General features: G+C 38.7%; 2 protein-coding genes across 4 annotated transcripts; one reads left to right on the top strand and one right to left on the bottom strand.

Moving 5' to 3' along the window:
- The first annotated feature begins 25,195 nt into the window (after positions 1–25,195).
- On the top strand, positions 25,196–135,529 carry LOC108383271 (ST18 C2H2C-type zinc finger transcription factor). 3 transcript variants are annotated; one of them, XM_017639675.3, is made up of 21 exons: positions 25,196–25,297; positions 31,340–31,394; positions 34,923–34,953; positions 72,036–72,235; positions 77,489–78,274; positions 82,574–82,708; positions 84,210–84,300; positions 88,721–88,825; positions 90,665–90,858; positions 93,091–93,302; positions 101,208–101,453; positions 107,673–107,788; positions 113,262–113,324; positions 114,087–114,155; positions 116,562–116,624; positions 116,728–116,808; positions 117,754–117,975; positions 122,455–122,543; positions 128,815–128,918; positions 130,804–130,947; positions 133,042–135,529. In XM_017639675.3, exons 2-21 carry the CDS (start codon positions 31,340–31,342, stop codon positions 133,180–133,182), a joined length of 3,147 nt encoding a protein of 1,048 aa, XP_017495164.3. In that variant the 5' UTR covers positions 25,196–25,297; the 3' UTR covers positions 133,183–135,529. The 3 variants fall into 3 exon arrangements, with proteins under 3 accessions (XP_017495164.3, XP_036846688.2, XP_036846689.2); XM_036990793.2 differs by having other exon boundaries at positions 77,486–78,274; positions 133,042–135,528; XM_036990794.2 differs by lacking the exon at positions 101,208–101,453 and having other exon boundaries at positions 77,486–78,274.
- LOC108383272 (ATP synthase subunit ATP5MPL, mitochondrial-like) lies at positions 46,316–46,524 on the bottom strand. Its single transcript, XM_017639677.2, has one exon. The coding sequence runs from the start codon at positions 46,496–46,498 to the stop codon at positions 46,316–46,318; it is 183 nt and encodes a 60-aa protein (XP_017495166.1). The 5' UTR covers positions 46,499–46,524.
- Positions 135,530–144,179: the final 8,650 nt, after the last annotated feature.

Below are 144,179 nucleotides of genomic sequence, written 5' to 3'. Positions count from 1 at the left end.
TTCTCCCCATACTCTTTAGCCAAGCTGAACAGCCTCTGCTGTAAAGTATTCATTTTATCCAGGGACAAGCTGGACAATAGAACTCTGCCTGATACTTATGGACAGCTGTCGTCATTCATAGTGCTCTCAGCATTTCATTTTTCATAGGAGTTAGAAGGGTTTTTACCTTGTAACTGAAAGGGGGCATAAATGCAACTTTGCCAGTTCCGAGGCTGCTTGGGCAGGGGCTAGAACTGGGGTAGGGTGACTTCAAAGTGAGGGAAAACTGCTAAAGAAAGCAATTCTTCTTTATTTTGTTAACATGATTAAACTAAGAGAAATTAAATTTCAAATCTGGGTTTCTTGAGAAGAGAAGGTACCTTTGATTCTGAAAGTTTCCTCAAATTAAGGTCACCAGTGCAAACTACATAATTCATCTCCGCCTGCTCTACCCTTGTTTTGGCTAAATATGCATGCATTTTATTACCTGCAAATAACCACCCGTAAATAGTGAGCCTGTAAGATACCTCGGTAGTCCCATATTTTTTTTCTTTTTTTAGTGATTTACTGCAAATATATTCAGCATTTGACTGATTAAATAGACCTTCGGCAACCTTGAGGGTCACTGTGTAGAGTATGTACATAGAAAATGCATCAGCCCATTGTACCCTGGCAGCTAATGAGATTGGTCGTTAAGTAAATGACACAAAGCCTACAAAAAAAGCTTAGCAGCTCACTAGAGTATCACAGAGTGTCCCTGCACACCACACAACGACACAAACACTGGACTAACCTAGCCCACCCCTGCTTTATTCTACATCACTGCTTCCCTGATGTCAGCGTGAGAGGCAGAACAAAGGCTAGGAGGCACCGGTAAGTCAGGCTGGCAATTAAGCCCTGGGGAGAAAGTAGAACAAATCTTAGCCTACCGTGGGGCTGAAAGTCCGTTTCTCGACAAGTAGGTCAGAATGAAGGGATTTTGCTATCACTTCTGGAAATACTGCCTCACTGATCAATGCTCTTATGTTGTTGTCATTGTTTTGTTTTGCTGTTGTATAAAAGTTTTTTACATTCAAAAGTAAAGCGTGCCCCAAAATGCAAGTGAACTTGAATTTGAGAGGTAGGCTGTTTGTTGGAGAAACGGTGCTTTCACAAAGATTACCCTTCAGGTGTGTGTTCAGGTTTACAAAACTTTCAAATGCATGGGGCAACTTTGATTTTAGTTTGGTCCTACTGCTTTTAAAAGAAAATGGAAATCAGGGGCATGAATGTGCACAGTGAGATTCATTCTTGTCAATATGAAATGTCCCATTCGTTAATATATATTTAATATCACATGTGGGATAATCTTTTCCTTGATTGGTGTCTTAAAAAATAAAATCAATCAATCAAACACAAAACAAAATAAAACCTCCTCTTCTCTTTATGAATTCCATTTCTTTTGAATCTGCAAATAAAATCATTGCTGCAAATCTGTAATATTGAGTAGGATTAGTGGTTATTTGCTTGCTGTACTTGGAAAAAATTAAAGCTATCTGACACAGCAGCATTAGCTTACTGTGTCCCTTGGAAAAATGCATTTGCAGTATTGAAGTATAACATTGCAGGATCCTTTCAGAGAAATATGGCAACAGGAAGTTGCCAGAAAGTCTTATTTGTCTTGCTGAAATGTCTATCTGACTTAGACTTGTGTACTCAGAGGATGTTTAGTTCAAGAGAAGATGATATTTTTACAAGACATTCAGGTAAATTAAACATTTTATTCTAAGAACTGTCAGCTTATTGGATTGTCAACAATGTAGCAAGCTCTGACAATCTCATTGAAAACATTTTAAAAAGTATGGTTAAAATAAGCATGGTGTTTTAAAATAGATGGATTCAGAATATCAGTGTTAGGATTCAATTTTTAAAGACACTGTCATTTAATATTAGAATGGCATATCATAATCATTTGTTCATAATTAAACTCTCCTTAATATGTAGAAATCAGTTTGCTAACTTGTGTTACTTGCACTGAAACATTTTTATTTATGCATGAATATAGAAATATTATGATACAGAATAAATCACTTATTATTAGTGTTCATGAGAAATTCATAATAGAGGCTCATAATATGGTCTGGGTGATCAGAGGCCACATCCTGATTTTCGTCTTGTACTTTTCTTCTTCCAACTGTGTTCCCCCAACATTCATTTTATTTATGATTCTTATAAGACTATATGTGTATAGTGTATAACATATATTATGTATTACAAACTGTATTATTTTTATAGTAACCAGAATTTTAGAAGGAAGTAGATTTTGTGAAGAAAGTGGTACAATATTGTTTCAGTAATTTCAAGTGAAATATATGTAAGGAAGAGATACTTTGATTTCATTAAATTTAGACCTTTCTAATATGTAATCTCAGCAGTAGAGTAGAAATCATGAAAAAAGCAAGCTATCTGAAAATGGCTACAATTGTTAGCTAACAATTTTAGTTTAAGGCAGAGTTATGCAACTAGTTCACTCTTTAGGCATTATAGACACACCAGGTTGGTTCTTTCTACACTGAACATTTTAAACTTGAATGTCAGGCATCATAATTTATTTTTATGTAGTTGTTAATGTTGCTCATGTTACAGTTCACAGGAGTGAGTTGTTCGGAAAACACCCAATCTTCTTGAATGGCTACAAATATTTTACCCCCGTCCTCACCACACAAACAAAGCATGAGCAAACTTGACTGAAGTCTGTTAGTACCACTGCCGGGTAAAACTGAGAGCTCTTACTTCAGGAAAGTGTGATTGTCAGCCCTCACAACAAACCAGGGCTGTATTGTATTTAAGATAAAGCACAAATCGTTACTTTAGGTTTATGTGAACTGTTTTCCACCAATATTGGTCTTGAATTTGTGATTTTAAAAAATTTAACTATGAAAATACATGAAAATGGTTTATCTGCCATGTAACTTTCTTCTTTAAAGACATTGAAGAACTTAATTTCTGTTGACAGGAAGAAGCTTTGTATTTCTGAACTTTTTCTCAGATCACTCATTTGACAAATGAGTATTATTAAAACTGTAGGTTGAAAGGACTGTACTTGGTGCTCAGAGTTACAGGGACCTTGTTCCCACCCCTAGGGATTCACAGTCTAAGAACTATGAAGCACTTCCTAGAGAATAAGGCAGTCATTACAAGTATCATGTGAATGACACAAAGTGACAAGAGAATCCAACACTTCCTTCCCAAGTTCATATTTGAAACTTGGTTCCTCCATTTACTAAATCTGTGTTCCTGGATAAGTTATTTAACTTTTAGGGGCCTCTGTTTCCTGCTCTGTTAGATGGGGGCCTGAGTAAAGAAGTCTTTCCTTATGACTTAAGTGAAAATTAAATAAGTGAAATTTATATTGTAGGTGTTTAAAAAGTGTTTTTTTTTTTTTTTTAATTTTCACTTGGAATTTGAGGCAGTAGGTGGGCATGCAATCTCCTACTTCTCTACTCCCTACAAATCGGCTTCCACCTGCACAGAACTCTTTCTTGTTTTCACTTTCAGAGATCTAAGTTTTGTCAGATTCCTTGAAGGATTGTGGAAATTCCATTTTACGTGGCTGAGTGGGCATTCAAGTCTAAGGTAACAAGTTAAATATACTACATATAAGTTAAGTATATATGATTAAATTGGCTTATTATGCATAGTTTAATAGCAAAAGTGTACATTAGAATTTCATTACATTTCAACTTCAACTTTCTCTAAGCAGAAATAATTTCATCTGTCAAAATGGAAAATTTGTAATTGAACTATTTAATTATTGCAGAAGTCTTTATCTACTAAGATTATTTGGTTTACTCCTCATTTCTTTTTTTAAGTTGATGTCTTTATTTTTTACCCCTTTGGGATTCATTTCATCAGGTTTTGGCTTTGATTACTTCTTTTAGTTGATACTTTGGATTTGGTAAAAAAGAAAAAACTTTCCCTTTTCAAGTACATTATGATTGGAAAATATTTTATTTCTTATATAAAGAAATTGGACCTAGGTTATTGACAAATATTTTAAAATTTCATTTCAATGAACTCTAAGAGATACTTGAAATTCTTTACAAGTATTTGAATATTGCTTTGTCAAGCGCTGCATCACATTTATAAGCTTTCAGGTAAGAATTTTATTACTTTTTTGGTTTAACTATTCAGATTTTGAATTTATGGGTATTTGTTCTCATAGGGTTTGACCTGTACATTTAAGATGCAACTTTATGAGAATTTTGTTGCTAAGAATTTTGTTGCTAATTTCTGATCTCATAAATCTTGTATCCACAAGTTAATTGCGTTTGACACACAAAAAGTATCAATGCCTTCCAAGTCTTATTAGCAACTTATTTATACTATCAAACAGTATTAACTACAACAGAAAACAGCTTTTTAGTTCAGAACACTTTATTTGATTTATATAGTGTAAATATGAAGGTGCTAGAGGTACATGCACAAAATACATGTTCTCTAAATATTCATAAATACTGTATTTGTTGGCTTCTCAGAGTAAAATATATATTCATTGATAAACTATTGTAATGAAGGGTTACACTTGGTAATTTTGTGAAAAACCTTTACAATTTCATTTTTAGAAAGTATGCAATTTTTTGTGGTACACTTTCTCTACGTTTTACCCTATTTAAAAGTAGCATACCTAGTTTAATTTAATTTCCTAACTTATAAGTTTTCCTCATAAAGGAACCATGGCTAAACGGTAGTGTGTAGACTTTGCCTCATCCTTCTTTTCAGATGTATCGTAGACATATCCAATTTCTATGTGAGTGAATTCATGCTTGGCATGAGACAAAACTTAGTTATCTCTACTTCTAATATTATGCAGAACCAGACTGAAATGAAATTGTTGGTTATTTAAATAGAATAAACAATATTTTCATTGCTATCATGTAGATTAAAAATAAGAAAACAAAAATCAAAAAATTTTGTAATTAAAAACCTCATTTGTAAAAGAACACCATCAGCTAGGAAGAAGCATCTTTTGTTTCTAGAGCATATTTGGTATGAATGAGAATGAATGTATTTACCTCTTTTAAATTTCCTTCTTTCAAATATCAAACAATGATAGGGAATTAGTCTTAACATTTCCGTTCTGCAGGGTGAAAATGGGGTGAGGATGAAATATGCTCGTGAAGAAAATGAAATCAAGAAAAACATTGGGGCTGACAATGTGACTGCTCTGGAAAGGGGGCAGAAATTGGGATATACGACCTATTATGTGTAGAGAGCCCTGGATCTTTTTTGTGTGTGAAAGATACCAATGTCTACCAAAAGGGTTAAAGAAAATGCATTCTGTTGCATCTGCTTACTAAATCCCTTACTTTAGTAGAAATTCAAATTTTGTAAAGATTATTCGTTTTATTGATGCATATAATTATAATCACAAGCCATCTGCTGATTTGGCAGGCATGGTTAAAATTCTCTAACTCTCATAACCTTTCAAGTACAGTGCCCTTGGGACTCTATTTCACTTTTATATTTTGGAAAACATGTAGGGACAAATAAGGGCGGTCATCTGCAGAATGTCAGACCTGAGGAAATGAAAGAATGGAGATCGGAGTGGCTGTGGGGGTTATTTTTAATGGTGAAGGAAGTTATTTTCCCCTTTTTTCTTTTTTTTGCTTCTGACTTCATGAAGGATTATCCTAGTTTCTATGATGTATTTGGGATTTTTTTTTTCCTAGGGATTAAAGCTCTCTCATTTTTCTCCTGAAGGGCAGGTTCTAAGACTAAATAAAACAAACAAATAAAAAGCCCTTCCAAATATTGTTTACACTGGTCTCCACAGGTAAATTAAATGTATTTCATTTAGGCTTTTTGAACTAATAGAATATTCCACTGGTTTTGTTTTTCTGAAAGGCTCGCATTCAGTTGAATGACCTTCCAGGCATAGATTTCAGATTATAGAACAGTTTGTACATTTTGATACAGACTTTTGGTTAACAGGTCAAATTTCCAAGCATGTTTTGTATGAAATCATGTACCCACCCGATTTCCTGTGGCAGGTATCCTCTCAGGCCCCTGTTTGCTACCATAAACATTTGAAATTTGGTGAAATTTCCTTAATTAGGTTCTGCATAGTTGACTCAGAAATATTTGTGTGCCTTAGAAGGTACCAGAAGTTTAGAGAATGAATGTAAGATAGAAATCATCTATCACATACATGATTCATTTATTTCCTTGGGAATGTTTTTCTGTAATCAAACCTTACCAACTAGGGGATTCCAAGGGTCAGGTTTTGCAGATTAGAGTTGGTGGCTGGGCTAAAATCACATGGACTGCAAGTACACCTGGGGCAATTTGAAGAAGCCGTAGGATCCAGTACTGGGCTTCGCTGAGTCATAGGAACAAGCATGTACACCTCCCACAAAGACACCTGTTAAATCCTCAACCCAATAACTTTCTCAGAGTTTGGCAAATAAGAAAAAAGAATACAAACATGGTGCATATGAATTATTTTTTTCTAATGATGACAATACATATGACAATAATAAAATACTAACCCTTCACATTTACCCAGTGCTCACATTGTGCCAGGCCCTGTGTTAAATCTTTCCAGGGGTAGCTTAGTACTCATAGCATTTCCATTCTCATGTTCTTTCTTCTGGTGAAGCAGCTGAAACTGAGACCTTAAGATCTTTTTCCTTAGGTCACAGCACATTCAAGGCTTGAACCTAATCAAATTTCTCCTAATCCATGGTCTCAATCTCTCCCTTTGCTACATGGTGTCTGGGCACAGAGCACAGAGAAAGAAAACACTGCCAGCAACGTGCTGTCAAAGAACACTGGGTCCCAGCACATCTGTACTAATTCCTAGTTAAATATTAGAAAGTAGTTGAATGATCCTGACTTGACAACTTGCTTTATGTTCCTTGCCTATCACGTCAGTCACATAATGTCTATGATAGGAGACCCTGGGTTCCTTTTCCTTCATCGAATTCTGTAACTCTGTGAACATTTTATAATTAAAACATCCCATGAATTTGAAAAATAATGCAGAGACAACATAAGCCTTTAACACACCTAGGATGCACATATTTAGCAAGTTCATTCATCTTGATATCAGAAGTACCTATTCTAAGAACCATATGAGCTCTGACTCTGATGCTAAACATCTATCACAAGTTAAACGTTTAACCAATCCCAGAAATCTAAGCTCTCTGAATATAATCATAGATACTTAGAAACATCTGAGAATTGACTTTTTCCTCTAAGGATTTTGGTGTCAAGCAGAAAACATCTTTTTTCTATTATAATAAAAATATAGCTGTGACACAGTGCCAAGCACTCTTCTCAGTACTTTACATCTATGAATTCTTTAAATTCTCACAACAACCACAGGGTAAAGTCTGCTCATCCTCTTCCGATAGAATGTTGTCCTGGAGAGGTGCAGAAACCCTCCGGGCTCTCCAAGGCTGTGAACTCAGAGCTGGACTGACCACCACCCATGGCGTAGCTGCTACACATCTGACCTCTGTGGGCTTGTTAAGACTTCACTTTGCTTTAAAAAAATGTTTGAAAACATAGATTACAATTTACAAATATATTTAGATACATTGTAGTATTTAATTTTGTATTATATACCTTAATTAGGCAGTTACTACCATAATACTTCTAACATTTCCTTAAATTATTATATAGAGGATTAACTTGAAAGCATTTTTTCATCTTTTGCAAATACCATGTTGAAAATGCACTGAGTTGAAAGAGTTAACGAGATTGACAAAAATCCTTTAGAAAAGAAACTATTTAAAATCATTTTATTCTCAGTATCGAGTGGAGAAATTTTGAACATTGTGAGAAATGCATGAGTGATTATTAAAAGAAAGAAAGAATATAAGAATAAAGTTTCAATCATAAGAGAAGTCTTCCTAGGTGGATACCACACCAAGTTCATAAGAGACTAAAACATTTTTTTCCAGCTGGGTATGATTTAAGATATTGTTTGTATTTTATAGCCAGTAAAGTTTCCAAGAGAGTGAAGTAAAAACATGTAAATATCATCACTGGAAAATTGTGAATGGTCAGTTGTTTAATTAGGTTCTGCATAGTTGACTCAGAAATATTTGTGTGCCTTAGAAGGTACCAGAAGTTTAGAGAATGAATGTAAGATGTAGTACCTGCCCCGAAAGATTTTATGTGCCAGGGTAGAGGACATAGTGTCAGCTAAGCTCCCAATCTTGTTTGGGTCCTCATTCATGTGACAGGGGAAGCTGTACCACCATGGCCTGTACAAAGTGAAAATAGGCTGTGATCACTGCAGTTCCACTCTACACTTGCTTCTTGTGTGACCAGAGCATCTCACCAGGCAAAGTCAAATTTTTTCTTTCTCTGAAAGATGAAATACAGTCTGAAGAATAGAATGACCTCCTTTGCTTGGAGGTAACATCAGGGAAGATGTTACAGAACAGACATTTAAAGTGTCTTGAATCCATCCATCCAAAAAATTAAGAACCAACTATGTTCCAGCAACTGTGTCAAGCAGTGTGAATAAGAGATTCAGAAGGAAGAAGTTATTTAGAGGGAAAAAATGATGCATGTATTGAATGCAAAACAACCAGGTGGTGAGGTTGACTATACAGTTGATTGATGGATCTGAAGTTCAAGAGAGAAATCTGAGCAAGGGAGGTGGGCATTTGGATGTGGTTTCCAAGGAGAATATATAGAGTAGGTAAAGGACCAACATTAGGAATATCAATATTTAGTGGGAAGGTAGAAAAAGTGGAATCAACAAAGAAGGAATGTAGAGAAGTCTGAAGAAAGCAAGGAGTGACAGACATAGTTTTCAAGAAAAGACTGAGTGGAGAGTAGACTGGAAATGCACCGTTAGAAATACCAAATAGGAGGTCACATCTCTTCCAGAGATACTTCATTGGAATCAGGGGCTGGAAGCCAGATGGCCATGATTTTGTAGGGAAGCTAAGGTGAGAACAAAAGTCTCAGAATTTTAAGAGGTTTGACCCCAGAGAATAGAGAAAGCAATAGAGAAAGGAGAAATATGTTTACGTACTGAAGACAAGGAGCCAGAAGAGATAAGAAGACTGAAAAGTGAAGATATGGAAGAAAAACAAGCTAGATGAAGTAGAAAGCAAATGTAACAGAACCTACCCTTGGAAGGAAGGAGGGAACTTCTGCTAAAAACTAGAGCAAAGGATATAGGCCTGTATGCACATGGAGATGTATTTGTAAGTGTAATTGTGGGAGGTGCTGGCCTCAACACTTTCTGTAAAACTAGGAAGCAAAATTCTACATCAGCTCTGTGTAAAATGGTTTTAAACTGCAAGTGCTTTGAACATGATAGTTTTTATTACATTTACATGCTGTCATTAAAAAGAAAAGGTTTTACCTGATTTCTAAATGCTCTTTGTAATTGATATTGGCATAGCAACTCAGAGGACTAATGAGAACTTGAAGAGCTAGGGGTTTTCCTCTTGGATTTGAGCTGTCTTAAAAGATGCACACAGGAAGGGTAAGGAGGGGGAGGGTGCCCTTCCATCTGGAGCCCTATGGAGGGAGGGGTAGGAAGAGTGGGTGAGGGAAAACGGGCTTCTCTCTAGAGAGGACACGTGTTGGAGAGTTGGAGTCATGGGCTGTATCATAGCAGGCAGCAGATACAGTTCTTCTCTTAATAACTAGTTTTCATATTTTTCCTGTTTTACACTAGAGAGAATGTCAAATTATTAGCCTTCTCTTTACCTTTGCCATCTCCACCCCTAGACAAGGTCCACCTTCTCATACTCAGATGACCGCCATGGCCTAAAAGCTGATTTCCTTGCCTTCACCTCTTTGCTCAAAGCTGTCCAAGAGCATTTTATCACACTTAAAATAAAATGCAGTCTCTTTATGATGGTCTGTATGGCTCCACCTGTTTTCAAAAACAGCTTTATTGAGATACAAGTCACATGCCATACAATACACCCGTTTAAAGTTTACAGTTCAATAGTTTTTAGTATATTCAGTTATGTATTCTAGCACCACAATCAGTTTTAGAACATTTTCCTTCCCAACACTGTGCCCCTTCATCATTACCCTCCAAGCCTCCCTCTGCCCCAAGCTCAAGGCAACCACCAGTCTATGCTTCTGATATTATGCCTATTCTGGAAATTTCATATAAATAGAATCATACAATATATGGTCTTTGTCATTGTCTTCTTTCACTTAGCATAGTACTTTCAAAGCTCATGCATGTTTTGGCATGTGTTATTACTTCATTTTTTTAAATCATTGAATAATATTCCATTGATTGGATATACCACATTTTATTTATCCATTCATTAGTTTATGGACATTTGGGTTGTTTCCAATTTTCTACTATTACTATGAATAATGCTGCTCTAAACATTCTTGTGCAACTTTTTGTGTGGACATATGTTTTCATTTCTCTTGGGTAAGCTCCAGGAGTGGAATTTCTGGATTACACAGTAACCATTTGAGGAACTACTGGACTGTTTTCAAAAGCAGTTGCACCATTTTACATTCCTACCAGCAGTGTATGAAGGTCCAATTTCTTAACATCCTTACCAATGTTTGTTCTTTTCTATCCTTTTTATTATAGCCATTCCAGTGGGTGTAAAGTGGGATCTCATTGTGGTTTTGATTCACATTTCCCTTGTGACTAATGATGAGCTTCTTTTCATGTGTTTATTGGCCGTTTGTATGTCTTCTTTGGAGAAATGTCTATTCAAGTCCTTTGCCCTTTTTTAGTTGGGTAATTTATCTTACTTTTAATAAATTGCAATTGCTTTTTATATTTTCTAGATACAAGGGTTCTGTTTTTACCCTAACACATGGTTCTTGTACTCTTTCTCAAATGAACAAAGATTATTCCTACCTCTATCTAAAATACTCTCCCACATCTTTTAGCCTAGATTATTTTTCTGTAGCATTTATCACTGCTTTAAATTGCATTGTATATTAATTGTCTCCACACTGGAATAAATTTCTGCATTGTCTATCCTTGCTTCTCCATGGCTTTTCTCATGATGCTGAGAAACTGTTGTGACTAAATATAGAGCTTGGAGCTACAGTTCAATCCCCAGAGCTGATTCTCACTAGCTGTGTGACTCTGGGCAAGTGTTTAACTTCTCTGTATCCTATCTCCTCATTAATAATCCTTATTCATGTACTTGTTTGGTAGATTGAGTTAACATATAATACATATAAAGTATTTATAATGTATCTAACCCAAAGAAATAATAGAGTAAGAAGTCAACAATGAATGAATGCTCAATGAATTTTCCTACTCTGTGTTCTCTTGAAGAAAATGAACTGTTTAATCTCCAAAGATTTAATGAATCTCATCAACACATGTCCTCATCATGACCACATGACCCATTGTTAATTGGGAATGATCTACCTGTGGGCTTTGCATAAGGACAAATTTCTTTTTGGATCATGGAATTTTACAGAATTTCTATAGTGTGCCATGCCTTTTATTTGTGACATCTAATGTAATCCTCATAGTTCTAGAGGGAGGCTCTGAGATTGTACCTTTTTAAGAGAGGAGGGACCTGAAGATTAGGGAGGTCAAATACATTCTGAGATCACAGAACTGGCAAATGTCAGAGTTAGGACTAAACAACAAACGTTGTTGGTGTTAGTTTAGCAGCAAAATGTGTCACCACTCTAAATCTCCTGCCTTGGGTCAGTGCTTAGGGTCTTAAGAAGGCATTTCCCAGGTCATTTAGCAAGGTCTTCTCTCACATACCAGTTTAAGGATTTGTAACCATATTTCAGTGTCTTCATTATTGTAGCACTTCCTACTGATTTTCTAAACATTCTATCCAGTCTATATCCAATCTAAATGCAGCACAAAATTTCATATTCCTTCAGCTCCCACTCTATCACTGTGGGTCTTTCTATGGTTTGCTCAAAGACAGCTGTTGAGTTTCATACTGCCATCTTGGCCAATTCTATGTAGTAGGAACAGCATCAGCATGACAAGATTTTGAACACTAGATCTTACAGTGTGACCTAAATTTGCTCAACTTAGAATGGGAATGACAATGTCAGCCTCCTTAGGTAGTTGTGAGAATTAAATGATATAATATAACCACAAATGCCTAGTCCAATGCCTGAGTCAGCATCGATGTAAAATTGATGGCAGCGAGAGCTGAAAGTCTCATCTGTTATTTTTATCTTATGTTTTCTTTAGATCATTTAAAGCATCACCTACTACTTTCTATTCCCCACTACCAGTATCTGAGATCAGTATGTCTCTTAGCACACTTATGTTTTATGATAAATAATATTACGTTTCTTCTATGATCTTTTAAAATTTCATGGTATTTAAGGAACTGCATAATTGAGTTTCTTTAGGCATTTGTAACATGCCAGTCAGTCTTCTAATTTTAACATGTGATTGAACAGGTAGTATTGACTTAAAATTCCCTCCCCTGTTCATTAAAGTTGATAGTTATATGTGTTAAGGACAGAGTATTTCATGTGCTTTTGGTCCATTTTTTTATTTATAAAATTATTCTTATTTTACAAGTAAACTGTTCATAAGATAGTTTTCAGATATATCAATAATACAATAATCTTCTTTAAGCATTACATTTATTAGTCTCATAAACTAAACTGTATGTTTTCAGCAGCGTTACTTTTGCTACACCCTGTGGATATTTCCATATTTTATCTCTGAATATTTCATCTGTTGTTTCCCAAAATTCATAAGAAGCAGTGACCCTATTTTCTTAGTAATTAGTCAACTGTTTCTCAAAAGTCAACATTCTCGCTAAGTAACATGTCTATGGAAGGGAAGCAAAGAGGAGACTGTCATTGCCCTACAGGAGCTTCCGGTCCTGAGCAGATGATGGACATGTCATCAATGCTTCATTACGCTCAGCCAGACACTATGACAGGAGTAGGCAAAGCTCCTGTGGGAACATGGAACCCAGACTTGGGGCTGAGAAGTTAACAAGATAAAGGAAATTCATCCAGATTACAGTCAGCAAACTCTTCATTTCATTTATTAAGTCTGATTCATTGGAACTCTTAAAAACTGTCCAAGGAGAAAGATTAGATCTTAACCAAGAAAGGTTAGGGTCTTGACATTCACATGCAGGCTCAGCCTGTGACAACAATGTGCATTTCATTCTAAATTTGTGTGATGGTGAGTTGTTTTTTATTCAGACTATGTACCCTGATGTGTAAGTTATTTTTTCATTCAGACTATGTACCCTGATGTTTGTACTTCTGGAGAAGAGTTCTTATCAAATGCATCAGATTGTTTGCCTACATTACCAATAAATTCAGCACTCACATCTCCTCAAAGATGTTCATTTTATTGCCTCTTTGATTTGTACAACAACAGTATCTGTTCTATTAAGGTGGCATATCCATGCACCCTCTCCATTCACTAGAACTCCACCTGTTTACGTAAATGGTTTCCACTCTTTCCTAAACTGATGCTTAATAAAGATCTGAGTCAATAAGTTAATGAACTCATTAAAGAATACTGTTTATACCAAGCAGTTTGGTTATACTGGTATTAATCAAATCCTTATTTGTGACATTATCATTGTCTTGTATTTAGATAAGATAGGCACTTTTAAAATAGCTTTATTAATAAATACCAGTGGGATAACTAAACAAAATGAGTGGTGGCAAGGATTAAGAAAAGGCAGATTCTCTTAAAAACTTTTTCGTGTGTTTACTGATAGGTCTCACTTTGAGCCATATTCCTCCAGCTTCACTGGAGTATGATTTTAATAAGTTCATGTTTCAAGACACTAAGCTTTTCTTGGCCTAAACAAAGCAACGGCAAATCACCTACCTTCTGTTTGGTGAGCAACTTGCTTTTTGGAGAATCAACCTCCATCTCTTTCCTAAGTCACTCTCAGGAGTGTTCCATTCTATAATTTATCTAATTGTTACCAACCAGTTGCACTCTCCTTTCTAAAACAGATATTCCTATGAATGATATTGCAAAATCCCACTGTAAGAGCTTTATCACTGAGGTAGTCACAAGTCCAGCAATGCAAATATATTTTTAGTATTAGACTAAAAGGTTTTTTCATATTTTGAGAAATTTTCAAGATAATGTATCCTTCAAAATAGCAATAATTGAGAAAGAAAGCTTAGTATATATGAGAAACTTGTACTATTTAGAAAATAAGTCAGAATTTACTAGGGCTGGTGAAACACCGAACGTCTCAAGGAAATTTGCATCATTGCCTGACACTGAAATTTGTTTTTATAATATAATTTTTAATTAATTCATTCCCATATTTTGATTTTGGCATGTTTAAATATTGTGCAGTCTTAGGTTTGTAATTTGTGAGCTTACATTTGATAATGACACCTGTAATGAAAAAGTACATAATTGCTCTTTCTTTCTTGACATGAATGATTTCATCTGAAGAGAAGATCAAGTTCAATAAGCTATAAAGTGGTTCTCAGAATGTACTTCAATGATGGACCAGAACATTCACTTTTTATCTGTTTCTTTCTATCATAAAATATTTAAAACAGAACAAAAAATAGCTCTAGAATAAAGTGGAAATGCTTTTGTTCCATGTGGATGTAGAGTATTTAGCTTTGGGGGGACTGGGATTCTTCAGTGCATTTAACAGTGAATATCTAAGGCAACTGTTCTCAAGGTGTCCCCAAACCATTGGCACCTTTATCATCTGGGAACTTGTTAGAAATGTGTATTCTCAGGCGCCACTCCAGACCACCGAATCTTTAACCTGTGCTTTAACAAGCCCTCCAGGCAGTTGTGATTCATGCTTAAGTTTAGTAACTGCTGCTCTGACACTTTGCTATTCAAAGTGTGGTCCGTTATGGATCAGCAGAGGCACCTGGACCTCTGCTGGAAATACAGGAGCTCAGGGTGCTAGCATCAGGACCTGCATTTTAACAAGGTACCCAGGTGATCCTGATACTAAAATCTGAGAACCACTGAACTAGGGTTTAGAGCAGGAAGCTTACCAGGGGGATAGTATCCTGTATTCAGAAGCATTTTGGAGGTTATCAAAATGGAGCTCAATGGATCCTTTACTGTTTGTATACCCCCTCTCTTTTCCCTCTGGAATAAAAAAAAAAAAAGGAAGAGATGCATAAACCTCTCAGCTATAATGTTAAAAAATACATCAAGGCACACTGTGTCTACATTATGAAATGGAGGGCAGAACCATTATCTGGATAGCAGAGCTATTATCTGGGTAATAAATCATATATGTGTAGACAGACAAACACACCCTTACATATCCTACAAGGAGCGACACATAGGCCTAAATTTTTTTGAAAACCCAATTCTAATTCACTATTTATGCACAAATAAATCTAAGATACGTTTTGTGGCTTTTTGTTTGTCTTGTGTCTTTTTATCTTAGTTTACTTTCTACCTTCAAAGTAAATTCCCTGTCATGAATATTTTTAGAAAGTCTTCTTACCAGTGCAGGAAGCTGCAGACTTTCAAGGCTCTGTCTCATCTAACAGGGTAATCACTATGATGCTAAGGAATCAGAAAGACAAAGCTTTCTGTGGAGCAGATGAAGTTTGCCTCTTTCCAAGGATTTGGCATTTTAGACCTACTGGTGGTGAATCCTGTGGCCTGGGAGTAAAAGAATAGTTGATCAAGTAAAATCTTACTTGCAAAAATATTCTTAACATGAAAATACATGAAAATCAAAGGGTTTTTAAAGAAATCCTTTGGAAATCTTTGCACAACCCCCCCCCCATATGTAAATAGGACTGTCACCCGGTGTCTGTCCACAACTAGAGCTCCAGATGAACCAGGGTAGTGCGCGCTGACAGGGACAGCTGACTCATTAGCAGAGAGCAGTGAAAGGTAATTAACCCTGGGAAAAGTACAGCTGCCGTGCGGGCTGTTCCTTTCTGTAGGATCTGATTAGAAATTAGTGTTAAACCACTGATTCTTTTTTTTTTTTTAAAGACTGTCATTGATAATTCACTTTCACTCTCAGGTGTGTCCCTAGAAAAGGTTCTCAAATGTACTTATACACAAAAGGGCTCAAATCTAAAAAGCATTTTCAGATAACAGTAGACACCTGTTTTTCTTGTGGAGGGGGAGTTCTTTCAAATGAATTTTTTGCTTGACTATTGAACATTGTCAGTACTCAGCCCACACTGAAATAGTCCGTATGTAAATTACTTGAAAGGATTATTTTATATAGTTCATACACTGTAGATGATTACCATTTAATTAAGTTTTCTCTTTTTATCTTCTTATTTTTCCTCTGACAATGATCCTCATCAGTAGCAATGGAGACTCTCCAGCTCAAATCCAGTGGATATTAGGGAAGGTAAGTGAAAACTATTTAAAAATAAACTTTCCGCTTGAAGAGAAGTGATCTGTAACCTTTCAGTGGCCTTCAAAAACTTGAGAAGTTAAGGAATTTGGTTTTAGGAGACAACCCAAGATATTGGCTTTTGTTAATCTTGGTATCATCATGGTAATTTGGGTTATATTCATTTTTTTTGAGGCATACTATACCTGTTCATCTTGATGGTGACTCACATGTCTCAAATGAGGACCATTAATACTTGAACACTGTCTGAATCCACATATGTAGCTAAAGAATGTGGTAGTGTAACGGCCCCCTAAGATGTCTGTATTGTAATTCCTGAAACCTGTGAATATGTTACCATACATGGCAAATGCAGTGTGGTTCATTAGGACTCTCCAGATTGTCCTGGATTATTCAGGGAGTCCCGATTCATCACATGGCCCACAAGAGAAAGGCAGGAGAATGAGCCAGGAAACTGCCGCACGGCGGGAAGGACTCAGCTCAACCCGCCACTGAGGACGGAGGAAGGAGCTGTGAGCCAAGGCATATTGTGGCTCCTGGAAGCTGAGAACAGCCCTCAGTTTACAGCCAGCAAGAAAACAGAGACTTCAATCCTCAAATAGTTAGGATGTGGAGACTTCCAATGGCCCACAGGAGCAAGGAAATGAAATCTGCCCTGTAGTCTCCAGAAAGGAATGCAAACTGACTTGGTTTTAGCCTGAGGAGACTGTACCAGATTTTGGGCCTCCAGAACTGTAAGATAACAAATTTGTGTTGTTTGAAGCCATGAAGTTTGTGGAAATCTGTTATAGCAGCAATAGAAAACTAACACAAAACATAAGCCCACCAATAGAGGGGATATATTTTAGAGTTGGCAATTTAAATCTTAGGAAGGTTTTCCTATGTTTGAATGAAGAGGAGAAAAATTTCTTGAGAGTGATAAATAGTATTTAGGAACTGAATATTCATTTTGTAGATCCTAATGATGGCTATCATCTACTCTGAGATTTCTATTTTCTGCTTCACAGCAACCTTCTCCATACCAAAAAAGTTCTCCACATATTTTTGTAAACACAGGGTCTGTTACCATCCAAGGTGCAAATGAGTATATTCATTATTGGAACAGTTAATAAGTCTATGTTTAATTGAGCATGGGTGGGAGGAGTGGAATATCAGTGGATGGAGGCAAGGTCCCTGACACAGAGAAAAGGTGGATCTGACCATTCTAGGGCATGCTGACCTAGTTCTTAAAAGCAGATGGTCATCATAAGCAACTTGGCTCTACCTCTTGATACTTGTGTGAACTCTGGGTAGAGTAGTGAGCTTGCTTTGTTCTCTGTCTTCATGTGCAAAATTGGTAATACCTCCCCATAATGATTGAGGAAGAGAGTGCATGTAAGTTCTTGCAAGAGTGCCTAGTCTTTGATAAGAATTAAGTAAGGGTGAGCTCTATTTATTTAGAAAACACTGTGTCACTTTACTGTTGTTATAAAAATAATAGATCACTTTTGTTTTTCCTCATGGCTAGTGTCATTTTATTGCCAATACAAAAAAATCACTGCTTGGAGTATATGGAAGTTTCAAATAAAATGTTTAAGTGCATAATAGTCAGGGCATTCTGACACATTATGAGTAAGAACAGTGAGACATAAAAACTGGGAATTAGATATAGTATCAATGAGTTGGAGATCTTCCTACATTGTTTTCTTGCCAAATTTGGGGAAAAAAAGACTATGTATATTTTTATTTTACTTTATTTGGCTATTATTCCCATAATAGGACTGATTTAATCATAAATTGTAAATTTTAAAATAAATTAGCAAAAGTAGACACTGGGGAAAGTCTGACCAGATAATCTGTTACATTTCATGTTTGCTTTTCTTTGCATCTTGGAGGCTGATATTTTCAACATGAGGGTAGACAAAATTATAAATTTTCCTTAGCTGGCATAGCAATCAAACAGACAAAATCTAGAGAGTCCTGGTTGCCGTGTATCTGGGATGTTTTGTATTAAAATACAGTTAATAATAACTAAAGAATATTAATTTTTGCCTACCTCAACTCACTTCAGTATTAATGTATCAATCACTGACTCTGGCCACACATTATATTGCAGTAAAAGGTCAATAAGACAAACCCTTCAATTCCAAGAATTTAAACTTGATAAAATGGACATGAGTGAGTATAATATCAGGCAGAACATGGTAATCAAGATGAAAATGCCATCAAAGCACCATTGGGCTACAGGATGCTGTGAGATGCTGTCACTTGAATCGTAACATGGATGACAAATCACATTTCAGCAGACAGATATGGCAGCTCTGACACCAAAGGGAAAAACTCCTTTGAAAGTTACAAATGAAACAACAGATTCTATACACTGAATCTTAGTTACTTAATTTTGACCATCTAGTCTCCTTTGACCCCTGTGTAACTACATAATTGCATGGTTTAATGCATTGTGTAACCAAGCCAAGTACAATTTAAACTATTTGTGTCTTTTCAATTGGTCTTTGGGGACATTTATTTATTTTACTCAAAGTCCTCTGAATCTCTCTGGGGATGAATTCTACAGGAACCATCGTCTTCTGGAAGCGTCTCCAGTCTGGTCTAAGCTTGCACACCCCCATTGCTCCTTCGGCCTCCTTCTGTGACCATAGTTTCCACATCTTGGAATCCTCAATTTGCTGGTTTCTACTTTTTAGGATAAGAATCATACTTTATGCATCTTTTTATGCCCACTGTCTAGCATGGAGCAATACACTGATTAGTGCCTACCAAATGTATATTAAACCAATAATAAGCAATTTTTTGAGGAGAAAGATACTTATATTATAAGAATCTATATTAAATTGACATTGTAGTGAGAAAAAAATCCAAGGATCATTCTGCAAAATTCCAGTGCCCTATTGGCCTCAGCAATTGAAAATCATGTCATCTTTGTAATTGCAGTAGATTCTCCCCATTCCATATTTCATAGTGAGATAATGAAGATAAATGACTTTTTTTTAAGCTTGATTCAAATTTACAGAATATGGTGAAGATTTTCATGAAAAAACAGCTCCTGTTGGGAAGAACAGCAGACTTGTTGAAAAAAATTCTAGAAACATTCTTAAAAAGGGATAAGGAAAAGAGGTGTCTCTGGATATCAAGCATATTGTGTAACTATATAATAAAATAGCTTAAATAAAGAAAATTCTCTGTATATAATAAAAAGCCTCATTTTTGAATCAACAAGTGCTCTTTGAACTTTATTAAAAGGGTTTTGACATTATAAGATTGTTCAGCAAAGGTTTACTCAAAATAGCACAGTTAGTTACAACACAAACCTTGAAGTTAAGTGGTTAGTTTAATAAACCAGAGTTTCCATAGTTACCACAGGAGAACAGAGGTAACTTTTCTTTGGCTTTCCAGAAAGGGGCTTTCCAGAAAAGATTAAGCAAAGAGACCCAAGCAGGTTCATTATGCAGAGCTACACACCTGACTGACTTTTTAAAGAGGAAACTCTTGGTATTACAGGAAATTAACATTTTTTTCCTCTAAAATGTATAGTGGCACTTTAAGAAATCTGAACATTCCCTTTATCTGGGCATTTCAAATCAGATTTTTAAGTCAGAGGGAAAGCTAGTTCAATAAGGTATCTCTATGAGATCATTTTTGCTCCTAGTGTTTTGTTAATAAACGATGTGATGAACAAATGGTTAAAATGCCACTCGAAAGACAGCACTGCCTTGCTCCATGTGCTATATCATGCAGTCTTAGGTCTAACTTTATTATTCCTGATCAACATTTTGTTCAAGGCCTGATGGAAGGGAAATGGAAATCTATGCTGGCAAAGATGTCTCCTGTGCCAGCGTCATTGTTTTCTCAGTTTAGCGTTGGGATGTCCTCTCTCTGAGTGTTAATGGAGGTCATTTTTGGTGTTATCCTCTGCTGTGTCTAATCCAGGGAGTTCTTCACAGATGACTGTTGAAAAACAAAATGATGTGGTTTCTAGTATCTCACCTTCAGTTCCTGAGCCTTTAAAGCAGCAGTGATTAACAGGACTTTTACAAAGTTTCTATGTAGTTACAAGGACAGTTTCAATCTTCTGTCATTTTTTTGCATTAGCTATGATTATGCTTTTACCACAAAAATGCATTTGTTTTAAAGGTAACAATACAGACTAGGAGAATAGCTTATGTTTCATCTATATTTATCAGCACTCACTGTACATTTGTGTCTTCATTACCAGGAAATATTAAGGGACATTGTGCCATCTATTCCTGTTTACAGTTTATTATGCAGAGATAGGAAACACTTAGCATGTAAAATGAATGTAGAAATTATTCCTGGATAGAAACACGGACATTTCCCACTCGTTGGCTCTTTCTCCTCCATCACCGGATCAGAGTGTAATTGTCAGTAATCAGGCCTGCTTGCTGCTGATAAAACCACTCTGAATGCTAGCAGCCTTCTTTGTGTGATGACTCAATTATTCCAGAAGTGCCTCATCAAATCTGCCCCATCAGCTGGGCTAATAAATAAGGAGAAGAAACTGGCCCCCCAAAGCAAATTATAAATCCATTTGCATTAACCATTTCGCTGGTCCATGATCTAGGCAGAAATAAGCATGGCAGATTGTGTTAAGCTTATTTGAATATGTTTATAATGTTTACGGCATGCAACTTTTTTTTTTCCCACAAGGTGTTGGAATTACCAGTCATGAATGGCATCTTAAATGCAGTTATGTTAATTGCAGGGAGGACTTGAGTATCTTTGAGGGCTATTTTGTTACTTAAATCAGGTGAAAGTTAAATCCTCTTGCAGAGAGACATAAAGGTCTTGAGCAAGTTATTGACACTGCTTCAGAGCATAAGGAGGAGAGGCCTGTGTTTTATTTCTACAGGTACGGGAAGGACAAATACAATTATTAAATATCTATCACAGTGGAAAGCAGAAGTTATTTTGATGCTCTGTATGACTTCAGCAATTTGCAGAGCAAACATTGCATTTTCTGGGAGGAGGTCAGAGTTGCCATAGAACACCTTGTACTTAAATTTCCTTGAAAGATTCTATAGGACACAGATTTCAAAAAGCTAAGAAAACCAGTAAAAATCAATTAAGTCCATCAATGGAAATTTTGTACATTGAAAAATCTTATTTTTATTCTTCTTTTAAAATGACAAACTATTGAATAATAATTTTTTATAATATTTGAACTTCAGTGATCACTCAGGGAAGGAAAAAAGGTTCAAAATGGAACATGAAAATCAATTTGGTTGCTAATATCAAAGAAATCGTATTGTTGAATATGCAATGATTTAAAACCCAAAGCAATGCTCCTAAAAGTAAGTGATAACACTGACTTCCTGTGCAATGGGGCTGTCTTTCCTGCAGAGTAGTTTCAGTTTTGATGAAGCTCTTTTTTCTACTACAGTTGTAATCAGGTGCCTAATTATGGGCTGATGGTAAATGTAGAAGCTTGTGGTCATAAGCAATGTTTTCCTTTGCCTCAAACAACTTAAATGAAACTCACTACTCCTCATTTCCTATAGCCAATGAAGCCTATTCCCTAATATCAACCTGGAAAACTAAGCAAAAGAAAGTCATCTTTTTTATTTTTCAATAAACAATTTTAGCTATATTATGTTTACAAAAGACACACATAAAACCTGAGAATACAGAAAGGTTGAAAGTAAAAAATTGTAAAATATACACCAAACTCTTATTAAAGAAAACCAATGTGCAAATTAATATCAGACACAATGATCTTGAAGGCAAATAATTAATTGGATATACCAAATTTAAAAGAAAGTCACCTTTGATGGACCTAAATATCAAGTGGCAGTTGCTAACATAATTTTTGTGCATCAATTTCTAAATATAAAATCTCTTGTTATGATGAAAAAAAAAACAATTCTATAGCTCATCGATTAGAAAGTCCAAAATAGGGACTTAAGTTTTCATTAGAAATTTAATGGAGCAACATGGCAAATGGAAAAATGAAGAATTCAATTACCTATCTAGGTAAAGGTATTATTAAAGTTTGTACAAAATTTTACTCTAACTTAAGTGATGGTGCTGATTAATATAAAAAGAAACCTGGAAACTTAGAACTGTAAAGAACTTGGCTTTACCATTTATAGAAATAAGTCCAGTGAGGATAAACCCCCTTTTTCATCATGCCAACTAATTAACAATTGGTGACAATATTCAAGTTAGAGGACAGTTTAGAGATGTATGTTCTTAGAAATTATGGAGACAGGACCTCAAAAGATAGCAATGTTAAGGTAAATATGCTGGCACTCTTTTATTTTTATTTTACTCATTAAGAAACTAAATCTGAGAGTGGTCTTTGGATCTTGCATTTAACATTACAAACTTCTGAGAGGACCTGCAGTGTACTTCCATCCTGACTGAAATACAGCATCTGGTAAGCAAACTCCAAAAAGAAACTGGTGGTTGTGGTGAGCTCTTGTTAGTTATCACAGGGCTACAGGGCTACCACATTTCATATTCAATTTATTTGAGTTCATCAAATTTTTCACTTTTAGTTTGAAGTTTAGCATAGTTTTAATGTTGTGGGTTTTTGAGGCATAAGAGACCATTGACATACACATCGTGTCACTCCAGGTCATTCCCCTCCCCCAATAAAATAGAACTTCATAAGAGCAGATTTGTTACACTGTATCGCAAGGTTAAAGGCCTTTCTCCCGAACAGGTTCTTACCCATGAAGCCGCTGTGAAGGCAGAGTCCCTAGTTATTGGCATCTAGTAAAGTAGACGAATGGAGTATTGTGTGATGATTTCATTTAACAAGTAAAGCCATGTCTTAATTAGACAGCACACTTAAGGATGGTGTAGCCCATTAGGGGACTAACACCTTGGATGTCATAGACTTTCATCTTCTAAGACTGTGGTTTCATAAACATATGAGCTTCAGTGAAAAAGTGTTCATCCTGGTGGGTGCATTATAGAACTAACAGTTGCAAGTGGTGGGAATGTGGTCAAGATTCCAAGTCTTAGGTTAACTGTCTTCTACAACGTGTTATTTTCTGTATTTTAGTATGTCCGTAAGTTCTATAAAATGGTTTAAGATCAGTAAAAGAGATTAAAGTATGGCAGTGAATGAAATGGGGTTTTAAAGGTCTATCCCTGATACAATAACAGGGCACAGGCAGGCGGCGGAAGGAACTGATTTCGGTACAAGATTCCTTTGGGGATCAGTCCAGAGTGTTTCCCAAAAACGGTGGGTGGAGTTAACTAATGATAAACGCGTGCCATGGGGGCGCCTTCCGCGGGCCACCATTCCCATTTGTGTTTTGGTGTACCTGGACTTACCGAGCATTTTGTGTCAAATCCTGTTTCTGAACCTATATTCTGTGGGCGCCCTCCGTGCTCGCCTCCAAGTCGACCTCAGCTGTGCTTCCTTAACTCTGCTCCCCAGGGAGGGGAGGGCCAGCAGATGGGGCCGGGGCGGAGGGCTGATGCATCTGACAGCAAACGGCCGGGTTGTTGAGTGGAAGCTGCCAGCGTCAGGAAGCGCCTTTTCCCTTGAGAACCAACTAACCACTGAAGAAAGTTGAAAATGAGCCCTTGGAGAAACGCTATTAAAAGTAGTAAAAAATGGCAATTGTGCAGACGATGCTCTGCTGTGTGCTTATTCGGATGCTAATGAGTTTGACATTAGGGAACTCAGAGGGTTTACAGCTACTCCCTTATGTGATTCAGTTCTTTATTGGCAATCTTTGAGAAAATAAATGGAAAATGTATTGCTAATAAATACATAACACGATAGGGTATTAGACAGAAAGCCATTACTTTCAGGATTTAGAAAGAGCTTTGCTCACCAGTGTGACTGCGTTCTGGGATCTTTTGTTTTAGGTTAGAGTAGGGCAAACAAAAGGGAATAGGCAGGTGGGAAGCTTCAGAACTCTTTCTGAACTGAAGGCGAAGTAGAATAAGCCAAACATGTTTGTAGAGAAAGCCTTTCTTTTCCTTTTTCTTTTTTAAAGTTGCAATCAAACACACACTAAGAATTCCCAAACTCCTGCAACTGCTTTCCATTCTTCCATCATGTGCGGTGATCTGCTCTATCACTTGAGAGAGTTTTTTTTATCCCTGTTTTCCCCAGGAACCACAGTGGCTGACTTGAGTTGAAGAAGCATCTGCTTAATGTCTCGTCAAAGCTTACAAGCAAAGCGATACAGGAATCTATGGTTAAAAAACCGGGCACTTAATCTACTGCAAAGGGTAAAATACAGGACGATAGAAATCTTCTGCAAGGAAGGTTGGTGCGGCGGGTGTGTTAAAATACCAACATTTTAAATGTGTGTTGTTACATGTGATTTCTGTACAAATAGCCCCTTCTAGCCTGCTGAGTTAGTACCCTGAGTTTCAAAGTTTTCTCTCAAGGGCCAAATGGCCTGAAGATAGATTCTCTTCCCATCCCTGGGACCAAACAGAGGTGAAGCAGCCAAGGGCAAATTGTTTCCATGGAAAACAGGTTAAAATATTGGCAAACAGCATTAGCAGCATTTTATGACAGCCTCATTAAGGGAGCCCTCAGTGAGAAAAGGATGAGCTTTGAATCTGTCTTTCATTACTTCTTGAGAGTAGCACATCCTAAATCTCATCCGAACTTTTTCTTTTGATGGCTAAAAGTAAAAGTAACAGTAATAAGTGTGAGCCCCTCTTATCCAATTTCTCTGTTAAATTGAAGACATAATATATATAGTTTGGTATTGATGACAAAAATGAACTTGAGTAACCTTTAAACATCTTGTTCCCACTGATATGTAGTATACAGCTTTTCATTCTGTTTATAGACCAATCAAATTACAGCTAAAAGTGCTCATGCATCATTTATTGGTCACTTCAGTGTTTATTATTAATCTTCTATTTAATTTGTTCTACCTGATATGTGCTCCTTCTATTTTTTATTTTAACAGAATGAATTTCAGGATTTCTCACTGAAGTGGACAAAGACATTTAGTCACTTGGGCGGAGCAGGGAAAACCGAGTTGGAATAAAAGTTACTTGGAGAAAAAGAGGTAAGACAGTATTGTTTATTAAAAAGCAGAATACATTGAAATAAACTGGATCCAATCAAAGCATTCATATAAAGAATCCCTTCTATAGCAGTGCTTCATCTGTGTGGATTTGCTTTGAAAGAAGTTGATTGTTAGTGCCAAATTTAGAATTTTTTTTTTTGTCAGAGGCATGGTCGCTTTAATAATTGAAAATATTAAGCAGGTGATGTCCTCTGAGCTTACAAATCATTTTGCATATTGATTAGTATGTGTGTTATGTGTTCACACACATTTTCCCTATAAGAAAGATTCAGTATTAAAAGTTTTTAAAATCTAATATGAATGCATTTGCATTAGAAATTAGTTTACTTAAGGATTAAGAGTAAATAAGTGAGATATTATAAAAGAATGTTTTTAAAAGCAGATTAGATGACATCTAGAGTTAATTTCTACCAACACTGAAAAGTAAGGAATTGCATTGTCCTTCATAAAATCTATTTATAATAAATTATCCCTATATGAAAGAGCTTGTTTTCTGACAACTACTTATTTTGCAACAAATGCATCTCAAAATATCAGCAAGAAAAAAATTTTAAGGCCCTTTTAGGGTGTTACTTACTCTGAGTTATCTTTCAGCATTGCATATTTAAAAAACACAAAAATGTCTCTTCAAACATAAAGCTGGCTATTGCCCCCCTATGTCACAAAGCTGTGACTCAGAGGCCATGGCACGGCATCTAATAGAAATCCTTGGCACACATAGGCTACCTAAGGGAATAATAGAACTATTTGCTGGAGTTGTTTGGCAAAAAGACACAAACATATGGCTTTGGTTTATATTCAGCATTGCCAGTTGTACAAAGTTACAGGACTAAGTATACAATGGCTGTGACAACTCAGAAAGGAGAGATAAGAATCAAAATAGGTCAGTCTCCTCATAAAGCTACCCAAGGTTGTCTCAAATGAGGCTTTTTCTATTGCGGTGCATTTATGAATGACTCTAGAATTCCCCTTGGAAATTGCCTCATCTGTGGGGACTGTGTGTGCAGAAAAGCAATTTCCCAGAGATGTACTTCATCTGATGGTGGACTGAACCTGCTTCTTCCTTTAGGTGTGGTGTCTGTTGGGGTGGATGGGGAGAAGGGGGCAGTGGGATGCCATAAATTTAAAGAGTACACGTCATTCAATTCTCCAGCTTTCCCTACAGACTCAAACACAGTATGATTAGGGACATACAAGAAAAGAGGGGTGAAATCAGGGATTGGGTGTCCTAAATAAAGGGTTCAGAAAAATTTTCATGTTAAAATAAAGGATTCAGAAAAGGTTCAGGAATTATTAATATGACATCACAGATGATGTAAAAAGCCTTGTTTCTATTAGTTTACATTTTTAAAAAGTTTATTCTCTAAACTACTTTTTCTGAGCAATTGATAAATGTATGAAATGAAAACCAGAAAATTACAGAAAGGGCAAGAACAGGGAGGACACATACATGGCCTTCTACTTCAGTATGCCTCAGTGAGTATCACAACACGGTTATCTATCCCTTCCTGTGTAACGGGGAAGGATCCTTTGCTGCAGTTTAGGCTGATCCAAGGCTGTGTTTAAGTTAAAATGATGCCAGAGTCACAAAAGAAGGGGCTCTCATTGTAGGTTCTTTGTCCTTCAATCTGGGCAAATTTCATCCCAAGTACTTTCATCATCCAGTTGTTTCATTTTCTGGGTTAGCCTTTCCAACTTCCTGAGTTTCTCGTCATTTTTTTTTAAACTGATTTTTTTTTTTTTTGTAAAGGAAGACTCCACTCAGAATAAAGGGCTCCTTGTGGAGAGGATGTAGCCAAGGAACTTCCTCTCACCATATCATGAGGTCCCCAGGGTTACATGAACACAAGTAATGTGTCACAACATTTAAAACTGCATTGCCAGCTCTAAACCATCAGGAGAGGAGCACAGTGAAATCTTGTTAAAAGTGGAAATTATTGCAAATTGTGTGTGAGAGACTTCTCAAAAGTAGCTACTCGTGTGAGATTATGTATAAGTAGACAGTATTAATTGTACAAGCTTTCTGAGAAAGTATCCTCAGAACGTTGTCATCATGGCTTTTTCTACTGATGTTAAGAAACTCAAGATTACTTATCAATTTATGCTGAGGAATCAGTGTCTAGGGTTCTGTTGAATGGAAAATAAAACTTCAACATCATCAAGAGATTGTTTTTTTACCCAGTTTTTAAGAAGCAAATATTTGCTTGGATAAATTTTCCTTTTGAATTTGGTTAAAATAGGGTGTTGAGTGAAAAAAACAAAGAAAACTAAGTTTCCTCCTGTAACAGCAATTTATGTGTGTGAATGAAAGCAAAATTGAGTCCTTGAGTTCTGTGTCCTACTCCTTGAAGCTCCTCCTCCCACCACAGCACAATCCCTGAGTTTCTTCCTGGGCCCAAGGCCAGTCCAGATCTATGCACTGGGTGGGACAGAAATGCCAAATGCTCCAATGTGAGTGCCAGTGAGAAAAGTATAGTCACTAGGAAATTACTTTGTACACCTGTATTCAGGTATGTAAGTATATAAAGGTATGAAATTAGAGCTTTCCAAATTCTGCTAAGTAGTTAAATTTTATTTTATGATCATTTTTCTTCTTCATTGTCTATCTGCTTATTTCACTGTTGATTCTGGCATGTCTGTCCTCCAAGTTTTCCTTCTTTGAAAGGAATTAAACATTAAAGATATTTTAGAGAAATTTTAAACATTTCTTTCCCTCCTGTTGTTTCTCCTTGTATTAATGCCTCTCACCAGAAAACTGGGGAGTGAAGTCTTTTAAAATTTTTCTTCATGGCTTTATTATGAATTAGATGCTAAGCAGGAGCCACTTTTCTTCTCTCTATATAACTATTAAACATAGCATACCTATACTTATAGGTTAAATGAAATTTTCTTAATGTAGTTTCAGATCAGGAAAAATAAAAGTGGCAAAGCCTACCTTTAATATTTTATCACTATTGAGAAGTAGATTGTCAAAGCCAGAAGAACCCATTATAGGAATCTCAGAAAATACCTTGTTCCCATCCATAAGCAATGGAATGGTGCAGATAAAAGCCCTAAGAAACCTGGAGAAGTGCAGCTTGTTAGGAAATCAAGTCTCTGTTTCAAGAAAAGAAATTATTCATTAAGTTTTACATATTTAATTGTAGGATTGTTAATAGCCTTTAGAACCTAAACAGTAAAGATGATCAAGTCTCCTTTTCCAAAAGAAAAAACAAACAAACAATGTTCCCAATGAGAAGTGCAGTTTTTAAGATTACACCTCATGCTAGTTAGGTCAGCATCCTGACTCATACTATAATCATGTGCTTCTGCTGTAACTGGGAGAATTTGAAAGGATGGTAACCATCACCCTCTCTGCCATCCCTCTTTACCTTCCCCCAGGTCTCAACATATGCTTTGAGGTAGAAATTTATTTTCACCTTTCATGAACCATTACCAGAACATGGTATCCACTGAATATGAGGTTTGATGTTACAAAAATTAACTCTACCCATTGGCAATTTATTAAAGTCCATTGGAATAATCCATATGAAGAATACTGAGAAATTTCTAATTCCACATAAAAGACCTTAGAGAACAAAGACTATTTTCAAGTTGACACCTATCAGGAGAGGGAGCCACCTCATAATGTTAAAACCTTCCACCACAAGAAGAAAAGCACATGTGCTTTAGGTCTCTGATGTTCTTTATTTCCCAAGAGGCATAATACATGACTAGACACTGAACTTAGTAACTTATATTGTTCTTCAGGTGTGAAGGAGAGATAGTGAAATAGATGGGTTGTATTTATGGTCTTGATCCATTTTGCTCCCGCAACTTGGCCCAAGTTAAATTTGGAAACTTAGCTTTTTGAGTGAGTTGGCAGTTCTTAAAATGTTTATATAGGCTATATATGCTACACTAACAAGAGAACAATAGCTCCACAAGATATATTTATTAGGCTAGCATTCCAAACACAATCAAGCAGAAGTCCATGAATATTTACACATTCCTTCCAATGACTTTAATGGGGAGGCGACTGCAGGGAGTAGTGACAGACTGGTCAGGTCCAACGGGATAGCTGAATTGCAAAATATAATTAGACTTAAAGCTGTTGTAAAGAAGGTTATGTTTAAGTAGGTTTCTAAAACCTTTATATATGCCTGCTGGCACTCCTGGCAACCTGTGTTTCAGTTTTGGTAAAGAAACTCCTGGAGTTTGACCTTCACTTCCCTTTTGGGGGAATTGTTCCGTGTAGGTGGGTAGAGCTAACAGCACCTGTGGACAGGATAACATTACACTCGTCCTGAGTTGATGCTCACTCATGGGAGTAGCTCCCTCAGAAATGGGTAATCATAATTTTAACCCTCATGATACTGATCTCTCTTAACCAAGTTATTCATTTAGTGTGTGGAGGGGAGTTTGCAGGACTTGAGCCACTTAATATGCAACAGAGATGCTCAGGAAGGAGGAGGATTTCACAACACAGTGCTCACCACCCTAAGTAAACCAAGCCGCTTTAATCCTAGGCAGCATCACATCTGTCATAAAAACATGATTTTAAAAGAAGGAAAAGCTAGAGGAAAAAATATCACCTCGGTTTTATTGTTGTTTCCCCTTATTATGTAATTCTAAAATATTCATGACAATGAACCATTTTATTTATACTAAAGCAACTGCTGCTCAGCAAAAGCAGTGAACACTTTTTGTTTGCTAATTTTAAAAACAGTTCAGTGATTGGTGTGTTTATTATGAAATGATGACAAAAGACTACTGGTGGTTTTAATAGTTTTAGCTTACGAGAGCCGTTGTTAATTTTGTCTGTAGTGTTGCAGGTGAAAAAATGCACAATGGATAAATAGTCTATATTGGTTTAACTGAACATAATATATAGTGTGTTCTGGAGTTGTTTGTCTCAATAGACTATAGTAATCAAAAGTAATGAACCTATTATGTGCAGGACCTTGGAGAGTGTCGAATGGCAGTAAAAGTGTGGCACATAAAAGGTTTATTAAAGGAAATTAAAGTCCATCATTGCCACACCTGCTCCCCTATTATAAGTCTATGGCAGGTCAGTGCCTTCAATCACAACTCAGCCTCGGAGAGCAGAGATGCGTCTCCTATTACCATAGCAGTCACACGGCATCCACGTCTGTGTCAGGATTTAAGGATGGGAGCCACAGAGAGCACCTTCTGCCTGCCTCAGATTTTCAGCAAGCAAAATAACTTCTTTAGATTCACAAATTCCTTCTGATAATGTGTAAAAGTGAATTAAACTAAGAGGTGATCAGAGGGTACTAGTGAAATGCATGAGTGTAGTCAGGTCAGCATCTATCCCATGTGACAAAAACCACAGGCTTTTAAGTCTTTGCATCCATCAGTACTTCATTTGATTACATTTAAAATATTTAGTAATGATGTTTTAGGGAATTTGACATTGGCACATAACACTCAAAGTTCATTTTCCTTGTATATTTCGATGACTATGACCAACATTTATTCTGGAATTCTGAGAGTAAATGTATGTCACTGTTGATGATCAAAGTTTCCAGTGATATTTTGAAATGAAACCATTTCAGGGGTTTGTCTTCATGTTGTTTTTTAACACAGGGAGTTATTTTTTCCTAACTTAGGAAGAGATATATCTCAGAAAGGCTATAGACCTGCAAAAGAGTCCAGGTTCAGAAAATTAGTCTGAAAACTTTAGTTTGGCATTTGAGGTTTTGCCTCTTTCACAACCACTGTGAATCAGACAATCCTCGTTTTCTGTAATGCCAGACGAGTTTGAATCGAACACTTAGGTACAAGGACACCTGCCCTGCTGTCACTGTTTGCTCTGGTTCCAGCATCTGTCCACATATTTGCCAAACTTCTAGGGTAGGAGGGCAGTTTTGGCTCTGTCCCTGCAGAGTCAGAATGCTCTTTAAGGGCTTGGAAGACTACTCTGGTTTTCAGCATGACCTTCAGAACTTCTAATGACATGCGTTCATATTTTGGCCAATGTCAAAGGAATAACCTCAGGACTTTGTGTTCATGTTACAGATGGATGCAGAGGCTGAAGATAAAACGCTGCGTACTCGCTCTAAAGGAACCAAGGGTGAGTTAGCAAGCAGGTTACATGACACCGTGCCCACCACACCATGAAATATGGGAATTCCAAGGCTCGGTCCCTAATGTGTAGTCTGAATGATTACAACTTGCTCAGCCTTCTTTTTTTCAATCAAGCTAGGACACTGGATCATGGCATTGAGAGGCAAAATATCATGAACCAGTAGTTAAAAGACTCAGGAAAGTCCAAATGATGGATGATGCCAATTTTTACAAAATGCAGTCATGAGTGGGTTTAAACATCATGCTAAACAACATAAGGGTCAGCAAGGGAAGAATGCTTCATGGAGACCTTCAGATTATTGAAGTGACCTTTAAAGGCCAAGGGAAAAGACCAAATTGGTAGTTTACTGCCAAAGCAGGTTTTCATTTTTATGTTACCTGGTTTAGTGGCTCCCAATCTAAACTGAGTTCAAGTAAAACGATGATGTTTGTTTTTTGACTGTCCCTGCCGGGAATTTACAGCAGCTCTGCAAAGTAATGTTTGAAAGGTTTGACTTGCTGGTTATCCTTCTCTTTTTGTAACCAACAGATGGTAATGTAATATTGAAATATAAACAGGCCCTTGATGATCTAAACATCTGGAAAACAGAATTGACTGGCAATAATACCCCTTAAGGAAAATAACTTTTATTATAATTAGCTATATTTTTGTGACCCTTAATTCTAAATGGAAAACTGTAGGTTCACCATGGCCTCTGAAAACACTCCAGATAGCTGTTCCCCACCCCTCTCGTCTCATGTCAGCCCTGCTGAGGAAGAGCTGAGTCAGAAAGCATTCGTGCAACTGTTTGGATTTACAGTCAGTTGAAGGTAGCTGATCAAGGGCAAGGTTTTCCTTAGCTATATTTATATATGTAGTCAAGGTAAATAATTCCTCTTTGAGTAAAGTCCAGGAGCCCAAAATTGTTAATAAATCCCAGGTTGATTTTTTTTTCCAGTTAAAATGTAACCATGGTTATTGTGAGCTGTGATACCCACAGTGCAGAATAACACTGTACAAGGCATGGAACTTTACCCAAACAGAAGTTTTACACCTTATTATTTTTCAGTTTTAGTTTATTTTCAAAGCAGTCACATTATATAACCTCATATTTGGAATGCACTATTTCCAAACATTAAACTTTTGTGCAACAAAATTCTCAGTGGAACACGAGTTTAAGAAACATAGTTTGTATTGTTACTTAGGATAAGCTCACCTCTGCCATAAATATCAGCCCACTCGGAACTGTATTTGGATTACATGAATCTCTTGTTTTGGCTTCTGAAAGCACATTCTGCCATCATACTTTTAAAACATGGGTCTTTTAATTTGCAATTCTTCCTGGACTCCAATTTCTTTTGGCACATGCACATACACCCTAAATAGAGCCAAAATGTTCTAGAAATGTAACAACTGTTTCTCACAGAGCATGAGTAATCTTTAAAACCACCTGTTGTCATTCTCAATATGCTGCTTTCCTTGTGTAGGCAGGTATTTATAAACATGGAATTTTTTAGTTCCCATCATTTCAGTCTGAAAATCAAAGCTATTTTTTCTATAAGTTTCTTATTGTTAAACGGATGGAGATATTGATAGGGCTGAAGCTTATCCTCCTCTGCCTATACATATGATATTTATGGATCAAAACCTTGGGACATACTCATTTGGTAAGACTTCGCCAGTTTTGTTTGTGTCAATGAAAATGTAAACTTAGGACTTGGGTTCTTTTGAAAAATTTCCTAGAAATAGTAAAAGTGATATAAAAAGTAATTCAATGGTCTTTGAGAAGCCAGCCTAAATATCAGTGAATATTTAGGCTTGGGCAATGGTTATTAGAATGGTTTCTTTGCTACCAGCAGAGGAGAGCCTTTTGATTTAAGCATTCTGCCTTTGGAGTAACCCAAATATATTCATCCCAGATTTTGAAAAAACTTTCGTATCTGTGATTATTTGCATGGAGAATTGGTACATTGGAGGTATTTTGCAGTTGAGGTAGAGCTATAATGGTAGTTAAATTCTTTGTAGTGTCATAGGAGAAGGGGAATTTGTGCCCTTTAACTTATTGAGATTTTAGGCATGAGAAACTGCTTTGATATAATTATTAGAAAACCCTTTGCAATCTTTCAACATTAAGAGCAGACTAATAGTTTAAGAAAACTTTGTCCTTTTAACAAAGAGAAAATAAAATTCTAATTTTGCTGTGAACTGGATATCAAGACTCATTTGCTTTAATTTTACATAACATGACCATATCAATTCTTCCACAAACTTTCTACAACTTTCTTTTTTTACATTCACAGTTCTCCCTCTTTAAATAACCAGGTGTACTTTAGAACAAAGTTACCTTCTTTTACCCTTAATAAAATTCATTTCCATTCCTTATACTTTCTCTTATCAAAACACACATCTTTTCAACATGCAGAGATGTTTTCCTTATTATTTTAAGTAGTTTTAATTAGAACCTAAAACCATAAGAAACTTGTGTTCACTCTTCTGACCAGTGATGAAGACCTAACTGCACCCTTTACTGCATCACCTCTCAGCATGAAGCAGCCAGAGCAGTCGTCACCCCCTTTCCGCTAGCAGCAGCTAGGGTTCCCATCTGTAGAGGGGGGAATGAGACAGGGACCATGGGCTTAGACAGAGTAGGTGAGGGCCTCAGGAAAACACAAAGCAAGATAACCCATTGTGAGATTTGCTTTGACCTGCTGGGGGGCCCAGTTTAGTTTTCTGACTTTACCCAGGTGCTGCTTTTCTTCCTCCAGCCCTAAACAAGGGATTTGCAACCTGGGCAATTTAATAAGCAAGCCCAAAACAACAGAAAATAGGAAGGACTCCATCTTGAAAATAAGATTGCATTTTAAAGCCCAATTAGTTAAAAAGTAAGTTTCTTAACATACTCTTTAACAGACAATAACTCAGCCCATCTTGGGAGCAAAGCAGGCAGTCTTGAGTGATATGCCCCCAGACCAGGAAGCTGCTATCCTGAGAGGAAATCAGAGCAGTCACTTTCTTGTAAATAACCAGGACGTCTAATAAGAAACTTAATGTCTCTTCAAGGATAAACATTTTGGGACCATGTAGCAGGTGTGCATCCCTAGCCTTTTGTCTCTCAACCACCTATAAAACCCCCAGACAACACACCTCCCCGGGACTCTCTTGTCCCTTCCTGGCATGAGCCAGGAGCTCTGTTCTCTCACTTTATCTCTAAATAAAAGCTTCTCACTTGCTCTCCTAAAAAAAAAAAAAAAAAAAAGTGATTCAGGTCCTTCATGTTCCTGTAATTTTTCAGTGACTCTCTAAAGAAAGGTATTTAGAACGTCCAACCCATGACCTTAGGGTCAATCATAGTCTTCTATAACTCATCTCCAAAGTACCAGAACCAGAGAAGATTGATCTGCCCCTTGGGGAATTCAGTGGGGTCTGTACTAATCAATTACTGGCCTTTATCTCCAGGATTGTGAAAAGTTTCAGTCACACAGTTTTCAAAATTATGAACTGATTTTCTTTTCTCTTTCCTCCTTTTGTCACCAGTGCCAATGGATTCTCTACTCCAGGAGCTCAAGTAAGATTTGCCCCACATTACTTTTTCTAATATGGATTGAATTGTCTTTGACTATTAGAATGTTTTATATTTTTCAATCCTCAGAATCCCTGTTTTAGTGTGAAGAATATGCCAGTGGGCTTATTTCACACACTGCCTATACACCAAAAAAGCAGAGAAAGGGAAAAATGACTGATAATTGATTCAAAACAATTAAAGCTAATACTTTGATAACAGAACACAACAGCATTTTGCTGCAATGTAATTCCTCACTTTTCTCTGTGTGCTGCCTGTGTGTACCCTTTGCGTGCAGTTTGTTTTTGCACTGATGGTAAGTAAAGAACTGAGCTGTCACCCATGAGCCCAATTAACTGATAACCCAAGTCTTAAGTTCCCACTTTTTGTTTTAAATAATTAGATAATTGTATCAGGAAACCACATAATTATTTCTTTTTAACAGAGACATTTGAAGATAATGTGACTGATAAGTTTTGGGTGTGTCTATGCATTTCCACTGTAGCTACTGTGAATGCACCTCAGGCAATATTATGACAATTCCACTATAGTAGGTTTTGCAGAAGAAATTCCAGTTAGATGTTCTTTCAGTGTCTTTGTCAAGGTATAGTATTTTTTAAGTACATTTTTAAGAAGAAACACATGCCAACGACACATTTTCTGCACTGGTGATATTGTTGAAAGAAATTGTTTCAGGAACAAGATGAGTCCCTGTCTCTTCTTTAGGTTTGCTATTGCCAACTCAGGAATTTCCAAACCCACTATCTCATTCACCTTTCTGAAAATAATGGTCTACACATGTTCTCTCATCAGGGAAATGTTTAAAAATTGGAGTACGTGTAAGAACATCTGAAACACTTGAAATTTATAATGTAGGAATTAACAATTTACAGGGTTAATTTTTCAAGGCAACTGTGTTCTGTGGTTTCCTGAAGTAAGGGCTATCTTAGTTATTTCCATGTGTCATGATTCATTTTGTCACCATTTTGGTTCACCTGTTAGTGGAACATTCATCTATCAAAACTGAGGATAAGCTTTCAAGCTGATGCTGTTTGTGGAAATTTGTTAGTAGGGAATCTGTTGTCCTGCCTACATTGTCAGTTTCATCATTGAGCAGTTTAACTACTTTGATATAGAGCAGAACCTGTAGTACATCTACACATTAGGACAGGATTAAATGACCAAATTTTCTGGCTCATTTAAATTCTTGCTTTTTACATCTGCCTTCATTTAACATTCCTATCCTGTTTGGAGACGTTATGTCCCCTGTAGAATGATCAAAAGTTTAAAATGATAAAGGGCTCAAAGTGCATGGGAGGTTTGCCATACCAGGCAAGGGTTTCCTAGTGGTCTGCTGCAGAGACAGGAGGCCCAGGAACTCATGGTGGTCTCACCTGATGGGACACCTGTTCAGCTGGAGTCTTGTTAGGGAAGCAAAAACATTCAGAGGTGGGTAAAGGGCCTTAAAGGTATGTGTCCTGCAAAATAACTTGAAAAAGAAAAGAATTTTGAATAAGTGTGTGCTTCAACCAAACGAGAAATGCATAATTCATAGAGAAAAGGAAGGAATTAGCAAGGAGAAGCAATTCTGTGGGTGGAAAAAAAGTTTAATGTAACCTTTCTGAGAAATAGAAATTACTATTTAAGAACCTTATTAGCATTAATCATTCTAATAAAACTAATACTTATTGAGGTCTTATTGTGTACCACACACTCTTGACCATTCTTTATCACTTTATTGTCTCTAATCCTCACAATAACCTTTTAAGTTAGAAATCATGATATTTCCAATTTTCAGGTGAAGAAAGTGAAAATAATTTATATAAATAGCTCAGGACTATACAACTAGTAAACAATCCAGACTTCTGACTCAGAGGTCAGCTTCTCAGCTACCAATCTATGTTTTCTCTCATATATAATCAATAGTGTCTAGAACATAAATATTTTTTTAAGAAGTTCATTGTTCATGTCCTTAGCAGCTGGATTTTTAAAATTCTACACTTTAACTTTTATAGTTTATTTTTTAACAGCCTAGTTTTCTGTCAAACAAGGAATATATTTTAATTAAAAATAATATTTCCTATTCTCCTAATTCTCTAAAAATTACTTTTTATGAGATATTCAATTTTACCTAATTTGCCATTAGACCAACTCAGAAAGCCAGGGATAATTGCTGGGAAAATTCATATACAAAACTAATTCACCTGTTTTTCTATAATAAGAACCAGTTTATAAAAATTACCATATGATTATTGTTAATTTTGTAATTACTTATTTTCAACAGAACCATTATGCTTGGGCTAAACAGATCCCAAGTTGTTTCTTAAATGGTTTAAGTTATCCCAGATATAGACCCTAATTATCATTTTATATAAATCTTGAAAAAAAGTTCTGCATTATATGGAAGGTTATATTTTTGGTGTCTTTTAATTTTGTACACCTTTATCCATTTGCTACAATTGCTTCTCCACTTTATTCCTCAGATTGTTGTGCTCTGAAATTCTGAGTCTCTTAGGAAATATAGCATATTTTCCACAGTGCAGAAGTTATGGCTATTTTGTAGAAAGCATTGGCAACTTTATTTAGTTCTTCTTTTTAGAATGCATTGGACATGTTATTGCTTCAAGAGCTATTACAAAAATACTAATACAAATGAAGCTAATTTAAATATACTGTATATTGTTCATGACACTAATAAAAATTGATACTGACATTCTCATCTTCTTATTATACTCTATGTCAGCTACTATCATCACCATTAAAAAAGCAATTTATAACCACAGGCCCACCTTTAATCATATTCCTTATTAGCATTTCCAGTCTTTCCTCCAATACAATCCAGGTTACAGGTGGTGTCGAGAAGGCTTTCCTGTGTCTTTCTAAATCATGACTATTGTATTATCTCTGCTCTTTTTTTTATTTCTATTATCCTTAATCTGATCCTCATGCTATTGCTCCTACTAATACTGGTAATTGTCTCATGCATTGGCAAAGTGTTTTACACCAATGCAGCCCCTTCCCTCTAATTACGAAGATATATTCTAGCCTCTGAAATGGCTTTTCTATGTGAATACTTAGAGACATAAATGAATTCAAGATTCTTAAATATATTAGAGTCAAATCCCACTGTCCTTTCATGGTCTTATTGCTGCTTACCAATTTGTTAGCTTAAGTTTGTAATGAAAATTTTTATTTAGTTGTCTCTTTTTACTTTATTTTCTATAATTTATTCCTCCACTTAAAACCTTATTTAAAATTGTCTTTTAAGTTTTGAAATGTTAAATTTTTTTGAGCTCAGTAATCAACAAGCTATAATTTAATAATAACATATAATTGACATGTGAAAATATTTTTTGACTTACAGATTTAAATGGCATTTTCTTTTTTCTTGTACCTAATTTCCTTTTCTACAGTCTTTATATCAGTTAAACATTTTACTTAATAGTTTTCTTTCCAGGTTCTTTTTTTTTTTTATAAGTAAAGTTTCCTTTAATAGTCATGATTTTATTGCACCTCTGTTGCAGAGAGATTTCTGGAGGTGACAACTAAAAGAAATATAATGAACAGAAACTCTTTTCTAAATTAAGTGTTTCATAAATCTATCATCCAGGTTAAAGGAAATAATAGTGCCAATCATAAGGTTGGATAAAAGAAAAGAGAAATCCTCTTCTTCCTTTTCACTGCTATGATTTCCACATGCAGGGCTCAGTTCAGGTTTTGGATATTTAATAACATACTATATTCATGTCAGCAATGTGTCTTTCTGAATATTATGGCCAAAGCTATAAATCGGAATCTAAGATGCCTAACACCTTATAGGAAACTCATCTTCCTCTAAGCCGTTTGCTGGGGGAAGTGAGACACATAACTGAAGAAGGTGATAACCAGGATTTAAAGAATTTAGAAGCAGAGAAGCACCCACCTGGGGGTATCCGAGGGGTCACTGTGCACCCCTCCGCTCCATCCTCCTCCTCCACATCTCGTGTTGAACATGCAACTTTGAGGCATGAGATGATTTAATCATCCCAGAGTGATTATTTTGTTTACTGTTCTTTTCTTACTAGGGTAGGTGTTTAACAAGAAAAAGCCATTGTCTGTGTCCTTATCACACATTCACACATGTGCATAGCCTGTCACAGCATGTAACTTTGAGTGGCCTCCAACAGGTGTCTTGCAAGTAGGTTGCAGTGTCTAATTGGAGCCATACAACAATGCCTCAGGGTAGTCAGGACATGCAGCTTTATCCACAGTCACCCCATGAACCAAGTTCTAGGGAGTTAAGTGCTTTATACCTGGTCTTTGACTAAAAAGTGACTGTTCCAGAGGAGAACTGAGGTCTGCGTGTAATCCAAGTCTTGTGGGCCACCGCAGCCCCTGGGCTGTCCTCCATTACCGCAGACCCTTGCATTCCTATTTTAAAAAAACAGACTTGACTTTTTAGAGCATTTTTTGGTTCACAGAAGAGACTTTGTATAGGCCCCGGGCCATGCACGCCCAGTGCCTGGCTGTCCACACCCACCACAGGCACACGTTCCATCTGATTGGCCTGCTGAAGCATCAGCATCCATTTTGCTGTGTTTTGGGGAATTGTTAATCTAAACTTTATCAGGGAATTAATAAATCATGTTGACATATATCAGACCTATAAATTAATCCTAGCACATCTTTGTTCACTGTCACTTATAAAGGGGTCACTGTCCTTTCCTTTTATATTTTCTCCCCTGGATTGGTTATGTGATTTTAAGTCCATGTTAAGGTATCTGGAGATATTACAAATATGTCCCTTCTGTTTGTCTTTCCCTCTCTCGAGTGCCTTTTACTTCATGAGGACTGATTTTGCCATGTGGGAGGTATGTGTCACTTACTGTCCACCTGAGGCCAGTGACAGGCATTTATAAACAGGCCACCTCTGGGGTTCTGCCCCTTCATAGTATGTTGACTTGGAGACTAAATGGCTATGTGTTTTCCAATGTGCACACACTATGTATGCATAATGATTACATGGAATGGGCCACTCCCCAACTTGACTGTGTATGTTCTATTATAAATTATTTTGTCTGCGTTTTAGAAAAATACTATTGGGCTTATAAATAAATAAATATCTGGTGCAGTTTCTCAGAAAAAATAACAAAAAACTGTGCTTTATTTTCTTTACCTTTTTTTTCTATGTTCAAATATTATCACAAAGATAGTGGCCTATGTCAACAAACGGGTTATAGAAATCTAAGGCATTAACATCTCCAGAAATCAGACATTTTCTAAAACTGTCACAAAATGTCAACCACTGCAGGCTACATGCAAAGGTTTACTTTGCTGTGGATTTTCAATTTGCAGAGCTCACCCACAGAGATAATTTTTCCATCCATTTAGCTTTTCTTTCTTGTAACATAAATCTTTTTACACAGCAAAATTTGCCACTCTTGATTAGGAATGAATGTTTCCTTTGATATGGGTTCATTCAATGCTTCTTCTGTATCTGTGTATACTAGGTATTGCGGTGGAGGCAGATTTAATGGCATCGATGTAACAAACCCAGGGAATTATGTAATAACGTCACTGTGGGTGTTATGAGCAAAGTGCTAGCAGCATTCAGAGGGAGAGATCACTTCCAGCTGGTATAAAGCGTCACCCTGGAGCCTGGCTACTCAGAGTGTCAGCACAGTCTGTGCCCTCTAGTGCTTACTAGAAATGCATACTCTCAGGCCCACCCAGACCACGGATCCTGCTCCATAACAAGATCTTTAAGCATGCATATTAAAGGTTGAGAAGCAATGGCTTACACTTCAGTACTTACTTGGAAAATTTCTCTCTCCATTGCTAATTTTCAGTCATGTGGGTTAGCAGATAAGTCAAGTGTCTGGATTCTTCAGAATTTTCTTGGTCTATGAGTCCATGAGTTAATGTTAATGACTTTTTTGCATTTCCCTTTGATGAAGAATAGCAAATTACTGAACAAACAATTGTAATGGTAGTGCAGCCCAAAGCACAAACTTTGGTCATTTTTGAGTCTTTGTTTTGACCTTTTGGGAGTATTTGAAATCAGCTAAATCTTCCTTAAATATTTTTCACATATCATCAGGAAGGGAAGAGAATTTATGTAAGGGAGCTTTTTAAACACAATTTTACATGCTTCCATAGAAGACTCTGTAGTCATCTAGAGTGTGTTCTCAGAGTATTAAATTATTCAAACAAATAATTACATCAAACAAAATCCAAAATCTCTTTCAATTTCCTTATGTCACATGACAGTGGTACCACTCTGACACATTGGTAACCAGTATGCTGAGGTTCCTCCCCATTTGCCCGGACACTTCCCAGTGTATTTGTTCCTTTGGGCAGTATCTTGTCACCATAATGTGCCCTTGAGCATTACAAAGTTATTTAATACTATTTTGCGTTTCTCCTCAATCCTCCTTAAAGGAATGTAGTAACTTTAATCATCAGGCAGAGCTCTTCATTTCTTGCTGTTATCTTTGAAGTAAACTATAACCACATGAAGTCACATTTCAATTACCTTGTATGTTTGCAAACAATGTTTCTCACATCTTGCAATATTTTTCCTGCTTAAAGTGCAAACCGAAATGAATGAAACTGTGTATACTAGGTATTGTGGTGAGTTGAAAAATCAACTCCCTACAACCAAACATGGTATGCTTTAGTTTTCACTCTTTCCTCATAATGCAAATTTTCACTTCGAATTTGACTGGTCCACCTAAAGAACAATGGGGCAATAGCAGCTGTGTGTTTTGGACATTCCATCAGAAGAGCTGTGTGATCTTGAAGTGCTAAAATGTCAAGTCTTGCTGCCTCCTTAACTAATGAAGCATTTTGCTGTGTAGCGCTTTTAGTGCTGGCCTCTGCATCCACAACTGCTCCCCCATCTCAAAACACAGCTAAATTTAACCTCTTGCTATATTCAGACATACCTTCTGGGTTCATCTTTGCCTGTGAACCTCTCCTTAACTGCCTTTCCTCTTGGGGTTTTTTCCTTATGTAATCTCTCATTGCTCATTTTCTTCTTCAAGGGGAAAGCACTTTTTTCTGATCCCCCACCTCTGCACTTTGCTCTTCCAGTGTTACCATCATTGCGTTCTCTATAGGGAATCCAATGCCCAACACTACTTCTTATTTTTCTTTTTATATAATTCTCCTTCAACCTCAACTCTGGTGCAGTCTATCCCTGCAAAATGCTTTCATTTTTCTCATATAGGATTTGTACTCATCCTCTAAGGCTGATGACTAATGTTCTCTCTCCTGTGAATGGTCCCCATGAACTCCCAGACTGACTAATACTTTTTTCCACTGTGTACCAAAGAACTTCTTTTCTTGTCTGTTTTAAATCACTTGTTACTTTGAATCATAGCTATTTTATTATTCATTCATTTATCTGTCCACCCATTCAAAAGAAAGCAGATTCCCTGATATCAACTTCGCAGTTTGGTTGGAGAGACCTTAAAAAAAGAAACAACTGTTAAAAACAAAAACAAAAACACTTCAGTTAGCCATATATAATTTTGCCTTTTTGATACACTGTCAATTTTTTAAGAACAAGAAATCTATCTTATTCACCACTGTTGTATCCCTGGTACATGATGTTAGTTGAGAAATATTTTCTATTACATTGTCTACCAATGTTTTGAGAAAAAATAATGTAGATAGTAACTTATTGTAAATGAATTTCTATTTAATATGTTGATTTTCTTTAACTAGCTTTATATAGTGACTGCAATTTCCTTGTTTCCAAATTCTTAGGTTCTTTCCTAGTTCTGTCCCTTTAAAATCAAGACTGTTTAGCGTGCACCTGGACTACAAAACAGCCTGTTCTAGCCATAGTCATTTGTGATTCATTTTTCTTCTGTCAATAGAGTCTTCCTCTATAAGTATATTTTATCATGGTATCAAACATAAAAGTAAGATGCTTTTAATTCTGTTAATTCTCCCTTGGTCTCATTTGGTCATTTTCAGTCAGAAAGAAAACAAAACAGGAATATAAATACATATGTTTATCAGAAATAACCCATTTCTGAGTTGCCTGTACCAATCGATCAGCCAAATGAGTCCGTGGACAGGAGTGGCCTGATGCCACAAGGCTGTAAAGTAGAGCCACTGCCAGACATGAGAGAACACTTAGAAGAAAGCCAAGGCTGGGTCAACCAGGTGCCAGACAGTAGATAAGGGAGAATAGCCTTAGAACAGGGATTGTCTCACAGTGCTTCTCAGCCCAAGGCATGGGAACACAGTCCCATCTGTGGGCGAGGCTTTCCAAGGTGCGGTGGGGAATGGTCTCTAGGATTTGTTTCAAATCAGGGTAGGGGTGAAACTAGTGGGGGGAAATGATTGCACTGCCCCTGGGGACATGCTTTCCACCTTTCCCTCATGTGGAATTTACAGAGTAGACTCTGTTCTTCCAGGTTGCCTCTGTGAGAATAGAGAGAATTTAGACTCCTGGACTCCTCAAAGTGCTGATAATTGCTCCAGAGCCTCTAAAGACCCTTTTCAGTAGGTGGAAGCTGACAGTTCTGCCCTGTAGCAGAAAAGCTTGCAGTCTGTCCTGTAGGTCACTAAGCTCTGGGTCCCTTGGAGGAAGGACCAGCAGTTTATTCTCCCATGGTTATTTTTAAAGAAAGTTGGCTTTCTGACCCCACACACTCGCTGCTTTTCTCCTACCTCTCTGTATCTTCTTAGTTCTTATTGCTAGTTCACCATCAACACCGCAATCTCTAAACATTGGACATTGCTCTTCCCAAGGTGCCACCTCAGTCCTTTATGCTGGTGATACCTTGGTGATCTCACTCAGACTTTCATGACATTTACATCTAAATAAATCCTCTCTTCCCTAAACATCAAACTCATACCTCCAACTGTGTGGTCAACATTTCCAAATAGATCCCTAGTGGGTAGCTCACACTTAATATAGCCAAAATTGAGACCATAGTCTTCTGTACGTTGGACATACCCACAGCCTCCCCACATTAGTCTATAGCAAGGTACAAAAGCTTAGCAGTCATCCTTCGCTCCTCTCTTCATCCCTATATGCAATTTCTTTGAATATTCTTATGGCTCAAATTTCAGGATAAATCCACAATCTGACCATTTCTCACCACCTCCATGCTACCCTGAGGCTCCCAAACCATCATTGCTTTCCTGAATTATTGCAGGCACCCCCTCACGGCTCCCCTGCCACTGTCCTTCACCACTTAGGATTCACTCCACAAGGCAGACAGAATGATCTTGTTAAAATGAGTACGAAAATGGTCAGACAACCCAATCTCCCTGTGCTTTTGGTGAGACCTCAGCCTGGGAGAGGGTTCTTGACTCTGAAGAGAAAGAATTCTCAAACAGGTAGGACAAGTGTAGGTAAGGAAGGAATTCATCAAAGTGAGAGTAGTAGCACATGTCAGCAGCTGTGCAGGCACCCGAGAGCAAGAGCAGAGGGGGGAGAGGGAAGCTCACCGAACTCCCGCTCGGCATAGGGCAGATCCCTTGCCAGCTCCAAAGCCAGGGCCACCTGATGTCCAGTGTCCTTGTGAATCTGCACAGCATGGGAGCTAAGCCCCTACCACCCCAGGATTTGGGGGAGGCACAGAGCACTGAATGGGGTGAGATTATGTTTTGAGAACTTCCTAAAGACAAAGGCAGGTTACTAAAGAACATGATCGTACAGCTGCAGTCCTGTCCAGGTCACCAGGTGAAAGGAACTTGCAAGCCCAAATCAGAGATCTCAGTTGCTCTTCCCTACTTGCCTGAAGTAGGACAGAGAGAGTGAAGACTTGTGCTTAAGTCTAGAAAATTGAATGAAATAGTGAAGTAACAAAGATGCTTCCCACTAGAGGGGGGCAGAGACAAAACACAGGAAGTTAAGCAGTGAGGCTTTACTAAAGGCCGAGTACACACTTGAAGAAAGGGGAGTGCAGGCAACCTCAGAGAGGAGATGTGCTTAGAGGGGTAGCATTTTGTCTTTTAAGGATGTCAAGGATTAGGGCAAAAGGTGGGGTGGGGGGGTGCAGGTTTGACTTGTGGTCTCATGATGTCTATTTCCATTGAGAGAGACATTATGTCACCATCCATAGTCTGTCCTCTAGATAATCTGTAAGATAAACTTAACACAAGGAATTTCTTGACCCTGCTCTTCTCCCACATAGTGGTGACCCTCAAGCAGTGGGGACATGTCATTTAGGACTGCTTACCTTCTAACTCTTACCTTCTAACTCGTTGGATTTTAAAATGAAATCTTAACCTTAAGATGAAGTCCCTCCTGCTCTTACTATACTATTCATATCTTGGCATTTTCATCATAGGCAGGAAGAATAAATCATGATGCTTGTCCCGTGTTCCTGCCCTCCCTCAGGAGCACGTCACACCTCTTCTCCATTGGGTTTGTCTTTTTTCAAAGAAAAAGGCAAAATCCTTACTCTGGCCTAGTCTCTCCAACCTCTCTGTAGTCCCCTGAGTACCTGGGGTTCCTTCCTCGGTCAGACCTGCCATTGCCTCAGGCCTTTTCATGTTCTTCCCTTTGCCTGGAATGCTGTTCCCTGTGAGGCTGTATGTATCCTCACTTGCTTCAGGTCTTTACTCAAAGGCCTTCTTGTCAGCAAGGTGTTCCCTGACCTGGGCCTTAAAATTGCCAAGCCCCCACCCCTTAGCTTTCTCTATTCCTCTTCCCTGTCTCATGACAATGTGAGTGTTCTTAAAGCAGGAATTATCCTTATTTCATTGATAATACCCCCAACATTTCAAATAGGGCCTGATGTTGGAAGGATGAGGGTGTATCCCCCAGGAAACTCCTAAGGCAGAAAGCAGGCACTCCTTAAGAGTGAGTTAAATTGGATTGAATGGAAGACTCTTCCTGTGGTCTGATTCTCAGATTGAATGGAAAACTTGATTCTTGGTCTACTGTGGGTTTGGGTAACTGGGGGATCACAGACGAATGGGAGATAGGAACAGAGATTGTCCCTGAGAGTGTGTGAAGGCCCACCCCCTCCATTACTTCAAACCCCCTTGCACTTGCGCATTCATCACGGGATAGCCCCATACCTTCAAAAGCAATACAAATTCATGTATCAAAAGAAAGCTTATACTGTAGGATCCAAATGTCTTTGATTTTTATGATTTTGTGCTTTAATGTTATGCTTTGATGTTGAGTTTATTTCCATATCTAAAACTGATGCAGGACCATTTTAGACAACACCATGGACCAAGCCTGCAGGCAGGTTTTTTTTTGAGTGTCTCACAGGCGTGTTTATTCATGCCACAAAGGGAGCAGCACTTCTGCCCATGCATGGCAGCCTCCTGTGCCCCCATCTAGCAGCCTGCTGAGATTTTTGGCCAGAATGACGTCCCATCTGATGCATTCTCCAAGTAGGTCTGGTTAATGATGACCATGAGCAAGCACAGGACTCAAAGCTTTCAAAGCTTTGCTTCTTTTATCAGCACTCCTGATTTTATAGATGATGAAGCTTATCAAACCCATTCCTACCCAAATCTCCTGGTAAACCTGGGTATAGTAGGGCTTCATGGGGATCCAAACATTTTTAATAAGGCTTTGAAGCATCACAGTGACTGACCAACAGCTCAAGACGCCCCAACCCACATGGCCAATGACTCTGCAGGCAGGTTTTTAACCTCGTCATCCCTGTTACCCATGGAAACATCCTTATAAACAGTGATTTACAGGATAGCTCCCAGAAGTGCATCCAGAAAGTGTAGATAGGATGGCAGAATGAGAATCCAGAGTCCCTTCACGGTGTGACACTGCCTGTGTGTCAGGAGCTGTGCATACACCACCCAGTTTTATAGGATATGGGCAGGCGCAGCTCTCATATTGTCTACACGAGTGAACTCTGGCTCAAAACTGGGTTCCCAGTTGCTTTGGAGTTGTCTGGGAAGCACGTTTGTGTAATATTCTGAGCAAGAATGTGAATTTTTAAAAAGGGTTACATGATGGAATATTAAATTAGGATGCAGTCACTGGCAAAATATTCACTCACTCCCACCCCCACTGGTGAATGGAAATATAGGGGATCATTTGAATGGCCCACAGAGGTGGCCAGCCTGCCGGGCTGGAAGATGGCAGAACCACAAAAGGAGCAAACCTGTCTGACATAGCAGGGTCTGCGGACAGAGGTGGGCCAGGAGGGTGGTTCCTCAGAGGCTGTTGGAGGTGGATGCGCAGGAAGGCATGGATATGCAGATATGCAGAGAAGGGGTTGAGTTGCAGGAAGTGACAGGTGGAGCTTGTGGGCTTCATGTTTGGTCAAGTCTTTCTAAATGAGGGGCAGCCTTTAAAGCAAGTAATTTCTGGTTCAGTAGGATACTTAGCTGCTAAAGCATTTCACAGATTTTTGTGTGTGCACAAAATAGATTTGTTTTCTTCTTATGGCTAAATAATATTCCATACTTATGCATACTCATATAGAGATTGCACATACATTTATATGCACATGGTTGAAATAATATATGGAAGTAGGTGATTCCTACTAATTCAGTACTTAGTTCACTATTTTAATTCTTGATCCTCCTTTCAAATATTATTCCAGCATGGCAGCAAGTCTGTGAAATGACTCATAATGTGATATGGTGAGGTTGAGAAGGATAAATGGAATTATTCCAAATATCAGACAATTCTTTTGGGTATATCTGTAGATGTCTAGTATTTTAATTCAGAGAACTAAGAAAGGAACCTAGTTTTATGGAACAAATATCTGCACTTAGGTAAATGTCTAGAAATAAAATAGGCATTTATGGTAGTAGCCATAAAACAGCCACATGCTCTTAAAAAGTCTTTTGGCATAGCAATTTTAAATGCCAAAACAATTCCCATGGTACTCATGTTACTTGATCAAGTTCTGAGTTAGTGTTTGTATCTGTGCCTGTTTAGCTTTGCTCCCCTCAGTGGGGGTGGTGTTACCTCCTATCAGCGGTCTGTGTCTCCTAGTCCTTCCCTCTTTGGGTTGCTCTCACCATCTTTATTCTCTTTGACTCTCTGATCCTGACCCCTCTCAGCTTCCATCCCTCTCTCCAGATGCCTTCCTTCCTCCTGCCCCTTCCATCCCATATGCTCTCTCCCTCTCTCTCCCACCTTCCTTATTATCACATTATCTTTTCTGCAAATTTCTACTCCAGATGATCATACCAGGCCTACCCTTCTTGAAACTGAGAAAAATATTATTTTGAACATTGAGATGTATCTTTAACAGAAACCACAGCAGGATTTGCTGGAAAAAGAAGTCAGTGAATAATGAAAAGGTCAACATTGATAAACTCTGTTCTAGATAACAAAAATAATGGGACTTGCCTTACAAAATAATACAAATATAAATAATATCTGATGACACTATTCACACATAAATTTCATCAAGAAGCAGTGAATTAACTATGTTCCAAACAGAAAGAAGCCACTGTATGTGTTTCTAATATGTAAGATATGGTTATAATTCTCTACTGAGTGTAAAAACATTTAATTCTTACATCACATTCTTAAACATATATTGAGCTTCATTCTCTGATATCTCAATAACCCTTGAGGGCCTGCTCCTTAGAAAGAGCTCATGTATGCACATCTTGAGAAAAAGAAAAAAAATGTTCATACTAGAGAACAGAAGACCTGCACTTTGTTTGTTACAGTAGTGACTAGTACTTTGTGTCCTGTTTTCATTTAAAGATCTAGTAGATTAACTAGATTTTACTTACATGGCCCTGGTTTGAGGATTTCTGGTAGTGACTGATCCACAGTAACAAAGAAGCTCCAAACCCTATCAATAGTTAGTGATTTTTACTTTGTCAATAAAAGAGATCATTTCATTAATAAAGAATGTGTCTGCGTGACAAACATAAATAGGAACTTGGTATTTGATAGGTGCAGACATGGTACACAATAGGGATAATTTCTTTATAAGATTGTCTACAATAAACCTTTTTTCCCTCTACGTTGTCTAGTTAATTTTCATGATCTTGAGTTTATTGACATGATTGTGAATCAAATATTAATTACCTGCATTATTTTTGTTCAAAGGTAATTTCAGAACAGACATTTTGCTATATGTGTATTATTCACTGTTACTCTATTCTAAAGTTCCCGTTAAAGAATGAGACCTGAACGGGAATTTTGCCAGTGCCTGGATAAGGTTCTGCACTCTAGTCAACAACCTCCACTAACACTTAAAGTTCTTATTCTGATTACTAAATGACTACAGTTTACTTTGAATTCCAAGTTTTATGACGAAGTTAACTGTATCTTCTGGCTTAGAAGTGTGTGTGTGGAAGGGCTTTGTTTCTCCCCATCAGCAGGAAGTGCCTGAGCCCTGCCTCAGGGACCGTAAATTCTATGACCTCTAGGAAAGACTCAGGCTCTGTGCTACACTTGCAGATATAAAGTACAAATAAGGCATAAGTCAGGAAGAAGACATGCAGGATGTCAGTCCTCATAAGACTAACACAAATATTCACCAAACAACATAAAACATGATGTTGATTAAGTGGTAGGATGAATGAAGCCTTTCTCCATCATTCATGGGGGTGATTTGAAAATATGAAGATGCTTTTCATGGAAAAGCTGAACTGGCATGGCAGCCATGCAGTGTTTTAGACCCCGTCTAAGGAGTGGGAGGAAGGGGTGGTGGGGCAGGGACACCTCCCAACCCCTGCTTCAGCAGCAACTATGTCTTAGATTTTTTTCAGGTTCTCTTCTTTTATTCAAGTATAGTTAAAATACAGTATTATATGAGTTTCACATGTATAGCATAGTGATTTGACAATTATATACATTACTGAAGGTTCGCAATGATAATAGTTAGTACCTATCAACATACAAAGTTACTACAATATTATTGACTATATTCCCTATTCTGTACTTTCATCCCTGTGACTTACTTGTTTATTTTTTATTAATGTATCATTGATATACAATCTTATGAAGGTTTCACATGAGCAACATTGTGGCTACTACTTTCACCCATATTATCAAGTCCCCCACAAACACCACTGCAGTCGCTGTCCATCAGCTTAGTAAGATGCTAGAGTCACGATTTGTCTTCTCTGTGCTATACTGCCTTCCCTGTGATCCCCCACATTATGTGTGCTAATCATCATGCCCTTTAATCCCCTTCTCCCTCCCTCCTCACCCTTGCTCCTCACACTCTTTGCTTTAATAACCACTAGTCTCTTCTTGGAGTCTGTGAGTCTGCTGCTGTTTTGTTCCTTCAATTTTGCTTCATTTACTCCACAAATGAGTGAAATCACTTGGTACTTGTCTTTTACTGCCTGGCCTATTTCATTGAGCATAATACCCTTCAGCTTCATCCATGTTGTTGTGAATGGTAAGATTTGTTTTCTTCTTATGGCTAAATAATATTCCATTATATATATGTACCACCTCTTCTTTATCCATTTGTCTACTGATGGACATTTAAGTTGCTTCCATATCTTGGCTATTGTAAATAGTGCAGTGATAAACATAGGGGTGCAGATGTCTTTTTGAATCTGGGATCTTGTTTCCTTTGGTTAAATTCCTAGAAGTGGAGTTCCTGGGCCAAATGGTATTTCTATTTTGAGTTTTTTGAGGAACCTCCATATTGCTTTCCATAATGGTTGAACTAATTTACATTCCCATCAGCAGTGTAGGAGGGTTCCCCTTTCTCTGCATCCTTGCCAGCATTTGTTGTTTCTTGTTTGTTGGATACTGGCTTTCCTAACTGGTGTGAGGTGATATCTCATTGTGCTTTTAATTTGCATTTCCCTGGAGATTAGCAATGTGGAGCATCTTTTCATGTGCCTGTTGGCCATCTGAATTTCTTCTTTGGAGAAGTGTCTGTTCCAGGCCCTCTGCCCATTTTTAATTAGGTTATTTGCTTTTTGGGTGTTGAGGTGTGTGAATTCTTTATATATTTTGGATGTTAACCCCTTATCAAATATGTCATTCATGAATATATTCTCCCATACTGTAGGATGCCTTCTTATTCTACTGATGGTGTCCTTTGCTCTACAGAAGTTTTTCAGCTTGATGTAGTCCCACTTTTTCATTTTTGCTTTTGTTTCCCTTGCCCGGGGAGATATGTTCATGAAGAAGTCGCTCATGTTTATGTCCAAGAGATTTTTGCCTATGTTTTCTTCTAAGAGTTTTATGGTTTCATGACTTATATTCAGGTCTTTAATCCATTTCGAGTTTACTTTTGTGTATGGGGTTAGACAGTAATCCAGTTTCATTCTCTTACATGTTGCTATCCAGTTTTGCCAACACCAGTTGCTGAAGAGGCAGTCATTTCCCCATTGTATATCCATGGCTCCTTTATTGTATATTAATTGATCATCTATGGTTGAGTTTATATCTGGGCTCTCTATTCTGTTCCATTGATCTATGGGTCTGTTCTTATGCCAGTACCAAATTGTTTTGATTACTGTGGCTTTGTAGTAGTAGAGCTTGAAGTTGGGGAGCAAAACATCCCTGCTTTATTCTTCCTTCTCAGGATTGCTTTGGCTATTCGGCGTCTTTTGTGGTTCCATATGAATTTTAGAACAATTAGTTTGTTAAAGAATGCTGTTGGTATTTTGACAGTGATTGCATTGAATCTGTAGATAGCTTAGGCAGGATGGCCATTTTGACAATATTAATTCTTCCTATCCATGAGCACTGGATGTGTTTCCATTTATTGGTGTCTTCTTAAATTTTTCTCATTAGTGTCTTGTAGTTTTCAGAGTATAGGTCTTTCACCTCCTTGGTTAGGTTTATTCCTAGGTATTTTATTCTTTTTGAGCAATTGTGAATGAAATTGTTTTCCTGATTTCTCTTTCTGCTAGTTCATAGTGTATAGAAATGCAACATATTTCTGTGTATTAATTTTGTATCCTGCAATTTTGCTGAATTCAGCTATTAGTTTTAGTAGTTTTGGGGTGGATTCTTTAGGGTTTTTAATGTCATCTGCAAACAGTGAGTTTAACTTTTTCCTTACCAATCTGGATGCCTTTTATTTCTTTGTGTTGTCTGATTGCTGTGGCTAGGACCTCCAGTACTATGTTGAATGAAAATGGGGAGAGTGGGTATCCTTGTTTTGTTCCCAATCTTAGAGGAAAAGCTGAAATTTTTTCACTGTTAAGTATGATGTTGGCTGTGGTTTGTCATATATGGCCTTTATTATGTTGTGGGACTTGCCGTCTATACACATTTCATTGAGAGTTTTTATCATGAATGGATGTTGAATTTTGTCTAATGCTTTTAGAGCATCTGTGGAGATTATAATGTGATTTTGATCCTTCTTTTTGTTGAGGTGGTGGACGGTGTTGATGGATTTTCGAATGTTGTACCATTCTTGCATCCCTGTATTTTTGAATTCAGTTTGTCAATATTCTGTTGACTATTTTTGTATCTATGTTCATCAGGGATGTTGGTCTGTAATTTTTTCTTTTTTGTGGTGTCTTTTCCTGATTTTGGTATTAAAGTGATGCTGGCCTCATAGGATAAGTTGGGAAATACTCCCTCCTCTTCTACTTTTTGGAGAACTTTAAGGAGGATGGGTATTATGACTTCTCTAAATGTTTGATAAAATTCAGCTGTGAAGCCCTCTGGTCCAGGGAATTTGTTCTTAGATTTTGATTACAAATTCAATTTCATTGCTGGTAATTGGTTTGATCAGATTTTCTTTTTCTCCCAGCGTCAGCCTTAGAAGGTTGTATTTTTCTAGAAAGTTGTCCATTTCTTCTAGGATATCCAATTTGTTAGTAAATAATTTTTCATAGTATTCTTTAATAATTCTTTGTATTTCTGTGGTATCCACAGTGATTTTTCCTTTCTCATTTCTGATTCTATTTATGTGTGTAGACTCTTTTTTTCTTGATAAGTCTAGCTAGGGGTTTATCTATTTTGTTTATTTTCTCAAAGAACCAGCTCCTGCTTTCATTGATTCTTTCTATTGTTTTATTATTCTCAATTTTATTTCTACTCTGATTTTTATTATGTTCCTCATTGTACCAATTGTGGGCCTTATTTGTTCTTTTCTAGTTTCATTAATTATGAGTTTAGATTATTCATTTGGTATTGTTCTTTCTTGAGGTAGGCCTGTATTACAACATATTTCCCTCTTAGAACCACCTTTGCTGCATCCCACACATTTTGGGGTGTTGTGCTGCTATTTTCATTTGTCTCCATATATTGCTTGATTTCTGCTTTTATTTGGTCTTTGATCCATTGATTATTTAGGAGCATGTTGTTAAGCCTCCATGTGTTTGGTGGCTTTTTTGTTATCTTTGCATAATTTATTTCTAGTCTCATACCTTTGTGGTCTGAGAAGCTGGTTGGTAGAATTTCAATCCTTCTGAATTTACTGAAACTCTTTTTGTTTCCTAGTATGTGATCTATTCTGGAAAATGTTCCATGTGCACTTGAGAAGAATGTATATCCTGCTGCTTGTGGGTGGAGTGTTCTGTAGATGTCTGTTAGGTCCATCTCTTCCAGTGTGTTGTTCAGTGCCTCTCTCTCCATACTTATTTTCTGTCTGATTGATCTATTCTTTGTTTTGAGTGGTGTGTCAAAATCTCCAAAAATGAATGCACTGCATTCTCTTTCCACCTTTGATTCTGTTAGTGTTTGTTTCACATATGTAGGTGCTTCTGTCTTGGGTGCATAGTTATTTATAATGATTATATCCTCTTTTTGGACTGACACCTTTATAATTATGTAATATCCTTCTTTGTCTCTAGTTACTTTCTTTGTTTTGAAGTCTATTTTGTCTGATAGAAGTACTGCAACTCCCGCTTTTTTTCTCCCTATTATTTACATGAAATATCTTTTTCCATCCCTTCACTTTTAGTCTGTGTATGTCTTTGGGTTTGAAGTGAGTCTCTTGTAGGCAGCATATAGATGGGTCTTGTTTTTTTATCCATTCTCTAACTCTGTGTTTTGATTGGTGCATTCAGTCCATTTACATTTAGGGTGATTATCAATAGGTATGTACTTATTACTGTTGCAGGATTTAGATTCATGGTTACCAAAAACTCAAGGGAAATTTCTTTACTATCTAACAGTCTAACTTAACTCACTTTTATGCTATTTCAAACACAATCTAAAGGTTTATTTTTTTCTCCCTTCTTTTTCTTCCTCCTCCACTCTTTATATATATGTTAGGTGTCATATTCTGTACTCTTTGTGTATCCCTTGACTGACTTTGTGTGTAATTGATTTAATTTTGCATTTGCTTACCAATTAATTGGTCTACTTCCTTTACTGTGGTTTTATTTTCTCTGGAGATAGCTATTTAGCCTTAGGACCACTTTCATCAATAGCAGTCCCTCCAAAATACACTATAGAGATGGTTTTTCAGAGTTAAATTCCCTCACCTTTTGCTTATGTGGAAATTGTTTAATCCTTGTTTCAAATTTAAATGATAATCTTGCCAGGTAGAATATTCTTAGTTTGAGGTACTTCTCTTTCATTAAATATATCATGCCACTCCCTTCTGGCTTGTAAAGTTTCTGTTGGGAATTCTGATGATAGTCTTATGAGTTTTCCTTTGTAGGTGATCTTTTTTCTCTCTATGGATGCCTTTAATACTCTATCCTGGTCCTTGATCTTTGCCATTTTAAAATTATTATATATCTTGCTGCTGTCCTCCTTGGGTCCCTTTTGTTGGGAGATCTGTGCACCTCCATGGCCTGAGAGACTATTTCCTTCCTGAGGTTGGGGAATTTTTCAGCAATTATTTCTTCAAAGATAAGTTCTATCCCTTTTTCTCTCTCTTCTTTTTCTGGTACCCCTATAATGCAAATATTGTTATGTTTGGATTGGTCACACAGTTCTCTTAATATTCTTTCATTCCTAAAGGTCCTTTTTTCTCTCTGTGCCACAGCTTCTTTGTATTCCTGTTCTCTAATTTCTATTTCATTTACTCTCTCCTTTACCTCATCTAATCTGCTTTTAAATTGCTCCATTGTATATTTCATTTCAGGTACTGTAGTTTTCAAAGTTTCTTTCTCTTTCTTGAAGTTCTCCCTTAGATCTTGAATATTTTTCTGTAGCTCTGTGAGCATGTTTATGATTTAACCCTCTTTCTGGTGTTTCAAGGATTGTGGTTTGTACAAGATTATTTTGCCATTTCATATTTCTAATGATTACTATGGAAAAATAGCTTTGTGTTGGCAACATCCTCTAGTGCCCAGAAGCTCTACTCTCTGGAGCTGCCCAGCACCTGGAGCAACTGCAGGGGTTGCAGGTGAGTGGCACCAGTACCTGCTGGGTGGAAAGTGCTCTGGCCCTGGACTGAGCATGCAGGGAGTAGCTATGCCCCTGTAGCTGCCATAGGTGGGGCTGCCCTCCAGCTAGCCTGGCACAATGGCTCCATCAGGTAGGGAGAAGTGGCAGGCTGCATATCACAGTAGGGGCCTTGGTGCTGCATTGCCAGCCAGGGGGATGGAGCACCTAAAGCTCCTGAAAGTTCTCAAGCTGCTCGGCTGAGTGTTCAGGATGATTTCATCCAACTGTCCTTTCTCCTGAGCAGCAAGCTCTGTGCAATCCTTCCCCTTTTAGTAGCCCTTTCACTGTTAAGAGGTCTTTCAGAGTGCCCACCTTTCTTTTGTCCCAGAGTGGCTGGTTGTAGGTACCTGGTCTCCACAAGCTGCTAGAATCTCAGTCTCCAACTATTCTGCCTGTCTTTGCTTTTCAACCCTACTAATCTCCAGAGCACCATGTAATGTTTGTTCTGTGCTCCCAGAGCATATCTCCAGGGGTGGGTATTTAGCAGTCTTGGGCTTCTACTCCCTTCTTTTCTACTTTACCCTTTTCTATGAATTCTTCTCTTTTCCCCAGATGTCCATCTGTTGCAGTCTTCTTTCCAGTTGCTCTTTCAGGATTAGTTGTATTTGCTGCATTTTTGTGTTATGTGATTTTGGGAGAAGGTTTTTGCCTCACTTCATGCCACCATCTTTTTTCCCTTTCCCTCCAACTTTAGTTTTATTTGAAGTTTGTACATCTTTATACCCTTTACCTATTTCACTCATGCCCTGCACCCTTCCTCTATGTGTGTCTCTCCCCAGCAGTCTGTTCTCTGTGTCTATGAGCCTTTTTTTGTTTTGTTTTGTTTGTATGTTCATTTCTTTTGCTTCTTAGATTCCACATATAAATGAAATCATGTGGTGTCTGTCTTTTTCTGATTTATTTCATGTAGTATAATGCCTCTAAGCCCATCCATGCTGTCATCAACTTCAAGATTTCATTCTTTCATATGGCTGAGTAATATTCCATTGTGTATATGTTTGTGTGTGTGTGTGTGTGTGTGCTACATCTTTATCCATTCATCTAGTGATGGACATTTAGGTGCATCCATACTTTGGCTACTATAAATAATGCTACAAAAAACATAAGGGTATATATAACTTTTTGAATTAGTGATTTATTTTGTTTGGGTAAATACTCAGATGTGGAATTATGGGTCATATACTATTTCTATTTTTAGGTTTTTGAGGAACCTCTACTGTTTTGCATAGTGGCTGCACTCATTTACATTACCACCAACAGTGCAGAAGGGTTCCCTTTTCTCTACATCCTCACCAGCCCTTGTTATTTCCTGCCCTTTTCATGCTAACTATTCTAACAGGTATGAGGTGATGTCTAACTCTGGTTTTGATTTGCACTTCCCTGATGATCAGTGATTCTGAGCATCTTTTTGTTGGCCTATTGGCCATCTATATGTCTTCTTTGGAAAAATGTCTATTCAGGTCATCTGTTCATTTTTTAATTGGATTATTTCTGGGTTTTTTGGTGTTGAGTTGTATGAGTTCTTCATATATTTTGGATATTACTTCTTTATCAGATATGTCATTTGCAAATATCTTCTCTCACTTAACAGATTGCCTTTTTGTTTTGTTGATGTTTTCCCTCACTGTGCAGAAGTTTACTTTTAGTTTTATAGTATTATTTGACAAAAGTAATGTAAAACTACATACATTTTATTTCACATACTTAAGAAAAAGTATTTGAAGTATTATTCCATAAATTAAAATAATAAACAATCTGACTCTAATAAGGCAAAATTACCAGCAAACAACAAATCTCCCTTTGCTTTTAAATTCTTACTGAATTCTATAAGGGTCCTGATTCTAAAATCCACATGATGACCAACTCTTGCTATCTTTAATTTTCCAATTTTATCTTAATGTCTCCAACTTCTATTCTTTTTGGGAAATCCCTCTGATCCACCATATTCTGTTTCTGAAGAGGCCAGTGAGCTATTAATATACTTCATGGCTAAGCTGGCTATACATTAACTGACTTGTTCAGTCAATCGACAGGCAATTAAAAGGAGTTTGGTGGTACCCACATTATTTAACAGAGATATGTTATTTTTTGTTTTAATTAATGATCAAATACTTTTTTCTTTAAAAATTTTGGTTTATGGGAGGATTGAATTGTCTTTAAAACTATATGGTTGTTCTGCATTCTTGGATAGCAGAGTTTAGGAACTGATAGGTTCATAATATTGTGATCATTTGGTTAATCATCCTGTGAATTAATGAGGATTTCTTGATTTACCTGCTACTGTTAACTTACTTCTTGTGTCTTTTTTGGCTGTATTGCAAAAGTAGTAAGGGGAACTGGGAACAGAAGCTCACATGAAATTATGTTCCCAGGAGTGTGGGTGAGCCACCCATCTGTACATTGAATGGTTAGTTTTCTGATGCATCTCCTGGAGAAAGGCAATTCCCTCGTATGTATTTGCACCAAAATCATTTTTGTATGCTTACATCTGGGTGGAGTTCAACCTCAATGAACATTTACAGAGCATGTTACTAAGGCACAGGCCTTATTATGCACAGGAAATATAAAAACAAACAAGATACAGTCTCTGTTCTCCTCTAAATGTTTCCAGGTTACTGGGAGAGACAGTTACAGTTCCAAAGGTTGAGTTGTTTTTCTACCATTGCTCTTTTAAGTGAAAACATCAATATCTCTTGGTTTTCTAAATGAATGATAATGAATTCTGTCTTCTCCTTCTTGCTTCATATGGAGTCAAGAGCAAACCCATATGCTGCAGCTGAGACTATGTATCCTCTAAGTTCTCAGAACAAAGACTAGAAGAGGGACTGTACCCAAGTTCCATAGGTCAAGAGTGAGCTCCACCTACCAGCACTTCCACTTAGCCACCAGTACCTGCCTTCTGCCCCCAGAGCTAGTTTGTTATGCTCTTTCCCTAGGTTAGGTTCCCTGAGAAGCAGACTGAGACAGGAGTTTGTAATGCAGTGTTTTGGCAGAGCGTGCTCATGGGAACAACGCCAGTTAGAAGAGAGGGATGTAGGACTAGGCAGAGGGAGAATATATTGCAGTGCAGGGGTGACAGGTGACTCAGCCATTCCTACAGAGAGCTCTCGTGCTGGGATTGCTCTTCAGAGTTTGTCCTGTCTTAATACAAGTGTGACTACGGGCTGCCTCCAGGGCCATGTGATTTGGGGATAGATGATTCTCTGACTGAGTGCAGTTCCCACAGATGGATTTAATTAAGATCCATTAGCTTTTAGGACTCTCAGTAGGTAGGGGAAATGAGTACCTCAGTCCTGAGATGGGGAGAGGGTAGTAGCATACCACAGTGTCCACAACAGTATGTACCTCCATCCTTAAATCCACTTGCTTTGCATATTAAGTTCATTGTCTATTCTTCTCTCCATTTCTTTCATCTTTGTCAGTGCCTCTTTGATCTAGATGGCTTGCTTGGGGTGGCATGCCTCAGACCTTCATTCCTAAGGATTCTGAGCCCCTGGTCACCATGACTTTCAGATTCTATAGCTCCACATGTGTTTATTTACTGATCAGTTTGGGCCAGGAAGAACCAGGAGACATCTCAGTGGATACTTGGGTACCAAATATATTCTCTGTCCCCAAAATGTAATAGCAGCATTACTACTCATTGACCCATGATCAGGGCCCATGACTCCTGCCTAGTGGAAACTTTTTTCCTTGCCTGCTGCTCTCTCAGCACAAGAAGCCCAAGGGACTAAGAGTCAATAGAGCTTAAAGTTCAGCAGAACTCTTACTGTGTCCTCTTGTAGAAATATTCTCCCTTTGGGGACCAAGATCTTTAGACTCACAGAGCTAGCTTTGGGGTAAGAGATATACAAATCCTTCAAGTTGGTCACTGGAAGTCATGGTAAAGCATGCAATTCCTAGTTCCACCCCTTAGTTCTTGGGTCCATATATTTAAACTATGAGAACATAGCATTATACAGTGATCATTAAGAGTTTATATTATAGGCAGGTGGACTTGCCCAAGCCTTGGTGCTTTCTTGTGGCCCCATCAAAGCCAGTGGATGCATGCAGTCCACACAGGGGACACTTCTTGTATGCCCGGCTCTGGTGGCCAGGGGGGTTTGCATTTCTGGACCCACAGAACTGAAACAATTGGAGAGACAGTTCTTGGCCACCACCACCTCAGGACACTGCACACAGCAGACTGAAACATATCCCACCTTCCTGTGACCACACCTTCAAGACTGGGAGAGATAGATGTTTCACCTAATACAGAGAAATAAACAGAATATCAAGAAAAATGAGAAAACAGAGGAAAATGTTCAAAATGAAAGTATAAGATAAAGCCTCAGAAAGAAACCTTAATGAAATAGAGTAATTTATCTGAAAAAGAATTTGAAGTAATGGTCATAAAGAATGCTCACTGATCTCAGAAGAAGAATGGATGAACAAAGAGAAAGCTTCAACAAAGAGACAGAAAATATAGGAAAGTACCAAACAAAACCCATAGAAATGAAGAAATACACTAGAAAAATACAATAGAGGGTGAGTTCAACAGCAGACTAGATTAGGCAAAAGAACAGATCAGTGAGCTGGAAGACAAAGTAGTGGAACTCACCCAAACAATGCAGCAAAAAAAAAAAAAAAAAAGAACTGTAAAAAGTAAAGATAGCTTAAGGGACTTACAGACAACATAAACAAAACAGCATTCACATTATAGGAGTCCTTGAAGGTGAAGAGATAGAGAAAGGGACAGAAAACTTACTTGAATAAATAATGGCTGAAATCTCCCCTAACCTTGGAAATGAAACACACATGCAGATCCAGGAAGTACGGAAAGTTCCAAGTAAGACAAACCCAAAGAGATCCACACCAAGATATATTATAATTAAAAGGTCAAAAGTTAAAGAAAATGAATATTAAAAACAGCAAAATAAAAATAATTTGTTACATGCCAGGGAATCTCATAAGATTCTCAGCAGACTTTTCAGCAGAAATTTTGTACATCAGGTGGGAAGAGCATAATATATTCAAAGTGATGAAAGCAAAAATCGTCCAACTAAGAATACTTTACCTGGCAAAGTTATTCAGAATTGAAGGAGAGTTAACTAGTTTTCCAGACAAACAAAAACGGAAGTCTTTCTCTATCACTAAATTGGCCTTTTAAGAAATGTTAAAGAGACTTCCTTAAGCTGAAAAGAAAGGGCACTAAATAGTAACAAGAAAACATATAAAAGTAAAAATTCACTAGTAAATATAGATATATAGTTAAGGTAGTGGACTATTCACTCATAAAGCTACCATGAAGGTTAAAAGACAAAAGTAGCAAAAATATCTATACAACAATTAGTTAAGGATACACAAAATAATAATATATACAATATTACATCAAAACCAAAAGGTGTAAGAGGGAAGTAAAAATGTAAAGATTTTAGAATGAGCTCAAATTTAAGTTGCTATTAACTTAAAATAGACATATATATATATATATATATATATATATAAAATAGATATGGGCTGATATATGTAAGCCTCCTGGTAACTACAGAGCAAAAGCCTATAGTAGACACACAAAGGATAATGAAAATAGAATCTAAACACAATTCTAAAGAAAGGCATCAAACCATAAGGGCAGAGAGAAAAAGGAGAAAGGAACAGAGAGGCACTGCAAAACAGCTAGAAAACAGTTAACAAAAGGATGCCAACTACATATGCATCTATAATTACTTTAAACCTGAATGGACTAACCTCTCCAATCAAAAGACATGAAGTGGCTGAATGGACAATAAAACAAGACACATCTAATATGCTGTCTACAGAAGACTCACCTCAGATGTACATACACACTGAAAGTAAAGGAATAGAAAAAAATGTTTCATGTATTATCAAGAAATAAGAAGCAACAAAAGTCTCAAATAAATAATATTGCTCTACACCTGAATGAACTATAAAGAGAAGAACAGATGAAGCCCAAAGTTAGTAGAAAAAAGGAAATAATAAAAATTGGAGTGAAAATAAATGAAATAGAGATTAAATTGACAATAGAAAAGATTGATGAAACTAAGAGCTTGCTCTTTGAAAGACAAACCTTAGTTAGACTCACTAAAAAGGAAATGAGGGGCTCAAATAAAATCACAAATGAAAAAGAGCAAGTTACAACTGATACCAAAGAAATTTTAAGGTTCATAAGAGACTACTATGAACAATTATACACACTGAAGTTGGGCAACCTAGAAAAACTGGATAAATTCCTTCTGAGACTGAATCTGTAGAAATAGAGTGTTTGAATCAATGATTACCAGCAAGGAGACTGAATCAGCAATCAAAAACCTCCCAACCAACAAAAGTCCAGGACCAGACAGCTTTACGAGTGAAAACATTCAAAGATTTAATACCTATCCTTCTCAAACTTTCAAAAATTTGAAGAGGAAAGAATGCTTTCAAACTCATTTTACAAAGCCAGAATTAGACTGATACCAAAGCCAGACAAGGACACCACAAAAAAAGAAAGCTGCAGGTCAAGATCCCCAATGAACGTACATGCAAAACCTCTTCAACTAAATATTAGCAAACCAAATTCAACAATATATTAAAAAGATCATATACCATGATCAAATGGGATTTATTCCAGGGATGCAAGGATAGCTCAATATCTGCAAATCAATCAACAGGATACATCACATTAACATAATAACGGTTAAAATCATATGGTCATCTCAATAGATGCAGAAAAGGCAATTTATAAAATTTACATTTATGATAAAATCTCTCAACAAAGGAGGTATAGAGGGATGTACCTTAATATAATGAAGCCCCTATGCAATAAACCCATAGTTAACATCATACTCAATGGTGAAAAGCTCAAACTTTTCCTTTAAGATGAGGAAATAAAGCTCACAATGATATAAATGAAATAGAGACTAAAAAGAGAATAAAACAGCAGGGCAAACATGCCCACTCTCATCACTTTCATTCATTAAGTATAGGAAGTCTTAGCCAGTGCTAGTACACAAGGAAAATAAATAAAAGGCGTTCATGTTGTAAAAGAAGAAGTAATACTGTCACTATTTGTGGAGGACATGATTCTATGAAAACCCTACCAATACCACCAAAAACTGTGAGAACTAACAAATGAAGTCAGTGAAGCTGCAGGATACAAAATCAATATACAAAAATCTGTTATGTTTTCATATACTAACAATGAAGTATCAGAAAGAGAAATTAAGCCCATTTACAACTGCATACAAAATAATAAAATACCTAGGAATAAATTTAACCAAGGAGGTGAGAGGCTTGTATGTTGAAAACTACAAAACACTGATGAAGGAGATTGAAGAAGACAGAAATAAGTGGAAAGATAATCTGTACTTATTGATTGGGAGAATTAATATTGTTAAGATGCCCATATCACAAAATGCAATTCATAAATTCAATGCAATCCCTATCAAAATTTCAATGGAATTTTCACAGAAATAGAACAAATAATCCTAAAATTTGTATAGAACCACAAGAGATCCCAAACAGCCAAAGCAATCCTGAGAAAGAACAAAGCTGGAGGCATCACACTTCCTGATTTCAAACTATATTACAATGCTGTAGTATTCAAAACAATGTGATATTGGCATAAAACAGATACATTAATCAATGGAACAGTATAGAGAGCCAGAAATAAACCCATGCATATAGAGTCAATTTACTTATGACAAAAGAGGCAAGAATAAACAATGCGGAAAGGAAAGTCACTCCAATAAATGGTCTTAGGAAAACTGGACAGCCACATGCACAAGAAGAAAGCAAGACCACTATCTTACACCATACACAAAAATTAACTCAAGATGGATTAAAGACTTGACTATAAGACCAGGAACATAAAATTCCTAGGAGAAAACAATAGATGATAAGTTCCTTGATATCACTCTTGGCAATATTTTTTTTGGATCTGACTCCAAAGGCAATGGCAACAAAAGCAAAAATAAACAAGTGAGACCATATCAAATTAAAAAGGCAACTTACTGAATGATAAAAGACATTTACAAATTGTATGTCTGATAAGGGCTTAATATCCTAAATATATAAGGAATTCACACAACTCAATAACAACAACAACAACAAAAACAATCTGATTTAAAAATGGGCAGAGGATCTGAAAAGACATTTTCAGACGTATAGATGATCAACAGGCACATGAAACAGCATTAATCATCAGGGAAATACAAATCAACACCACAATGAGATATCAGCTCACACCAGTCAGAATGGCCAGCATCCGAAAGACAAGAAATATTAAGTATTGGTGTGGATGTGAAGAAAAGGGAACCCTCATGTACTATTTATTGGTAGGAATGTAAATTGCTGCAGCCAGTATGGAAAAAGTATGGAGGCTCCTCATAAAACTAAAAATACAACTACCAATGATCCAACAATTCCACTTCTTGGTATTTATCAAGAGAAACAAAAAAACCCACTAGTTTGAAAACTTATAAGCACCCCTATGTTTATTGCAGCATTATTTACAATAGCCAACTTATGGAAACAACCAAAGCATCCATCAATTCATGAATGGATAAAGATGTGGTGTATATATACAATGGAATGCTATTTAGCCATGAAAAATGAAATCTTGCCCCTTGTGACAACATGGATGGATCTAGAGGGTATTTTGCTAAGTGAAATAAGTCAGACAGAGAAAAATAAATACCATATTATTTAACTTACATGTGGGATCTAAAAAAAAAATGAACAAACAAAATAATACAAAACAAAGCTCACAGTACAGAGAACAGATTGTTAGTTACCATAGGGAAGGAGGTTAGGGAAGTGGGTTTAATCGGAGAAGCATATCAAGAGGTACAAACTTCTAGTCACAAAATAATTAAGTCATGGGGATGTAAAAAAATGCATATTCCTCCCCAGGAAGGTGCCCATCATGGCAGGTATCACTGCCTAGCTAACACCTCAGCTATGCTTCAAGAGGTAAGTTTATCACTCCATCAGGCCAGCAATTTATGGGATATGTGATAAATAATAATAACAGTGTATCCAGTTATTTTTTTCTCATGGTCATCCTTCTGAGTTCCTTGGTCTAATGAGATGTATGGGAATATCTTGTTGGTACATCAAACATTCTGTATGCCCTCAGGTAGGTGGTCCTGTCTGAGGCTCTGAAGGCACAGAGGTCAAGTCTACACGCAGAAAAGGGTCAAGTGGCTGGCTGGTCTTGTCAAGGGATGGTGTCATATTGGGAACTTTGTATTTATCCCTTTGTTGGCAAATAGGACATTGGGCTGTGAAATATCCTTAGTGAACCTGCTCAGTGCCTCAATCCCTGCCACTAAGACTACCCCCTTAATGTACCCCTGTATGAAAGCCAAAGCAAGGCTAGTTGACTTCTCCTGACTAGGTATTCTGTCTGGATGGTGGTTGGATGCTTGTTCCTTGGTGTATGCTCTCTGGTGGGTGTCATCATGCAAGACAATGACCTTTACATTTCATCCTAACTCTCCTAAGTCCACCCATATGCCTCTTCCTCTGACCTCCTTGTCCCTGATCTTCCAGCTAAACCATTCATCTTACCCCTGCCTAACTAGCTAAGCCATTCACTTTGCCTATTGGGCCCATGTATTTTCTTACCTTGGCAACTTTTCTCCCCATGAAAAGTGGAGGACCAGCTGCACCCCTGCCCTGCCCTACAGCTCTGCCCATTAGGAAGATTTCTTCTCATTGTTCCTTTCAGAACCACTTTTAAGGGGTGACCTGTAATCTATTTTCAGATTACACTCAGAAGCCAAGCCAACCCACTTATAAACCAAGCTCATCCTTTTTCTCTCTTTCTATCTGATATTTAGGAGCCCTACATATGTCCCATCCGTGGTGGTTGAGAGTGAAGCACTGCCACCATAATGGTGGATGTCAGCTTTCTTGCTCCCTCCAGACTTGCTTTATTTTAGCCTAATACTGGACCTTTGATCTTCTGATGGATCACTTCTAGGCTGGCATGACGTTAAGGCTTGGTGGAGCCAACAGAAGTCAGTTCATGATGGCCAGCTCTGGTCCTACAGTTAGGGATTCTAACCTCTACTAGGGCTGTTTTTCAAGTAGTGTATAATTATATTTTGCCAATGATATGGCTTTGTTCCAGAAACCTGGGGCTCTGTGTTGTGATTCTTCTGATAGATCTTGCTATAAACTCTATTTGCATCTTTTCCTTTTACCACAGATACCTCCAAACATACCATAGGCTCTACCAGGTTTTATGACCAACCTACAAGGCAGCCTGGTCCTGCTCTGTGGACTCCCTTGTCACTCAATGCATGGGTCAGAGCAGTATTCCCAAGTGTGGAGTATGCTGTTCCCAGATCCTAAAGAGGCCAGTCTAGCATTGTGCTTTCTTCTCAGCTGTGGAAAGTGTGAGATGCAATAATTTGTCCTTTGTTATTATAAAAGGGGACATCCAGGATGCCCCAAGCCACTAAGAACTTCAGTGATATGGTGTATCCCTGAATCTTTATTGGTTTATCTTCTAGCTTTAGGAACACAGATGTCTTGCCAAAGCTTCTAAAATACTTGCCACCCTTTGCTTATCTGTTCTCTTTGACATAATTTACCAGTGTGAAGTTTTGTGGGATGTCTGGAGTATCCAAGTCCCTTCAGACTGTACTATGACCAAGGGCAGCACAGTTTGCCCAGTTCAAAGCAAGAATACAGATCTACACCCTTCCTTATCATTGGAATGCTAACTGCTTCTGGCTCTGCTCTCTGATAGAGGGGGGGAAAGAACATATTTACTATGTCGGTAAATGCAAAACATGTATTTGAGTCTATGTTAATCTGCTACAGCAAATATTCTGTATTTTAGTCAGGCAGCTGTAGTTTCAACTGTTATTTCTCCAGTGACAGTCACAAGTATCAGTCTTCTTAGGGTGCATGTTGATGAATTTAGCAAAAAAATTTGTAGGGACCACCAACCTCAACATTTTAAGGGTGACACTGATCTTTGCCATTCCTTCTAGAATACAGTGTTTTGAATTTACTTTTTGGCGATGGGAAAGAATTTTTAGAGGATTCCAATTACAGGTCCCATTTTACTAGCCTAGAAGCCTATATATGTTTTTGCATTTCTCTGGAGATGAAGGAGCCTGAGCAATGATGTGCCTGCTCACATCTTTTGGCCTCATTTTTAATTGATTACTTTTTTATTCTTCTTTATTTAGAAGAATTCTTCATATATTCTACAGAATTTTTAAATATATAGATATGAATTGCAAGTGTCTTTTCCCACTCTGTGGGAACCTTTGTTTTTTCTGCTGGTTTTCTTAATTCAAATTCATACTTCTTTTTCCCCTCTCTTATCTTTTTTAAAGAGTATAATATACATGTAGAAGTGTGTACATGTCATAAGAGTAGGGTTCAATGAAATGTCACAACCTGAAATGATTGTGTAAACAGACCAAGAAATGGAATATTGATAGGAAGATCCTCTTTCCAGCTGGTATTTTTTTGATGAATACAAGTCTTCAATTTTAGTGTTTTCCAATTTATCAGTCTTTTCCTTTAAGGTAGTGCCCTTTGTAAATTGCTTAAGAAATTTTTACCAAGGTCACAAAGATACTGTCTCATATTTTTTTTCTAGGATCTTTATTGTGTTACAGTGCATGCTCTAAGTCATTAATCCTTCTGGGATTGCTTACTGTATATACATAAGGCAGAGGTCAAGAATTTTTTTGAGATAGATATCCAGGTGACTCAGTGCCATGCACTGAAGAAACAACTTCTTCTCCGATGATACTTGTGTTATAAATTGACTATATATGCATGAGTGTATTTCTGGACCCAGCAGATGGAACATCTATTCTGTTCCATTGCTGTTTGTTTATGATTGCCCCAGTGACACCCTACCTCAAGTACCAGAGACTTATGACAACCCTTGACATCCAAGACTGCAAGTCTACCCACACTGTTGTTCTTTTCTCAAGATGGTCTTTGCTGTTCTTGGTTCTTTTCATTTGTTCTTGGCTCATTCCATACAAATTTTGGAATTAATTTGCTTATTTCTAAAAAAAATGTTCTTGGGATTTTGTTTGGACTTGTATTGAATCTAATGGATAAAATTGGGGGAATTGAAAATTGTAATACTAAGTCTTTTATGCATGAACATTTTATATTTCTCCATTTATTTTGGTCTTTTAAATTTTTCTCAAAATGTTATTTGTTTTGTGCAAGTTTTACACTTTTTGTTACATTTATTCCTAAATATTTCCTATTTCTATGCATTATAAAGGGTTTTACTTAAATACTTTTCTAATTTTTTATTGCTGGTTTATAGAAGTTCAAATAACTTTTTAATAGTGACCTCACTAAATTTACTTCCTTATTTCAACATTTTATCTGTAGCTTCTTTTGGGTTTTCCTCAGACATAATTATGTCTCTGAAAATAATAATAATTTAGTTTTTTCTTTTTCAATCATCTTACCTTTGTTTTTTTCTGCTAGTCTTCTTAATTCAAATTCATACTTCTTGGTCCCTTTCCATGTGTCTGTGGTATTCTGTGTAATTAGAAGAAATCAGTAGGAATATCCACTATGAATTTTCCATGGAAGTGTTGGAGCATATAAACAGTTTCCATGGACTCAGAGGTTTATAACTGCCACTTATTATTCTCTTTTATTCTTTTTAGTGGGGAGGGGGCAGATATGCTCAGAATTTATCTATTGCTGGACCTACTTTTTTAAATTTGTTATGTATCTTTTGATAAATTGCATTGAGACTTTACCACTGTGGAAAGTCAGCTGAGAAACTGTTCCAAGGCCCAGTGCTGTTGGGGAGATTTGGGGAGTTTACAGTTTCCTAATTTGCTATACTCTTTCTGAAACCTGAAAGGTCAGTGAATTTGACTTCTGAACATACTTCCAGCACTAATTCTATCATTAGTGTTATCTAATTGTTGTTCTCCTCAATGATTTTAAAATAAAATTTCAGCCTTATGTTGTCATCAAAGGGAATACCATTTAAAATTAGAAGTCATGTTTGTAAATAGAAGCATTTCTCAAATATGTAACCAAAAACTAAATACAGATCTTAAAAGATACTTTAATAAAATCAAAACCACAGATATGAAATATGGTGTTGAAAGGTATTTGGTGCATTGATTAAGTTCCCTGGAGGACTCTGGATGCTTAAAACAACAGTTTGATTGAATAGAACAATAAATGCAGGGCTGAGTGTATTTTTTCTCTTTCTTTCTCATCTACTAGAAAAATATAGATAATAGAGCTCATTTATTTCCTTAACATTTCAGAGCTCCACAGATGGGAAAACACAACCCAGTGGAAATTATTTCTGGCAACCTTGAGAAGATATGTTAGCATTTTGTGGCATTTCTTTCAGTGACATGTAAAGCATGGCTTTTCCTCATTGCAGTGTCACAGTGAAGTGTCACAATAAAGCCAAAATAGTGTGCCCTCAGGGAAAACTAGGGAAAGGGACCATTTTCCATGCACACACAAAGGGTAATATTTATTATAAAGCTTTTTATTTCAGCTCCAAATGCTACCTGGGCCATGGCTACTTTGCAATGGAGAAATGCACAGAAAGTGAGATTTATAGCAAATGTTTTATATAAATCTAACATAATTGATGTAAATACAAATAATATGTGAAAAAAGTAGAATGCACTTATTGACATATGGGCATGCATAAATCTGCACAGAGTGCCAGGGAGAGAGTTTGTGATGTTGCATAGTGTAGCATCAGCCTGATGTTGATGGAGTCCAGAGAGCACTGAGCTGAGAGTCTGAACCTTTATCTTGGCCTATTTTTGTCACTACCAGCATATATGTTATCTTCTTTATCCACAACATATGATACAGAAATTATTCTCCCTGTTTCAGGGATAGGGAATTTGGTATGATATTTCAAAGATTTGATTATCTGTTGCAGATTACACAGCTAATATTACTTAAGGAAGTTCATACGCAGTATCAAATTTGATGATTTATTTTAAGCTAAATTTATACTTCAGACAAAATCTTACATATCTGCTTCATCCTTGCAGTTATTATTTGATTTTTATTACCATTGAGTGTCATCTCATTACATTTATTCGGCAGCTCCAGACTGCAGACATTTTGCAGTTCTTAATTACATTTTGCAACATGTTTTTCATTGCCGCAACTCAGTATCATCTCCAGATCTAATCCGGGCCCTATATAACTGACCTGAACCACTGGGCAAAGCCCTGTGACAGACAGCTGCCTTCCAGCTAGAGAGGTGGCCGATTTATGCAGGTGCTACTTCAACCAGTTGTCAGATGCGTATGGAAATTACCGCAATTAATTGTTCTGATTTGGCAACATGTAGGGGAGAGCGCGAACGCTGAGGCCTAGCAGATTGGGATTCAAGTATCAGCCCCGCTGGTGACCAGACATACGGTTTGGGGAATGTTACTTGTCTTTGTAAGTAATTTTGGATAAGAATATTAACAAGACAAAGTTTGTAAGGATCTGCTGGGTGGTAGGTGTTCAGCCTCAATCATGATCTAACTGCCAAAGACAGAAATGACATTTTCTGACTGACCACCTCTACATTGACACCTCCACCACTCCATGTCACATTGAACCATGTTTCCTGGCAAATATTCATTACACACATTTTCTTAGCCTCTTTCCCAATACAAATACTATGCTTAAATTGTTTTTTAGAATCCACTTTTTTTTCTTGCTTTGATATCTGAATAAAACTTGTCAGGAGCTTCTCCTATTTGCCATAAACATTCTTGGCTTGAGATAATGTTTTAGTGGCCTTACCTTTATATTTTTCTGAGCATCTTTGATAGAAATTCACTTGAACTAGGAGGCTTTAACTAATTTAGGGAACTTCTTAAGCTCTCTTCATAATTACTAGGAAATGTATCCCCCTTGGATGTGTTTCTTCTGTCCCTCTTCCTTCAAAGCTCAGTCTCCATGACAAAGAAGGCCAGCGTAAGGGTGGTTCTGCTGTGCTCACTCCCTTTACATCGTAACTGCTGTTGTAGTGGTTTCATTAACAAACCAGCAGGTTCAGGCTATGTAGGTCTTCACCGAAGGCCTTTTTATAATCTTCTTGCTCTCATAGCCATCAGGTGATAATTCTCTTTTGCTCCATCTTCTGCACATGGTCACTTTAAATTTGGGCATATTAGATAAATTTTGCAAAAGTACATTAGTTTATTTAGGAACTTCACTGGTCTCTTCCCCAGGATTTTCAATTCTCCAATTTTTAATCTCTTTTGAGAGATTTTTAACAATCTTAGATGATTTCTCCTTCCAGAATCTTCTTTTCTAGAAGGAAGAGCACTTTCATGTCCTCTGAAGTTTTTAAATCTGATCTTCTAAATTCCAAAGAATTCTTGTATGACTATAATCAGATAATTTTCATGAATGATCCACCATCTTTGCACTGATGATTCTAAGAGAAAAATATGAGGCCTTTGTGGGTTTGAAATATATTTTAATTCTCTATGAATCAAATGCCTTTTTTTGTTACCTCTGATGCATGCTTAGGAATGCTATATCTTAACTAAGATCTGTTTCCATGACATGGCTGTTCCTACATTGTTCTTATGTTTTAGAGAATGTTGTGTCCAGCAAACTGGAGGCAGCTAAACACTAGGTGTGGAATTAGTTAATAATTATGTATGTATGAAATCACTAACTTAGAATACTATCGTTATTAAGCAACTATGTGATCAATAAATATGAGAGGTGCCCTCTCAGCACCACTCTTGCACAGTTAAGCCTCGAGTCCCCTGGCTGGTCCTTTCAGATCTTCAATATCTCATCATGTCTCCTCCCTTATCTGCGGGTCAGAGACAGGGAGGGACCGACAGGCCTTTGTCTGTTTAGTAATATAGCTGAATACTGAATAATTTTTTAGTGGTGGGGTAGGTAGTATCTTATTACTCTAAGTCTATGATTCTCTCATCTGGATCTTTTCATCTGAAACTCTTTCAAAGAGCATTTAATAAATATCTCTCATAGACTCACTGTTGGCTAAACCCTCCAGTCTTCCTGCATCTTGCCAAGAGAATGTTTGTCTTAACTTCAACACATAGAGTGATCTGCGTTAACTGTGACTGAGCTATGTGGTAGGTAAGTTTTGAAAGGGCCATCCTCAGGAGCACTTCCAAATAAAACCATAGAAGAGAGATAGGAATAAACTGTTGTCCATTTTTGTGAAATCCAATCTAACTTCCCCTCCTTTTATGTGTTTGTTCTGTGTGCCAATGGGTGAGAACCAAAAGGCAGAATGCCATGGAGCATCTTTATACTGTTTTGTTTTTTAGAGGTTTTGGTGACTGGAGATGGAGTTGGTTGAATCTTCATACGTTGTCCCCTCCTTTTATGCTTCTTTCTTTCAAGTCAAAGCTCAGGATGTGGCATTGAACGTTTGATGCACAACTGTGGCAGAGATAAGAAGCTTTGGTAGCAGACAGCTATTTGAAAGACCTTGTGACTTCTCCATACTGGACACTTTTTTTTTGTATCTTGTGGTATATTTTTCACATTAGCTGTTTCTTAGGATTAGCAAACCAGTGCAAATCTTGTTTCATCCCTCCCTGGGTATTTAATGTAGTGCCAAGCAAAGCACAGATTAACATATGTTTACTCAGGATTAAGGATGATTTTTTAAAAACTCTCCTGATAGGCAGTTAAGTATAATCGACACAGTTCAATGGATGCAATGGATGGGCTGTTTCTATTAGTGCCAACAACTCATCCTGAACCTTCTTTAGTCCCAAGTTTCCACAGGCTTTGTGTTATACTTCATGAAAGTCAAATGGCAAATAGCAGCAAACCGTTTTATCACGTTCTTAATTTGCCTCAATCACTGCAGTGCTGCGTATGATTGCTCCATGGCCAAGAAGAGGAGAGCAGAAGAGCACGCTTTGGGGGTCCCGGTCAATAAGAGGAAGTCCCTGCTAATGAAGCCACAGCACTACAGCCCAAACATGGACTACAAGGAAGAAAGCGAGGACAGGACAGAGGTGGAGGAAGATGCTGGCCTCCTGGAAAGCAACGATCACATGACCACAGGTAGCGAGGAGCACGGGCCTTGACTTATCTAATCCCTGGCTGCAAAGATTCTGTCCTGACTTGAGTAGAATGGACAGTCTTGTGGTTGTATAAGTGTATTCCAGTTTGGAAGCAAAACCAAACATTTATTTACTCACGGTCCATTTATTGAGGGTCAATTTCATATCAGTGACTGAGGAGAATCTAAATATAAGCAAGAGTGAGTCCTTGCCCTGAGTCCCTTGTCAAAAGCACAGGACTGGACTGTGCCTCCTTTTGAAGAAAATACAAGATACTAAGCCTTAAAGTTGAAGAGTGCCTTGATTTCCTAATAGGTGGATGTCTGTCCCTGAAAGAAGCCTTTAAATTAAAAGGACACATTTAAGCCTTAAGATATTAAGATATGACATATGTAAATAAAACATTAAATTTTTTGTTTTATAACCATATATAGTATTATTTAACTCCCAAAAATATAACTGATAACAACAAGGACCAATGTAGGTAGACTGTGACTAAGTAATATTTTCAATATTTTAAAATTGAAGGACAAGCCAAGTAATTATTTCCCAGCTAACCATGTTCCACAGTCTGGTTCTCCAAGCTCTGACTACCCTTAGAAAGCAGATTGGTCAAAGTTTCTGTGACAGCGAATCAGGAAACCACATTTCCAAAAATGAGAGTTTATAGCTGCTCTTATTCCTGGTCAAAAGAGCAAAACTCTAAGTCACCTTCAGTCCACTGAGCAAGTTACCTGCACCCTCCAGAAGGAAGAGAGCTGAGTTAGTGCCCAAGCCCAGTACAAGGGCTTTTCACCTATTGTCTCATTAACTTCAGTACCCCCACATCTTTACCTGTCCAGCCGTGAACCTGATTGTGTCTTCAGTGAGAAGTTCAGAGGATGAAGGGAGGGTAAAGTGCTCAGGAAGGCTGAGGTCATAAGCTTGAATCCATTTAATGGCCAAACTATACCCCAGATCCTAACAGGCTATTTTCCAAATAGTCATAGGTGGGCATTAAGGGTGATAGAAAAGTGTGTGGACAAAGCCATAGAGATACATCTTCTTCACTGAGGCAAACAAGAAGATGAGCTTGAAAAGTACTATCTGGAGATGGGATGAGCACATGCTTACCCAAGGCAGACGGAGAAGGGGAGGGTTACCTTGAAGTGATATTGACCAGGTATGTGTAGTTCTCCCCAGTTTATAGCCACATGCTTGTGATTCAGGGAGATCTGTCAGTCACAGGAGCACAAGAGGCTGGGATGATACTTTTAATACATATTATCTCCTGACAAACAACCAATAAGTGATAAGCCACTCCATATTTTAGAACTTTGGAACTTGCTTTTATTCCCAGCAAAATTTAAATGTTCAAGAGGTCTGGAAAACTAATTTACCTGTGAAAGTAACTTAGTGACAGACACAGAACTAAAATCCAATTATAATAAAATCCAGTTATGTTAAAGGAGTCAAACTCAAAACATGTTGTGACTTTCAGAGGATTGTTTTTATTTGTTTAAGTTGTTTTGATGCAGAACAGCTAACACATAGCAAAAATACATTAACATAATACTTTCCAGGATTCCCAGACACCTTGGAGGAGAGACTTTGGTTTAACAAACAAACAAATGTAAACGTTTACATACTAGGCAACAATGCTTCCTTTTTTTTTGTTGCCCAGTCCCAGCCCTTCTGCCTGTCCCCCACACTTTGAAATGCAGGCAGGACTGAGCAAGGGCAGTCCTGGCTCCCCGTCCAGCTCTCCAACTGGACCTGAGGTGCACCTGGGAACTTTTTCTGACCTGTGTTATGGTATTAAGAAAGTTGAGGTAGGTTATTTGTTTTCATTTTTGCATATTTTTATTTATAATTTAGAGATTGTATTTTCACTGAGAGCTGTCAATTGTATTCTAGTATCTTCTTAGTAATTCACTCTTGAAAATAACCAAACTTGGGGCAATAATAGGCTATTAGTATTCTAAAGATTTTCTCCTCACTTCAGCCATGACATCTGACATTCCCAGGCTGTAGGGTCTGAGGGTGGCTCACGGGAGAGAGGCAGTCATGGATTTGGGAGGCACATGGCTCTGGGTCTGAATTTCAGCCCCACACTTGTTACCTGGGTGATGTTGAGCAAGTCCTGAACCCCTTAGAATCATAGTTTTCCTCTGTAAGATGGAGTAGAAATCATCTTTCTTATAGTTATATAAAGATCAAATGGATTGAAGAACTGACTGTCATGCCAGAAACGTGTCAGTGTATTGTCCTAGGATGTCATTGGATCACAGCTCTTTAAAGATGTGGACCCAGGGTGCAGGAGACCTGGGCCTGCCAAAGGTCACACAGGCAGGCAGTGCGGGGCCAGCAGCCTGGCCTTAGTCTCCAGACTCAGGGAGGGTTTCCCTCCGTGGTGTGCACTGTGCGCTGAGGCTGCAGTTCCCCCGCCCGCCCTGGTGGGTGGTGGGTGGCGCCGTAGCATGCGGTACCTGAGTGGTGAACGGGGCTGAGCCTTCCTCACACTGGGCCCTTCCTCAGGGGTTAATTTCACTGCTTATTCTAAATGAAAATCAGGCCCACCCCATGTATGTAGAAGGCCCTCAGTATCCTCTGCCATTAATCTCTTCTAAAACAATATCAAGGAAGGAGGAGACAAGCCATCGTTTGCTGCATACCTGTTGCGTGTCAGCTGCTTCCCATGTACCCCCATGTGGCTTCCACAGTGTGCCCCACCGTGTGCATAAGGACACGGCTCACGAAGTCTCAGAAACCCACTGGGGTTTGCAGAGATGAGTGCCCAGATCCAGAACCAAACCAGGTCTCTGTGACTGTAAGGGCAGAGCTCTTTCAGCTACTTCAGTGGCAAAGGCACAAAAATCTCCAGGCCATCCATGGAAATAAAAACACACCAGCATAGGAGACGCAGGCAGTCTGTTCCAAAGTTAGGAGAAACAAGCCCTTCGTCACAGATCTGCCAGGTTCAAAAGTGAACTCAACTTTGTCTTCCTTATAATCAGAGTGAAAGGCAGGTGGGGTGCGTCGGGAGGAAGCTGGTGTGCAGGTCTGCAGAACAGCCCTGGGAACCATCGTGTACGATGCACAGAGGCACCTCTATCGGCAGGATTCCACTTTTTCTGAAGAATAATTAATAAATATTTTCTTTTAGCATATAACAAACAGTTGAACCAAACAATTATGTAAACTGGAAATGACCCAAAATGCAAGCAGTTGGCAGCAGCACAGGGAGATGTATTGTCCTGCACATGTGCATTTTTTGTCACTCCCGCCTCTCTGCTGATCTGCACTTAATAGGAATATTTTAAACTATGTAGCTAAGCAACAGAGGTAATTGTTGCTTTCTAGAGCTTTTGTTAGCACTCTAACACAGCCCAAATATGCATAATTAGGTATAATGTCTATAAATCATTATTGTACACATGTGGGTAGTTAAGTGGAGTGAGAGAATAGTTCAATGAATTGAGCATATTCACTGAAAATGCTTTTTATTTGTTTTCTGTAGTTCATAATACTTTAAAATTATCATAACCCCTTTACACTTTCTCTTAATAGCCAACCGTGATATTGAGAAAAACTTCATTTGCATTTTAGACTATGTTTAATATATTATTTAAACCTGGAGTTCCTCTGATATGAATTCAGGAGAGGATAGACCATCCCATCAAGTATTATGTGCCTGTTTATCCAGCCTCTTTCCTAGGAAGTAAAATGTTAAATTTTTCAGTTTATGTTGAATAGATCCCAACAAAGGACGGCACCCTATAATCAGCATTATTTAAAGGGGCCAGTGTTGTGACTAAATTCTTCCCTTCATCCAAAAATGCTTTTAGTTACTATGGCAATATTTACTTGATCCTGGCAGTCCAGTGTTGATTTAGGGAGATAATTACCAGAAAGGAAGATGATGGAGATGTATTTTTGAGTGTCCTTGTCAGAGACAATGTTTATAAAAAAATTAAATGAGACAAAAACAGGCACATTGTCTTCTGTACAGATACCCTCTCCTGCAGCCCTCACATGGGATGGCTGTGCTTTTCTTCCCTCCAAAGATGTTTATTGACACAGAATGCACTTCACTTGGTGTCTTTAACAGCCTTTAAGGGGGCTCATTATTTTGTTTCCCATCCCCCACCTGCCTTTTGAGACACAGAAAGGCTGCTGAGGCTTTTTGTCTGAGTGCACATTGGAGGCCATGGCTGGCTCGGTGCATTTCACAGCCTGGAGTGGCTGGGTCCCCTGCTCCCCAGACTGCCCCGCACTGGGCCAGGGCTAGGCCACTGGCGAATCTGTACCCTCAGTTGTGTGTTTGCAGTGGGACAGACTTGGGTAGGCCACGTGTCTATAAGTTACACACACAGCCTGTCCCTGTGACTGGGGAGACAAGAGACCCAGTGGGCTGTCCTAGAGGACAGGCACAGGGGGCCTGTTCTCAGTCACAGGGCTTCCTGACCCTCAGGACTCCAGCAGGCCCTGCGCAGAGACAGCCAGCAAAGGTTCCACACGCTCTGGCCTCCCCCACTTCTTGTCTCGTTTCCTTTTTACACAAATGCATATGAGTACCAGGCCAGAAAATGTGCTACTATGTAAGATATTATTTGATCATGCTAGTATTTCCCATTTGCTTGCATTTTTCTTGGCCTGGGATTTTTGTGTGAAAGTTATGAAAGTGAATAGGCAGTCTCGAAAAATTGAGAATTCTGGCACTTATAATCTCTATACAGGTGTATTTTGTAGTTTAGCGAATATTCCATAAAATCTGAAAGTATGTTTGAAAAACTACAGAGGTAGTGAACATAAACCAAATAAAATATGCTGCCATGCTAACAGAAATCTCATGAATATTTCCTTCATAATGTATAGTTTTATGTATATTTGATTTCCTTCTCTAGTATTTGCAAATATAAGAGGTAGAGTAACAATAATTTCACATTCAGCATTTTGTATTGTTAAGTTATATATACTTCAGTAGATACTAAAAGCATGTAGCTCTTAATATGCTGAGATTTCTAATAGCAGTTTTTGCAAAGGTAATTCTCAAAATATTAAGATCTAAATTTTGTTTTGTTTTAAGGAGGATATATATTTTTCTCCTCAGTGTTTATAAAATTGATAGATCCCACATATTCACATACTGCACATATTACCTACAGATATGTCGGTATCTGTATCTGTCTATCCATCTATCTATCTAGGTGCAGTTTTCTAACGTATTTTTTGCTCCTGTGTTTCAAATGTTTGTTTTGTTTTTCCATAGAAGAAATCGTGATAAAACCTCTGGATGAGAAGCTGCGTTCAGCTGCGCAAGAAAACTCCAGCACAAAAGCACACAGATACGGCTGTTATCAAGAGCTCGTGGTCAAATCTTTAATGCACTTGGGGAAATTTGAAAAAAATCTGTCTGCCCAGCCCATGAGTGAAAACTTAAATGGAAGTGGCATCCAGTCTCTAAGAGCAGAGAGGGACGAGGTGGACGAGTGCTGTGTGACCCATCCTGATGATGGAAAAGAAGAAACTAATTCCCGGCTACCCTTCTGCTTGTCCGATGTCAGTGAAAGCGCCTCCGAAAGTGCAGAGAACGGTTGGGACAGTGGCTCCAACTTCTCAGAAGAAACCAAACCACACAGAGTTCCAAAATATATCTTAGTGGATAATAGAAAAGACCTACTGGATGTTCCTGAAATAAAAACTGAAGGCGACAAATTTATCTCATGTGAAAACACATGTGATTCTGAAACAGAAAGGAGAGACCCGCAGCATGCTCCCGCGGACCCGCCGGATGGCACGGCCCAGCGGCCGTTCTCTGGGGCGGCGGCGGAGGACCTGGCGTGTGCGGCGGTAATGATGGAAGAGCCCACTGGCCCGGAGAAAGCCGAGGGGAACTTAAGTCTGCTGGAGCAGGCGATTGCTCTGCAGGCTGAGCGCGGCTGCGTTTTCCGTAACACCTACAAAGAGCTGGACAGGTTCCTACTGGAGCACCTGGCAGGGGAAAGGCGGCAAACCAAAGTTATTGACACGGGTGGAAGACAAATCTTTAACAATAAACGTAAGACACGTTTTTGCATTTATTTTAGGAATAAAATTGCCTTAAGGGTTGGAAAAAAATTAAGATTTGATTCCTTCTTCCAGATAGCTTTTTGACAATGCAACTTAAAAACCAATACATATTGTAAAATAAACAATTTCTTTTTCCCCCCCCTACTTTCTAGACAGCTCTCAGATTAAGCTTAGTCAGTTTTGCAGTGTTTTCACATGTGACAAAGAATCATATGGTATTTTTTAAAAAGTACGTTATCAGACATGTTACAAGTACGTTAGTACTTATGGGTTTTAATTGATTACTTGTTAATTCCAGAAATTTAACTGATTTTCTCACCCTCTTTCTGGGATCATATGACTGCTTTGGAGCTTTAAAATATTGCCAAGGTACTTGCAAGTCAGGCATGATGCCTTGATCTTTCTTAGGGTAAACTACATGTTAGCATTTTTATAAGTCTGTTTCTCTAACTCAAGGCCCACAAATATCTGGGTCAAACATGAATAAGAGAGTAAACACGCTTTGCTTGTAAGACCTTAAAACGGTTTCTCTGACTTTAGGGATATTGTGTCCCCTCTGCCACAAGGGTACTCCTTCCTGCTAGTCTTGCACCAGATGGGCCTGGTGATGATTCCCATAGTTACATGGAGCTTCCCAAATGGTGGTCCTTAAGTGTCTAGAAGGCTTGTCTAAAGTGGTTGTTTCCAGGATCCCATTAGACTCACTGCTCCAGAACTTGCATTTATTTTTAGCAGGTTGCAAAGATGATTCCTGGGCACCTGAAGTCTAAGGACCACAGAATTAGAGGAGATCTTAGAGAAAACCAAGGTCAGGGCCCCCAAAGAACTTACAAGATACTGTGTTAGTATGGTTTTGCTGTTCTGATAGCTGAGATTTATGCAGAAATGGATTGTATATTTTATCATTTTGTGTCAGTTTTAGGACTCACCTGCAATCTTGTCAGTTACTGTCTTAAGCTCAGAGCTAAGAAAACAAAAAAGAATAAAATAACATCATGTAGTGAGGAGCAAGATAATAATGATTTGCAAACATGCGGCCAGGGTTAGGATGGGGACAGAATATTAATGACTAATGTGTGTTTAGGACAAGACATGGCACTTAGCTCTGTGGGTTCAACCAATATGCAACTTGTTGAACTTATCTGTGTGTGATTATTTTTAAAGAACTACAAATTCAGGGGGGAAAAAAAGATGAAATTTACTTCAAATTCCATAAAGCCATAATTTCCAAAATAACTCCATTTCATTTTCTAAAATATACCATTTTCCTATTTGACCATCTCTAAAATCAGAAAGGTATGCCGTAATTTAATTTTCAATAGTTTTTTTCTTTCTTACTAGCACACAAAATGAGGTTTCATCTTACTGTTGATGACGTATTCCAGCCAATCAAGTCCAGGATTTGGAGAAGCTTTATTTGTGCTATATAAACTTTATTTATAGCTCATAATACTTGACTATCCTTTTTATATAATTCATTTTTTGGAACTTTAACATTTATTTTTGTTTTCAAAAATTAATAAGACAATAGAATCTGTGTTTGTAAACATAGGTTGTGTTGGAGGCTTAGAGAATTACAAACAGGGTTGCATGAGCCAATAGTACATCCTGTTGCATAGGGTAGTCCTGCCTTGGAGGATTAAATGCCTATGAAAAGAGATGCAGACCAGACTAGTATGAAACAGGCAAAAAAAATGTGAAGCCAGTTCTGCAGGGGACTGTACTCTTTGTCTAGAGGATGCCTGCAGAATTCAAGTTAAGTATTCACTTTCATGTTGCTTGCTCTAGATGTGGAGCCCAAGGGAATATGGGGGGCTGTTTTTCTCGGGCATGCATTCCATGCTCCTAAGTCAATACTTGTTCCAGCTGATAGCCATGCTCTCCAAAATGCCACTCTAATTTCCCATACACCTTGGGCATGCAGCTCCGCTGTTACGGAAGGAACACAGGATTGTAAAATATTGTTGTACCCAAGCTTTCAGGTAAGTCAGCAATTCTAAAATAAAAAAGTTTGACTAGACTGTTGCTACTAAGCATTTAGTGAGTCTTTAAGTCCTAATATGAATAAAGTCACCATATAATCTATTGTACAGCCCACAACACTTTTAGAGTGAAGGGAAGTGATATGAACAGTCACATGAGTTTATCAGGTATGAATAAGGCAGTCCTGGGCAAACCAGGATATAAGTCACCAGAGTATAAGGTCATTATGCAGCATTTGGCAAAGAAAATAGAAGAGCCAGGCTGGAGAGCTACCTGAGAGCTCAAGCTCTGGCTTCTTATCATGCAAACAGGTTCTGCCCTGTACAGCATTGCATCAGCATCTTTGTTTCACCCAGCAGAGAGGGGGCTTGCAGACAAAGGTAAATGATGGTGTGTCATTGGACCAGACCTGGTCAGGCGCCAGCCCTGCCTTATCTCCCACACCCTCCCCGGCTTCCTATAGACAAATAGTGTAGCGAGGAGGGGAGATGCTCAACGCCAAACCTTTCAATGTGGTTTTGAAATGTGGCCTCACCTGGACAAGATCCAGGGAGGAAGGGCATCAAAGTACACATTGCTTCTCATTCTCCTTTTTTCCTCATCCACCCTCATATCTGATATCAGCTCCTCTTCCCAATTTCTCTTTAATCAAGCTTCACAGCTTTTGACAGCCGTCTACAGATATTACATGCTCCAATCAACTTGAAATTTCTCAACATATCTGGATTAAATAAAATATATCTACAAAACCATAGAACATATCTAAAGACTTAATATGCCCCTTTGTCTCTTACCAAAGATAGAGTGTGGGCTGCACAACATGGCATTTAAATCATGTCTTTCATCAAACACGAATGGCTGCTGCTCAAGGCATCCCTATCATTTGGCTATTCCTCTCTCACTTCAGTTTATATCCTCTCTGCGGACTCTGGCCTCCCTGGCAGTGTGCCCATTAACTTGAAGGATCCTTGGCTCCTCCTCTTTTGCTGAAACCATGCCCCCAAATAATTGCATTACATACAACCTGCTGTGCCCATCTGCCCAGGACCGTTTTTAACTGGGGTGGCATGGTACCACAGAGGCCTGTCTGCTCCTCTCAACATTCCACCCTGGAGACTCTCACATCCTGACATTGCCCTGTTCTTGGTGCCATGCTTGGAGCAGGAGCATGTGGGCCCTGCATGTCCTCATGTTGCAGGGCTCTGCCCATTTCCATGCCGGCAACTTCCTCGTGGTAGGATCACACAGATCATCTGGTTTTGCTCTCAGCATCGAGTGTGTGCATGATTCTGATACCATTAGTGCTGAACAGCATCCTGGTTAGGCCTTGTGTATGTTACTAGGCTCAAGAACCCTTTATCTGACCTGCAGCCAGGTGTATGCTGGAAACTAATACCCGAGCTTGTCTGCAGCCTTCCCTGCAGGCTGCTGTCCTAGGACTGCCTGACAGTGTGTCCCACGTGCCTGGCCCTGCCTGGTTGCTCCCCTGCTCCCACACCCCATGTTCTGGCAGGCTCTCTAGACACTCAGGGGGCCTCCACTCCCTACCTCTGTTCTCTGTCTCTCTCCAAGAACATCCCCTGCCCAGCCTTCTTCCCACACCTGTTTCAGTGTCTGCATGCAGAGTACGAGCAGCAGCCCCTCCGCAGCTGCTGCACCTTGACCCACGCACGGGGCTGCCTTTGGGCCTGTGCAGTCCTGCCCTGCTCTGCACTGCTGTCTGCAGAGCATGGCACACAGTGGCATTCCCGGCCATCCTAACTCCTGGCAGACTCCCCAGCATCGAAGAGCAGCTGCTGGAGCCTGAACCCTAGGGCCACATGCTGCTGGGGACCCACAGGGGACAAGATCCGAGAGGCCCTTCTCAAATAGGGTGGCCTCTTTGTTTTACAATTTTCAGTTTGGCTTTTTCCAGACTCCTTCAATAGAAGATTGTTTTGGTTTAAATACATTCTTTCTTCCTTCTCACTTCTTTTTTCTTTTCAGGAGCCTGTGTGGTTTGGCATAGGGTTGATTTGTCATAATGAGGCTCTAATGACAATATGTGACATGACAACTTAAATCCATCTCTGCATTTTAACGGTCCCTTGCCCTGTGTAAGTCATTGCTCAGGAAACTAACAAAATTGAAAACATTTTTTGTTTCCACAGGTCTTAGTTGAGGGTCTTATTCAAGGCAATGTGAGAAGAATGTTTATGATGATAAAACTGAATAAAGTGAGACTGTCAGCCTGCAAGGCCACTCTGTTGAGTGGGAAGGGAGAGGAAAATAACCAAATGAATCTTTCAATTCAATTTCTTTGTAGATTCACCAAGGTCTGAAAAGAGGGAGACCAAGTGCCCCATCCCTGGGTGTGATGGCACAGGACATGTGACAGGACTCTACCCCCACCACCGCAGCCTTTCAGGGTGCCCCCACAAAGTGCGGGTTCCCCTGGAAAGTGAGTACTGCTTATCCCCAGAGCGCCACAGCTCCACGGCGCCATCTTCCTTCTCCTCCAGTTTGGATTTAGGAATGGGAATATAGTTTTGTCTTTCTGTGTCAAGACAAATTCCATCTCACTGGGCTTTTAATATAGCTATTAATATAGCATATTAATAGTAAATGAAGGGTACAGTAAGGCCAATAACTCAGGAGACAGCTGACACTGAGAAGAGAAATTATTATGGTTCCCAAGGGGAGGCAGGGCATGACACGCCAGGTAGGGCCTCGCAGGAAGGCTCCGGGGGGGAATTGTGGGCAAGAGCCTTTACTGTGGCTTCTGTGGGAAGGAGCAGGGTAGGCAGGCTTAGGATGGGCTAGTTTGAATTCTTTCAGTGGGCTCCGGGGCTTAGGAGCTATCCGCAGTTGGCTGTTAGCTCAAGCTGGGGTTAGGGCAGGTAGAGAGTGTCCCGAAGAGGGAGAGCCTGATGAAAGTGATCTGGACGAGGTCTCAGCACTGGCTGGTTTGCATCTGAACGGTGCTTGCTATCCCTAGGCACCAGGTCCCCTGGCAGGGCATTCTCTGCAGGGTTTTCAAGGCCCCAGAGGTCCACCCATCAGAATAGAGGTTATTACCCTGTAGACTGCAGTCTTTAATCACCTGGAGGCATGGCCTCCACGGTGTCTTAGCCTCAGTTTCTCATCTGAATATGGGAGGTGCATCATGTCACCAGTGTGCCTCCAGCTTCCCCTCTGCACACAGGGAACTGTGATATCTGTGATGTCACCCAGGACACCCTGTGGCAGCTGAGGGCACCAAGCAAAAGTAAATCTTTGTTGGTCTCTGTGAGCCAGGAAACTAGATTTTAGGGAAAAGGTGGCTTCCTAAATTTTGCAGTTAGCAATGTGATGCAACTTTGGCTTTGGGAACCTGTGTATTAAGACTCTCTTGGGTCATACAGAGCACAGTAATGGGGATGCCTTGGCCTCACTCTTTGCAGAAGCCCAGCTGTGCAAATTACTGAATTAATCAGTTTAGCTCTGCCCCATGGGATAAGCAGTCCTTTAGACTAAAGACTTGATGATCATCTCACCATAGTCTTTCACCAATAACCAAAGGCAGGGGAGGTGGGGAGAGGAGGACAGTGGACAAAAAAATCAAAACTATTGCACAAATAATGTTCTCCATCCCCTCTCCCAAGAGAAAGCACATAAATGGAAGAGGAAGATTATGAACTTTTCAGTTTAAGTTAAATGTAAGCAGAACAGTTTCATTTTAGTCTAATGTTAGCCATAACATGAGGTTTAGGGAAACTGAACCTTCAACAAGCTTGTTGCATCTAATTTTGGAAGTTCCTAAGTGTACATGAGGTTGAAGTTCACCCTGCATATCTGTGGGAGGGAGCACGGCGAATGATGTAACTAAATTCATCTGAATTAAATGTTGAGAAATGAATTTGGTCACATGCTATGTGTTTATATATATTACTCTTTTCTTTTCTGTGATATTTTGTACTTAGTTCTTGCCATGCATGAAAATGTGCTCAAGTGTCCTACCCCAGGATGCACAGGAAGAGGGCATGTGAACAGCAACCGCAACACCCACAGGAGGTAATTGTGATAAGATGCTAATTTTTTACATGACAAAGGGAAGGAGAGACCCTTTGCCCCAAGAAAAGAAGGAACTAACAGTATGTTATCAAAAATTGTTGGATCATTATCAAATATATTACCACTTGAAATCGATAAGAAATATTTTCAATGTGTGCAGAGTAAAAAAAAAACAATTACCCCATTATTTACTTTCCTAGAAAATTTCATTTAGCAGCCAGTTATGCTAACCAAAAGTGTTACATTTAAGGACTGTGGCTATTTATTCATTTTGTCATACAAATAGAACATGTTCTCTTTTGCTGTGGAACCTCTGTATAGCTGTTTTGACATTAAAAATAGTTGCTTAGAGTTTATCTTGGATACCATCCAATAAGCATTAAAAATATACAAAAGGGCTTCACTATACTATGGTTTTGACTATAAATGAGGATTAAGGTAAACATCATTTCATTTCATTGAGATTCATTTCATTGAGATCACAACTAGGTTAAAACACATAAGTGCATTTGTGTACAAATGTAGTGTGTATATGTAAATATATTTAGTGAAAATGCTTATCATTTTATCTGTACTTTATATTATGTACAGATTATATGGTCACAAGATACTATTTGACTCATAAACATATTGCCAGAAAACTTCATATTCTATACTTTCAATTTAAGCTAATACATAAAGTTAAGTGGCTAACATTTTGCTAAAGATCCTAACAAATCTTGAAATTATCATGGTAACATCTACAGCTGGACACATTGCAATTAGTGAGCACATTCTACTTAAAATACTATGAAGTTTCAGAATCAATTAGTTATTTCTACCTTATGGGATATTCTGATTTTAAAAATGAATTTAAAAATCACTTAATCGGAGAGGAGCCAAGATGGTGGCTTGAGTAGGGCAGCAGAAATCTCCTCCCAAAACCACATATATTTTTGAAAATATAACAAATACAACTATTCCTAAAAGAAAGATCAGAGGATACAGTACAACAGCCAGGCTACATCTACATCTGTGAGAACTCAGCATCTCACTAAGGGGGTAAGATACAAGCCGCCACCTGGTGGAACCCAAGCGCTCCCCCCACCCCAGCTGACTGGTAGGAGGAGAGGAGTTGGAGTGGGGAGGGAGAGGGAGCCCAGGACTGCAAAATCACCAGCCCTAGTAATCTGCACTGGGAGTGCAGACACACGTTGCATGGTGTACTGGATATTAGAGAAACGGAAAATTAAAACCTGTGAGCAGGTCCCCACAGCTGGCTCCCCTGGGACAAAAGAAAAGCAAGTGCTTTTTGAAAGTCTTAAAGGTACAGGGGCTGAACAGCTGGACAGAATCGTCCCAGCACACTCAGCCTAGCAGGCTGGGAATCCTGAGGAACTTCAGGCACCCTAACCCTCTGGGTGGCAACGCAGCTCTGAAGTCCCTCACGGCAATAAGCAGCCTGCCATTCTTTCACCCGGCCGGTACTGCCCGACCACAGTGGTGGAACAGCTGAAGAGCAGCCATGCCCACGACAACTGCCCAGAGTCTCCTTCCAGTGCACAGCTGCCCGGGCCAAACCCAGAGGCTGCCACCGGCACACAGATGCCTGGCACAGACAGAGGAGGCTGGGGCAAGGTGCGAAGGGGCACCGCTCTTGCAGGAGAGCATACTTGGTGTGCCTGCCACTCCCCACAGGGCTCTGGGCTACCCCAAGGGCTGCCCCACCCACAGCAGCTCAGGGATTAACCTGGAGGCTGCTCCCGGTGTGTGGGCAACCAACACAGGCAGCAGAGAAGGGCAAGGCAACAAGCAAGCAGGAAGGGACTTTGTTCTCCCAGCTGACACACGCGCCACCTACCTATGACTACCTATATCACCATGAAAAGGCAGATTCATTCATGATAAAAACTCTCAACAAAAAGGGTATAGAGGGCCATATATGACAAACCCACAGCCAACATCATACTTAACAGTGAGAAGCTGAAAGCCTTTCCTTCAAGATTTGGAACAAGGCAGGGATGCCTACTCTCTCCATTGTTATGTAACATAGTACTAGAGGTCCTAGCCTTGGCAATCAGACAAAACAAAGAAATACAAGGCATCCAGACTGATAAAGAAGAAGTCAAACTGTCACTATTTTCAGATGCCATGATATTGTACATAAAAAACCCCAAAGACTTGACTCCAAAACTACTAGAACTAATATCTCAATTCAGCAAAGTTGCAGGATACAAAATTAATACACAGAAATCTGTTGCTTTCCTATACACTAACAATTAACTAATAGAAAGAGAAATCAGGAAAAAATTCCATTCACAATTGCATGAAAAAGAATAAAATACCTAGGAAAAAAACCTAACCAAGGAAGTGAAAGACCTATACCCTGAAAACTACAAGATACTCTTAAGAGAAATTAAAGAGGATACTAACAAATGTAAACTCATCCCATGCACTTGGCTAAGAAGAATTAATATTGTCAAAGTGGCCATCCTGCCTAAAGCAATCTACAGATTCAATGCAATCCCTATCAAAATACCAATAGCATTCTTCAGCAAACTGGAACAAATAGTTTTAAAATTCATATGGAACCACAAAAGACCCCGAATAGCCAGAGCAATCCTGAGAAGGAAGAATAAAGCAGGAGGGATCTTGCTTCTCAACTTCAACCTCTACTATAAAGCCACAGTAATTAAGACAATTTGGTACTGGCACAAGAACAGACCCACAGACCAGTGGAACAGAATAGAGAGTCCAGATATCAACCCAGACGTATATGGTCAATTGTTATATGATAAAGGAGCCATGGACATACAATGGGGAAATGACAGCCTCTTCAACAGCTGGTGTTGCCAAACTGGATAGCTACATGTAAAGAGAATGAAACTGGATCATTGTCTAACCCCATACACTAAAGTGAATTTAAAATGGATCAAAGACCTGAATGTAAATCATGAAACCATAAAACTCTTAGAAAAAAACATAGGAAAAATCTCTTGGACATAAACATGAGCAACTTCTTCATGAACATATCTCCCCGGGCAAGGGAAACAAAAGCAAAAATGATCAAGTGGGACTATATGAAGCTGAATAGCTTCTGTACAGCAAAGAACACCACCAATAGAACAAAAGGCATCCTACAGTATGGGAGAATATATTCATAAATGACAGATCTGATAAAGGGTTGACATCCAAAATATACAAAGAGCTCATGCACCCCAACAAACAAAAAGCAAATAATCCAATTAAAAAATGAGCAGAGGATCTGAACAGACACTTCTCCAAAGAAGAAATTCAGATGGCCAACAGACACATGAAAAGATGCTCCACATCACTAGTCATCAGAGAAATGCAAATTAAAACCACAATGAGATACCACCTCACACCAGTAAGGGCCATCACCATCCAATAGACAAACAACACCAAATGTTGGCGAGGTTGTGGAGAAAGGGGAACCCTCCTACACTGCTGGTGGGAATGTAAATTAGTTCAACCATTGTGGAAAACAGTATGGAGGTTCCTCAAAAAGCTCAAAATAGAAATATCATTTGACCCAGGAATTCCACTCCTAGGAATTTACCCTAAGAATGCAGCAGCTCAGTTTGAAAAAGATAGATGCACCCCTATGTTTATCACAGCACTATTTACAATAGCCAAGAAATGGACACAACCTTGGTGCCCATCAGTAGATGAATAGTAAAGAAGATATGGTACATATACACAATGGAATATTATTCAGCCATAAGAAGAAAACAAATCCTACCATTTACAAAAACATGGATGGAGCTAGAGGGTATTATGCTCAGTGAAATAAGCAAGGCAGTAAAAGACAAGTATCAAATGATTTCACTCATCTGTGGAGTATAAGAACAAAGCAAAAACTGAAGGAACAAAACAGCAGCAGACTCACAGAACCCAAGAATGGACTAACAGTTCCCAAAGGGAAAGGGACTGGGGAGGATGGGTGGGAAGGGAGGGATAAGGGTGTGGAAAAATAAAGGGGGGCATTACTATTAACAGATATAAAGTAGGTGGGGCACAGGGAGGGCTATACAACACAGAAGACAAGTAGTGATTCTACAGTATCTTACTACTCTGATGAACAGTGACTGTAGTGAGGTATGTTGGGGGAACTTAGTGATGGGTGGAGCCTAGTAAACATAATGTTCCTCATGTAATTGTAGATTAATGATACCAAAATAAAAATAAAATAAAACCACTTTAATGCCACATTTAAAACCCACCTGTGAGATCGGGTTGAGGGCAGAAGCTGACACAGTAGTTTGTAAAACGCTTTGGGATCTTTTAATAGGAGAATAGGACTAAATGAACTGTTACTGTGACTTATAGTTTAGTGTTTGCCAAGTATGCTGTGAAGAGCATGGCCAAGCAAACCACATGATCTTTGTAACTCAAATCCTCCCACCTTTTTTTTTAACAGTCTTTCTGGCTGTCCAATTGCTGCAGCTGAAAAATTGGCAATGTCCCAAGACAAAAATCAGCTTGATTCTCCCAAAACCGGGCAGTGCTCTGACCAGATTCACAGGTATGACCCTCCCATGACATTGCTCATACTGTCCTCATGCCATGCACCTACCCAACAGTCTCTCCCCTCTGTGCCCTTTTACCATGGCCTGACCTAACTCTCAGCTGCCACCACCTTTGAGAGGCTGGCCCAGTTAATCCTCCTATCAACTTAAATGAACTTATAGGCCCTCCAGAAGTTTAACTTGAAATTACTCTGTATGCAAAGGTAACATAATGTGGATGAATCTAAAAGAAATAAAGCATATGATAACATATGTTAATAAAAATTCTGTGTCACTAAATGCAATCCAAACTCAAGAGTTAGGGAAGATCTCCCTTATGATCGACTTAGCCTTTCTGCATGGGAAAGTGCCATCATAAATCACTAACACCCACTGAAAATATGCAATGTTATATGTTCATCCTTCTGTTTCAGATTTACATATAGTTTCTTTAAAACAAATGCATCCCATGAGTTGGTAACTATTAATAAAATATATCCTGTTGGCCCCAGGCATTTCACAGTCACTAGTAGTTTGGAGGACCTTACTTATACCTAAATCATGCACTATGTATGGTAATGCAAGGTAAAGGTATACATTTATTAATGCTAAAATTATATATGTAGGAAAAGTAATTTCAAGATTAAAATAGATGACCGGATCTTTATTGTTGCTACTAAGACTGTGTAGTGCAAAATAACGATTAGGAGTATTTTCAAGGTATGGCTTCCCTTAATATTTGCTTTTAAAGATTCAATTAAAAGAGTCAAAATTGGCATTCACATCACATTAGTGAAGAACATATGTTGAACAAAGATCATGAATTACTGAATAGCTAGCAATTAAAAATCTTATAGCAAGATTCACAGTTAATAATACTGTTTTCTCTAGTTCTCTCTAAGTTGGTTATTTGTCAAATATGGAAATAGCATTAAGTTTCATTTTGTTCATTTCTATAAAAATAGATATTGTTTTAGACTAGAACACTGATGCAACAAGAGGGCTGTAACCCAAGTTATATATGCAATGACAAGATCATTCAAGTATTTTTATGCAGCAGCTAAAAAGTTTTTTACCTAATCCACATTCTGATGAGTCAGGGATGTTTTGGTGGAAAACAAAAGAAAACATATATATTTGATATTGCTGAATTATGAAAGGTGTATTTGTTCATGTTCTTCTAACATTAGACCACAACACAACATTTGTGTTTTCCTTGGCTGGAATTGGTGCTACACAAATATGATGCCTGTGTTTAATCCAAATACAGTAATTCTAAAGGAATATTTAATTCACATTGAGCTTGGATTGGGATAATTCTATCAAAAAATGTGTTCGTTATTAAAATAGTATATAGTTACAGTCATTTTAATTCATATTGAAATGACGGCAATTTAATAAAATGATGTACTCACTAGGTACGGTCATGACTTTTCACTGCTGGTCTGATTAATAGCCCTAAGCTGCAGAATGTGCACACCTTGTCAGTGCCCTAATGCCCTAATGATGGGTACATGGCACTTTTCTCTGAGGAGCTCAAAGTGCTTAAAGACATCAAATACTTGCTCCTCATGGCTGCATAAGATGCATTGAAGCTTGCACATTCCTCTTTCACCCATGGAGTCTCTCCGACATGCAGCCTCACCAGACCATCCAGAGTTCAGAGTGCCTCCCCATTGCTCACTCCTGGGACACAGCTCTCTGCTCTGCACTGTGACCAGTACTCTTTCCCCCAATTCAGTGTCCCTGTGGGTACCTTTGGGTACGACACATCCGACCCGCTTTCAACTCTGTTACCAGTATGCTCACCAACAGTCTCATCACGTTTCCTTTGAATTCTTCCCCTCCTTCTTCAGGACAAGCTTGGTGAAGCAAATTGAATTCAATTTTCGATCACAGGCCATCCCCTCTCCCAGAGCCACTGTGTCAAAAGAACATGAGAAGTTTGGAAAAGTACCGTTTGATTATGCCAGTTTTGATGCTCAGGTTTTTGGGAAACGTCCCCTTGTACAAACAGGTCAAGGACGAAAAACAACACCATTTCTTGAATGTAAGCTTCAAATTCTAATGCTGAGTCCAAAAAAATGCTCTTGTTTATGTGTTTGTTGTGGTGGGGGGGATGTACTCAAATATGTAATATGCTACTAACTACTGGAGGGAGAGAAACTCTATTGTACAATGAAATAAAGTAAGGAAAACAACAGGAAGTTGATTAGTGTTACCAATTTCACATAAACTTACCCTGAATATGGTGAATAGTTAGTGGATTAATTATCTACAGGTATGGTACCACTAATCTAATGCAGTCATTCTGAAAAAAATACTTAATTTGCATTTACCTGGGATTGGTATTACTATATGAAAGCTGTAATCACTAATATAACACAGTAATTTTTACTCATATTGAAGTTAGGGAAACTTAATAGGTAAGATATTGAAATTCTTCTTAAAATATTACTTAAATCATCAATAAAGCTTAGACTGAAGGTGGGAGAAAGAGTGAAAAGTCTAGGAAGAAACCCACAATTCAGGAATCAAGATTTTACTAGAAAAAGTATGTATGGCTATGAAGATATTTATTTGCAAATGTAAGAATCAATATATAAACATTTAAAATGTGTTAATACTCTACTGCTAACACGTCCACATAAAATATAACACAAAGATGCTATAACATATAAAACTTGGTGGTTTTACTAACACATTGTTTCAAGTTGTTTAGAGTCCTTGAATATTCTAATAAAAAGGTAAGAAAGTGAACCCTGAGAATAAACCCAGGAATAATTTCTGCATTGTGATAACAAGTATGGTAACAAACTTCCATCTGAATGCCCCATAGACCATGAATTTTTTATAATATTCTGCAAATCCATGGAATCCTTTGATCTCACTTCAGACATTGAGTGTTCTGTGGAACACGTAATATCTGCTTCATTTTGTGGTGCTGATCACCCCTTTCAAAGAACCAGAATGCCATGTAAAACCCAGCAGTGGATAAACAGCCTTGAAGGGAGCTTGCTCATTAGGAAAAGTATATTATACTCCAAAAGATATTTTACTATTCTTACCAAAAATAGGGTCTGGCCAACACATCACCACTGAAACTTGTTAGATTCAGGAAAAAAAATGTAGACACACACATACGTATTTTCTATTATCTATCTGTAAATAAACTTATATATACACATACAGTTTTATGATACATGCATAAAATCTATCTATCTATCTATCTATCTATCTATCTATCTATCTATCTATATATATATGTTAAATTCAGGTGAAGCAAGTTAATAAGAGCACTCTGTATTTTCATGTAATGTGGATGTTGGTTTAAAAATGGAAAACATTCAGTGACATTTTCACATTTGTATAGTTATAGTAGTAACACTTGTTAATGTTTTAAACTATTCTATGAAAAATAATGATAAAATATTTAAAATAAACAATATTTACAGCTTAACAAATAACTAAGTGCTATTATATTATCTCACATTAAATCTTAGGTGATTATCCCTTAACCTTGAGTAATGTTTACAAATACGTAGAGTGAAGAGAAATACATTCAATTCTTTCTCTCCATAATACCTTGGTGCCCACTACAGAAATGTAAAACAGAAACTCAGCCTTGATAACTAAATTGCCTTTCCATGCACCCTGAGAACATTTACTCTGTCCTTTATTTAACGTGCTTTACCTGAATATGCAAAATGCCAGCTCATTTAAAGGCTCCACCATCTATTTGGTTCCATCTCGCTGGATGAAGAACAACTTCTACTGGTTTAAGTACAAAACAAACCTGCATATCAAATAATAACAATATAATTCCATGTCTAAGTATACACTGTGCTTATGAAAACAAATATTGAAAGGTCCATTTTTCTATACTGGAGCTCCCGGTCCTCACACATGCAGTTTGTAGATGTACAAGTCTTAAGCCTTTGGAGACCCTGATAGGTTTTACTAATGTGGTTTTTAATCCCCAGTTTTTTCACAAATGCTCCCAGGGCACCTGCCCCATAACATTAGTTATGGAGTTTTTGTCATAAGACGTGTAAATACAAAAAATATTAAGAGAACAGGCATTCCTCCCAGCAATCACAATATCAGTTAGTTTATTCAGAACCGATCTGAATAACCTTCATTTAATGTACCGATGGACAATGTATCATGTTTTAATTTATTCTTCCCATATTTTAATGCAAGAAGTTGTATCTTTAAAACAAATCTGTGTAATGACTAACACCATGTACATGCAATTGCTAATCAAATCTCTCTTCAACAGCAAGGCATTTTTCAAGTCCAGGGAAATTTCCTAATCGACTGCCTAGTGCAGGCGCCCACACACAGAGCCCTTGTCATGCCAGCTCTTACAGCTACGGTCAATGTAGTGAAGACACCCACATAGCAGCAGCTGCTGCCATCCTGAACCTTTCCACCCGCTGCAGGGAAGCTGCAGACATCCTCTCCAACAAACCACAGAGCCTGCATGCCAAGGTAGGCCAGTCCAAGAGCCCGGAGGGTGGGCCAGCGACTGAACCGTGAGAATAAACTGCCTTTCATGTTCTTAACCACATTCACCACCACGCCGTTCCCTACCCCTCAAGTACGTCCCCTCCTTGTCTGAGGAAGAGACTCGAGCAACATTGACAGGGAGAGCTCGGTGGGCTCCAGCAGGGATGAGAGTGGCTGTTCTTGAAGATGGTGTGCCAAAGTCTGGGGAGAAGTGAGATACGGAGCCTGGTTGGGGAGATTTATAGATTTCAAACCTAGTTTTTGTGCTGGGGACTTTGGCACCCAAGACCAGAGGGTTGCCCTTAAAGTCAATGAGAACAAAGGAAGCTTCTGCTCTCTGTAAATCAAAGAGGGCAGGAAATGTTTGATTAAACAGTGACTGGTAAAACGTTTGCAAAATTGACTCATGAAATTTTATTATTGCACATGTTACTATTGTATAACATTAAGACAGTTTAAGTTGCTGTGGTTTTCTCAAAGGGCATGTAGTAAAACCTGGAATCAGCAAATCAACAAGAGATGGTACAGAGGGACTGGAGTTCAGGGCACTCAAATTCCAAACCAAATTCTGTAAAGTTTGAGAAGATGCCACATTTCTGAAGCCCAGAAATTGATCACATATCTCTAAGAAATAAGAAATAAAATAAAAAATTGTTTTCCTGTTTAGATGCTAAAGCCAGCTGAAATAAAGTGCCCAGGCTTACTTGGAGAAGAGACTTTACCCTTGCTTTAAGTGGAAGATTCCCTGGTTAGATCTAGCCCTGAAACTCAGGCGATTAGAGTGATAGCTCCCTTTTCCCCCGCCGAGCACCGCCCGCCCCATCTCTGGTGTGGTCAGCTGCTCACCTGTGCCATGCCAGGCCTTCAGGAGAGCAGAGAGCGCAGTGCCATCGAGCATTGGATAGAAGAATCGGAATTAGCTTCTGGACAAATCCGAGCCAAGTAAACCCCAGGAAGAGTTGACAGCCAGAAACCACTCAAAAACAATTTTTAAACAAATGAGGTTCTTAAACAAAGAAAAACATATCCTTTAAGGAATATAAAGGAGATACTAAGCTATCCAAATTCAAAGGAATCCAGTTCAGAAATTATTTGTAAGTGAATGATTTAGGGTACTTTAAAATGCAACTTTGGTTATTTTTAAATTCATTCTTTGATTCAAATAAATGTCTCCATTTTAAAGGGATATTCTAATATGCAGCTAGTTGGGGAAATGTTAAAATATCTTCCTTCTCAGTGCTTTACTTTGTTAGTTGAGGCTGTCCCAGGAGGTAAAAGCACTAATCTGTAACTATGCTACTGAAACTACTTGAGTAAGTGGCTGTGGAAGGAATGCTCTTCATCTGCACATGTAGATATTTTTTGGTTCCTCTGAATTCTGCCCTTACCTTCACATTCTCTGCCTTTTGCTAGTTGCTGGAGTCAAACAATGAATTGAACAAAGACTACTAAAATTGTAGGGTATTTTCTCAGGCCAATACATATGTTCTCCTTTTCAAAGACATTTCTGATCAGGAAAGTGATTATTAAATTGACATATTTCAAAAATTCACGTCCTTGACCCCTGGTGTACTCTTTCTCTCCTATTGGGAGTGCTCTGTGTGGTCAAGGCTGCTCTATAGAGCACACACACCTGCCCAGGGTGATGGTACCCCTACTGCATGTCTCAGCCTCCAAACTGCCAACTGCATCTTACCTGCAGAAACTAAGCCATGGAGGTGACGATGAGGATGGAAGAGACAGAATATGTACTGATTGACTTTTAGAAGGAATTTGTTAAGCTGGCAGTTATAAAAACTGTCCTCCCATGAAAACTATCTCATTTGACATAGTGGTTGTTAAAATAGGACAGATATGGCACCCTGTGATGCCACTTTGTGCAGAATTCTTCTCTTGGGCATGCAATTGCACACAACCTTAACAATGTGCAGAATTTGGTCCTAGTTGGATCCTACTTTCTGAATATAAAAGAGAACCTCATAAATTCCTGAAACCCCAGAATAATTCTTGTAGCAATAAATGAGAAAAAGCCAAAGTAATTAACCCTGCAAAGTGGCCTCTGATCAAACGGTGCCCAATGTGAGCCTTTTCTATTGTCACTGTTGCACTTTGCTCTGTGTCTTTTATTTAATGTAGGATTAGGCATAGACAGTCTTCCCCTCCGCACTGAATACTGGCCCGATCCTCTATCCACTATGATTTGGTTTTTCCTCCAGGGCATGTTGTTAGGATGTTTATTTGTGCTAGTAAAATCCAGAGCTCTTGAGTTCCTTATTTAGAAGGAAGGATGCAGAGACATACAGCTTTCCCCACTTGTGACTTCTATCCTGAGCACAGAAACATTTCTGATGTCCTGAGAGACATTCTGGCCCATGGGCACTTAGCTGTATTATCTGAAAGGTCTGTGCTTGCTGGGCTGCTCAGCCACAGGTTAGATTCTGCATAGGCCCTACCTTCAAGGAGCTTATAGACAAAGCTGGACAAAAGAAGGGCTCCAGGTGAAGTGCTAGGTTTGCAGAGGTGCCATTCCTGATGCCCTAGGGAGGCATGGGATTTTTAGGGAATTTGCTTAGAACTTGGGTGAGAACTGATTTCTTTTTTTCTTTCTGCCTCCATCTTGTCCTTTCTTTTATGTAATGAGCTTCTCTAACATTGCTTAGGAGCCCAATAGGAGAACACATTACAGATCATGCTGTCACACATTGGCACAACCTTTTAAAAATCAAGCCAAAGGGGACTAACCTTGACATTGCCTCAGACCACTTGTCAGCAAGGGCTAATACAGATTTTTTTTCATGCTATGTGCAAGTTCACAACTGGCTCACAAGTTCAGTGGGAGATCTGAATTCATGATTTGCAAAATCTCTCCTCTCACAGAAGGCAACGCCTTCAGAGAGGTGAGAGAATGAGTTACTTACACACTTGAAAAAACAATGAAGGATGTAATGGATATTCCAAAGGGACCCCCTTTGGAAGTTTCTCAGGCTGAGCAGCTGTCCACCCAGCAGTAGGCTCCTTCGGAGGCCCCTCTCCACACTGCTGAGGAAATCAGTGCTCACACTGCCCATCACTGCCTAAACTCCAGTCCAGTCACTCCTGAAAGTAGGTCTTAAAAGGAATATTGGAATATTTATAAATACAATCTGGCATGTTCACCATATATCTATGCCACCAAAATTGCCTCTGTGTGTTCCAAGTATCTCTAAGTAATCAAGTCAGGAGAAAAACTTAGTAATATCAGTAGTATTTCATGGATATCACAGTGGTTAAGGGTAATTGTGTCTGAACTATGAGCCCTCTCTTGTTACTAGATTCTAAGATTTGTATAAAGTCCTTTATTTTAACTTGGAATTAAACTGAGTTTGTCAAACATACATGGACCACAGCTCCAAATGCTCCGCCTTCAGGCTGGTGACTATTGCTGCTGATGTGAGCACAGCGTTCTGCCGGGCTGAGCAGCAGGCCGGGAGCAAGCACCCTGGGGGTGCTCACCCTGCTGCGTGCCCCGTCCAGCGGCAGGAGGGCGTATGCAGCCCGTGTGCCAGCACATGTCACAGAAGTGCACCGTCTTCCTTCCTCCTACCCTCACCCACAGAGGTAGGAACATGCACACAGCCTATCTTTATCCTAACCGATGCTGCTTGCCAAGCATTCTGTTATTTGTTTTGGTGTTTTCCCACCTGTTTAGACAAAGTGGCATATGCACAGTGTGCCTTAAAAGAAAACAAAAAATTGACACTTGCTTGAAATGTTTTAAGTTCAAAGTCTGTTTTGTGCTTGAACAAGGCCTAGAAACAACATGATATCACACCAGCATTTCTCCTGGCTGGTATCAGAAATAGCCTGGTGGCACTTGGGATGGTTAGCATCCAAAAGCAGCCTTTTTCAGTAACTTTAACATCCCATCAGATTAAACCATATATTGTGAGTTAAATATGAGGGACGTGACTCAGGGACTGACTGACATAGGTGCAAGGAAACTAGACATTTCATAACTGCCTCTTCACCTCTGTGTACAGTAGTTAGAGATGCCTATTGTTATTAGAATATCCAATCAGATTATTATTATTAGTGGTTATTATTGAACACCTATTATGTGCCAGACATTGTAAATAAGCACTCTGCCTGTATTAATCATTTTTAATCCAAGAACTCAGCAAGGCATGGCACACATTATTATCCCATTTTGCAGGCAGAGAAACAGTACTATGGTGATATTAAATCATTTTCTTTGAATGGCACAGCTGTAGCTGGTGGAGCTGAAATTTGAATTCACACCTGCCCAACATCTTTTCTTTTTAAAGATCTTATCATTTCATAGTTTATTGATGGCTGCACCATCCAAGAGTTTTCACTGACTATGATTCCAAGTCCCAGACAAAGAGTTTTGGAAAATTGTTATCAATTGAATTTCAATTTTCTACCCATCAGCTACCTATTTTTCCTCTGAATTCCATCATTCTATTTATACTGAGTATGTTTCACAAGTTTATACTCTTAATATTTTTAATCATCAATAACTATTTGGTAAAAATAAGGTATTTTCATTACATCTGTTTATTGTCAATATCCTGCCTACTTTGAAAACATATTTCAGGTAGCTTTTAATATAGAAAAGATACTCCCCCCAAACTACATCCTGAAACAAAATGTAAGAACAAGAGTTGGAAGGTGAAAGCCAGGGCTGAGGACACTTCATTTTTCCACTTCCTATTCATGAAGTCAAAAAGGAAAGGGTGTTGGGTGACCTATCTTGTATTAATAGAAATCTTGACAAATTAGGAAAACGGTGTTTTATTACATCAATGTTTTGAAAGGAACTCATTTCACAATCAGCACATTTAAGGCAAATTTATAACTTTGCTTTTACTTCATCACCACCTTTGAATGTATGAAAACTTCTATTTGTTGCAGCAATATGATATTATCCTTTGCCTGGAAGCTACTGGGGGGAAACAGCCATACGTCTATCCTCTAAGTACAAGTACAATGATGTCTGTGTTTTCCTTTTTGTTCTTCAGAAAAGAAATTTCTGTCTTTTTTCCCATTTTCGTAGAAATGCCAGGTCGTTTCCTGCATTCAGTAATATAAGTCTTCCCATTGTGGCAACAGTCTTCATGCTTATCACTTTGCTGGTTGCATAATATGCCATTAAGTAATGGTAGCATAATTTCATTAATCATTTTCCTGTTGGCAGATTCTCCCTATTTTATAGTACAGATAAGGGTTATAATGAATAATTATTTCAATGTTCAGTTGAGTAGTAATTTATAATATATTTTTAAAATTACCTTTCACTAACAATCTCCTACATGCATAAAATAAGCTCCTTGAAGGCAAGAACAATATATTTTTCAGTTTTCTTTTCCCCTAAGTGTAGTAGCTTGGAGATTAAGTGCTTTCCCAATCATGGAGTAAATAAACAAATCAGAGGTAACTTCTGTAATTCATAAGTGGCTAATCTTTATTGTGGCTCCTAAGTTGGAAAGAACATGGGTAGTGTTCACCTAAGTCTACCCTCAAAAAAAATAATATTTAAATTTAAATGATGAAAATCAGGACCCTAAACCACGTTTTGAGAAGTCAGAATGTTAGAAGTTGGGGAGGATAGGGAGGCCCAGGCTATTGCTCCACCAGCATCTTTTTGTCCTGCCATTTGGAGCTTCAAGCACAGAGAGAAGTGATGTGAATTGATACTGCTCTGAAAAAGAGTCCACGCAGTAAATGTGGGATCCACCCAACTCCGGGCAGAAAGGAACCATTCTCTGGTGCTGTGCGGTGCTGTGTGTAATTGTTGAATGCATCTGCGCGCTCACTTAAAGCCCATCTGTACCCTGCTGCCCAGGCGAGCCTCCGCATTCGCTCCCCAGCAAGTCAGGTGCTCAGAGCAGCCTGCTGGAGAGGGATGTAGAAGGGGGTCTCTTTTCAACATTAGCAGTAATTTTTTTCCAGTCAGCAGGTGATTACTCAAGATGTACAGTCATTCACAACTGTGACACTCTCATTTTTAAAAAATTTACTATTTGGAATTTCTTCTGTAAAAATGAAGACATATTAGTGTTGTCTTAGAATAGTTGATGTTTTTTTCAGTGAGCGCGAATCTGCACTATTTATGGGTTTTGCACTATAAAACTCTGCAGCCCAGTCACATGGCTTCTTTTTCCTAAGCCATCTGTCACAGAGGTCTGGAATTTTATGTGAATGTTGGTTGTGCAGTCTTAACCCAAATTTTTAACTTTTTTATGAAAAATGTCAGCAACTACAATATTTAGCATTTTACTTTACATTGGCCATTAAACTTGATTACTATAGCTCTGTTTCATTGCAATAGTTACATATCAACTATGAAGCCAAAACTTGTTTTGATGTGCCTAAGGCAGAATACATTATTGTATCATGGAGAGAGCACATGGCACTGATATGGTTAATATCTTGGATTATTTTTAACTAAGATTTATTAATGCTGGTATAAAAACGTATTTGATATTATGCAGATGGCATAAGATGTTGTGGTTACTAAGTTATTATCCTGGATAAGCTGTACTGTCAAATTCAGAGATTAAAACTATCACAGGAGATTAAACTATTTACTAAAAAGGACAGAAAGATATGGCCAAAGCATCTTAGTACAAACATTTTAGAAGTGTATTTACCTCCCACAAATATAATAAAGCATGTCTACCTCCTGCGCCAAGAGCTTGAAAATAGGAACTTTTCAGGTAAAACAAGCAAACAGAAGAGGTGCTTTTATTTTCTAAACCAGACAAAAGCAGTGGGCCTCTGGAGGCCAGCTACCATGGCCCACACCTCAGGGACTGCCCTGGGGAGGGAGTTGGACAGAGTGTAAATTGGGAGTTAAAATTAATCCCTTGGGAATTTACTGGCTATCACATATTCAAAGAAGATTCTAGCTTTGCCAGCCAAAAGGAAAAGAGTAGAGGCATTGTCCAGAAGTTAATTGTGTGTTGATGGACGATGGCAAATACCAGAAAGTATTCATTTGACCTACTTAGGAAAATGACAGGTATGTCTTTCCCACGTTCTGAGAGCTATTGCAGCCAGGTTCACGAATGACACCATAGCAGCCACCCCATAGCAGGGGTCCTGTCTGAAGATCCAGGGCACATGGAGTTTGCTGGGACTTGAACCTTAAAAAAAAGAACTTAGCCAAAGGAAAAATGTTGTGAAGTGTAGTTAGTTTTAAATCTCATATTATCTGGAAAACAACCACCTTCATCCTGAAGTTTTCACTGTAGAACTTGAACTGCACACAGGCCTGCCAGCAGGTACTGTCTCAGTGCCTCCAGAGTGAGCTAGTTTGCACTGTTTCTGTTCTCCTGCTCTCCAATTTAATAAAGCTTTTCTGGTTCAGGTTACCCCAGGTAAAATGTCACTTTCATGTTAATCTAATATTCCCATAAAATTCGCTTCCAGCTGGTTATTTTGGCATATTTCTCATGTTAGATTAACATTGTGATTTGGGTGTTGGTGAGTAGAGGGAAGTGGTCTGTGCCTTTTTATAAACTCAAGTGTGGCTGCTTTAAATGCTGAATTGGGAGTGATAATTCTGCAAACCAGAAAAGAAGATTTAAAGCTAACCTTTGAAAATATATATACAATAGGTTTAGCCAGTGCATTTAGTATTTGGAACATCTTATTTAAATTAGGATTTATTTAAATGCAGAAACACAAAGCTCACTAATGGGGCTGCTCACTAAAAGTCTGCCTAAGAATCAAACATGAACCAAAGTAAATCAGAAAGCTAGATTTAAAATCAGATATACTTCCATAAAAGCTTGCATTTAAAACGATCCCTTAAAATCCCCACATGGCCAGGCTATAACTGCAAACTGCTTAAATGTTTTTCTGTTTCCTGTTGTATACCAGGGACCAGAGATAAAAGTGGATGAAAATGGCACATTGGACTTAAGCATGAAAAAAAATCGACTCCTGGACAAGGCTGTGCCCCTAGCTTCCTCTAACACTTCTATCCCGCCTCCTTCCTCTTCCCCTCTCAAAGCAAGTGGTATCTTGGTCAATGGGGCCTTCCGCCAGAGCCTCTGTGGTCAAGAGGGCTGGGATACTCCTGTCAACTATAGCAAAACTCACGGGAGGACAGAGGAAGAGAAAGAGGTATTGTGTCAATATGTCCAGAAATTTAAGACAAAGCATGATCAGATAGCATTCTTAGCTGTTCTCCTTAATTGTTTTTCACATTCCTGTTTGGCTGTACCTTGTTTTAGATGTTGGTAAAGTGACCATTTTAAATTTCAGAAGAAATTGACAAATGAATCCAACTTCTCTTGTCACTTGCCTAAGATACTATGTCATTTATCTGCATTATGGCTGCCACTGTGTGCACTGCCTAAGAGACTGTGGCCTCTCTCCATTCGGATGCAGCAGCCTGTAACTGCAGTGTCACTGATGCTGAAACGCCATCTCACTGCTGCTTCTGAACTGGAACGTAGAAGATGAAATTAGGAGCAAGTAAGAATCAGGTCAAGCCCACGTCCTCAGTTTTGCAAAGGCCCTGTGTTAGCTCACCTTTGTATAGAACCATTGTCCAAGGTATTGAATCAGCAACATTGGGTATCTAACTTTGGGTTTGGGTATCAAACCCAAAGTCAAGGAGCTGCATTCACATGTTTGGTTTTCTTTGGAGGAAGCGTCCCCCCTTGGCCAGGTGTCACACTGTGCAGGAGTCCATGTAGCCTTCATTTTCACACTTTTGGTCTGATTAGCCATGACTTAGTGTCATGAAGAACTCATGGCCAGAACCCTCTGTCATTTAGACTAAATCATTGCAATTGTGGCCCTACTTATTATAGCAAGTGATTCTGTTTTACTGTATGTCAAGGAAGTTGTTAATACTTGCCAGTTGATATATTTAAAGAAGTGAAATAGCTACTCTCTTTAGAAGGGTGCACCACCTATTTCAGCTTTTTGAAGTTCAGGAACTTTTGGGGGAAGACTAATTTGGTTTTGGCATATGCTTGAATATCTCAGAGCATAAGTTGACCTAAACAGTAGTGATCACAAGATGGAGTGGTTTCCAATTTCCTTCCCTCCCTCTTCCCTTCCGTCTCTGTGCCACCTCCCCACGTCTCTCCCTTCTTCCTTCTGCATACGTTCCTGGTGTCCCCACAGCCAGGCAGTGAGATAGGTCCTGAGGACACAGCACCAAACAGGACATGCTTCTGCCATACGTATACTTGGTCTGGGAGAAGTGACATGTAAGCAAATACACTGATAACACAGCGGCACGAGCAGGCACAGAAACAGACAGGAAGGAATGGCCCACTCCACGTGGGGTGGTGGGGATGGGGGCCTCAAGGAGCCTCCCAGGACACAGGGAGGATATGTGACACCATCGCCCACACCATCCCAGAGAAGGGTGATGGGGATTCACAAACCAGCAGTTTCTGACTAGATTCTGCCATATTGTCTTAGTCATTTTGTTGTACTTGGCTTCTTAAAATTCACCTGAAGTATTTAGGGAGGGTTAATTAATCTATCATAATACTATTTAGAAGAACCACTTCTTAAATAATATATTTTTGACTCTACTAAATACATAAAATTCCAGAGGCAGGTTTACTTTAAGTGATGCCCACAAGCCTGCAAACATATCTCCTCCTTCTTCCACATTGCCCCTGCCATTTCAGGCTTGTGCAAAATAACAGAAGTTGCACCTAACTCCCTCTATTTTCATAATCCAGAAATGTGTCAATATTCACATTAACTGATCCTTCTGTACAAAGTAGCCTGAATGAAAGTAAGGAGGGCGTGGCAGGTAGTCAAGAAGCACACTCACAGTGAGATCCAGATTGCTGATTCAGCCCACCTGGAGCAAGTCAGCGTTAGAGAAGGACCCCCCTCCATTTCACAGACAACTTAATCTCCAGCCATTGATTGACATGTCCCACTCCACACCACTAGAGGGGAACCTAATTCTGGTTACAAGATCCTGATGGGGGTTCAGTAAAAGTCACATGTTACATGAAGGACAGTGCTTTGCAGAGTAAGCATAATTGTACCCCTATTCTTGGATGAATCCTGCGAGGATAAACCCCACTGTGTTTGGGAGCTTCTCAATGTCAGGTGCAGGGTGGGACTGACTCTGTCCTCATTCTTGTGACTGCTGTAAATGGGCTACTGTCAACATGCACCAGGAAACTTCCTTCTGTTTCTACACAGTGTCAGACATATGGATCCAGCTCTGAGTTGTAATGAAGCAAGTCTGGGTCAAGTGATATCTCATTTCCATTTAGGGTCTCTTGTGTCATTTGAGTTACAATTTTGTGCTCTTACTTGTAATGTCAATCCTGCACCCCTTATATTCTGAGAGAGTACTTCCATGTGTGGGTCTACTAAGTCCCTCAGGATCCCTTTGGCTATACTTCTTATCACTCAACCAGAAAATGAGGTCTCATAGCAAATATTTTATCTTTATTTCCAATCTCATTTTTTGCACTATTTCAAAAAACATCTGGATTTACCTTGTCAGCTTTATGGATTCAACTGGGATTATGTCCTTATCCAATGCTTATATATCTGTGACAGCATTTTGTTTCCCAGGAAATTTATGGGAAGAAATGTATTTGTTTAGATTAGATTTCTGCTCTTTTCAGAACAGCTTTCTTACACCAGGTCTGACAGAACAGACTTCTACTGTTACAATTTGCAACCTAAGTATTCTGGAATCAAAAATTGAGAAACTATGTGGAAATTCAAGGTCACTAAGAGGATTTGGAGATGCAAAGTGAGTTCTTGGAGTTGAAGTGTTTACCCTTCATTTGAGGTGACAAAAATTTTTTAAGCTTGATGCTGTTGTCACAGTTACCTGAGCATGGTTGACCCATGGTTTGGTGAAGCCATAGCTGATGGGGACATACACAAAAGTGCCTCTAAATCACTGGGAATCCCTAGAACAGCTTCTTACTTGTTCTTTGTTCCTTCATCCATGCCAAGGACCTCTACTGATAGAGAGTATTTCTCACATCCTGCTCTGAATCTGGAAAATGAAAAATGTGATATTGGATAGTTATTATTTTGTAAGGGCAAATTTTATTCAATGTCCTCATTATGAAGGTAGCAGAGGGATGCCACATTCAGTAAGAATAAAAATAAGGGATCATTACACACAGTGTCTCTTTATCCTAACTATCTTGAAAAGCAGGATTCTTGTCAATATTTTTAGAGGAGAAAACTGAATCTCAGGGAGGTAAGGCATTGGTCCTTGGTCATACAGAAATTAAGTAATGCACCTGGGCTTCCCTAACATGAAGAAAAAGGAGAAGGGAGAAATGAACAGAGGAAAAGAAAAAATAGCAACAGCTAGGGAATAGTTGAGAAAAATTAGAAGGAAAGAAAAAAAGAGAATAGTGAAGAAATGGCACTTGGCAAGATGTGGTGGAGGCAATAATGGTCTATGGTGCCTCTCAGAACAGCAGAACTGAACTTCCCTGACCCTGACCTGCAGTATGTGGCCTCACAAACCAGGTAAAGGGACTGGTCCATGATTGCCGTTTCCCACGAGCTCTGCCAGGAGGCTGCCCCAGGCCCAGGCAGTATACTGTGAATGGGATCTGATTCTGCTCCCACAGGCCCACCACCAGCACCTCCCAGACCCCAGCCCATAGGACACACACACACACACACACACACACACACACACACACACACACACACACACAGAGAGAGAAATTGAGTGATTATTTCTAATTCATTGTTATCTAGTTCATATGCACAACAGTTGCTTAATTTTGGTGGCAATTGTCGGAAAATATTGTCTGTCTCTCTCAGTGAAATAGCCTGTCCAGATGCCCTCTAAAAAAAAAAATCCTGAATCTGGAAGAAACTCAAAATATCATGAAAGGAAAGTATTGAGAAATAACTAGGGCTGTCAGTTTCATTCAACTGTCAGTTCTCCAAAGATTTCAGAGCTTAAAATGTTAAAAGTGCCAGATGCTATTATCTGTTATTCATTTTACCATTATGTTCTGGTCTTTACTGAAATCAATATAAACTTCCATCTGTACATTAAAGGAATTTCACTGCGCCTATATACTCTGTAAACACACACATATATGCCACATTCTCTCTTACATAGCCACAGGATAAGATTATTATTTTCAAAGTGACACTTTAAATTTTGAACAAATTCTTGCAAATTATATTGGCTTATTTTTTACTGGGTGCTAGTTAGGAATTTGTTCAAAATAAAATGCTCCTGTAAGAAAATTAAGAATTCTTATAGTGGCATCACCTGTATTTTAATATGTATGCTCTCTGCAAGTTTCCAGGAATAGTATGCTAAGCAAAGAAATGGGAAAGAGGCAATTATTTCATAATATAATTGCATATATGAGTCCACAGTTTTTAAAAGAAGATATGAAATATTTAAAAGGTCATATCTAATAAAACTATCCAATTAGAGCATTACCACATACTACCACAAATTAAATATCATATATTCTACAGGCATTATTTTTGTATGTGTTTTAGTCAAATAATAACTTTCACACTTGATAATTTCTTTCAAAATCTCTTATTCCTTTGCCATCCATTATATATAGATTTAGCAGTCAAACAATATCTGATAACCTTTATATGTTCATGTATAAAATGTCCATGCCTTCTTAGGTATTCTTTGTTCTTAACTTTAGCATAAAGAAAACAATAAAATGGCTCTTTTTTATTCTAGGCCATTTTTGTGAAAGACTCAGCATCTAAACAGAAAAACACAGGCTGTTGCACATTGAGACAGTATTGGATTTAGCATTTGTATCTACTTACTAAAAGCCAAGACTTTTATAAATTATAGTAGAAAATGCTACCAAAGCTGAATCCAGATAGCACCAAATAGAATGGATTGTGGTATTATCAGATTTACGGTCTTATCATTAGGAATTGCTTCACTTCAGGCATTTACACTGTAAAACTTAAAATGAAAAGCATCATTCATGCTATAAAGTCCATGGAAGTAGCCTTAAAATAGCACTTCTCCTTGTATCTTAGTAAGCAACTGTTACCAAGCACCCATTTCTCTTTATTTTTAAATGTTGCATTATTATCTGCTATTATTTTCAAACACTTATCAATAAAATAAAATGGAATTATTTAGCATTATAAATAATATAAGGAAATAAATTGTATAAAACCAGGTTTTATTAATGTGGTCTGAGGATAATGGTACTTGAGATATCAATGTGTTTACCACTGTATAGTTTTATATAAAATAATTGTTAACCTAGAAGTTAATGAAAGAAATTATATTTCCCTTTATGACTGAGATCAAGGGACTCGGCTTTTCCATTGATTCTGAGCATAGATTTAGGATTATTAAAATTATATTTTGCCATCTTTTTTTTATTTAAATGAGATTTACCTTGAGTAATTAAAAATAGTTTTCTCCCCTTAAATAGATCAGTACCTTTGAGAATTAGAATATAGGTTTCTATATTAATTAATCTGATTTTCATATTAAATCCAGGAAGTATTGTTTTTACTGGATATAAGCTTAAGGATGAAAGTAGGCTAATTATGTGATTGAGGAAAACCATCATTAGTTTTCTTTAAGATAATATATGTGATGGTAAATAAATGATTTGAAGGCATTAATATGTCTACTTTATGAAATCAAGATCAGTGTTAGGCCATGGAGGTTAGTGATAATCCAACAAGAATCTATCCAATGAATAGAAGCATTAAAAAATACCAACTTAGTAAAAGAAGTAACTTAAGAAAAACAGGAAATGATATTAGAATAAAAACAATTATCCAGAGACATCAAGTTGAATGTGTAAATATTGTGGACTCAGTTATTACATATTTAAACAAATAATTTAAGTCTTAATAATTTGTATATTAGGAAGGACATTCTCTTAACCTAAATTTACTTCTTCCTTTTCTGTTTAAAAATTTGTGATTCATTTTTTCAGTATTTCATTTGCAATGCTATGCACATAAAGAACTAGTCCTATGTTCTTTTGGAAATCTTCATTATATGATAAAACCTGAAACATATTTTAAGTATTAATTTGGTTTTATAGGTCAAGAAATTCTTCTGTGGTTTTATTTGCCCAAAGGTGAACTTTTTTTAAAGGTGTCTGCCTGAATTATAATTTCTCACTCTTCACCAAGGATAATCCATTATAATCAGAATATATCCTTTATACTTGTTATCTTATTGATTTTGTGTACAAATCTTATGAGGAATTTCAGCTAAGCCCTTAAACTAAAACTCAAATTGACCCTGACAATTTCAAATATGGTTATCCTTCCAGGGATCCCTAATGCCTCCTATACTTCTGTTTTTTGGGGGGGTTTTTTTGTTTTTGTTTTTTTCAGAAAGACTCAGTGAGCTCTCTAGAAAATTTGGAGGAAAAAAAGTTTCATGGAGAAGCCTCCATACCAAGCCCTAAACCCAAGCTCCATGCAAGAGATCTCAAGAAAGAACTCATCACGTAAGTAATCTGCCGTGACCTACTTGAGAGATGCTGGAATTAAGAGACTCAGTTCATAATTTTGAGTAATGTCTTGGCTTATATTGTTGACTTTAGGAATGTTTTAGGGCAATTTCAACCAGTCAGTAGTTAAATGTCCTATATGTACCTAAACCTATGCTCAGAACTAAGAGGATTATGGAAAAGAAGTGTATGATATACTCTCATGATAAGAGAACTGAAAGTCTAATTGATTGGGAAAAAAAGCAAAATAAAACCATTAGAACTGTTTATGTTTTGATTAGTTCTTAATATGACATCCACGGATGCCAGACATCCAGGTCAGGGCTTGTGGGACCCTGAAACCCTTATCCACCCTGAAGCTGACCCTTGTTTGGGTCAGGGAGTTCCTGGTTTTCCTCACATTCTCAGACGGTGCTGAGACTCAGGAGAGTCTAGAGGCCAGTAAGTGTTATTGGAACAGCAGGCAGGTTCTTAGACAGAGGTCAGGATGCCCCACAGGGACGAAGTTTCAGGGGGCAGGACGACCAGACGGCTGCGGGAGAGGGGCAGGCACAGGCTGCAGGGTGAAAGCAAACAAATGACGCAGGATTTCAGGAAGAGCGGTGTGGGGCTGATGCCTTGGGGACTGTCTCCGGTGGGGGTCATCTGAAATGTTGGCGTAGAGGTTGGTGGCAAGGCCGTGGGGGGATGACCCCACGGGCAGGGAAGGAGCCTAGAGGGAACAGGACAGTGTGTCGTCTGGGATGCCAGCCCATATCCGTCCTTCTGGGGACTCAGAGGGAAAAGGGAGCCCACAAAGAATGCAGCATGAGCTTGTTTGGGACCACCGGAGAAGAGGGCAAGTGGTTGCCATGGAGCTGGAAGCAAGGAAAGTTCCCAAACTGGGCATCTGATAAGATCAAATGCCACTGGAAGTTCAGAGGTTAAATCAGAAAAGCCTGGCCCCATCTTCGAAATTAGGTCTGCTGAAATAAGGGAGGCCAGGCAGCCGGTGGGACGTGGAGGCGGGCGGGGCAGGGCACGCCAGGCGGAGCCCCAGAAGGGCCTGTGCAGACGCATCGCAGGTGCTGTCCGCACCGCGGGGCAGCGACCAAGACGGTGGCCTGCAGCTCACACAGCCGGTTTTGCTAATCCTGAAGCGCTCTGACTGAGGGTTGTTAGGATTAGACTGATTCACACTTCCTTACGGAGAGACAGCCCTAGGTCCCTTCTCCACCTTGGCTCCAGTTACTGTGCAGGGGAGGTGGAGTATCAGGACATGAAGCCAGGGCGGAGGAGCAAGGGCCTTCCTGGCAAAGAGGAGGCTGAACCCCGTTCTTTTTTGCATTTTTATCTTCAGCAGGTGGTGGAGTCCTGGCTGAGCTGCTTAACAAGAGTGAGTGAGAATGAAATGCAGGAGAATATTTTCCATATGTGAATGATTAAATATTAAAGTACTTTAACATTTAAAATAGGGTGAAATAGGTGAATGGGATAAAGTGGTGCAAACTTCCAGTTAAAATAAGTCATGGGGGTGAAAAGTGGGGCATAGGGAACAGAGTCAATGATAGTGTAATCAGTTTCTATGGTGAGCATTTCATAATGTGTAGAAATGTTGAATCTATGCTGTACACCTGAAACTAACATGTTGTATGTCAAGTATACTTCAATAAAAAATTATATTTATATGCAGATACATTTAAAACTGCCCATTAATGAGAGCATCTAGCAAATAGTAACCTTGCCGTCAGGCACCAGCATCTATACCCTGTCTTCTGAATCTCCAGCTTAAAAATATGTTTACATTTTTCTAATAAAAAAATTAAAAACCCTCTCCTGATCCGGCTTCCACCTTGATCCCCTATCTCTCCTTCCTTTTATAGGTAAACATAAGAAAGTGGTCTCTACTCTGTGACTCAGTTTCTTTCCAGAACCTTTCCCAGTCGGGTCTTCATTCTCACCTTCCCACCAAAACCGTTCTGAGTCGTCCAAGGCCTCCATCTGCACCCTCGGTCCTACTGGCCTGGGTTGTGGCACTTGGCAGAGCTGCTTGCTCTGTCCTCCTCAGCCGCCCTGACCCTACCTGGGGTTAACACCACACCTGTGGACTCCCCAACCTCCCTGTTACCCCTTCCTGGACTCCTGGGCTGCCCTCCAAAGATGGGAATGCCTGAGCACTCAGTCCTGGACCCACATCTTTCCTCTATCTATACTCACTGCCCCCAGTTTTCAGTGGTAGAACCATGTCCATGTGCAGACTCTGGGCTGGCCTCACCCCTGGGCCCATTTCCCACAGTCCACATGAGCTCTCCCTTCCCTAGGACCCTGCCCCCTCTCCACCCTCTTCCCTGCTTTTCCCCTATGGCCTCAGGGCCTTCCAGCTGCTGTTCACTCTGCTCCTCCCCCACATCTCTGTAGGGCTCCATCCTCTCCTCCCAAATGTCACTCAGCTGGGAGGTCTTCCAGGCTCCTGTAGCGGCCCCCTGACCCTGACACCCTTGGCCCCTTTCCAAATCTTCTGTTGTCCTCCAGCATTTCTCCCACCCAGTGCACTCACACATCTCATCTCCCTGCTTTCTCTATAGATGGCCTCCCCAAAACAGAGGCCCCAGGAGAGCAGAGGTGTCTTGTGGATTTTGTTCCCTTCCATATCCACACCAGTGGCATATATTTATCATGCTGCCTCTGAGTCCCGCAACGACATGGACAGTGATTTGGGAGCAAGGAACACATCTCAGTTTCCATTTCAGGGCCTTGCATGTGGAAAGTGTTCCGTGAAATTATTCCTAGTGCTCTCTCCATTTGTTGTGTTGAGGTGTGGGTGATTTTTAAATAATCTTAGACTGCATTCTTTTGGACTTCATAGGCAAAGATTATTCACTCAAATTAGCATGCTCTCCAATGAGTTTAATACTCACCAGGAGCTTGGCAGCTGAAGCAAAATGACGATGTAGTACCAGACCTACTAGAGCTTCAGTTTCACTTAACACCATTTTGCCCCAAGAGACCAGCCATAACTGTCTCCTTCATGGAGCTGCTTTTCAAGTTTTGCAAATCTTTTTATGGATTTTGTTTCTGTATATTATTTTGAATATCTTCAAAAATGGCAAAATTTTATCCTTTGTAGGTAGATTTTTGGAAATTGTCAGAGTCATTCTGAACTAAATGTAGTGTAAAGATTGATAATTAACCTGCATTACCATCTTGGACAGAGAAGGGAATTATGATTCTGTTGTAATGGGCACTTCTCATCAAAGGAAGTGCAAAGGAAATGCAAAAGAAAAAGTTTTGCAAAAAGACTTTTGAACAATTTTTGGAATATAATCACAAATTCCTAGGAAATTATGATGAATTTATAGGATTAACATATGACACATTTGTAATAGATTAATATATATTTGTAATATGTTAATGTATGATAATATATTTATATGATTACTTAATATGATTGATTAATTCTAGAGATCTCATGGTTCCCACCGCATTTTGCAGATGGGTGAATGCTCCATGGATGCCACTTATCTATGTGAACCTGTGTTAGCATGTGGGTTTTGTAAAAGTCACTCCTGTACAGGTGCATCCTGTCCTTTTGAAGTTTTGGGTTTTTTTCTAACAGATATAGGTACTTTAACTTCTTACCAAATACTGCTTGCCTGGAATTGGATTTTTTTTATGTTGTCGATTAGCATAAATTTGCTTGATGTTTGAGCGCCACTTACTGAGTGAACTAAGCTAGTTTCCTTTCTCTAAATTTTGATTCTTTCATTTATAATCGTACCCAGAATCTATCACCTAACTGGTATTGCCACATGTTGTGTAAGATTTTGCACTGAAGATTCGTAATTGAAGCCAGCTTCCAGAATCTGAAACAGAAGCTTTGCCCGCCAAAACGCAGCCTCCAGCCTTATATTCATTGACCTCTTTGCCACTAAACTTAAAAAAATTAATTAGCAGCTAATTAAATTCACACTTTATTATTGATTTCCTAAGTAAATTGTAGCTGACTGGTTTAAAAATCGTCGGCATGTCTTTTCCTCTCCTGGCTGTGCTAACAGGAGTTAAAACAGAAAGAAAAAAAGATGCAATGCTGTATTAGCACAGTAGGTGGCGGTGCATTTCCAAAGTGGAATTCCAAGGCAATGACATCACCTCTCAAGCTCTGAATACTGCAGTTTTATAATGTAATGTTCAATTGTGTAATGTTCATCCATTTAGTGGGTGAATGGCACTTGCAGGGTAACTCAGCTCAAATGCTAGTGTTCATTTCTTCTTTAGTTGGTTTCATATATTTATGGCTTCCACACTTTCTGGTATCCCATCTGGGACAGTGGTGGGGAAGAGCTAGGAGATTCTGCTCAGATCAAGCCCTGGAAATCAAACATCTCTCTGAGATGGAAATGTTCTAGCTCTTATAGTTTCTTTAGATTTCCTGAAAATGATTGGAGAGTAACTCACATGAAAGAAAAAAGGGACTTCAGAAAATCTTGGATTGTCAATCCAAATGTACTTTCAAAAGGGCAATTTCTATATTTTACACATACAGATAAGCCTTTACTTTAGGCATGATGTCAGAGAAAACCAGAGGCACTAATGATGTGACTGATTTTTCTCTGATTATTAACACCGCCACAAACAGCACTGAGTTAGCAGGGGTTAACCTGCTCACTCCAGGTGAGGGGTTTTGGAACAGCATCAGAGGGCTGAGAAACCAAGGAATCTAATAACACAGAAGCAAAACTGGTCAGAATGACTCTCTTCTTATGCTACTTTTAAAACACATCAGATGCCCAGAATGGGACCAGCTTCGAGGGAGAGATGACATGCACCAGCATGCTCTGGTCTTGGGCGGCAGCCTGGAGAGCCCACCTTAATAATTGCAATTGTCCTCCTTGAGGTCAAACTTTGGATGAAACTCACCACCAGCTTTGTCAACTAAATTTCTCATCTATTTCTGCACTGCCAGCAACGTTCCCATCTAAAGTGTCAATTTACATTTCAGTCTTATATAGGCTCTGGACGCTTTTCAGACAGTTTCTAAGATGTTTATGAAGTTACTATGTTGCTTTTCTCTTACAAACGCTACAAAAATTTCTTTCTGGGATCTATTATATAATTGGTGCCAGTATTCTTATGAGTAACTATCATTATAAAGCATGGGTGTATAACATTTATTTTTTAGGACATTTATTCTTTCAAAGAAATAAAATATCACTAATTGTTGACTCACATCACTGGGACATAAATTTTAGCATCACTTTTCTACATCATATGAATCACGGACTTGGATGTGATGCTGAGAACTAACTTAAGCCCATGCCAGTTCCTTTTAGCTAGTCTACTGGTTCTTATGTAACATAAAACTTTAGTTCACTAGTGTCTGCATGTCCTAGACTGTGTTACGTGAACTTGAAAAGAAGCTACCTGGTAACCAGACAGAGCAAATGAATCTGTGAAATGAGCTTAACATTAATTATGTTTTTTATTGACCCAGCTGTCCAACGCCAGGATGTGATGGAAGTGGCCATGTCACAGGAAACTATGCTTCCCATCGCAGGTACCTAATAACCCAGACCATCTTCTAATTTAAATACTTATTCTTACCCATTCTAGGAAGACATTATTTGCATCAGTGAGTGGAGAATGAGTTAGTTGGATTTTTGTTTTGTTTTTCAGAAATAAATCTTAGTTAAATCTTTAGTCTTTTTATTTAAGTGGTATAGAAATCATGATTTGAGATTTTAAAAAAATGGCCTTCTGACCCTGTGGTCCAGGTTGCAAACCAAAAGCTCAGGGTTTGGCTCTGTCCAGCTTTAGGACTGAAGTGAGACCAAGGTAACAGAGTGACAGGGTTGACCACTCACACTGTAGGGTGTGGCATCCTCCGTCCTGTGCATGGAAATCAACGTAGGTGTCAGAGGAAACAGTGCACCAAGGCTGAGCTCAATCCTTCCACTCATCTCCATCGATGTGCTTTGCTTTCCCCCTGGGAGCTGGTTTAGACCTTTGAGCCACCACCCCTTGGTGATGCAGTGGGAAAGGACTCATGTCAGTAATTATGCTATCCTGAGTTCTGGAGCCTGGGAGTCTCATTGAGGTAAAGCCTTTCATTTGATAAATAGCAAACCTGACTGTGAAAAATAATTGAGGCATCCATAAGCCCAGAATGGTTAGAATAGCAAAGCCATATTCAAGCCTAGTTATTTATTTCCCAATCCCTAGTCACAAGAAATGTAATGTATGTTCACAAACTCCAGAAGCCATTTGAGTTGGGTTTTATATGTCAGTGTTGTGTGTTTGTTTTTCTTACCCTCTTTAGTGTTTCTGGATGTCCTTTAGCAGATAAGACTCTGAAGTCCCTGATGGCTGCTAACTCTCAGGAGCTTAAGTAAGTGTGGAAGTGTGACTTCTTGCCCTTTGTCCACTGCAGCAGGACCCTCATCATTCAGGACCCGTGCGGTCACTGGCACATATAACTCATGCCTGACTCAATTATAACCAATGCGCTTTTTACCAAAATGTTCAAATGACTAAAACCAAATCACTGTAACTTAATTTCATCAGCTTGCTTGCTTTGTGGGTCTTGTATTTTACGATATTTTTTAAGGCACTGATGTAATAGCTAAACACAATCCTTTTTTTCTTTTGATTTCAGTATTTTATACTAAATCAGATCTATGAAGGTGTGGCAAAGTGTTTCTATCATCTAATTTTAAGAAAACTGTCTAATATTTCACTTTATAGGTATTTTGAATCATATACCTTTTACTTTTCAGTGGTAAACACAATTTTGGCCCATTTATACCTAATCCACAGAATCCCAAAGTCACATGTATAGTAATTTTTACTTGCTTATTTATTTTGCCTACTCATATCTCCTTTTATTTCAAATTTATTTTCATACCTTGTTTTTTACATATAGAATAATAAGTTATATCTTAAACCCCTTAAAAATATAATAGGGCATAAATTTAGAAATGATAAGAAATAACATAACAAAATTAATGATATTTATTTGCAAATAATATTTTAGGAAAAATGTTACTGAGTCTAGTGATAAAACATTTGTATAAACAGAATCAACATTTGCTGTCTAAATCACAGGTAAATTTTCAGATACTACATTTTCTTAATATTTTGTTAGCATTTCCAATTCCTAACTTGTCTAAAATTTTATCTAAAAGTTACAGAAAATAAGCTTATGAAAGAAGATGTGATATTAAACATATTAACATTTAGAATTTTAATACCAGAAATCTTTCTGGACTGAAATAAAAGAATGTTAAGTAGAGACCAATAATTAGCAGACTGGAAGGAGATAAGTTCCAGGTATACCCACTCAATCTTACTCAATCTTCTGGACTCCACACTTCCTTATTCAATCTTATTCAATTGTTCTAAACATCTACATTGCCATATCTTAATAAAAGCTATCAGTTCTCCTATTTTTCTAAACATTATGTCTACCAAAAGATGTTGATAATACATTGCAAATATATAGCTTGAGAGGTCCTATAGCAATATTAAGTATTTACATATTTTATAGGGCCATCTAATAAATAATATTCTTAGTTTTTTCTATACCAAGAAGAAAAAGACACATTTCATTACCCTCCTGCTTAGACACTCAGGGAGGATTCCAAAACAAGGTTATTTGGCACAGACTTTTCCATAGACTTTTTCATAATTGCAATATGCTAGTAAACCACTACTTTATTAAAAATGTTAACAGAAAAAAAGACTAGCATCCTAGCCTTTCCTACAATATAGAAGACACATTATCTTTACATGGCTGATTAAAGACTCCATGTAAGTTTTCCTGGTTAGTCTGAAGAGGTATGCATCCTATTTTCTGACTCAGGATTGGATATAAAAGCATTTCTGTGAAGGTTCAGTTGTGGGCTAGCATTTAAGAAAAGGATAGTATTCTCATTTTTCTTTGGATTATTATTTTTTTCAAGCTCTTGTTTGGGTAGAAATCTGAATCAGGGTAAGCATACAGTAAAATGATAACAAAGAAAATGTCTTCAAGAACCTTCAGAAATGCAAACATTTTATGACAGCCCCTGTTTTCATTTGTATTGGGGATTTTTAAAAAGGAAACAGAAATATCAGAATCTTCATAAATTTTTGCATTCTTGTGTATTTTGAAACCTATTCCTGATCAGCAGATTCTCCTTCCTCTTTCACCCCTCCTCATTCCAAATTTAATGGTTGATCATTGAATATAGTTATTGTCAATAATAGTTATTGTAGATTTCCCAAAAGATCATTTAAGTTGGGCCATGAGGCAGAACAGACCAGGTGCAAATGACTTAGGTTCTTTGGCAACGGTATTGATGCACCGAATCTCTGGAGTCACATACACCACTGTTGTTCTTCTGAATTTAATGGATTATCATGGTAGTGTAGCAAATCAAAGAAAAATAAATTATGCATGAAGACAATTTGGAAAACTTCCTTTCTTAAGCCAAAGTTAGGAACTTTGCATGATGAAGACAAATACCCAGCAATAGGTTGTGGGCTGAATTTTAGATTCTTTCCAAAATAAGGTTTACAAAAAAAAAAAGAAAATAGCATGTGGAATAACAGCTAGTATGTTGTCTACCAAGCACCATGCAGTAGTTATATAGCTTAACATTTTCTTTAAAAATGGATTACCAGCCAAACCTAATTATTCTTAAGCAGACCAAGCGCCACAAAAAGCAGCTCACTCATTTGGTTCTATATGAATGTCACAGTCCCTCCCTTCACTGCAAACACACGGTGCACGCTCTGTTCCTGTGTTTTCCAGGTGTCCAACACCAGGTTGTGACGGCTCAGGGCATGTGACTGGAAACTATGCTTCCCACAGAAGGTAGGATGGATCGCATTTCTGAGGGCTGGAAATCAGGATGTCCACAGCAGTGGCCAGGGAGACCCCATGATTTGTTTTGTTCTTTCTTGGGTACACATTTCAGCTTGTCCGGCTGCCCTCGGGCCAGGAAAGGCAGTGTCAAAGTGACTCCTATGAAGGAAGAAAAAGAAGAGCCTGAGCTCAAGTAAGTGTGGCAGTTGAGGCAGCAGCATCAGGGCCAGAGGCAGCTTGTCAGTCCAATGGTGGGACCTCATTTGGGATGAACTTAGCCTGGACTGAGTTTCTAGGAAGGTGCGTCCTTGTGAACACAAGGATCTTTGCAGCAGTCAGTGTGTTTGGAGGTCCTGGAGAATGGCCATTCCTAACTATCTTTCCACAGTTCTTTGATAAGGCAAAAGAAAAAAAAAAGATACTTTTCCCAGTTGCTGTGAAAGAAAGCAATATTGTGGACATGCTATAAAATCACAAATATGGCAGCATTTCCCCCAAAACTGTAATTTTGCTTGAGATGAAATTTTATCTAAATTGAACTCCCTCCTCTGAGAAATATGCTACCCAGGCTTGGACGAGATATGCAGATGCAGATGTAGAAATTCAAATGGCTTGCTCTACACCATTTCTAAATATAAGACATTTTGGAAACCAAAATTCTAGTACTATGAATGATGTATAATGTAATGTAATGTAACTGTAGGGCAAGGTGGTTCACCCTTTACACGCTTGGTCTTTGGGGGCTATGTAAAGCATTGTCTTGATTGGCTCAGGAGCTAGATAACATGGGCATGAACTTCACTCCCCTTCTTGTAGAATGGGTGGCAAGTTCCCTAAATTCTGTAAGCTTCCTTTTCCCCAACTCTAAAATTGGATAATAATATTCTGTCCAATTGGCTTGCAGTGAGGATTACATGAGATAATGCACAAAAATTGCTTAGCTCAGGGTCTGTGGACCATTATTACTGCTGATCCAGTGCTGTTTTGCTAGTTGTAGTGGCATCATTTAAAACCATGTAATTTCATCACTTACCTTCTGTGTAAGCGTGGCCCTGCCACTGCCTCCTTCACTCAGCAACAGCGTTGCACGTGAGGTGGCTAGTCTCTCCCAGCTGGGAATGTCTCTCTGTGTCTCTAGATGTCCTGTGATAGGGTGTGATGGCCAAGGTCACATATCAGGTAAATACACGTCCCACCGCACGGCTTCGGGCTGTCCCCTGGCTGCCAAGAGACAGAAAGAGAATCCTCTCAATGGGGCACCCCTCTCCTGGAGGCTGAACAAACAAGAGCTGCCACACTGTCCCTTGCCAGGCTGCAATGGGCTGGGCCACGTAAATAACGTCTTTGTCACCCACAGAAGGTAATATTCATTTTCTGTCTTTTTATTGTGTCATTGCTGTGATTGTCTGTCACCTGGATTGCTTTTGGGGGACACCTTCCTCAAGATCATTAATCATAGAATTTTAGATGCTGCAATAATGTCTTGTCAGATAGACATTTGACTAGTTTGAGGAATGAAAAGTATTTTCTCTATTTCTGAAAAATTCGTGGCATGATTTTCAAGTGCTGTAGGGACTGTGCATTTGCTTTTTTGTGTTCTAAGATATTGCTGATGCTGCTATTTTTTAATGGCTCAGTCTTTTAATGGTTTGCTTCAGCTCCAAGTGGCAGTATCTACTTGATTATGTTGTATAACTGTAAACTTTCACTTTCCATATTTATGTCACTCCCTTCCTCTCGTGAACTGGTGCAATTTCAGACCAAATGGTAGTCATTTGCTGTTGGGAAGATGTGACTCATCTCCAGCAGTCAAAAAGATGACACAGTGACCACTGAGTGTACAACAGGATGAGATTAAAAAACCCTTTATAGTCACACAGTGGCCTAATTCCTTTGTCACCATGTGTTGTGGGTTTCCACCGAGTCCTAAAACATTGATCTTAGTCCAGCTTTTTTGTCTATATTATACCTTAAGGAAAGATGCTAGAAATTCACAACACACTTCTCCAGTCAGTGTGGGCTCCTCTGTGCACTACTTCTGCATGTGATGCAGATTTAAAATCCAGTGGATCTTTAGAGAGCCCTGATGCTTTGCTTATGAGCAGTATGCAAATTGAGCAAAGCTGTGGAGTTTGGACATTTTGTTCCATTTAAAGGTATATCTTAATGGTATCAGAAAATAAAGGCTTCCAGGAATTGCTGATCTAAGCAAATATGCCCAGACACCTGCTTATGGAGAAAACCTGAACAGTTTAAGTGGTTTATTTTTTTGTAGGTTTTCAAATGTATGGCCATGTTCACAATAGCACACATTGTCTTATTCTGAGTTTGAATAACCATTTCATATTCAGGAGTGAGAGGCACAAGTCAAACCTGTCTAATGACACATTTACCACACAGCAGCTTTACTTTCTTATCATGGATTCAGTAATATCTGTGTGATGCCGAACTATGGTGAGCATGTCCCTCAGCAACAACAGAATTATCTTTAAAAATCATAGAGAAGTTTTACACGGTACCAAGACTTGGTGAAGATATGGAGCAATAGGGAGTCACATGCACTATAAGTGGGAGAGAAATGGGTAGAGCCAATCAGCAAGCAAATTACCTTTATGGAGTCAAGTTGGAGAAGAGCAAATAAACAAATGTGCCCTGCTACCCAGCCACTGAGCTGTTAGGTCCATGGCCAGGGAATTTCCCGCACATTGGAGCCCCAGGAGAGACATGGCTGGGAACGTCCATGCTGTTGTTCTGCCAGATCCAGACTGGGAGCGCCCCACAAGCCCACTGGTAGTGGAGCATGGAAATAGATGGTGGCGTCTGCACATGGGGCTGCCACAACACAGTGGAAATGAAGGCATGACACAGCTCTGGGGAGTTCCAGAACACAACACTGAGTGAAAATATTTGCTGAAGAATATGTGTGGTATGATTCTCTTTCCAAAAAGTTAAAAATATGCAGCGAAATTACATTTGGAGTAGCTACACAATTACTAATTTATAATCCAAGCTGGTCATCTCTGGGAGGCAGAGACAACACTTGTCAAGGGGCACAAGGAGCTTCAAAGGCAGGTTTGATGTTTGAAGGCTAAAGGTGTGCACTGGAGGGCTCTCTAAACTGCAGGTGTGCACTGCATGTGACTACATATACAACTACCTACTTTGTAATAAGAAAAAGACAATTATAAGTTCAAAATACATAAGCTTCAATGTCAGTGCTGAGATATTATTTTCTAGGAGAAGGAAAATAAGAGTTGTACAAATGAATAATTTGTATTTCACTACTCTTCACTAGAGTTTTATCTTGACACTTAAAGGATTTAGGAGGCTGAATTTAATTTGGGGGTTTCTCTTTAAGGTGGAATGCTTTTCTTTATTATATATGGAATGTAATGAAATAATTTAATAAAGTGCCCAGCTAATTGCCTGATACAACACTTTCACACAGACTGCTTCCTTTCCCTTTCATTAAAATTGTATTAATATAATATATTATGCTCAAAAGGAAAAAAGAACTGTTATATTTTCTACTCCAATTTTTTTTAACTTCAGGTTTGTTTTATATTTGGTAAGGCATTAACTGCATTGGAAGATACAAAACGTCAAGTGGCATTTTTGAAACCATAGCCTCACCTTCATGACTTACCCAAACTCTTACAAACCATACTCTTTGTAAGCGGTCTTGTCATTAACTCCACACCATTGTGTCACCACTGGGTGATGGCTGCCCTGTGGTTTGAACAAAGCAGATCCTTTAGAGGAAGAGTGAAATTCTCAGAAAGTATTAATATTTATTACATTGCAAATGGACTTTCTACAGGTCACCTTAAAAATCCAACTTACAACAAAATAGTAATCCTGTTCATGACCAGTTACTGAGAGCACAATATTTGACATAAAACAAGACAGACTTAAGTAAATTTTCCAGAAAAATAAGATAAAGAAGGTTATATAGGCCACAACTTACAATGAGATGCTTCAAAAATAGAAATATCCAGTTCAAAGCTCAGTTTGTCCTTTTTCATTATTTCCTTTTCCTGTGTAAGATATTTTATAATTTATAAAATTTTGGCAAGCCACATAGCCTTTTTTCATACATAGTATTACATATCTATTATTTTTTATATTTCCTATAAGTTTCATACAGAATAATTAAGATTTCTTTGAAATTCTAAATAAAAGAATAAAATTTGTTCATTCAGCAAACATTAAGGGCTTTGCTTCAGATATATGAAGTGCCCTAGTCTTTGGATTAACAGTGAAAGTTTCATACATAAATTGCAGCCATATTTCTGTGGGGAGAAAGATATAATGGAAGATTGTGATCATTATTTATTTTATTTAAAAATTTTATTTCCAAAATACAACACAATTGCAAAGGAATTAATGACTGCTTAGAACAACACAATCATCTCATCATGTACTAGGGGAAACAAATTTTGCTCAAGGCCGTCATGATCATTTTAGTGCAATTTAAATAAAACAGATGACAATTTAAATACAATAGATGACATTAACAGACAGAAGCACTGTTAAGGTGTGCAGCTATTAAGGAAAAGTGCATAAACTAAGCTGCAAGGCAGTGGCTGCCTTGGCAGTGAGGGCACTTGGACACACGTAGGGTGCTTCCTTTTACTTTCCTGGGAGATAAGAGATTTTTTTCATGCAATATAATACTTTGAAAGTTAAAGAATAAATTGAAAACTTTCCCATACCCCAACTGAATTTACCATGGTGGGGGTATTATTTTGGTGTTGTATTAATTTTAGTCATTCTCTAAAGATCAGATGACAATATAGACACAATAAGAACTAGAGTCTATTTTATTATTCTTGGATTTTAACTAATTTGGAACCAATTCTTATCCTAATATATATGTACTGTACATCACAGAAAATAGAGTAACCGCTAAGAGGACATTTATGTAAATACAGAACAGAAACTTTTTTTTTTTTTGAGAGGCATCTCTCATATTTATTGATCAAATGGTTGTTAACAACAATAAAATTCTGTATAGGGGAGTCAATGCTCAATGCGCAATCATTAATCCATCTCAAGCCTAATTCTCGTCAGTCTCCAATCTTCTGAAGCATAATGAACAAGTTCTTACATGGTGAACAAATTCTTACATAGTGAATAAGTTCTTACATGGTGAACAGTACAAGGGCAGTCATCACAAAAACTTTCGGTTTTGATCACGCATTATGAACTATAAACAATCAGGTCAAATATGAATATTCGTTTGATTTTTATACTTGATTTATATGTGGATCCCACATTTCTCCCTTTATTATTATTATTTTTTTATTTTTAATAAAATGCTGAAGTGGTAGGTAGATGCAAGATAAAGGTAGAAAACATAGTTTAGTGTTGTAAGAGAGCAATTGTAGATGATCAGGTGTGTGCCTGTAGACTATGTGTTAATCGGAGCTAGACAAGGGCAATAAAACATCCACGGATGCAGAAGATTTCTCTCAAAACAGGGGGAGTGAGGTTCTAAGCTTCACCACTGTTGATCCCCAATTTCTCACCTGATGGGCCCTCTGCGACTGTGCCTGTCTTAGGTTAGAACAGAAACATTTTAACAAAGTTAGTTAAATGAGAATATCAGCAGTAGCTACTTGTATTTTGATTTAAGGAAAACAATGCAAAACATTTTACATTATTTGAAGGCCTTTTGCTTTTGTTTTAACCGGAGACTGACTTGTTAACTTCGTACTAAGAGATTGCAGATTGTGTTGTAATTAGCAGGCCGTCAAAGAAAAATAGTAGATAGTGAATACACAGTTTTATAAGAAACAATATGTTTCACACATTGTTATAATTTCCATTTTCACAGCTTATCTGGATGTCCTCTAAATGCACAAGCCATCAAAAAAAGCAAAATCTCAGAAGAACTAATGACCATCAAGCTCAAAGCAACTGGAGGTAAGAGCATGTGGCTGGAGGTCACCATCCCTACCCAGGTTCAGGACCTATCTCCCCAAAGGGTTCTGGAGCCAAATGACTCTCTACATGGGCAGCGTAATTTCAGTATTCAAGAAGGAAGCTTTCCTCACATTTGAGCTACACTTTTATCTAAAAAAAATTTTTTTGGTTTTTTTTTCTTACTTTTTAATAAGGATCTCCAACAGAGAAAATCAAGCCCTGATATTCGATGGATTAAGTACACTGGCTGAACTTTTGTCCTGCAGTCCTCAAAATGACAGCTTTGTGCATGAGCATGCATGTGGATGTGTGTGGATGTGTGCTCCTGGTGTAAGCCTCTATCAAATTTCAAGAAACATGGTATTTGGCATCTATATTGCATCCTTAAATTTTGTTCTTTACTCAAAATGGTATTTTTATGGTGAATCTGCAAGATTTAAATTCAACATCTATATTTACATTTTCCTAGTGTCAATCCCTTAGCAAAGTTAATGTATGCAGTTTCTGAACTCTATCTTGGATCCTCCAATCTTCCTTTGATTCTTCAGTGCTTTTCTTAAGATTTCTCGTCAGCTTTATCTCAGGCACGTGTTGTTTCCATCGAAGATCATTTGAAAGCAAGTGAGAAACAATAGCCAAGCAATTATTTTACTTTGGAGATTTTATTTGATTGCATCTTTGGCACATTACTAGAACTGAGTAACTGTGGTTACTTTATTTCTCTGAAAGCATTACTCAATCTTTTTAAATTGTGTGTAATTTTTTTAAAAAACATATGCACTATCCGTGGAGGGAAAGCCCTCTTGAACTTCCTATTGTTTCCCTCTGAGGCCTTCATCAGCCATGAGATCCTTTGTTCAAAGTGGTCTCTGGGGGGCCTGCTCTCCCTCCCTGGGCACTCGCCCTCAGAGCTAAAGGAGGTCAGTCAATGCCGTCTCCACAACATTCAGCTGCCCAGGAAAATGCTTTCTGCAGATGCTGTCATTGCTCCTTGGAAATACTCCTCACTCCTCAAATGCCTCTTAGCATGTTTCCCATGAAATTGACACGATTTAGTATTCATTTATTTACACCTCTCCTTATCTAAAGCTATATTTAAATGATTGGGAGTGCAATGCCACATTAAGGAAATAAAAAAGAAAGCTACTTTAAAAATTAATTCAAAAAATGAGACAGAAGAAAATCAACAACAACAAAGCAAGACGGGACAAGCCAGAGGATCATGAACAGAAGGTGTGAGGCAAGCCATTTCAGTAGGTAAAACAGGCACTTGAATTTGACTTTAGCTTTTTAGAAGCCAAAGCCAAAAGGAAAACATAACCACCATGAGAATCACACTGTCGGTAAGTAAAGTCAGAGCAAAACTCCCTCTGGAACTAACCGAGTGTGTGAAGGAAGAACTTCTTCTGAGTTTTCATTATCACACCAGTAACACTCACATGATAATATAAATCACAGGCTGTTCTTCAGAAAGAAGAACAAAATGGTAAGCTGTTGGCATTATAGCAAATCCCAATGACACTTTAGAAAGCTGTTGCTGTCTGGGCCAGGCTCACACCTGCCCCAATCTGTCCTAACCAACCGCTGGTAAATGGTTACAGCAACTGCACACACACACTTTGTAGGGCCCTTAAAAATCTAGCATCTTCAGCTGAGCTTACAAAGGACATGGAGCAGCAGAGGGATGTGTGGAGCACATTGAAAAATGTCTGAAGTGCATTTACTTTAGACAGGCCAGGGAAGTGGAAAATTACATCTTTACAATCTAAGGAGTGAGGCTCTAAAGCTCATGTGAAGCCTGACAACCTACAATGGCTTGTGCATGAAGAAAAGTCCACCTGAGTTCAGGTCAGTGGTCTGATGAGGGTCCAGGAGGAGCTAAGTGATTTGAGGTCTGTTCCAACACCCCCCACCGCAGTCCCGTACCTAACATGTGTGGTCACAGTGATTGTTCCCTGGATGCCTTATAAAGCAGATGCAGCCTAACACTCTCTCATTCATAAAGAAAGTCAAATTGCAATAAAATATGAAGTTCATATGACTTTAAACTTCTTAGTGTACTATGTGAAGTTAAACTGAGTACAAATCATTTATGCAATTGGCTATATAAACATGTTAGGAGAATTTTACCTATACCCCAGTTAAAATGTGGAAAGTCTGTACTGAAAATGTTTATATTAACTTTAGAATTGGTCATCAGTTCTCCGTCTTGCCACAATTTAGTTGCCACATTAATTTTCTTAAGACCACTACTAGTCCTTGATGATAAAATTAGATCACCTTACATGAACAAATGCTTGCCTTTCTATTTTTTGTGGAAACAAGTAAAAGCTATGATGGTTGGCTTATGGATATTGTTCTTTCACTTAGTAAATCCTTCTGTTTCTTCCCATGTGGCAAAGTAGTGTGTTCTAAATATCGTGATACATCATTCCTTTTGGATATATCTCCTGATCCCTTTAGTAACTAAAATAGTCAAATTTACATTAATTCATCTCCCCCTAAATAATGAAAGAAGTAAAATTTTAGTCTGTAAGTACACTATAAGAATAAAGGCTCACTCAAGAAATATAATAGAATTTGTTTCAAATACAATAGAATTGTTTATTTTATATATGAAACAAATTCTTAAAGCCCCATGTAATACACCTGCTGTAAATATATACATCACTTATAAATTTGTACAGAATATAAAGAAAATATTATTATAAGTTATATAATCCCTAAATATGTAAATTAGGCATAGATTTGTATCAATTCAAAATTATCATTATTGAACGTAAAGAAAGCATATTCTCTTGCTTTTAAACAGGTAGACTCTATAAAAAAAAACAGAGCCACGTATTGTTCAGTAAAATATTTAGTATTATTAAATAAAAAGTTAATAAATTAAATAAATATAGTTTATTCAATGAAAATTTAATGGTTTTGTTGATGAGCAATTTAGCTGGTCTAACCCACACTCTACATTTTGTTGTAATCATACGAGTAAAGCCACATCAGTCACTTGGTGCATTGATATTTTTAAAACAGATTAAAAACCTGTGAGTAAAGGTAGCATTATAATGGTAAAGAGGATATATTCTGGAGCCAGAGCTTGTGTTTTGAGTCCCAGCTCTACCACTTGCTACTTAACCCAGTCATACGCTGGCTGTTTCATCCACACAGTGAGGCAGTAAGTACTCCCACCTCATGGGATCCTTAAGAGAATCAAATGAGTTAATATTTGCAAGTGTGGTGTGAAATTCAAAATCTGTGGCCTCCTCTAAGCTCCACTCAGCACTGAAGTCTCTTAAAGACTGTATAGAGAGGAGGTTGGCAGGTGAATGTCTCAGTGGGAATAGATGAGGTGATATATTTAGGGAACATAATTACAATGAATTGACTGAATTTGCTCCTATGGCTAAAATCTCCCCAAATCCCAGAAATTGTAATGAAAACATTAGTTCATCCATGTATTAATTTTGTGACAACTTATGGAGTACCTATTGTTTATTAGATCCCATCTAACATTTCTTTTCAAGATTCCATCTCATGATTACACCTTCCCCAAAGGCTTCCGGGCACCTTTTGTTATTAGGCATCTTCCAAATGGCCCACCTTGATGAGGAGGCTTAAGTGTCTTCCCCAACTTGGAGTCAGGGCTACACAGTCCTAAGATATGTCAGTACCACAAACCCAGGCTCTCCCTTAAAGAGTCTTCTCACAAGCATCTCTAACTTGACCAACTTGAACCCTTGATTTTCCTTCTGTCAGCTGCTGCTGCAAAGTCATCCTCATCCCAGAAATGCCCCGGTTTCCCAGCAGCTTGGGCTCATCTTGATTCCTCCACCTCTCACTCCCTTCCTCCAGCCCATCACAATCATGGGACATCCCACCTCCACAGTTTACCTTGGGTCCAGTTCTGTTCCCCCAACTTCCATGCCCTGGGGCAGGGGTCCGCCATACCAGCTGGGACCCTGACCAGTCTTCTGGCTTCTGTTCAGCCTCCCTCTCAATCCATTCTCCACCTAAAACTCTGAGTTATGGTTTTGAAAAGTTAGCTGGATCACATCTACTCCCCGCTTAAAATCCTCCACTGGCCCTCCCTGCCCTGGGAATAAACCCGAGCTCCTTGCAGCCCCAGCCCCATGTCCCCCGTGTCTCCCTCCCTCACTGTGCCTCACTCACTGCAGACCTTCCTACTTTTTCCCCACCCCAGGTCTCTGTGCTTTCTGCTTCCTCCTGGGAATGTTCAACTTGACTGCTAGCTTTTCATGCCCCTGCCTTTGGTATCAGTAAAGTTTCAGATTAAATGAGGCTTCTCCAGTGAGGGTTCACATAGCACCCTTCTCATTTCCTTCTGCATATTTTGTAGGTGTTTACTTCCTCACTAATTGTCTGCCTCACCAGATATGTTGTAAAAAAATACCATTCCCTAAGGTGAAATCTAATTCCAAAGAGAGAAAGAAAACATATGACAAAAAATTTAGCAATAGACATTTTCATTTGCTCAATTCAGAAAAATTTCAAGTGCTGATAGCACTCAAAATACCTGTTAAATTGATAATTTATGCTCCGTGATGTTGTTGAAAATAAATATTTCAATCCCAGTTGCCTAAGAGAAGATTCCTCCACCAAGGTACCGACCAGAAAAATGTGGTGCTCAGAATACAATACAGTTCTGCAGATACAGCCAGCCAGTGCAGAATCAACCATGTCCCAGGCACTTTAGCTCCATTAGTGTGGTCCTGGGGAACTGTTTATTGCTTTCTGAGCAGCTGTGTCACACTGCAGACTCATACTCAACTGGATCCAGGTACTAAAATCCCTAGATCTTAGTTGTGGGTTGCTTTTCTTCTCTATTGAAACTCAAAGCATGGTATTAGACCACTCTTAGGATGTACTCTCTCCATTGGTCCATGCATGGCCCACTTTTATTTACGTTGCCATACATAATAAAGCAATAAGTATCTACAACACAGCCACCTGTTATCATGCTGTGTGTAAACTTTCAGGGCTTCCTTTTCTCTCTAACATCTTATTGGTAAATCATCCATGTTGTCTATGGTGGGTATGGGGCTTGCTTGTTTCCAGGTTGTGCTCTGTCCACCTTGTGTATGCTTCCTATTGTACATGTGTGACCATGTTGGTCATAGAACATGTGAAATTCACCTTCAGTAAATAGTGAACCACTGTCCAGAATAGTGATCCCAGGAAAATATAAGAGCCTAGATTTCCTTCAAACAAACTGTTAGTTCTCCCCAGCCTGCTCTTGTGAAATTGATCTTATTAAATCCAAATGCAGAAGTTTGCATTTTTTGCCTCCTCGTTGTCATCTCCTTGGTTTAGATTCATCATTCTGGACTGCTGACATTATCTTAAACCTGCCTTTGGTATCCTTAATATGAGCTACCACTTCCAACTTTTAAAAATCTTTAAATGTACCTGTATTCCTTCTATAAACAGTGATAGGGAAATAATTCCCACTTATCAAATTACTATTGTTCAGGACTTTATATCTTATTACATTAATTCTCACAACATAGATTTTGTGCCTGTTTTTATCGAAGAGGAAACTGAAGCACAAGGAAGAAAAGCTGCACAAGTTCAAGACCAGTCAAGGCCAGTGTTCAAACACTGAAGCCCATGTTTCTTCTCCCAGATTGCATTTGCTCCTTATCAGGGAGAGAATCCAGAGTGTGTGGCCCTGCACACCAACCCGCCACCAGCACCCCAGCTCTGTCTCTTATATGGCTCGTAAGGTCCCACTCAGATAACAAATACAGAATTATCAGCATAACTCATGGCTTACCTGTCCTTGCACCACTGTGTGTGAGAAAGCACATGCGCTGTGGACTAGAGAACCCCAGCTCTGCCTTCTACTTAGGACTTGGGCAGGTTACATAGCCCCTGTCAGTGACTAGTGTGGTCTCATTTGGCCGCTCCAAGGCTCAGTGTCTGCATATGTGAACAGGATATAAAGGAGCACACCCCACAGGGTGCAGGGAAGTGGAAATAAGGAATTCTTTGTGAACACATCTAGCAGTAGGATACATAACGGAGCTCCATTAAATGGTGGCACTTCCTACTCTCTTCTTACAAAGGAATTAATCCTGCAACTCCTTTAACCCACTTTTTTTTTAGAATCTTGGGTATGAATTTTGGTAAAAACTAAACATTTCAAAATAAAGTCTACCTTTCGGTGAGCAGGTCACAAATTACACATAAAATGACTCATATGTGTCACAGTGTCATATTTTCAGTTTGAACTAAGTCCAACTTTTTATAGGTATAGAGAGTGAAGAAGAAATTAGGCATTTGGATGAAGAAATAAAGGAACTGAATGAATCCAACCTTAAAATTGAAGCAGATATGATGAAACTTCAGACACAGGTAAAAAAAAAAAAAAGGAAAAGCAATTAGTTATCTTTGTAGTCATTATCTTTAGTGAACTGTTAAACCATCTGATAAAAAATATAACTGATGTGTTGCAATAAATGCACTGAGCATGTCTTAAAAACACAGTTATTATAAAAACTTGAACAGATGGGCCTCCCTGGGCCATCCCTAATTTCGTAGTTGTAGGTAGTGTTACTCATGTTTCTGTGTTGGGTGCATCAAAGGCTTTTATAAACACATAAAGCAGGTCATCCTATAATTGTGGAGTTCTATAAAGCATGTGGTGCCTTTGAAAAATTGTTATGACAAGATGTGAGAGTACTTAGCTTTCTTCACAATTTAAGTAAAACAGAGCAACTTATTGAATACTTTGTCTAGGACACCTCTGGTTGTGTCAGTGTTTGTTAGAAACAGATCTTTTTGGAGATTTTCCTGAACAGATTTTTTACTGAAAAATCCAATCAACTTCTCAATTCTTCATTCTCCTATGTAATGTCTGACCCATCCTCTAATAACTTTACCCAAATCGAAATTTAAAGTTCAGTCCAAGATTTTTTTTCAAATGTGAGTAATGATTCTATTGCAATAAGTGGGAAGGAAAAGAATAAAGAGGCAAAATACAGACTAGGCATCCTTCTTCCTTCTCTCCTTGCCTGAGCATAAGACTTTGGAAGCAGCAGCTTCAGAGAGAAGGTATTGGTTCATCTGAAACACAGCCTTGGTTTCCTGACCCAGCGTGACCCTGTTGTAATGTTCCATTAACAGCAACCAGGGCTCTAGGAAGAGCTTCAGGCCTTGGCTTACAGACCGTGGGGGCTCCTCTGGAGAGCCACTAGCAGAGAAAGCGAAGGCCTCTGTCCTCATGGGGCTTACTGTCTAGAAGGCAGAGGCAGACGATAACAAAAGGAAATCACAAATGATAAGTTATGTTGTATTAGAGAAGGGGGTAGGGAGAGGAAGCCAGATTTCCATGTAAAATTAGAGGGCCAGGCAAGGCTTCAGGAAGAAGGAAGCATCTGAGGGGAGACTTGAGGGGTTGAGGGAGTGTTTCAAACAAGTAAACATGACAGGTGCAGAGACCCAAAATCTTGTGAAGACCCAGAGTTTTGAGAAATAGTGGAGTGAGCATAGCCACAGGTGAGCAATCTGGGGGACCATAGGAGACGAGCCCCAGAGATGACACAGGGTACATCCTTGCCCTCTAAAGACCTTGGTTTTATTGTGAATTAATGCATAACCATTCTGGGGTTCTGAGCCAAGGGTTAATGCGATCATATTTGACCTACTTCTGGGACATTTCAAGAGACTTTTTTTGGTAGCTGTGCTGATGGGCTGAGAAGATGGCAGGAGGTAATGCCAGGTGCAGGGCCACCCAGGAAAGGTGTCACAGTCACACTGTTGGCTGGGTCCAAGGGACAGCAGTGTCAGTGGAACAGTCATCAGGCCTGGATATTTGAAGGAGGAGCCCAGTAAATTTGAAGTGTGAGAGAAAAACAGCAGGGAGTCCTTGATGGCCTGAGCACCACCAGGTTGCTATCAGCTGGAGAGGAGAGGGCTGTGCATGGAGGCATAGGGGTGCAGGGAGCTGGTAGGGGAGAGGCAAAGTCCACCTCTGGAACACGCTGAGCCTGAGCTATCCAGCACATGGCCATGCAGGCACATACAGCCTGCAATTTATGGAACAATCTGGGCTAAAGATACAGATTAGGGAATGTAATTTGGAAACTTCCAGCAGAACAATGAGGCTACAGTTTCAAGAGAAGTGGCCGTGTATGCATTCCTTGGCATTTAGATTTAGTCCGTGTTTTCTTGCATAGAAAAACCTTTTGTACTCCTCCTAAAGCCTACTTCTCATATTCCCAAGTTATTTCCATTTCAGATTACCTCCATGGAGAGCAATTTAAAGACGATAGAGGAGGAAAACAAACTTATAGAACAGAACAATGAGAGCCTGCTGAAGGAGCTGGCGGGTCTGAGCCAGGCTCTCATCTCCAGCCTTGCCGACATCCAGCTCCCACACATGGTAAGTGCCAGGCCAGTAAAGTTCCTGCTCTGGCCTCCAGCAGCTTCCCCCTGTCAGCCTGCAGGAAGCCCCTTGCTAGGACCATGATAGATACCCACATTTAAATCCCACTGAGGCCAAGGGTTTTTTATGTTGTAGGAGTCATTTACAGATGAGCGTTTATTTAAAGTTTGTAATATGAAAGTTGGAGGCCGAAGTTCCCTCACTAAAGATTTGTTTCTAAGTAGACAGCTTATAAAACCTGAAAGCCAGCCATGTGTGCCAGCCACCCAATTCAAGGACTATAAAAACTAAAGTTTAACTTGGTGCTTTCCTTGGGCTACATATGAGGGACATACTTAAGTTCTCACCCTGAATCAAAAGCACAAAAATGAGCAGGGCATCCTTACTTCCCAAATGTGAACACATACTGGTTCAGAGAACTATTTAAAATTCATAGAAAATTAGTTTCCGTTACATTTAGAAGAGAGGCTGCATTGTTGAATGCTATTAATCACATGCAATCTTAAAGTAAGTTTTCTAAAGCTGCAAATTTTATATTTAGAATGGTTAGAGAAGCAGCAATTTAATGAAGAAATATGATTGGTTTTCCCAAAATTAATAAATCACTCAACTGACCCACCTTCTCAGCCTAGAGGCCACATTTTAACCAGTTCCAAATGTGTCTCCTGGCAACTAAAAAAGGAAAATCAATAATGTAACAATTAAGAACACAAAGGAAAATAAAGTATTTGTGGCCCCTATTAAGATAAATTATTGGATATTTCTGTAATATCATTTTTAACATTTGCCTAACTCATACTTCAAATTTGTATGCCCATCACCAGTGCCATGAAAATAATCGTTACCCTACAAGATAGCTTGTACCATATACAGCTATACACCAGGCATGCCAGGGGTGATTGTTAGAGCTGATCACACTCAACATTCACCAGAGCACCAAAGACCGAGCTTCAGCATTCCCACTCCACAGCGGAGGACCTTGAGGCTCAGAGATCACGTAATTTGATCAAGGTTCCAAAGCCCACCTGAGCCACGTGGGCCTGGCTTTGCTGGTGACCTTTTTCCATTCTGCTTCCTGGGTCATAAGGCCAGTTGTCAGGCTCTCCGAGAAACAGGGCACAACAAAGGCAGAAACAAAGAGGGGACAGAAAGCTGTGCTCAATGACACTCCTGCTTTGCTCAGTGCTTTGCTGTGCACAACAAAATACCTTCCCATTTAGATAGCCTACTTTCTAAGTAGCACCAATAATAGTAATATATTTTGTGCCTGTAGAATTTAGGCCTTTTAAAAGTGCTTTCTTCCAAGACTTGTGAAGTAAGTAAGGCACATTTTCCAAAACAATGGGAAAATGGAGGCACCAGAAAATGGTTGTATCACACTTGCTTTTTGCCGCTCGCTTCCTTTCACCCATGCGTGTGGCGTACATGCTCCAAGCATCAACTCTCTTTGAGGCACCACACTGGGCAGAGGAGATACCAAAACACACAAAGAGAAAAAGGGATGAACAGCACCTGCCTTTGTGCATCTGATGTGCTGCCTGGAAAAGAGACAGAAAAACAAGGAAGCATATTCCAATGATGTAGCTCAGGGAAATCGACAAGAAGGTGTCCGAGTTCAGACAGAAAGGGAAACTTTTCCACCAGACACCAGTTAGTGAGCAGCTTGCTCAAATCTTAAATTCCTTAAATTTCAGCCCAGTGCTGTCAAGGGAGCCATGTGGTCCAGGTGAAGCCTTCCTCCCTAGCCTCAACAACACCCCCTTCCACAAACGGGAGGCCTGCCTTGTGCTGAGCATCACATAGAGGGATCTAGTTCAGCAGCCTGACATCCACCTGGTGTGTGCCCAGACTGACCACCAAATACTGTCTAACCCATCACATTATTAATCCCACTGAGGAGAGAGTGAGCAGGCCAGTCCCAGCATGTTCAGTCTCTCTCCATCTCCCCAAACTCTAGCAGCCACCTGGATCCTCATGCCCCCTCAGACTCTGGGGTTATGATACACTTCCTCCCGTGTGGCTTGGTTTGGGACTCCTTTTCCCTAAGCCTGAATCACCGTGATGAGTTCGATGTGTTTTGTGTTCGTTTAGGGGCCTATCAGTGAGCAGAATTTTGAAGCCTATGTAAATACGCTCACAGACATGTACAGCAACCTGGAACGGGACTATTCCCCGGAATGCAAAGCCCTGCTGGAAAGTATCAAACAGGCAGTGAAGGGCATCCATGTGTAGGAACACAGGGCTGCTGGGCAGCAAAATTCACCAACGGCAGTGACACGGATGGATCCTGTGCTGCTAAGGCATGTAGGTTGCCTCCTGCATTTACCATGGCGACATTGCACTAATTTTTCCCCCCCAGCTGACATAAAAAGGAAAGAAAACCTATGATAGACTCTTTGGATTAAAAGCGATGCAGTCAAATATTAGAATTTATTTATTTTCATATGTTTTTATTTTATTTCTGCACTCCTTTTGGTTTCTTTCTCTTTTTTGTAAAGTATATATAAAATAAATGTGACATTTTTATATTTTATTTATTTCTAATCAGAGTTTTTTATCTTTTAACTGCATTTTGAAGTCTGCCATATTTTTACAAGTGTGTTCGTTAATTTATTTTCCAATAGAATTGAAATAGAAATGCTATTCTCAAATCACATACCTTTCTGGGTTTAAATGAGAAAACAGAAAACTATGAAGGGAATCCCTGTCTAAGGACTCACTATGGTCCAGTTGATTTTTATTGCACACTTCTTGCCCCATTTCACTGGCTTTGCATCTATCAGTGGGCTTGCGGTGAGCTGCATGGAGGGCATGAGAGGCTCCCTGGTGCCTACAGGTGGGAATGCACACTCACAAAGCACAGTGTACTGGAAGCAGCAATAATTAAACAGCAATCAGCAAAGTACTCAACTTGGCTATGCGGTTTTCATTAATATGAATTATTTATTTGAAATGCTTAAAGAAACGTATGCTTTTTTAGTGATGCAGATTTGTCTGTTTTTCAAATCCTATCAGAGAGTTGGCAACTCTTATTCCAAGATGAGAAATAAGATTTGATGTGACCAGCCAGGCTTTCCTGCCATATGTTGGTACAACATACAAGTGACAATATTGATGTAGATTTGTACTTAGGGAATACAAACACATCCAAATGGAAAATTCTGTAGATAACCATATCCCCTGAAATAGCATTTATCTTACTGGGTTGACTGGAAATGAATGGAAAATATAGTAACGGGTGAAAAATGGTTCTCCCATCTGAGCACTGGTGACATTGTCTCACCCTTCTTAGGCAACAGGACAACTTTCAATTCAATGAAAATCTTTCTGTAGGACTTCAAGAGCTACAAACTACCCACAGATAATGCATACACTTACTTGTGTGAAATTGAGCCCGAAATCTTGAATTTCTAGATGGATCAGAGTTTAGTAGTTGCTATAGTTAAGGCAATGTCTATTTCAGGGATTGTAAAGTAGTTAAGCATTGTTTCAAAAGTTTTTTTATATTTATTTTTTTTAAGATAAAGGTATAGACAACCAGCTAAACTGCCTTTTTGGTGTGCACACACACCTTGTGTGCAATGTGCCTCCGTGTAAATGGACACTTGAACTTCGTGTGGGCTTAATTTTCTGTGCTATAAGAAAATTGTTTATTTTTTATTAGCCTCATGGATATGTAGGTTGAATGTGACAGCACACAGGCTTGATATATTCCACTGTTATTACTGTTACCTGCACAAATCAAAAGTAATATCACAGTAACTCCAATTTCCATGACACTGTGGTCATTGTTATGTATTAAGTGGGGCTTATCTTTGGTTTGGGGTTCATTTGAACCCTTGAATCTTAGTTTAGTGAAAATGAGATGTCTGTTCTTAGGTAGGAATGGTGTTTATTTAAAACTCAATTAAAAAGAAAGCAGCTACCATAGTCTATTATAAATGGGATACCAAACACAATTTTCTATTAAAGTTATGTACTTGCAAACATTTTGCTATACAGTACTTAATAGATGCATACAAATGAGTTCACTTATTGCAAAGACAAAGGTTTAATTTGATAAATATTTTAACAAGTTTGTTATATATTTTATTTAATTTAAAAGAAACCTCTTACCAACCTCTGTATTTATTACTATAATTTACTATGACTTTGGGTTAATTTATTTGTGTTTGCATAGTTTGAGAAGAACACTTTGTGAAATATGTTTGTATTTATTTGCCTCCTTTGTACTTGACGTGTTTTGTAATGTGCACTGAATTTTTTTTTTTTCCTTTCCACTACATTAATGATCGATTCTGTAAATTTGGTCTTTTGTAAACAGCAAAAAGGCAATGATGTATGCATTTTTTTTATTTCAAGTAGTTTGTATACTGTTTCTTCAAAACAATTAATATTTCTTACATCAAAGCAACAAAATTGTGTTCAGTGCTGTACATTTGGTATATGGTAGGAAATAAAAATTGATGATGAATTTGGCTGTGATCTTTCTCAGGCTACCACTCAGAGATGGTCATTGCCATCCCATCCAGTGTCCTGGGAGACCCCCTGCTGGAGTCACATACCTTGCTCCCTGAGCGGTTTGGATACATTTCAGTTTTGTTAGTCAGTTGGCTGGCTTAGTTTCTGATCCCAAGTGGATGGGATATTTTGCCAACTGATAAGTCATCACAGCCTTTGGGTTAATATACACATACAGAGCAGTGGGTGCTTTTGATGTAAGGAAAAGTTTTGCCAGAACAAACAGGAAATTCACCTGCATCAGAGTGAGCAATATGGTAGAGGCCTCACCTTCCTAATTCCAAAATTGCTTTGGGTACTGAGAATATCTGTGTGTTCATACATACTAGTTGAACTCAAATTAAAGAGAAACAATAATTAATTCTGAACAGTACCTCTTCTGCTTGTGTTTTCCCTACCGAATATTAAGCAGTCAGCCTAATGTAGCTTTCCAGTTTCTGACCATATTACAGCTCTAGCACTGCTTGCTGTTTATACTCAATGTGGTAAAACCCATGAAATCTATGTAATGGGCAACGTTGACTGCAAGGAAGACTGGATCCCCAGAGGAAGGACACGGCTGACTTGGGAGCCCTTTGTGTAGCAAGGGTTGGTACGCCACAGTCAGTGGACCTTATAGCTTGCGTTTAGCCACCAATTTTTTGTACAAGAGGCACATAGGCTACATCCTGTGAAAATGGATCACATGCAGGCCTACATCCAGCCAGGTTCTTAGCCCACCCTGGGCAGAGTATGCACACCTTGCCCTGACTGAAAGTCACATCTATGAGTGGTGTCTACTTCCTGGCACCCAACATGTCAGAGGAGGAGTACCAGTCCTATTGGAAATGAGAACGAGGAGTAAGAGTCAAACATTCATTCAACAGATGCTTAATTAGAGGCAGTTATTCCAGGCCCACTTCCTGCTTCCCCAAGGTCAGCTTGGTGAGGGGCTGTGAGGGGAGGGGTAGGTACCACAGGCTCCTGCGGACACAGAGTGGCTGCAGAGGAGTCGGGCAGGTGCAAGGGAAGGTATCACAGGCAGCAGGCATGTTCACAGGCATGGTGGGGAGACAAATCATCAGCCAATCAGCTTATGGTAGTTGAATTATCAAAAACTTAGTGGGAAGCGAGAAAGCAAAAGGTGAAAACCATGGTGAGTCCGGACGGGGTGCTTTATAAACAGCTGCGCTAAAGAGTTCTAATTTCCACAAGCAGACTTCAGGATGCAAAAGGAAGACCTAAGACTAGGGGAATGACAGTATCAGATTTCCATTAGAGGCAATTCTTCTAGCACTTCAAATCATTAATATTTTTTACATCAAAGGCAACAAAATTGTGTTCAGTGTGGTACCTTTGGTGTGAGGGAGGACATAAAAATGAATAACATGGTTTGCTGTGATTGTTTTCAGGCTCTTGTATAGAGACTCTTACCACCATCCCATGAAAGGAGTTGGGATGTTTGGACACAGAACTAAAATGCTTCTACATGAACCAATATTCTGAATGAAAAGATGGGGCTGGATGATTCTTTGATTTACCTCACTAGATAAAGTTTTAAAATTTTAACTTGTCGTACATGTGTATTTAATATTCATACAACTAATATTTTCTTCATCTCTTTCTATATATTATATAATTTTATTGTGATTTGGGAATAGTATCCTGCTATTTCCTCTTATTATTCAGAAGTTAATTACAAAGCAAGCAGATTTAATTAGCTAATAACTGTCTACACTGTCAGACACAATCAAGAATGCCCTTCTATACTTCATCTCATGAAATCCTCAAATAAATTTATGGATTAAATATCACCAGGCCCAATTAAACTGAGAAGGAAACTTGTGCCCAGAAAAGCTAGTACCTTGCCCAGGAACATAAAACTAGGGAATGGTATAGCCAGGCTTCAACCTTGTTTCTCTGTTTTTAAGATCTAACCCATGGGGATCTGTCTAGTCACTTGTCAGGTGCTATCTAACCTGGAAAGAAGAAAATAAGAATTAATTAAGACTTTGCCAGGGTCCAGACATATCCAATATTCCTGAATCTCAACATAATGATAATAACTTCCTACCATTACTCAGTGCCGCACAATTCCCCCGAGCCCCTGAATTTTCTCTCACAAGCTTCATTGCAATGGGTATTGTGACAACATAATTCTGATAGAAACCCAAGGCCTAGTGAAAATAAGGAATTTGCTTGATGCTGCAGAGATAACTACCAGGGTCAGGATTCATCCCATTTCTGCTATGGAGAGAGGCTCCTGTCTCTTCTGCAGGTCATCATTAATGTCGTTAGCCAACCCCTCCCTGGCGGGCTGTCATCCTAACCTCTGTGGAGTCACAATCACTGGCCAAGAGGCAGCCAGTTAATCACCATTCAGATAAAGTTGTTCAAAGAAGCATCATTTTCACATTTAAACCACATTCTGATGATGTATTTTTTCTTGTAAAGGCATATCATAAAAATGTGACACTTTAATAATTTCTTTGATGAATTGGGATTAAAAATCTTAATACAGTTTATAATAGCTCCAAAATAAGGAAAATGTAAAAAAAAATCATATTTTTTAGGGTAAAACAATGTAATTACTATGTTGTGCCATTAGCTGCTTTCTGTATACTTGACAGTTTTGGACTGGCCTCCAACAGTAAAAGGAATTTTGCACTGACCTTTACCAGCTATTAAGTATTTAAAAACACAAAGAGAATGTAAATTTCCCTGAGCTTAAGAAACAGCTGTTTTATAATTTTCACCCAGAGATCTCTTTTCTTCTGTGACTGACCACCTTATTTAGTTTGAAATGAAATCCAAGTTTCTATATAGGAACTAGATATTTTGAAGTAAGAATGCCACTTTGGGATTGAGACACTCTAATAATTCTTTTAAGGGGTCAAAATTTAACCATTGGAAAACTTTGTATTTTAAAAATTTTAAAAATATAAGAGAACTTTCAAGTTTTGTGCCTCATCAAAAACCTGTGTGGGCCAGAAGCACCACCTGCACACAGGTGGCCGTGCACCTGGCCAGGGTGCTGTCTTCTGTGATGTGCTTTTGGTTGGGTGTCTCCATTAACATGAGTATACTAGTCCAGGAAATTTATCCCCAGGGAGAAATACTGAAAATGTCTTCATTATGGTTCCAGGAACTTAATGCATTTATCTGACCAGGAACTCTTCAAGGTCCTGGCAGAGCAAATGCTTCTCAGGCCAGCAGGCAGCCTCGCAGGGGCTCACTTTGACCCAGTCCTGCTGGGTGCATCTCTCTTCTGAACAGTTACATCTGACCTCGATACCAAGCCCAATAGGCAGCAAAGGCAAACACCTGATGTTGGATGTAGTGAAGGGAAGTGGGAGTTTATTGCAGGCTCCAGGCAAGGAGAAAGTTCAAGGACCCAAACTCACTGTAGGGCTGCAAGCAGGGTTTTTAAAGGCAAAACTACAGAAGAGGGTTGCAGGGTGTGCGGTCAGCCGTGTCCATCTGGTGGTCAGTGGTGACGTGACAGGGACTGTTTTGGGGACCTGAGTCATCAGTTTCCTGGTTCCACCCAGTCTGGGGTATACTGCTTGTGGTCAGGAGGTGGCCCATCTGGTGGGGGGTGGGGGAGCTAAGCTCCTGTGAAATATCTCAAGGATACACAAGTCCAGAGTTTATCTGTGGCCTGGAGGGGAGTTCAGAGGCCTGTGTCAGTGTAGTTTGCTTTACCTTGGTTTGCAAACTCCGATTTTCTTTAATCTCTAACTACCTAGTCTAATCCTCACACTCTGGATCATAAATGAGGGGCTTGCACTTCTCTTAGAAGTCTGAGGGGCTTCTTCAGGGGTCTACCTGTGCAGTTCCAAACTTGCCCAGTTCTAATCTGTCCTCACATTCAAGTCTCGCCTAACCATATAAACATCCCACCCTTACTCACTCCTCTGCTCAGATGTAAAGACGCTGCCAAGGTGGACTGAGTTGTGTCATCAACAGACCCCATCGACTGTCTTCTGTGGAAGCAGCCTCAGGCAGACCCAGGGAATTCCCACACAGCCATGACTAGGTACCTGTATCTTCAAGTTCTCAGTAAGCAGGTTTATATGCAGCTCAAGTCTGAATCATCAAAAACCTAAAAGCTTAACTCTGAACATTTTCAATAAACTTTGGGACTAGTTCTGCAAACATAAAGGAAAGCCAACTGTTTTCACACCCCCAGGTGCCCTTTCCAGGCCCAGAGAGTCTTCCAGGTCAGAACAAAATTCCAGGTGAATAAACAATAGAACCAGGGAAGGAAGAGAAAAAAGGATAGTGGGAGGAGGGAGAAGAAGGGAAAGAGAAGAAACGTGGAGAGACAAATTATTCCCTGGTAACAAATGGATTTTCATAAGTAAATAAGAAGTGAATGTAAATTCCTCACAGGCAACAGTGGAAGCTAATTCACAGGCCTAGACAAGCACAAGGCCTGTGCTCTGTTCCCACAGGCAATGCAAAGGTCCCTGGAGGTTTTAAAAAGGTGTGTGTGTCTGCATGTGTTTGTTTGAACATTTATTCGGTGCTTAATATTCACCAGGAATTTCTCAAGTGCTATACACATATGATTTAGTTCTCACTACAATTCTGTGAATTAAGAATCATAATCATTACACATTTTGAAAAGGATTCTTCAGAAGCTGGTTAAGTACCCTGTGCACCGTGGAGGTCAGCTTTACACCCTCTCTTCCTGTGCACTTCCAAGAGAAGGGCCTTTCCAGTCTGTCCCCGAGCCCCGCAGTCTGTGCCCCACCCCAGCCACCCTGTCTCATTTCCTGCACTTCCTGTGCCAGCTGAAGAAGTAGCTGCTGAGCACGGAATTAGGGCTAGAGCCACAGGTGAGAGAAAAGTATGTCAGATGTATGGGGTTGAATCAAATATAGTTTTAAAATTTAGCTCTCCGTTTCTTTCTACTTACTTTCAATAACACTGCTAGAGAATTAGAGTTACATGGGTGGCGTCCACTGCATTTATGTTGATCGTGCCACCTGACTGTTCCTTCTTCAAAGCCAAAGGAGGGTTCAGAAAGAAAAAATAAGAATATTCTCCTTTCTAACCTTTCCTACAGCTTAGAAATCACCATGCTTTTTTCCCTCCTCTTTTTAATTTCTGAGAGAAATCTCCAAAATTTGAAAACATCTGAGAACTATTATAATTTTTATGTGTTCAGACAAAAATACAAAGTGGTTAATCACACCATAAAATCCATGACTATATCACATTTGCTAATACAACCTGAATATCTGCTCATTTTAGCCTTTTTAAAAGTAATTGTCAATGTATAGAAGCAAATTCTGTTTTAAAAGATCACTGCAATAAGCAAAATGTTCTTTTTTTAGTATGTATCTGCATATAGTGCTGAACTAGAAGCTTAGAGAACCTAGTAGAATTATAGACCCCACAGAAAAACATGTAGATTTATTTTTTATTGAAGAATAGTTGACATATAATATTATACTGGTTTTATGTATACAACATAGCGATTCAAGTTATATAACGTTATTAACTCCTCACCCCAACAAATGTAGTAACTATCTGTCACCATAGAAAGATGTTACAGAACTATTGATTATATTCTCTATGCTGTACTTTCATCTCCATAACTAATTTATATTATGATTGAGATTTTGTGCCTTTTTATAGCTGTCATCTATTTTACTCACCCACCCCAGCCCCTCTCCAGTGGTGACCACCAGGCTTTTCTCAACCAGGTAGATTTCTTTTCCTTTAAAGAAAAGTATGTTTTTGATAAAGAAAACTAAGTTTAATGTTGCCAGAAGGGAGTAAAACATTCTTCTGGAAAAGGAAGGGCAAATATGGGCTATTTATAGCCTGGGGGCTCTGGTTTACCACAGATCTTTCCATGGAGTGCCGAATTAGGATTGGGTAAATTTTGTGATAAAATAGCTTACAAGAGGTGGTCACATTTTAAGAGATGAGAAGTTTGCAGGGAGTTGTAGAAAATAAACAGCTGTTTGATGCTGTTTATTGAAAGTTGACTGCTCTGATATTGATTTAAATGAAGTTTTGGGAAGTTTCTGAAACAAAAAATAAGGCTATTTGCAGCTTTATCTTCTTGGGCAGAATTTCCTAAAGCAGTAGACTCATGTGGATGAAAACACTATAATCATAAAGTCATACTAATTTATATGGTAAGCTGTGTGGAATAGATAGTTTCTACTCTCCAAGGTAAATTTGCAGGGATTTTACTGTGGAATTAAAGAATTTTGAGGCCTTACAGCAGAGCTGACAGGATGGCCTCAGGAAAGGTGTGGGGACCAGGTAGCTAGAGTCACCAAAAGTTCCTGTGGGGTCTCAAAATGTGGTGGGACCAAGCCCATTATCCACTAGTGACCACAGCACCAGCTTGGATACCTGATCCCATACTCCTTTACTGAGTGTGCCTGGAAAAAGGCTAATTAGAGGTTGTCCACACTGCCCCTGCCCTTCGTGGACAGACACACAAGCTTGAGTACAGTGCAGCTGATAAGCAGAGGGCTAGGCTGGCACCCAGAGGAGGAGGTATACTGTAAACCAAACATTGCCCAATGCTGAGCATATGTAAGCTTAGGAAGTCTCTCCCCAAGAGGCAGATACTTGTATTTCTGTTTTGCTTAAGTCTTAAAAGAGTTAACTGTCTTGCCTGAGGGTTTCAACCCCAGGAGGTTCACTATGGATTCAGGGAGACCGAGAAATGACAATGGAACATTCTTGGGGTAAAAGGGTTTATACCTGGCTTTATTTCTCTGGTGGTAGGTTGAGCCGTAGGATCATGTCTGCATCCAACAGTCTGCAGGTCTATAATCCTCCTTCCTCTCTGCCTCCTCCCAGAACACTGGGCAGAGCTCTTTATACAGTGACTCAGTCAATACCAGCTTATTGCCTACATGTGTGACAGCAGTACCTAGCAGTAGGCCAATTATATCATCAAGTAGTTAAGGGTCAGGTGAGGATCCTGGCCATAGGAACTTCCATTTTCCCCAAACTAACTTGTCCAAGATTGCCTAGCTAACAAATGGAATAGCTGGAATTTAAATCCAGATCTTTCTGACTGCAAGTATGATGGTTCTCCCACTATATTATACTAAATCTGGTCCTTAATTGAGAAACATCCCAACCTGGGTGGAGAGTGAAGTTGATGGTGAGAAGTAATTTAGGAAGACCAGTTGGGAAGCTGCTGTGAAGGCTGAAAAGATGTGAGAGCCTGAGCAAGTGACTGCACTGAAAATTAGGAGGAGGGCCAGGTTCAAGGAAACATTCAAAATGTAGAATTATTATAACAGGGAAAATTCACACCTATATTTCACTTGCATACTAGGTGCCCATGTATCATTTCTCTTACATCAGATGGAAAAAAACCCTGAAACTTAGCTGACCATCATATACTGGGGCATCAAAAGTGGTGAGCAGACCCCAGTGAGTCTGTAGGCTGCTTGATCATCTGTAAGAGGTGTTTCAGAGGAACAAAGAGGGAAACAAATTTGTCAAATGGATTTTACAAATTTGAAAATATAATCTAAATGATTATTTTCATAGAAATTCCATTTATCATCAGGTTCTTCAGAATTGCAAAGAGCTATAAGATGGCTCGGGTGCATTCACACAGGCTGGCATTCTGTCAATGGGAGCAGACGTCTCTGCAGATGTATTGTTATGTCAGCTGTGCCTTATGTTGATGTTGATTGCATTTCCATTGTCTTGTTTTGTTGATACACAAATGAGTCAAGGGCTCAAACTTGACTCATTGAAGTGAAATGAAGAGGTGGCAATTCCAACACAAATATTTCAACTTAGAGAAACATACTCCCATGAGGGATACTAATACTCTCCCAGTGATGTATGAGGAAGCTGAGGCACGCAAAGATTTCTTAAACTAGGATTACAAGCTTCCAAGTGTCAGGACTTGGATTTGGGCTCTGCCCTTGAGAGCCTTATGCCACACTGCCACACGGTAAATGACTGGGAGTTGTTCTCCATCACCCAAAACCCATGAGATATTTTGCTGAATTAATAACAAGTTTTAAGCCACTATTTACACTTTGTATCAGTACTAATGGAGCACACGCTAAGTGTGAAAAAAGAAGGGCATTAGTACTGAAATAAAACAGGTTCAACCTGAATGCCAATCTATAGACTCCTTCATTCACAGAGAGCAGCCAGTGCTGCAGTATGCTCCCAATCTTATTGCCGTGTTGAAAGAAATAGTTGAAATAGAAAAATTATCTTTGGACACTGAATATGCATATTCTTAGCATATTTTTATGCATATTCCTTGTGAAGAACTAAGAAGTGACTTTGCTTTTTCACCCTGAAGTGTGCTTTAAAAAGGAATGGATAAGTACTGTTTCTATACCTAGGTTTTTTAAATGAACAATAAGATAAAGACATTCCTTAATTACCCTGATAATACTAATTCAAACCATCTATAAGATTTCATGCAGCTTTATCAACTTTGGACCTCAGAGACTATCAGTGTCAGAAAGATGTGAACCTATTACTTTACAGCCAAAATATCATAATTCTTAATGTTGAGGATAATACAGCAGAATTTCTAGAATAAAACAAATTGTGGGTCAAAAAGTTCAATCATCTGGAGTTAAAACTTTCATAGCACTTGATTATATTGTCACTCAGTGGAGAGAGAAACCAATAGCCATTACTGGATATATTTATAAACTATACTAAGATCAAATACATTCCAAAATGATTTTAGAAACATATAC

The sequence above is a fragment of the Manis javanica genome, chromosome 2, assembly GCF_040802235.1.
Source record: "Manis javanica isolate MJ-LG chromosome 2, MJ_LKY, whole genome shotgun sequence".
Lineage (NCBI taxonomy): Eukaryota > Metazoa > Chordata > Mammalia > Pholidota > Manidae > Manis > Manis javanica.
Note: the sequence above shows the minus strand (reverse complement) of the source record. Positions and strands in the feature narration are given on the sequence as shown.

Bases quoted from the DNA above. Each gene is read 5' to 3' on its own strand.
- LOC108383271 (XM_036990793.2), top strand. From the start codon at position 31,340: ATGGATGCAGAGGCTGAAGATAAAACGCTGCGTACTCGCTCTAAAGGA. The intron at 78,275-82,573 runs GTAAGACACGTT...ATTTCTTTGTAG, and splicing joins ACAAATCTTTAACAATAAAC to ATTCACCAAGGTCTGAAAAG. The intron at 122,544-128,814 runs GTAAGAGCATGT...AACTTTTTATAG, and splicing joins CAAGCTCAAAGCAACTGGAG to GTATAGAGAGTGAAGAAGAA.
- LOC108383272 (XM_017639677.2), bottom strand. From the start codon at position 46,498: ATGCTTCAAAGCCTTATTAAAAATGTTTGGATCCCCATGAAGCCCTAC.